General features: G+C 39.1%; 2 protein-coding genes and 1 non-coding gene across 6 annotated transcripts; 1 reads left to right on the forward strand and 2 right to left on the reverse strand.

The window, feature by feature from the left end:
- Window positions 1-56,107: 56,107 nt before the first annotated feature.
- SNX5 (sorting nexin 5) lies at window positions 56,108-106,226 on the reverse strand. 2 transcript variants are annotated; one of them, XM_072634526.1, is made up of 14 exons: window positions 106,044-106,132; window positions 93,645-93,753; window positions 75,568-75,672; window positions 75,239-75,349; window positions 73,757-73,878; window positions 71,283-71,406; window positions 70,391-70,486; window positions 68,287-68,392; window positions 68,102-68,177; window positions 66,035-66,074; window positions 65,838-65,924; window positions 59,438-59,597; window positions 58,212-58,297; window positions 56,108-57,110 (listed from the first exon to the last, which is right to left on the reverse strand). In XM_072634526.1, the coding sequence occupies exons 3-14, from the start codon at window positions 75,670-75,672 to the stop codon at window positions 57,060-57,062; spliced, it is 1,164 nt and encodes a 387-aa protein (XP_072490627.1). In that variant the 5' UTR covers window positions 93,645-93,753; window positions 106,044-106,132; the 3' UTR covers window positions 56,108-57,059. The 2 variants fall into 2 exon arrangements, with proteins under 2 accessions (XP_072490627.1, XP_072490626.1); XM_072634525.1 differs by lacking the exon at window positions 93,645-93,753 and having other exon boundaries at window positions 106,044-106,226.
- On the reverse strand, window positions 92,649-92,891 carry LOC140521872 (small nucleolar RNA SNORD17). The gene has a single exon (XR_011973151.1). It is a non-coding gene; the product is annotated as a small nucleolar RNA SNORD17 (small nucleolar RNA).
- A 295-nt stretch (window positions 106,227-106,521) lies between the features above and the next one.
- MGME1 (mitochondrial genome maintenance exonuclease 1) lies at window positions 106,522-119,601 on the forward strand. Of its 3 annotated transcripts, none has more exons than XM_072634527.1 (5): window positions 106,522-106,826; window positions 109,034-109,636; window positions 111,567-111,786; window positions 118,269-118,401; window positions 118,842-119,601. In XM_072634527.1, exons 2-5 carry the CDS (start codon window positions 109,123-109,125, stop codon window positions 119,001-119,003), a joined length of 1,029 nt encoding a protein of 342 aa, XP_072490628.1. In that variant the 5' UTR covers window positions 106,522-106,826; window positions 109,034-109,122; the 3' UTR covers window positions 119,004-119,601. The 3 variants fall into 3 exon arrangements, with proteins under 3 accessions (XP_072490628.1, XP_072490629.1, XP_072490630.1); XM_072634528.1 differs by having other exon boundaries at window positions 106,738-107,152; XM_072634529.1 differs by lacking the exon at window positions 106,522-106,826 and adding an exon at window positions 107,020-107,301.
- The last annotated feature ends 21,144 nt before the right edge of the window (window positions 119,602-140,745 follow it).

Below are 140,745 nucleotides of genomic sequence, written 5' to 3' on the forward strand. Positions count from 1 at the left end.
ACTAGGAAGCCAGCCTTGCTAAAAGTGGGCAATGAGGAAGAGACAGGAGGCAGCACTTTTCTGGCAAGTCAAACTACCATCATCAACTCGACCACCATCTCCCCTTAGACCCTGAGGAGGCAGCCCAAGATCCTGAGCCCAAGAACCCAAGGAATAGCAGGGTTTTGCCCAAGCCTCCCCCCATCCCAGACCACCAGACCTGCTTCCAGACTGTCCTCCCACAGCCATCATCTAAGGAATCAACCATCTGGGAGACGTGACCTGGCAACTACTACAGGCTGCAGTCCCCTACTCCTCAGCAGCCACAGCTACTGAAGACCACGAAAAGAGATTTCTCAACACTAAAGTCCTTGGCACTGTCAAGTGCTTGAACATAAAGATGGATATGATTTTGTCAGTGGAAATAATATTAAGGAAATCACATCACTATCATTCGCCACAGTCTTCTGAAGACCACTGAAGCCTTTCTACCTTACTTGTAGCTTGGAGTTACTTCCAGCTTACTTCTAACCCACATGTAACATCTCACCTTATTAAAATATGATGAATGAAAACCCCCAAGAGACAGAGTTTCCAGGCAATTAATAATTTATTACTTAGCCTAACCTGTAATCAATAAATTGATGGTCAGTGGTTTCTCTTGTAACCTAAGACCATACCTTAAATCCCTTCTGAAAGGAACTCCCCTGACAAGTGAAACTCAGCGCTGATTGGTGGACATTTAATGAGGAAGTGGGCTAAAAGTCTTCTGCTCCTCACGCTGAAAAAATGGCTTGATCAGGAGACTCAGCAGCCTCAAGGTATCTGGGCAGGGGAAAACATTTCCACTCGCTGTAAAGCCAGGGTGCCCTAAACGCTAATGGAGCAGATTCAGGATTAGAGGTTCCTCCTCTAGGCAAAGGCTCATCCAGAATGAATTCTGTTTATATTCTAAACAGAAATTAGGTTTCTCAGTTGGGTGGGGTCCCTACCCAACCTAGTTAATGAGCATATTCCTTAGGGGTTAGGAGTTAATCTCTTCACTCAGCCCTGCCCTTCACAGACTGATGGATCTTTTCAGGAATTGGGCCTTAATAGAAATAGGAGGAAAAGAATGGATTACAAATTAATAATTAGTTATTAACATAATAGTATAATATTAATTTCCCCCAGAATGTGAGCTCCTTGAGAGAAGGGCTGTCTTGCTTTTCAGTTTGTATTGCCAAACTTAGCTCAGGGCTTTGCATTTGATAAATGCTTTCTCATTCATCACTTATTGATTTTAGCGATGGCTATATAGTATGTGATTATATAATAAGTAACAATATTGTATAATTATAAAATATGACCATATGTAACAATATGTATAATTATATATATATGACAATGGTATTCGTGTCTCTATTTTCTAGGAGAGGGAGCTAAGGTTAAATAACTAGTCAAAAATGTCTCATCTGATTAGTGGTAAAAAAAAAAAAATAACTCAGGAATATTGGTTTTATCAAGAAAATTATAATCTTCCCTCTGGTTCTCTGAAGTTTCACCAAAACTAGGCATTTCCCAAACCATGTTTTTTCTTTTTCAAAGGAAAGAAACAAACATGTTTCTAATCAAGACTGGTGTGACCATTTACCGAGGGCTATGTGATATCCCAGGTGTGTGTGGTCTTTCTTGGAATACCTATCTAAAATGTTAGCATTAAATAGCATCTCTATCTGTTATAGAGCTTCACATCTCTTGCATGTCTCCCTCTCTTCATTCACACACTCACCACCCAAACTCAGGGCTTCATTGCTTTCACTTTTCATCTTCCTCTCTCTTGAAGCACTCACAGTTTCCATTTTCTCTGCAATCCATCTTTCGCAAGGCTACCAAAATAATTTTCCTAAAGTATCATTTCTATGACCCTGGGCAAGTCACTTAACCCTGTTTGCCTCAATTTCCTCATCTGTAAAATGAGCTGGAGAAGGAAATGGAAAACCACTTTGGCATCTCTGCCAAGAAAACCCCAAATGGGGTCAGAGAAAGTAAGAGACCACTGAAAAACAACTTAGCAAAAGTACAGTTTGACCATGTCTCTCCCTTGATCAAGAAATATCGATGGCTCCCTATTTTATTGTCTCTAGAATAAAACAGGAACCCCTCACCTAGACACTTCAAGTCCTTCACATTCTAGTGCCAATATTCTTTTGAAGACATTTCACATTACTCCCCTCTACAAATTCTATTTGCCAGTCAGACTTACTTGTTTACTATTCTATGGGCTCAGCATTCCATTTTCCTCAGTTCAATTCAATTCAGTACCTAGGAAGCAGCTAGATGACACAGTGGACTGAGCTCTGAACCTGGAGTTAGGAAAATCTGAGTACAAATCTAGCCTTAGGTATTTACTAGCCATGTGACTCTGGGCAAATCACTTAACCAGTTTGACTTGTTTTCCTAAACCGTAAAATGAGAATAATAGTAGCATCTACCTACAAGATGTTTGTGAGAATTAAATAAGTCTATATTTATAAAAATGCTTAGCGTAGTGCCTGGCACATAATATCGTTTGCCCTTCATTCTCAAAGAGGATCATGACATCAGGGAAAGTGATGCCATGACTAGCAGGTGAACTGGATTTAAATAAAGGAGGGTTGTGCAAAGTCCCTAGCCTCACTTTCTCCTCTGGAGCTATTTGTGTCCAGTGGCCAAATATCAATCAAGATGACTGGAGATAGCCCAGGATACAATGGGAGACATTGGCCTTTTTAAGCAAAGGTCTTTCTTAGGTCTCAGTTGGACTGAGGCAGTTCAAATGTGGCCTTGGACACTTGTCAGCTAGGTGACCCTCAGCAAGTCAGTTAACCCTACCACATAATAGGCACTTTAAAATCCTTGTTCCGGTCCATTTACCTACAGCGGTCCAATCGTTGTTCTAGGCAAGTCCTAGAGATACAAAAACAAAATAGAACAGTTCCTCACCTATTGAAGAGATACAAAGTATATACAGATTAGTAAATACAGAATGTATACAAAGTGGCACAGAGGAAGCACAAACAGGAAAGGCTGCATGTAGGAAGCAGCACACGGGCTTAACCTTGAAGGGAGCCAAGGATTCCAACAGGTGGAAGGTCTTCCAGGCATGGGGGGACTATACAGAGGTACAAAGGTGGGACATGGAATGTTATCTGTAAGTAGATCAATCAGGCCAAAAGGAAAGAAAGGAAAAATAAGCATTTGTAAAGTATCTACTATGTGCCAGACTCTGTGCTGAGTGCTTTACAAAGATTACCTCATTTGATCCTCATAAAAACCCTGGGAGGTAGGTGCAATTATTATCACTATTTTACACATTAAAAAACAGGCAGACAGAAATTCAGTGACTTGCCCAGTGTCAGTGTTGGAGGCTGCTTTTAAACTCAGGTCTTCCTGACTCCCAGCCAGTGCTTATGACACTATGACCCCTAGCTGCCTCACATAGTATGTCATCAGCCTCAAAAGATGGGCTAGTTCCAGGTTGTGAAAGGATTTAAAAGTCAAGCAGAAAAAGTTTATATTTTATTTTGAGAATTAAAGGGAACCAGTCGGAGAAGGGAAAGATTAGAGGCAGAGAGGCTATGTCGAGGCTATTCCAGTAGTCCAGGTGATAAATAAGGGGGGAAATGTGAAAGAAGTTATTATAGAGATAGGATCAATAAGACTTGGCAACTGAGTGGATATGAGAAGTGAAAACATGACTGAGGATTTGAACCTGGAAAGATGGTGGTTCCTTCAATGGAAAGAAATAAGAAGTGTTAGGAAAGATGGGTAGGTTTCAGGGAAAAGATAATGAGTTCGGTTTTGGACACAATGAGTTTGAGATTCCAAGATGATGCTTAGCAGGCAGAGAGGCTGGACTAAAACTCAGCTGAGAGATAAGGGTTGAATGTGTGGATTTCTGAGTTATTTGTATATATAAGATAATTGACACAGTCAATGAGATGGAGAGGAGAAGAGAGAGGAGGGAAGAGGACAGGAGAGGAACAAAGGGAGGAAGAAAAGAGGGGAGAAGGAGATGGGAGAGAGTCCAGCATCTTTAGGGTACCCCTTCCCTGTAAAAGGAGAGTAACATGAATAATCAACCTGCAGAGGAAGAAGAAAAGAGAGAGAATAGGCCAAGGAAGAGAGAGTATCCAGGAGGAGGGAGTAATCAACATTATAAAAAACTGCAGAGTCAAGAAGGATGATGATCTGGAAAAGGCCATTGGATTTCAACAATTAAGAGCTCATTGGTCACCTTGTGGAGAAAGAAGTAGCAATCCAGTTCTGAAGTTAGAATTTAGACCACAAGGGAGTTAGGAAGTGGGTAGAGTAGAAGGAAGTGAAGAGTAGACAATTTTCTATAGGAATCTGAATATGAAAGGGAGGATGGGTATAAGGCAAGAGTGAGAGAGGGTGGAAGGGTCAAGTGAGGATTTTTTGAAGATGGTGGACATGTTTGTAGGTACCAGAGAAGGAGCCAGTGGATCAAGAAAGGGATTGAAGACTAGAAAAACAGAAGGGAGGATTGAAGAGACAAGCCTGAGATGGAGGCTCAGTGTCAGTAAACAGACAGGACAACATCACAGTGCTCTGCTGTTGAAAAAGCTCCAACACTCCACTTGCAACTACAGAAATTACATTAAAAAATCACAAAACAACAGGGAACTAAAGGCACTCAGCTGGTGCCATTTACTAAAAGGAACTGCAGGTCACCACAGTGCCCCCTGGAGCTGGCTTGGCTGAGAATGGGCAGAGGAGGGCTTCAGGCACTCTGAATTCTGTCTGTAATTTGCTTTTTCTCCTCATCAGGAATTCCCAGGCCAGCCTAGGCACAGCTGTCAGAGGCCTGAGGCAAAGGAGCTCAGCCATGAAATGCTCCTCAAAGTTGAGCAGTTGCCTTGAAGTCCTATTCTTTCCTCTGGAAACCTCTCCAAGCCGGATGGGCCAGGTCCTAGGGCTCTGTGCCACTCACTGCTCATAAAGAGAGGTTTGCTCTGTGATGAAAAAAATGCTAAACAAAAACTGCCCAGGGAAGTATTGGGCTATACCACCCTCACCATCCCCCCAGTTCCCTTCAGGGGCTGCTGGGAGTTTTCCAGGTGGGCTCCCCACCTCTTCCCCAGACCTAGGACTTTTTATGTATTAAAAAAGTGGGAGGGAATTGGGGGGAGAGGGAGTGCAGAATAAAATCAGTTCTTTGTAATGGAACTTTAAAAGGGACCTCCCTGGAGTTAAGAGCAGAGCAGATTCTGAGACTGACAGACTTCACACTTCATAGCTGCATTAGCTATCAGCAGAAGTCAGCTATCAGAGGCCTCAGGCCTGGGTAGGTTTACTGGAGGTGGATGGGCCTCCACAGGTTCCCTAGGAGTCAATATCCACAGCATGGCAGCTGGTTCTTGGCTGCTGGGAAGTGACCCCCAACCCTATCATTCTCCCTATCCTCCTCCCTATGTCTCCAATAGGTAAACAATAGGTTTTCTGCTGCTGTCCTTCAGTTGCCTGAAGCAGACCAGCTCTCCTCCTCAGGCCCCCACCTACTCCCTCTTCCAGAACACCTGCTGCTCTGGTATCTCTTGGGACTATGAACATCTGGCTCATCTCCTCATTCTGGTGACTAGGGGAGTCCCTGAGGAGTCACTCCCTTAAAACCCTTTGAATTTCCCAGTGAATACTCTTCCCCCACATTAAAAATATAACTCCACAGAGGCTGCTGAGCTGCTGAGCGAGCTGCTGGTACTTTACAACACCTGGGAGCAACTGCTCGAGGAGGACACGGTGACAAAAGCCCCTCTGGAAAACACCTACTATGCAAAATTCCTTACCCCCCAATACTCCACACCTCTGCCAGGGCTGTTCACTGCCCTTGAGTGACTTGTTTCCCCCTCAAGGCTGACCTTGATGTTCACTGTAAGCTTACAACCTTATAAAAATGTTTATCTTAATGTTCTGTGCGGCTTGGGAGAGGGAAAAGGGAAACCACATTCTATGAAACAAAAAGTGGGACTGACAAAGGGTCTTCTTTTTGCAAATGCTTCATTCAAAGTACTCTTACTCGAAGGGTAGCATGTTGTAGTGGATTGAGAACTAGCCCTGGAGTCAAGAAGATCTGGGTTGAAATCCTACCTCCAACATATTGGCCAAATGGCCCTCGCTGAGTCATTTCTCAATGCCTAAGGGAATTCTCAAAGATTATAAGTGGTATAGTATAGCAGGTACCCATCTGCACTCATACAGGGACTTTTCTCAGCCAGAAGCACTCTATCAATGAAATTATAGTTATGGTCCAAGAAAAAAAATGTACTTTTTTTCTGGAAGGAAGGAAGAAAAAGCAAGCATTTATTAAATGCCAACTATATGTCAGGTACTTTATTATTATCCCCATTTTACAGTTGAAGAAACTGAGCAAGACAGGTTAAGTGACTTTCCCTGGGTTACAGTTAGTATCCAAGGCCAAATTTGAACTTGGATCTTCTTGACTCCAGGTCCATCACTCTATCCACAGTATCACCCAGATGAGAAGGAACTGACTTCAAAAGTCTACAATGTCCAATCACCCTAGGCATTCCTAATTGGGTTTTCTCTCAAACAGAGCAGGTCCAGGAATTTGGGGTGTTGTGGGTTTTAATAACATTACATTTCAAAGCATTTTCACAAACTTTAATCTTGTTTTATTCTCATAATTATGAGCTGGAAAAAGCAAATATATTTAGGCCCATTTTTCAGACGGTGAGTCTAAGGCTTGGACAGGTTAAGTGATTTGCATAGGGTCACATGGTTAGTATCAGAGACAAAATTAGAATGCTCCTTACTCTATCACCAATCCACATGGGAATGGTGGCTCATACCATCTTACATTTAGAGGTAGAAAGGGAACCTTAGAGATCAGGTGGTCTAAAACACTCTGTAGCAGATGAAGACACTGAGGTCCCAAGAGAATTAAGTGATTTCTCCATATTTAGCAGTCTTCCTACTACATCATATTGCCTTTGTTTTCATCGATACCTTTGTCCTCTGGCATTTGGTAGATTCCTTTCCCTGCCTACCCTATGTCACCTCCCTGGGCTGCTGGACCAGGAGAGGAAGAGGGGCAGAGGAAAGATGGAGGAGGCACGTGGAAGAATGGGGAATGAAATTTCAATAGAACAGCTCTCTTTCCTGGGCAGGGCAGCAAGGCCAGTCTCTGCTCCCTTTGTCTCCCACATCCTATTACTTATCACTGGGCAGAGGGAGCAGGTGACTGTCTTACACACAGTTTGCTTAACCCATTGTGGGGGTGAAAAGAGCACTCTGCTTGAATTGCGTTATCGGAGAAATTCAGAAATGCTTGGATGACTGGACAATAGATTATCTGCCTGTCAGACAGGCTAATTAAAGAAGTAGCCAGAAGTTTTGTTTTGTTTTCCTTAGACCTTCCTAAATCTTTCTACTCTACATATGAGGGGAATGAACGCAATCTGATACTCTTGGAACAATGCTGGGATAGCATCCAGTCCAATTCAAACAGTGAATCTGAAACCATGGAGATATTATGCCAAACCACCCTTCATTTCACTAGCTACATTTATGTGCAAATATACATTCTGCGAAACCCAAGACACCCTTTCCAGGAATGGGATGTGTGGATGAGGATAACAAGGGACAGACATGAGCTGCCATGAAAAAAAGGCAGAGTGAGCAAAAGTAACAAGAGAAGCAGGAAACAGAGGCAAAAGAAAGACCTCAGGAATTTAGAGATGGACCGGGGTCTGAGCGACCATCGAATTCAAGCCTTTCCTTTTAGAGATGAGGACCTTGAGGACAGAGTTTAAGTGACTTATCCAAGGTCACACAGCTAGCTAGGGGCAGAGCTGGGACTAAATACTCAATTCTCTTAACCAATGCAGCACCCTTTCTGCTATAACACGCCAGCATATCCCATGCTGTAAAAAATAAGAGAAAGTACTTACTGAAGAAGAAGCTACACCAACCAACTAATCAATTCATGAACATATCTATTATTGAGTATTATGGAATATTTGCAGTACGCAAATGAGGGTAATGTGATTTTCTCAGCCTGGGGAAATTCTCCCAGTGCAAATGACCATACCACTTCCTAGCTAAATCCTGGGAGTTGGTTATCTAAGGCATGGAGAGTTGAAGTAGTTTGTCCAGGATTCCATAACTAATACATGTCTAAGACCAGACTGGAACCCAGGTCAGCCTGATCAAAAGTCCAGTATTCTATCCTCTATGCTAGGCTTTCTCTTGTATGTGTCTGTATATATGTATGAAGATAGTAATAACAGTAAGTGCTATTATTAATCCCATTTTACAGATGAGGAAACTGAGACAAATTGGGTTTAGGTGACTTGCCCAGGATCACACAGCTGGTAAGTATCTGAAGCTATACTGGAACTCAGGTCTTCCCAGTTCCAAGCCTAGAGCTCTATCCACTGCACCTAGAAGATATAAAGAGTGGTTTTCCATTTCATTTTCCAACTCATTTGTGAATGAGGATCTGGATCAGGATCTAGGATCACACAGCTGTTAAGTGTCTGAAGTTGGATTTGAATTTAGATGTTCCTGACCCCAGACTCAGTCAACACCCTATTCACGGTGCTAACTAGCATACTAACATACAATATGTATGTTATATAATGTGTGAAATATACATATGTGTATAATGATAACACATTTACATAGAACTTTAAGTTTACAAAGACTTTTTCTCACAACAGCCCTGTGAGGTTGTATTTCAAGTATCAAAAATCACAGCTATGTTACAGAAACTGAGCAAATTCAGGCTAAGATAAATAAATCAGTCACCCCAAGTTACACAGCTGCCTCCAAGAGGCAGGGCTAGCACGTAAACCAGATCTCCTGTTATTCCCTCTCTCACAACGGTTCCCAACCCAGGAACAGAGGATCTCCCTGGGGCTGTAGCCGAGTTACTGGAAGGAGTGCCTTCCAGGAAATGACTCAGTATAACAGCAAGGTAAGGTCTCATGCATCTATGCAATATTATTTTTCAAATATATGTACATGCTGTGATAATTAACGAACTGCCAATTTATTTGAAAGCACTGATGAATGAATTCACAGTAGCTTTTCTTTCATTATGCATTTTCTCAGTTAATAATAGCTCATATTTATATAGCCCAATCAATCAATCAACAAGCATTTGTTAAATGCTTTTTATGTGCCAAGTACTGCTCTGATGATTCCGAGACAGGCAAAAACAATCCCTACCCTCAAGGAGCTTATATTCTAATGTGGGAGATGACAAACAATTAGGTACATACATACACACACACATATATATATACATATACACATATATGTACAAGTACATATACACACAGATACATAGAGTAGGTGAAAAATAACCTTAGGGGGAAAGACTATCATCTGGAGAGACTGATACTACCAGTACTATTATCCCATTTTACAGCTATGGTAGCTGAGACTTTTAAAGTTTAAATGATTTTGCAATCATACAGCTAATATGTATATGTGTATGAAGAGCGATTCAAGTCCAGACTTCAGGGCCAGAATATTATGCACATAACTTTTTAACAAATTTTAACAAATAGTAAAAATTATTAATATGGGATGGGGGGAAATCCTGAACATTTTTTAATGTAAGAAAAGAGTGGTAAGACCAGAGATTTAGAGTTAAGGTCATTAGAGATCATGTAGTCCAACCCCCTCATTTTACAAGTGAGGAAACTGAGGCCAAGAGAAGTTAAGTGACTTAAGACCAGGAACAAAGTGCCAAAACTGAGATTCAAATCTAATTCTGACTTCAAACAGGTTAGGAACCCAAGTACTGCCTCAGGACACCAACAAAGAGGAGAAGAGGGTCCTGTCCTCCAGAAGTTTACAGTTAGGTAACAGCAACAAAAATAATAATCTACATTTGCATAGTGTTTTACAGTTGGCAAAGCACATTCTTCAAAACCCACTGAGGGAGATACATGTCTTATTATGTACCCCTTTTACAGATGAGGTAACTAAGGCTCTAGAAAAGATTCGCCTAACATCCCACAGTTGAAAGAGTTCAAGGAGGGGTTTTAACGGGTGTCTTTGCTGAAACAAACCGTATCCTAGGCAAATAACATGAAACTTACATGAAAACAGCTAGGGTTATTTCAGCCACAACAAACTTTAATAGCTCCTATTTGTATGGAGCTTTAAGGTTTACAGAGCTCTGTGACTTTAAAAAGTTCAAGACATAGTTTCCTGGTAATTAATCATTTTATTAATAATGCTAGCATTTTATTAATCAAAAAGTCAGTGACACTCTTAAAAGCCAAAGACAATCATGGCGGCCGGTTCACTGCTTATATGCCCTGGCAAAAGTGGATGTTCCAGAGGGTGGCAATCAACTCTGATTAGATAACAATTGATGATAGGTGGACCTATTCTAATGAGGGAGTGGGAGAGTGACATCATGTCACTCCTGGACAAAGGGATCACTTCTACACCCAGACTTCCCACAGCCTTGGGCAACCAAGACAGAAGATCTACCTCTGGTCAAATTAGCTTGAGTTGGAACACATTCTAGATTAGAAGTCTGATCTAGTTGGGTAGAGTAGCAATACCCAGAATGAGGAGAATGTTAACCCTATCTTCCACGGTCTTAGTCGTTGATAGACTGGGCTTTGGACAAGGAAATAGGACAGGGAAAAAAGCTTTGGTCTCCCCAATTTTAATAACTTGCCATTAACATGAGAGAAATAATAATTTATCTCAATACATATACATAAAAATATTATATATGAATATATGATACATATAGAAAATATTATAATTAAATATATATTAATTTTATTATTAATTAAATATATATTAAAATCTCATTTGATCTTCACAACAACCTTATAAGGGAGTTACTATTATTAATTTCCTCATTTTATAGATGAGGAAACACCTAGCAAAGTATCTGAGTAAAGATCTGAACTCAGGTCTGTCTTTCCCCATTTCTCCCTGACAGCAAGAACTGTCTCTTGCCTTTCATAATATTTCCAGTGTTTAGAACAATGCCTGACACATAGCAGGAGCTTAATCAATGTTTATTGATTGACTGGCTCCAAGTCCTACACTCTATCAGTTGTGCCACCTAGCTATCTTCTGTGCTAGGTACTTGGGGTGATACCAATCAGGCAATAAATCAACACAAATTGATTAAGTCCCTACTATGTGCCAGTCGCTGTTCCAAGTGCTGGGGATGCAAAGAAAGGCAAAAAACAGTCCCTTCTCTCATGGAGCTCACAGCCTAATGGGAGAGACAACATGCAAACAATAATGCATACAACAAGCTATATATAGGATAATTAAGAGTGGGAATGACTTCTGCTACAAAGCAGAATTTTATCTGGAACCTGAAGGAAGTCAGGGAAGCCAAGAGGTAGAGATAAAGAGAAGAGAATTCCAGGCGTGGGAGAGAGCCAGTAAAAATACCTGGAATCTGAAGATAGTGCCTTTTTGCAGGAAAAGCAAGGAGGCCAGTGTCACTGGATTATAGGGTACATGGGGATGAGTAGGATGGAAGAAGATTGGAAAAGTAGAAGGGAAGCCTTTGAATGGCAGAGGATTCTATATTTGATGCTGAAGTATAGGGAGCCACTGTAGTTAAATGAATGGGGAAGAAAGGAGGTCATGTGGTCAAATTTGACATCAGAGCTGAGGAAGGACAAGAGTAGGGAGAGACTCTTGGCAGGCAGACAAATCAGAAGCTATTGAAATAGTCAAGATGGGAAGTGATGAGAGTTTACACCAGGGTGAAGCAGTCAGGAGGAAAAGATGTTTGGAAGGTAAACTAGGCAGGACTTAATCAGTTATATATATTCATTTTGTATTATAGAATATAAACTCCCTGAGGACTGCCTTTGTACCTCCAACTCCTTATACTAGTGCCTTCCATGCCATATGAGTAATAGGCTCTTAATAAATGCTTGCTGAATTGATTGACCAGTTAGAAATCAATCACATTTGTGTGCACATCTTACTGTAATTAACACCACATATGCAGAAAATTCTTTTTTATTAGCTTTTTCCAATTCTTCATATTCCTGGCTCATTTTCTTTCCTGCTACTGCCATGAAAATGGCATTAGAACCAAAAATAACAACCCTGTCTGAATATTTCAATTTTGTAGAGCCAAGTGGGAGTTTCTAAAATCCTATAAACAACATTAAAATCCATCTAGTCACATTCATTTTCTTTCCCCAAACCACTAACCTAGCATCTGAACTCCTAGATCTAGAAACTAAAACGATGGGCTTGGAAAAACCAACCTCATTCTTTAGCAAGCAATAGTGAACTTTTAAAAATACCTTTTTAGCTCAGCAAATAAATTGCTTTTAAATTCCATACTGTCAGGACTAATGTGACTAAAGGTACACCTAGCCTGCTGGGATCATTTGAAAGGTGATTATTATTTACATGTTAAATCTTCCTTCTATAAAAAGGAATTTGTAAAAGGCAGCTGAACTAAAAAAAAAAAAATGCAATGATTAATCTTGGTTTCAGAGGATGGATAATGAAACATAGCTCCTGCCTCTGAGTTGGGGAATAAAACAGAGGCTGATGTTACATAACATCGACAATGTCAGATAGGGTCATTTTTAATTTTGTTTAATTGTTGACTGGTGGTGGTAGTGGTGGGTGGTGGTGGTGATGGTGGTAGTGGTGGTGGTGTTACAACATATATTGAGGGTCATGTAATAAACAAAAGGAATCTATAAAACTTCTCTGGGGTTGTCTAGGACTGTGATTCCATTAATAAAGAAACTGCCAGCAAGAGACACACTGAAAACTACAACTGGTCTACAAATCATAGTCATAGAGAGTCATTTGGGGTACTACCAGCATGTGACTTACCCAAGGTCAAACAGTCAGCATGTATCAGAGGTATTTGAACGTAGGCATTTCTGACTCTGAATCCACCTCTTTATTCATTTTACCATGCTATTTTTCATATATGCATGTAGATATACATTACATATATATACGCATACATGCATCTTTGTGTATGTGTGTGTGTCTTTAAAAATACATACATGATTGAAGCAGCGTGGTGGCACATTAATATTTGAATCAGGAAATTAAATCTGTTCTTGGACACTTATTAGTTGTGTGACCCTGGGCAAGTTACTTAAACCTCATTGCCTCCAAAAAAACAAAACAAAACAAAACATATGAGAGGTAGGTTGGCATACTGAACAGGGGATCAGATTTGGAACCAGGAAGACCTGGGTACAAATCATGCCTCAGAAGTATGACTGTGGGCAAATCACGTATCCCCTCTGTGTCTCCATCCCTTCGTTGGTAAAATGAGGGTACTGTACTTGATGATCCCTAAGGTCCTTCACACTCTAAACTGATGATGCTCTGAAATAAACAGGAATTTAATGAAAAACAAGTCATTTCACCTTATCAGTGTTTCAGAATTATCCTCTGCTTTTACAAAATCTTCTGTTTGCCTCTTGCTCCAGACAGCTGCATCAATTAGGAGATCTTCCCCTGGAACTTAAAGATCAATTCCTACTGCATATAATGAGCCAAAATACAGAGCAAAAGGGGAATTTCAATAGCTAAGTTTGCCATAGTCAAAGACCACCCCTCCTGCCCCACTATCTACATGTACAATGGGAGAAGAGGCATCTGCTAACTGGGTACTAAATTTAGTTTGTGTAGCAGGAGTGAAAATGCTGTCAGTGCTCCCCAAAGTTCTGTGTTTGGGGGCAAAGCTCCAGTCATTCTGTACAAATTATGGCTCTGGGTCAAGGGCCCCTTTTACTACGCTTGCTGGAGTACAAGGGGAAATAGAGTCACAGAGCTATGCTTGGCAATGTGTAGAACATCACAAGTCCAGATCGCAGGATGTAGGAATGAGAGCAGGTGTCCTAATTCCTTTTCAGCATACTGGTCTAATTCACCTTCTGGCTGATAAGCCCCCACCCAGAAGACCAGGTGGACTCCACCCTAGTTAGCAAACCAAACCAACCAGGAAATGCCAAGAAGCTAATAGTGGTAGCAGAGTAGGAATAGGTAGCAAGGAAAAGAGGCCCTTTCCACATCTGTTCCTTTGAGCAAACACCATGCTGTAGATAGATGGTTGGTGGAAAAACAAATATTGACAGAGAAGGGAAGGGATAAAAAAAGGACTGGGCTGGCTGCTGCTCAAAGGAAATCCTGTTCCTAGTAAGGAACTGATAAAACCAGCCAAGGCTTCAATGTCCAGAGCTATCTGGCCATCCAGATCTCACAATGGGAAAGGTAACAACCAGTAATCAATCAATCGATAAACATTTACCAAGCATCTATTATGTGTCAGGGGCTGTGCCAAGTGCTTTTGTTGTTTCAGTCATTTTAGTCATGTCAGACTCTTTGTTTGGGGTTTTCTTGGCAAAGATACTGGAGTGGTTTGCCATTTCCTTGTACAGCTCATTTACAGATGAGGAAACTGAGGCAAACAGGGTGAAGTGACCTTCCCAGGGTCACAAGCTAGTAAGTGTCTGAGGTCAGGTCTAAACTCAGCTCCTACTTATTCCAGGGTTGGGACTCCATCCATACCTTGGTGTGCTTAGTTGTGCTAAGTACTGGGGATACACAAAAGGGATAAAAGATAGCCCCTGCCCTCAAGGAGCTTATAATTAATGGTTATTACTATCACTATTATTATGATCATTGTTATTACTAGCAGCAACAGTAGTAGTAGCAGTAGTAGTAGTAGTAGTAGTAGCAGCAGTAGTAACAGCAGCAGCTGCAGCATTAGTAAATGCTTGTTGAATTTGGCTTATTCACAGCTCTCTATTTGCCTCTATGGAGTGAGTGCCCATGCCAGAAATTCCCACGCTGATAAACATATATTGATAAAGTAGTTAGTCACAGTAAAAGGTATTGATCAATCAGTCAACAACCATTTTTAACAACTCTACAAATAAGGAAACTGAGGCCTAAGGAGATTGCATTAGGAGAGGCAAGAAGTCACATCTGAAGACTGAAGCTTTTCCACTTAAGGAAGCAGCTAGGAGAATGACCTTTGGAGGCCCAGCCTCCTGGTGGTCTGACAGCCTTCATGGTAGAAAGAGCTGAGTTTTGCTCCTAGGGAAGGTCTTATTGGGAGATAACGTGGAATCCTATTTTACTGAGAAAAGGCAGAAACTCCTTCCACTGTCCTCTTAGCTTTGCACCCACAGCACTTGCATATATGTGCTTTAAATACTATAAGTGCTTAATAAATGCCTAATTAAATTCAAAGCACAGGAAAACTTTTGCATAACCTCCCACCCCAATTCAAGATAATATTCTATTTCTCTCTTTCAAATCACAGAATCTCAGAGATGAAAGAGACTTTAAAACCATCTAACCAACTCCTAATTGTACAAGAATCCAGTCATCAACATACCAGATTAGTTTTGTCACTTGGATTGTATGAAAATTTTCTGTGAGTATGAGGAAGTCACTACCTTCTGAGGTGACCCATTCCACTCTGGCTATGGGACTGGTAGCTCTCAAATTAGGAATTTGATCAAAGGAGATAACATATGTGAAGTGCTTTGGAAAACTTACACATGAGCTGATATGAATGTTAGCAATTGTTGCTGTTAATTCATTTTACTGTCACCTTTTCTGATGAATGTCAGATAGAAAAAGTCCTGGGACAAATCACTGTCCTGCTATTTCTGTGTATTCAGTGTTCTTCGGTCAGTCAGTCATCAAGCATTTATTAAGCACCTTCTATGATCAAAGAGCTGTGCTTAGTGTTAGGTATACAAAAAAGGCAAAAACAGCCCCCACCTTTAAGGAGCTAGTGGTCTAATGGGGAGACAACATGCAAACAGCTGTGTACATATAAGATATAAACAGAGTAAATTGGAGGTAGTCTCAGAGGGAAGGAACTAGCATTAAATGGGGCAGGGACTTTAAGCACATGTATAAAATAAGTGCTTTTTGCAATTGAATAAAAAATATTAGGCTAATCACTTATCTCCTGTAGGCTCAGCAAAAGCATTTTCAAGACAACTCCAGTAGCAAACACAATAAGGGGAAATGATGTTTATTAAGCTTATGCCCTAGGAGAAATACAGGAGGTAGCATATGCTAGGCAAACAACACCACCACCACCTCAACTACCACCTCCCTTTAGACCTTGATGGAGACAGCCCAGGACCCTGACCCAAGAGTCTAGGCAATGGTAATGCCCCACAGACCACTGGTTCATTTTTGAGTCTAGTCTCAACAGCCATCATCCAAAGAAGGAATACAGTATGCCGAGGTCTGAAGTCAGAATTCAAACCCAACCTCAGATGCTTAATAGCTGGGTGACCCTGGGAAAATCACTTGACCCTGTTTGCCTGAGTTTCCTCATCTGTAAAATGAGTTGGAGAAGGAAATGGCAAACCAGTCCAGTATCTTTGTCAAGAAAAGCCCAAATGAGGTCACAGAGAGTTGGACACAGTTAAAACAACTGAACAAAAAGAGACACAAGATGGTTTTTTTTCTATTTATTTATTTAACTTTTAACATTCATTTAAACAAAATTTTGGGTTCCGAATTTTCTCCCCTTTTGACACAAGATGTTAAGCTAGACTAAGAAAATAACTTCCTCCTAATAATTATAAGTTGAACTTTGGAGTGGGGCATGGGGGGGGGGGTGAAAGAAAAAATGGAAAAGAAATAAATAGCTTAGAACTGAAAATAGAAAATGTTTTCCAAGTATTAGACTCCTGAAAAACAGAATGATGCAAACAAAACTCAATGGCTCCAGGAAACAATGAGAAATATTAAAACACAAGCAAAAGATTGAAAAAATAGAAGAAAATGTAAGGTATCTACTACAAAAAAAAACTGTCCTAGAAAATAAATCAACAGAAGGTATAGAATTTAGATAAGAATACCACAGGAAAGCAATGTAGATTGAGATGGATATTAGTAAGTATAAACATTCAATAAAATTTGAAAAACGCAAAGGGAACCTCAAACACAATTTCAGGCAACAAGACCTGGATGAGTGACCCAAAACAAGAATGCTTTGGGTAGTTCTGGGAGCACCTATTTTTTGTATCGATCTCCAGAATTTCTGGAGAGTTACTGAGGTCAGGGCAACATTCTGGATGCAAACAATCTTTAGTCACATAAATTTGGATTTAAATATGTAATAATGTTTTCCAAACAATATAATAAAGTATTTTTCACAAAGGTCAAGAATGATGCAAAGAAAAACAATTCTGATAGACTTTAATCAATGGAATAACCAACTGTGTCTCTGGAAGATCTGTAATGAAACATGATACCCACCTCCTGACAGAGAAGTGACAGACACAAAGTACAGAAAGAGGCATGCATTTTTGGACAGGGCCACTACGTGGAATTCACTTAGATGGACTATTCTTGATTGTTACAAGGAGTTTTTTCCCCCTTTCTTTTGGATTTTGATTAAGGTAAGTTGGGAAGAAAGGAGAAATAAGTGATACTGCTATCCCTCACTTTCAGAGAATCATTTGATACATTTTTTTAAATGGCATAGAAGAAAACGAAAGGATTTTCAGAAGGGAGAACAGAAAAGCAGGACTGCTTTTAAAGTAATATGCAGAATTTATGTCCTTTTTTTAAAAAAATAAAAAAGTAAGGGGTTTGAAATTGTTTCATATATAATCTTCTTTTGGTGTTCTGTTACGTACATAAAAATGTTCTTTTTTGGTGCTAAAGTTCAGAATAAAAAAATAAAAATGTTAAGAAAGATCACTGGTAACTTTGGAGGGACCAGTTTCCACTGAATAACCACTGAACATTGTATAGGTAACAATGTGAAGGGGCACTATCAGTTCTAGATAACAGTAAACCAAGGGCCACATTGGGCTTTCTTTTGCCTCTGTCCATGCCAGTAGAACCTGTTTCTCTGTCAACTATTTTTACCTCTAGATCCTGCATCATAGCCAACTTGGCCAGGGACAAGCATTGCCCTCTTGTGACAGAGCCTAGCAATACCCCGCCATGCACAGCTCCCCTATAACAGAGCTTAGACACCTTGGGTTTCTCTTGATAATCATTTAATATCAATTTAAATTTCAATAAGGGCCAGCACCTGAACTAATCAACCAGAAGAAAAGCCTAGATCTAACAGCTTCTTTGTTCTCTGAGTAAATTCAAAGAATACCTCCTCCTATGTCAACTAGGCTAGATGGGCCTGACTTAAGAGCACTTTTTTTCTGTATATGGCCAATAAGGATGAGACCCTTAACCCGAGACACTATCTTGAATAATGGGACTTTTTCTTAATATTGTATGGACATAAACGATATTATGGCACGTTATGGTAAAGAAAACATATCCTGGGTCATAATTTCAATTGACACTTTGTCAGCTCTCTTATCTTATTGTATTTACCACCTATTCAATTAAGAGAATTCCTTTCTCATAATATGGTTAAACATATAGGGAGATCATAAATTTGAGTGATAGAGAGACCCAGAGTTGGGATTGTTCTAAAATGTATTTAAGGCTCATCATTCTTTTATCAGAACTTATGTTTTGGTTCTGTGAAGCACATTATCTGCTGGCTTTAAGGGAACAGATAATAAGAATTTATAATCACCTAGCCTGTTTGCCTTTTTTTTTCGGGTCGACACTGTATTTCTGCCCAGCTGCTGTCCCCCTATATTGTCCCCCATGCCTAATTCTGCCACATGTTGCCCCTCTATACTGGGGACTGGCTCCTCTCTCTCTTCTCTGTTCCCTCTCTCCTACAACTAAGCTACATGCCACAGGCCAGGGCATCACTGTTCCAAGTAGGTCCAACACTTGATGAGGTCAGGTTAAGTCCCTACAGAGTGACTCTGGCCATTCACTCAAAGGGATTCTGGCCAAAGGAACCAGTATTTGTATGCCTCTTCCTGTCAATGTTCATTTGCTCCAAGGAAGGAAATTTTTCCAGCTTCCAGTTATCCATCATTGAGGGATCCAGGAGCTCTCGACATCTCAAATCTATAAGGCTGATTCCTGCCCCAAGACTACATGTACAAACAGTCATTAGTTAGTTCTGTTAGGGTTGGCTACAACATACAGAGCCGGGGATCCACAGAGGACCCTCACCTACCTCTCACTGTAAGTTGGAGAGGAGAGGCAGAGACAGAGAGACAAGATACAGAGACAGACAGATAAAGTCATATTTCATAGATTAGAGAGTGTCTCTTGTTAAATTTTAAAAATTGATACAGACCCACCTTGTTTTGGGATGCCTTTGCCCAGGGGTGGGGAACTTTCTGCCTTCAAGGCCACATGTGGCCCTCTAGGTCCTCGTCCTCAAGTGTGGCTCTTTGACTGGAATCAGTCTCCACCCCTGCCTTTGCCAATTGCTTCAATTCTGGAAAAGTCTCAGAGCTTCTGGGGATGATAAGTACATGCCACATGCCTTCCTGAATTTCATACCAGAAAATCCCAACCGAGTCCCCAAGACAAAGCTCCTAGAGGCCTCCTAAATGCTACTTTCAAAGTCTCAGCAGTTCCTAGGAAAGCCAAACAGTTCTTTCTTTCCTCATTCACACACAAATCTCACTGTAAGGTCCAACAGACAAAAGCTATTCCTTTGCAACTACCAAGACACAAAGGTTTTGAATTTACATTACAGATAACTATTTAGAGCCCTGGCTTTTCTTATTCTGTAGACTTCCTCAAGGTAATTAGCTGATGACTGTTAGTAATACAAATCCTTCTGGTCCCAGCAGGAGAAAGGGCATCTTTTTCTGCTAAGGAAAAAACCTCTCCTCTTAAAATTTCAATACCTCCCTGTGGTTTCCAAGATAAAGAGGGTTCTGAGGAAATCCCTTAACTAAGGTTCTTAATTGAAGTCTGTGGGAATCCGTTTTAAAAAATATTTTGATAACATAATTGGCTTCCTTTATAATCCTATGCATTTTATTTTATATGTTTAAAAACATTATTTTGAAAAAGTATTCATAAGCTTTACCAGACTGCCAAAGTGGTCCTGGACATAAAAAAAAAAGATAAGAAGAACTTAGAGGAGGCTTAAATGACTAGTTTGGACAGGCCAGAGCCAAGACAGTTGGTGTGCCTGGCCTAAAATTCACGATCACTCCAAAATACAAAAACTGTTTAGTTGTTCAGTCGTCTCTGACTCTTCATGACCTCAACTGGAGTTTTCTTGGCAAAAATACTGGAGTGTTCCATTTCCTTCTTCAGCTCATTTTGCAGTTAAGGAAACTGAGGCACACAGGGTCAAATGACTTGCCCAGGGTCACATAGCTAGTAGGTGTATGAGGACAGATTTGAACTCAGGAAGATGAGTCTGTTTGACTCCACACCCAGCACTCTATCCAATGCGCCACCTAGTTACCCCTACAAGAATTAGATAAGTCCAACAAATTACAATTTACTAGTCATCTTTAGGATATAATTTTTAAAGACAGAGCTCAGATAAAGTTCCACTGGTCTCTATTGCTGAATGGCCACAATTTACTAATCAGTCCTACAGAGTTGGTAGGGAAGCTTCATGCTAAGCAGACACCATTTCCAGAAGCAAGACCAGAGAGTATGGAATTCCAAGAAGGATGGAGGCTATCCATGTCTCCCCATCCTCTGTACCAGCCATCCCTGACTTCAAGGAGATCATTCCATTCCAAAACTGACAGCTATAGCCAAATGTCATAGGTCAAGGCTGACCAGGTCAATCAGATACCTCAGATTCCATATTGGAATGAAATGAAACAATCGTAAAAGATCTGACATTTTATTAATCAGAAGAGTTACTTAGCCACAGCAGGGAAATGATATTCAAAAGACTTTTCACAAGAACAGCTAACATTTATATGGTGCTTTAAGGTTGACAAAGATTTTTAAAAGTTATCTTATTTGATCCTTACAACAACCATATCCTCATTTTACAGATAAGGAAACTCACGCTGTCAACTTTCCCATGGTCAGGACGCTAGTGTGTGTCTGAGGCAGGACTTTTTAATCCAGATGTTCCTGAGTTCAAATCCAACCATCTATCCACTGCATCACCTAGCTGCCCTCTTCCTAAAGGACACTGTGTTGAGCTTAGAACAACTCCCACATTTCTATGATGACTTTGGTGATATGGTCAAGCATGAAAGAGCAGCTGAAATCCCTCATGGCTTTTTGTACTCCAGTAACCAGGAAGCCACATCAACAGCCTTAGCACCCAAAGCAAACTAAATCTCAGAGATGGCTGCAATACCTTTTAAGGAAACACTCTATGGGTCAGGGTCTTAAAATATCATTCCCACTACCAGAGAGTAAAATGAGTTTAAAGAAAGCTCAGTGAGAGATCCAAGTAAGAAAATTTATCCAGAGGGAATTAAGGATGAAACTGGATCCAGGATAACAAATAACCAAAAGATGGAAACGATTTGCTCTAAGTAACACAGTAACCTCACGATCTGCTAAATGAAGAAGCATTGAAAACACTCTGAGTCACCCTGCCAGAGTAAAACACAAAGTCCCTTCACTGTTAATGGCCAATTCACCAAGCATTGCCCCACAATCCCCACCCCTACTCCCACCCTCAGTGAGTCAGCACCAGTCCCACACCTAGTCCCACACCCCAGGTCTGAGCCCCTTGCTTCCTGCCCCCAACATCTGCTTCTATTTGATCCAGATAAGAACCCTATAAAAACCCTGCTTTACCCATGTTGGGTGCCTAACTCCATTTAAGACTTAAGGCAGAGGTGTGTTACCTTCCCTGACTGCCCTTTGTTCAATGAGTGTCTTCTGTGAAAAAAGATTGATTGCTCAAAAATTCTTTCTATAAGCTGCCATCTTAACCTATATTTTGTTTGTCAATGATCTGCCTTCAGTCACACATAGTCAACTTGCCAGCAGAACACCAATAGAGAATTGTATGTGAAAACATACTGCAAACCACTTGCTTTTAAAAAATAAGACAAATTCTGCACATTACTTTTAATGAAGTCCTGTTTTTTCTGTACTTCCTTCAGAAAATCTTTTATTCTCTTCTGCAACATTTTAAAAAATGTATTGAATGGTTCTTTTTGGGGGGACATCAGTATGCTAATCTCTCCTTTCTAATGATAAATGTAGCCACATCTATGTTCAGAGTCTTGTCTTGGGGAATATAGAATACAAGGCCCAGACAGGGAGCTATGTGCCCCAACAGAACAACCTCCTCCCCCTTATTCTCCTTGAACCCAGAGCTGTGGCTAGTGGGCCTGTCTGGTTCCTTGTATCCTTTCTTGTGGAAACATAAATGACAGAGAAGAGAGATTGCTACCTTTCCCTCTACTGGACCTTGTATTCCAAACCTTCCTAAATTAACATTAAGACAGTTGCAAAGAAATTTTTTAATAACCAATCATCAAGGAAAGTAGAGCAACCAATGTGGACTCAAACATTATAGTACTGGATATGCTTATAGAGAAAGCTGAAATTTCTTTTAAAAGGACAAAAATGGTTTTTAAAAAAATCTGAACTAGGCAAAGCATATATATATAGACATCCATCATAACAGAAGCAACACAATTTGGAAAGCAATGAGAGATTATTCTTAAAGTATCTGAAGGAGGCAAAGATAGGAAACATGGAAAAATTCTTGGACTTTATTACCCAAAAGGCAATTCAGAAAATATCAACAATTATTGTAGTACCTCATATCTACTTTCCCATCTATGTAAATATTTATGAATATTTAAATATTTTACACATGCATTGAGGTCATCAAGGATGTTAATTTAAAAACCACACAGGTTTCTACAAGCATTTTTTTTTTTTTACTGGAGACCACATCTTTATCATCACAAAGTTGCTGGGATTTGTATTACACAAGACTCAAAGTTAATTGATTCAGTAGAGTAAGACCCTGCCTTCAGGCTTTCCTTACATTCCAAGGTTTCTTAACCTGAGGTCTGTGGACCCCTAATATGTTCCACAGATAAACTTCAAGAGGTCCATGAATTTGGATGGGGAAAAAAAATATGCCTTTATTTCCACTAACCGCTAACTGAAATTTACCATTCCCTTCCATTATGAATTAAAAAAAAAAAAAACTTCTGAAAAGAGACTCATAGGTCTCATTAGACTGCCAATGGGGTCCATGTTACCAAAAAAAAAAAAAAAATGGTTAAGAACACCTGTTCTACACACATGACAGAATTATATAAGATTCTTTGAAAGCTATAACAATGATAACCTTGTTTGATGGCCCTTTCATGATAAATACAAAATGGAGTATAAAACAGAGGAATATACCTGCTCATGGAGAGAATCAATGTAGAGTCCAAGCTGAAAGGAATTTCTTAGAGATGGTGAAATCTACATTGCAAAGTGTCCTAAGTAAGACCCCTAATCAGCAGAAATAGCTTACTTTAACTGTTCATACACAAAACTATCCACAGAAAAAAATAAAGGATAAAAAATGACTAGTGGCCAAATTATTTTACACACACACACACACACACACGTATGCATGCATATATACACACATATATACACACAAGTATATATGCATATAAAGCTAAGTGTGTATAAACATAGCTATAAATTAAAATTATATTTAATAATAAATAACAAATATACATAAATATAAATATATATTTTAGACAGACATTGGCAATAAACAATAAGAGGCTTAAAACTGAACAGGAGGAAGAGAAGCTGAAATTAAGAATTTGAATTTTAAAATTCTTTTTGTATTCCCGAGTTCTTCCTGAAACAAAAAAATCTCTCTTAATATCAATATTCTTCCAGCGATGTTGCCTAAATGTGAGTCATGAAACAGAATAATCTCTGAAGAATTGAAACTGAGGGTCATCCAAAGAGCAAAGGAGAGGCAAAGTGATGGGTGTGAGCGGACTACATAAAACATTCCAAACAAGGAATCACAAAGGAGATTTGGAATAAAGGATACTATCAAAAATACATTTTTTTTTTAAATGATGGGCCAGTAACATAAGCGTCCAAGGGATAACTTATGGATAACCCTCCAACTGCAGTGGAAGATATCCTTATGGTATCAGGAAAACCTAAAGAAGACATCCATCATGATGCACGGTTCCCCTCTCCCCCCAATCCTCACCTGCAGTGAACTTCTGGGCAGACACGAATTAGTCACACAGAACGGACAGGCAATGACAGGTTACAATCTAGATACCTTCTTTTAAAATTAATTCAATAGCTCTCTATTGCATATATATTACATATCCACTGGATTACTGGAATATAAATACTGGTCACTCTTTAATCTTCCCACAATAATTTACCCAGTCAATCTGCTCTGCAATTTTTTTAAGGAGACGGTTGTTGCTGGTTTTTAAACTCTTCTGTTGAAAGAGCTGGAATTATTTTAAAGAATGGATTCCTAAGAGAAATTGCTTATTTAATTGTCCAAGTTTTTATAACTAATATGGGCCTTGTTTGAGCAAAACTTAATTTATAAAGGGACCTACTAACTTTGAAAATGGAATATAAAGAGTTATTTTAATAAGCAATCCTTCAACTCTCAAGAGACTAGGGGTCAAGGTTATGTTGCTAGAAACACACATTCCCTGCCAGCATCATCAAACAAGCAATGAGATTTTTATGCTTTGCCCAGAGTCAGCAATTGCCTGTACACATTCATTCATTCAATCATTACCCAGTAGATAAGTTAAACAAACATTTAGTGAGCACCTAGAGTATACACAATGCTGTAATCACAGTGATGTATAAGAAAAAAATATAATAAAGACCCTGTCTTTCAGGAGTACACAATCTAGCTAACAAAACAAGATATATAAGCAAAATTAGTTCATAAAACCATAGGTTTAGAGCTACAAGTGATATTAAAGACCTTCTAGTCCAGTACCTTCATTTTACAGAAAAGGAGATTAAGGCATCGAGAAGCTGTGACTGTCCTATACCTCTTATCAGAGGTCAGATTTGAAGCCAGATTCTTTGACTTTAAATCCAGGGCTCTTTCTACTGCTCAACTGAAGCCAAGAATATAATCAGTATCACCACAAATCTACATATCAAGCTCTTTTCTTCCTATTCCTTCATTATATTTTCCTGTTGCCTTGTTATTTTCTCTTCATTCTTCTATCCTTTCTCCTCCACTGTAACCTTTGCCCTACAGGGTTAAAAAACTGAAGCTTCTCTCTCCACATTTACATTCACACACACACACACACACACACACACACACACACACACACACACACAGCTCTCCTTCCAACTACCAAAAATACTTGTAATGTAAAACTCATTAAATAAAATTACAGTGAAATGCTCTAGGTCCCCAAGTAAATGAGGGGCTTGGGGCCCTCTTTCATCCAGAGCCATAAATGAAACTCATTTGTCCCCTGAGCAAATCTGGGTCTGAGGTGGGGCCAATTCCTATTGGATACTGGGCCCAATAAAATTTCAAAAGGTCGAAGGAAAAACAATTCAGAGATCTCTTGTAAGGAGATAAGCCTGGGGAAGAGAGGCCTACATGACCCAGCCTGGAAGTTGGTCAGTGACAGCCAAGATTCTATGCCCTGCAGCAAGGGAGTGGCTCATCCATCAGTTATGACATGATCAGAAGTGAACTTTGTGGTGTAAATGATTTGTAGCAATTGATTTAAAGTTGAGCCCACTCTCCCCAGGAACCAAGATGGTATAGGGGAGAATCTACGTAAACATTTCAGTTCAGAGGGTGATGTACATACTTTAATTCCTGTTCTTATCTTCTCCTTAAATATCTCTGTAAAAGTTCTTTGACATTAATTAGTTATATGACACCCAGAAGACTAATCACTGATCTCTCCCACTAATATTGAGGAGAATACAACAAAGTGGAGCCTCAAGCTCATAGCAACAGCAGAACCCCAAGAACTTTGAGGAGAGATGCAGCTAGCCAGCTGTCTGGAGTCCTCAGTTATCTGGAGCTTATACTGCTACATAATAATTCCCATTTTCAAAACCCTGCCAAGTACTTTTGTTACAATAACTCTGCATGATTAATGGAACAAATATTATTATTTCCATTTTATAGATAACAAAATGTACTTAATAAATACTTGTTAATTGATTGATTGCTTAGCATCACACAACTAATTACTAAGTGTTTGAGGGAGAATTCAAACCAGTTCTTTTGACTCAGAGTCTAAAACTCCATCCATTTCACAATCTTTTCCCATACTCAGCAGGTCTTTGGAAATTACACTTTTCTTATTCGTATCTAATCTCTACTTCTCAAAGGAAGAGAGAAATGGAGAGGGGGCAGGTCAGCAGCAGCCTGACTGGTACTTTCATTACGTGGTAGGAGTTAGTCCCGGGACAACGGGGGTCTCCAGACAGCCTCTGACAGCCTGCAGTATCCTCCAGCTTCATCTCCCCATTGCCAACATTGGCCACAGCACTGCTCCTTGGCATCTAATAGACTATGTGATTGTAAGGAGAAGAGACAGACAAGATGTGAGAGTGATAAAGGCAAAGTGTGGTGCAAAGTGCTAGACTGATCATAGACTTATCCTTTCCAAGCTAAATATTCGCATTCATCAAAAGTGCCACCCCCAAAGCAAAATGACCAGAGAATTAATGTCAACAAATTAGAGCTTTCTCTGCGTGTGAACAGTGTGTGGCTAACTTGGAGGGAAAATTGAGCCAACACACAGTTGGCAACAGTGGAGCAGAAAAGGAGTGGGCAGCTTTCAGAGATTTGGTATACAGCACTGCATTTGCTCATCTAGGTTAGAACCCTTGCAAACACCAAAACTGGTTTGATTAAAATGATGGGGGAAATCTAAAAGTTGCTAAATGAAAAACAAGAACTCCACAGGATTTACCAGCAGGATAGTTCATCCACCTCTAAGAAGGCAGCATTTAATTCCATCAAAAGAAAAGTACAAGCAAAGCTTAGAGAGATGCAGGATTCTGGGCTCAGTAAGAAGGCAGATGAAATTCAGTTTTATGCTGATAGTAACAATATAAAGTACTTTTATGATTCTCTGCAAGCTATTTATGGACCCAAAACCTATGGTGTATCACAACTACACAGTGCTGATAGAGCCACATTGATTAGCGATAAAGACATGATCCTACAGAGATAGGCTGAACACTTCCATAGTGTCCTCAACAGACCATCATCAGTCAATTCTGAGGCCACTGACCATTTACCTCAGGTTGAAGTCAAGTCCTCCTTAGCTGAACTTCCAACTGAAGAAGAGGTTTTGAGGGCCATTAGGCTCCTTTCATGTGGTAAAGCACCTGGTGCTGATTCTATTCCAGCTGAGACTTACAAGATAGGGGGACCATTGCTCATACAAAAGCTGACTGAGATTTTCCAGTTTATGGCAAGAGGAGGTTATCCTCCAGGAGGTCAAGGATGCCTCCATTATTGTCCTGTGACAATCACAGGGTGGGGGTGGGGAGGCGCCTCTCTCTTAGTCATTACTGGTAAGATTGAGTCCTCCTTAACAGACCGATCTTTCACCTGGAAGATGGTCATACACCTAAGAACCAGTGTGACTTCAGAAAGGGCTGAGGAACAGTCAATATGGTGCTTGCTGCCTGACAACTCCAGCAGAAATGCCAGGAGCAGAACAGAGGTCTGTACACAACATTTGTAGATCTGACCAACGCCTTTGACACTGTTAGTCATGAGGGCTTATGGAAAATTATGTCAAAATTTGGGTTTTAACATACACACACATACATACACATTCACAACTGATCTCTTTCCTCTCTTTAAATGGTTACCACCATGTGAGCAGTACCATTTGTATTTATTTGTGCAATATAAACTTTCATATATACTTGTTTGTCCCATGAGAATGCAAACTTCTTATGAGTAGGGGTTGTCTCATGGTTTGTACTCATATCCCCAGTGCCTAGCATAGCACTCAGCATCCAATAAAATGCTCGTTAATTGACAGAACAGCCTGACTTGGTTCTCCCCCTACTTGGAGATCTTTAAGTCAAGGTTAGATGTCCACTTGTCAAACATGTCACAATACAATAAACTAGATTAGATGGCCACAGAAGATACCTCCTACCTAGAGATTTGTGTCTCTTTGGGAAATGAAATAAGTACTTTGCAAATCAGTGTTTGCTATTATCCCAATGAGATTTGCATTTTAACTAGGAGTTGAGCTTTAAAGTATAAGGAATTTCAGTACAAAAGGCCTTTGAGGGGAACTGAAAGTCACTGTTTTATTGATTCATTAATTCAAATATTTATTGAGACCTACTGTGTGCTTAGGCTTGTGCTAAAAGTTGGAACCACATTCCATCAGGAGTTTCCTACTTTTCCCACTGGGAAGTTCAGCTGCAAGCCTAAGCCCCGAGGAGATTCTGCTCCTACTATTGCATGGAAGAATCAAAACACCTGGTCTCAGTATCAGCCCTACTAAGAGTAGACTAGTCTAGGCTTCAATTTCTTCTTTTTTACAGTAAGAAAGTAGGAATAAGGTATCTTCTAGTTCTAGTTCCTACACCCCCATGTGCTGACAAGGGAGTACAGTACGTTGGAAAGAATACTGGACCAAGAGTTAGACCATTATTTCTCCTCAGGGTTACTTTGAGCAAGTTAATGTCCTCACTTGCATTTAACCACCAGGGGATACTGGGACCAAATGTTTGATCTTCAGTGATAAGAACCAAAGGCTGTTAGTCACATATTTAAAAGGTATAGTGGAACTATCATTAGCTAAGCAGAGGACTCCAGTTCCCAGATTTTTCAGTCCAAGAGGAACTGCCTCCAAGGATATAACATAAGGCACTGATTTGCAAGTCCCCTTTTTGACTCCTTCCCCATTTCAACAAGCCACCCTCTCCTTCTTTCCTCCATTCTCCCTCCTCACCCCCATCTGCCACCCTCCATCTGCCCCAAATTTGTATATCCTTTGCCTGGCATGCAGCAAGTGCATTAACATCAGGCAGGGCAAGGAGGTGAAAACTATGTTGCTGACAAAACCAGACTTTAGGAAAAACACAGTGTGCAAACAGCCGCTTCTCAGGACAGAAATTGTTGTGATTTACAGTCGGAGAGTTTCCAGAGTTTTCTGTGCTGGGGCAGACTCAGGATTTCCTGTCCTCCATGGCAACAGCCGCACGTTCCCGGGGAAAGGAGACCAGGCCAATAATTGCTACAGAGTCAGGGCCTGATTTTTCAATGTTGACCTGTTTTACAGATTTAATTAGATCTTCTTTTCTTTTTTTTCTTTCCTCCTTTCAAAATTTTAGATGTTTTTGGTACACACAAATATCGATATACACAAAGATATACACACACACACAATCTGCATTCTGACTGAGCAGAATTTTGGCATCACAATGAAAATAAAAAGATTTAGTCTGGTTGGTATTTCAACTAACAGAAAGATTTTTAGATCTATAAGTGAGGAACCCTGGAAACTGACTGTAGCTAGAAACCACTGCTCTAAAGAGCAGCCCTGACCTAAAGTTAATCAGTGTCTACCATGTGCCAGGCAACATGTTAAGTGCAAAGAAAGGCAAAAGATAGTTCCTGTCCTCATGGAGCTCACAATCTTAGGTAGTAGACTTAGAGGAAATTCCTGGTTATCTAACACGGGGCACATCCATCAGAATATTTCCATTAACTGAGAACTGGCAGATCATTAGCATCAAAAATTTAAAATTGTAAGGCAACTCAGAGACCATCTAGTACAACCCAGCCCAACCTCCTCATTTTATAGTGAAAACTGAGACCCAGAGGCTGTGACTTTCTTAAGGTCACACATAGTAAGAGGAAAAGCTGAAATTTAAATTGAGGTCCTTTGACTGCAAATCCAATGTTGATGAATCACACATATGCATGAATTGTGTATTTATGGACATAACAGCAAGTCAGCAGAGTTTTTGGGTTGTTATGGATACAATAGGGTTTAATGGACAGAATGCAGGGTTTTGAGTCAGACTACCAGAGTTAAATTCCCACTCTGTCCCTCATCAACTGTGACTTTAGGCAAGCTCCATCATCTCTCTGAGCCTAAGTTTTCTCACATCTAAATTGACTGATTCTGTGAGGCAGCCTGAAGTTGTGAAAGTTGGAGGAGGCCTCAGAAGCATTCTAGTTCTGTCAGTACCTCAACAGGAATCTGTTAAGAAACAACACATTTGCTAAACTGGTCATCCAGCTTTTGTGTGGTCGTCTCCAGCAGAGGGGGATCCATTGCCTCCTGAGAAAGACTATGCCCCTTTGGTATAGCTCTGGTGGAAAACTGCCTTAATAATAATAGTACTGACAAACAGTAACTGCTTCAAAATTTGCGAAATCTGTTCATTCCTTCAATAAACATTTATTAAAGACATACCAAACACTGTGTTAAGCATATAATGACAGTATTTCTATAGCACTTTAAGGTTTACAAAGCACTTTACAAATATTATCTCATTTTTATTTATTTTATTATTTATTATTTATATTTATTATTAAACTCCATTATACAGATGAGGAAACTGAGGCAGAGCCTGTGACTTGCCCAGGGTCACACAGCTGGGAAGTGTCTGAGGCTGGATTTGAACTCACATTTTCCCATGGTCCTGTCCAGTTTCACCTAGCTGATTTGAGCTTCACAACAACCCTATACAGTGAAAATATCAGGTATTAGCCTCACTTTGTGTATGAGGACTCTGGTCACGATCAAGGCTGGATCTGAAGCCAAATCTTTCTGACTTCAAAATCAACCCTCGATGTATTATGTGATAACTCCCCTCCATTGTTATTAGCTCTATACATTATTGTAGAGTAGAACAAGTCTAATCTTTCTTCCATTTAAAGACTTGAAAACAGCTAACAAGTCTTCAAATACTGGAGTCCAGGTATTGGCTGGCCTTATGACTGAGCAAGTCACCCAAGTTTCTGTCTGTGTGGTTGTGCATACAATGTGGTTTCATGGAGAGAATGGAAGGCTTTGAGCCAGACCGAGTTTCTTCATATGTAAATCAGGTATAGTAATATCTGCACTATTTACTTCAGAAGCTTATTATGAGAAAATGCTTTATCCTTTATTAAGTCCTTTATGATTAAGCAACTGCTAAGAATTGGTTATTGCATTATAGAGCACTGAACCGAGCAGAGGAAACTTGGTGTGGGTCTGGGTGATACATGAATTGGCTGTGAGGCTTTCCTTAAGGAAGTTGCTTAATCTCTCCAAGCCTCAGTTTCTTTATCTGTAAAACAGGGGAGTTAGATGATCTATAAAATCTGCACTTGAAGTCAGAAGACCTGGCATCAATTCCTGGCTTTGATATTTACCTGGAGAAGGTTGTTTGACCCCTCTGGGTCTTAATTTCCTCCTCTCTGAATGAAGTTGTTGGACTAGGTGATATTCAAGGTCCCTTCGAGCTTCAGTTCCATGATTCCTTGATCCAGTTCCATATTACATGCTAGACATTTCCCCTGGATGTCCCCTAGGTATCTGAAATTCAATATGTCCCAACTTTATCCCCCCAAACCACCTCTTTTCCAAATTTCTGCCAAGGGCACCACCGTACCTCAAATCACCCCAGTCTGTAGCCTCAGAACCAAACTCGCGTTTTTACTCTCCTTCACTGCACATATTCGGTCGTTGCTGGAGTTTTGATGATTCCCATTCCCACAACCTATCTTGAACTAGCCCCCTTTCTCTCCATTCATAGCTACCATCCTACTCCGTGCCCTTATATTATAATTACAGCGTATTTTATACATTATATCCCAGTTTATACCCTTATCATTTCTCACCTGGCATCCTAAGTTGTTTTCTTACTCCAAGAAACTCTCCTTTTGCTGCCATCCTCCACACAGACAGCAAACTGATACTCCCAAAGTATAATTCCAACCAGGTCATTCTTCTGTTCATGAAATCTCAGTGGATACACCTATGTAACCCATATCATACTGCTTACTGTCTCAGGGAGAGAGGAAGGAAGGAGAGAGAATTTGGAGCTCAAAACTTTAAGAGAAAATGTTAAAAATTGTTTTAACATGCAATTAGGGAAAAAATAAATTTTTTTTTCTAAAAAAAGAATCTTCAGTGAGAAAAAGAAAAGAATCTTCAGTGGTTCCCTATAAACTCTAGCATAAAACACAAACACTTCTATTTGGCCTTTAAAGCCCTTCATAGTCAGGATCCAACTTCTTTATCCCAATTGGTTTCATATTACTCTCCATCCCATAGTCTGTGTTCAGCCAAAATGGCTTACTTATATCATTGTTCTTCATTCATGATTTTTCATCTTCCATCTCTCTCTTCAAAGTCATCCCTCAAACCTGAAATGTTCTCCCTCTCTGGCTCCACCTTTTAGAAGCCTTAGCAACCTTCAAGACTCAGTTAAAGTGTCACCTGCTGTACACGGGTTTTTCTGATTCTTCCAGTTGTTATATATCCCCTCCTGTTCATATTCTATATATTGTGATCTCTTATCTGCATATGTTTGGTCCACTGGTTTTTTGACTGCGAGCCCTAATAGTTAGCTCAGCTGTTAGCTCAGATATTAGTATGCCCCTTCATTTATGTAATATATATTGTGTTTTGTGACTAAGGAAAAGCCCAAGAGACAGAGTTTCTGGGTAATTAATGACCAATTTGTTAACTGGGCTAGCAGACAATCAATAAATTGGGGCCAGTGGTTCTCTCAGAAACGAAAGACCCCAAATGGAGGTTGCTTGAATGTTTAAATACTTTTGGAAAAGGGGTTGTCCCTAATAGATGGAAATCAACTCTGACGGGTTAATAGTTAGTGAGAGAATGAATATTATAATGAGAGATGGACTTATTCTAATGAGGAACTGGGGAGGGGATGTGATTCTGAACATGTCAAGACTCAGATAAAGAGACTCATCTCAAGTCAGACTACTCCTGACTCGAGCAATCTAGACAAAGGGATCCATCTCCATCCAGTCTTATCTGAGGAGAAAAATGGGTGGGAATTCATCCAGATTAGATTGTCTTTGCTGTTGTCCTTTTTCACTCAGAGGATCCTGACATCGGGGCGGTAATGCCATGACATGCAAGTGAATCATATTTAAGTGATTGAGGGCTGTGCAAAGTCACCAGCCTCCCTTTCTTCTCCAGAGCCATCAGTGTCCAGTGGCCAGATATAGATCAGGACAACTGGAGATGACCCTGGATGCAATGGAAGATCTTGGCCTTTTTAAGTTAAGGTCTTTAACAGGGTCTTTGCCCTTTAATCAGAAATAAGTTCTCTCATTTGGGTAGGGTCCCACACAAGATTGAGGATAATGTCTCATGGTCAGCCCTGTCCTTCACAAGGAAGCAAAAAGAGGAGGAAAAAAATGGACTAATAACTGACTGGCTAATAATTGGTTATTAATAATCAAAAAGAAGATATTTGGGTCCCATATACATAAAATTGTTATTAATATAAGAAAATAATAATTTTTCTCAGTATCTGCTTATCGAGGTACATGTTATAATCACCATGAGACTGTTAGATCCTGAAGGGTAGGGAAAATTTCAGTTTTGCCTTTGCATGCTTAGTACTAGTATATATAGTAGGAAAAGCTTAAAAAATGCCTTTTGAATTGAACTGAAATGAAATGAATCTATGACCCTATCCAGCTCTAAGAATCTATGATTGTTACCAGCCTTCTTTGCCTCAGCTACCAGATAACATATATTATAAATTATATCCTAATTTATACCCTTATCATTTCTATTATTTACGGGTAACCATCAGTGAGGACAGCTGGCTAATAAAGGACTGAGAACTATACAGGCCAAGAAGCAAAAAAAGGATGCTAAAAGATTCAAGTTTCAGTTACAAGAAGACATCTTACTGATGAGACAAGGACAGAAGTTGGAGTCAATGCAGTGGAGCACAATGCCAGACTGACAGATCCTACATGGAACTAGGAGGCAGATGATGCTACCCAGAGCATACTCGGTGACTATGAAAGCTCTACATGCTGGCTCTGAACATATGTGTGAAGAGAGACTGAGGAGTTAGTAAGAAACAGATTTTATGGACCTCAGATCGGAAGATGTTAATAAGATGTATGTAACTTATTCCAATATGATAACCTTTATAAAACAATTAGCACATAGTAGGTGCTATGTAAATGCTTACTCCTTCCCCCTTCCATATGGTGTGCAAAGAAAAGCATTGCCAACTTGTGCTACATATTTGAAGAACATAAGTCTAAGTAAACCTGACTATATTATTTCTGGAAGGAGACAGTAAAAATATGACCTATATTGGTAGTAACTGATCATTTTACCAGATGTTCACAAGCATACCCAACCAGAAAGCAGAGAACATCTGTGGCTGCTAAGGAGTTTTAGGAAAAGTTGGGGTGTTTTAAAGTATTTTTCAGTGTACTAATTTCCTGATAATGATCATTCTTATCAAGGCTACTCAAGGAAATGTATCAAAAAATCGAGGACTCTATCTTGTCACCTACAAGGAGACGCATCATCCCACTGTACCACCATTCCATGTTTCAACCATATGCTACTGAACATATAGAGAACTCTAAGATCACAAGAATCTCACTGAAAATTCACATATGGCATTTCTAGTAGATACATACAATTCCAGCAGGTATGGTGTCATGGACTTTGTATCGTATTTTCTTACATTTCAGTGAGAGCCATATCTACCTACTGCCTTGTGTTTTAGAGTTTCAGAAGAAGGAAATGAAATGAATATTCACAATGTATTTCAGCTGGGAGGACAGCTGAAAGAAGTCTACAATTAGCTATGACTTTTGCTCAAAAGAAATGCAACAGAAACAAACGACAACATGATGTCCTGGTATATTGTCAAGACTTCCAACAAGGAGACAAAATTGTATTGAGAAACTTTGGTGCTCAAGAGACAAACAAGTTAGCAGATCAATGAAAATGTAATCTATCCAAAGATGTGGAGGGACTGGGTAACTTGTCCTAAAGATCCATAGAAAGTGGAGAGGGGCCTATCAGCTACAGGTAGCTGGGTGGCATAGAGGACAGAGCACTAGACTGGAAACAAGACAGACCTGAGTTCAGATCTGACCTCAGACACTTACTAGCTATGTGATCCTGGACAAGTCACCTTACTTCTGTCTTCCTCAGTTTCCTCATCTAATAAATAAGGATAATGATAACACCTATTCCACAGGGTTATTGTGAGGATCAAATGAGGTGATATTTTTAAAGCCCAGTGTCTGGCACATAGTAAATGCTTAATAAATGCCTGTATCCTTCCTTCTTATTGAGACAACCACTTACTATCCATAGGAGACTTCATCAGACTTTCTTATGAGGTGAAAAGAAGTGCAGAATCTGAGCAAAAGAGACAGTTATAGAAAGATTCTCTGAATGAGATATGAGCTTTCAAAGGGTTTCCAATGAAAGAGAAACAGAGTATGCTTCCCTAACAACCTTGCCTCAAATAAAACAGAAACCTGTTTTAGACAAGGCAAGAGGACTGAATCCAGAGGCAAGTCCTTTCTTACCTAAAGCTTCAGGTATAGAGCCTCCTAGGAGGTATTATTGTTGATGTTCAGTCATGTCCCACTCTTTGTAGCCCCATTTGGGGTTTTCTTGGCAAAGATATTGGAGTGGTTTGCCATTTTCTTCTCCAGCTCATTTTACAGATGAGGAAACTGAGGCAAACAGGGTTAAGTGACTTGTCCAGGGTCACATAGCTAACCAGTGTCTGAGGCCAGATTTGAACTCACAAGGTTGAGTCTTCCTGACTTAAAGCCCAGCACTCTATCCACTTCATCACTTAGCTACCCTCCTAAGGTGTAGACACAAACAACAAAGCAAGAAAATCCTGGTGTTTCAACAACCCTAAACGTCAAAAAGGACAGATTTGGAGAAGCAGGCCTACATCTGTAATGATGAAGATAGTTATAACCCATTCCATTTAACAACTTTGGTATACATATATATGTGTGTGTGTGTATATATATATATATATATATATATATATATATATACACATATGTATATATGTATAGTCAGTAAGTTACAAAAGAGTTCAACCCATTCAATCAGTCTCTAGAGTCTAGACTTTGTATAGTGCTGAGCCTAGGCCTAATGAATATTTGCTTTCAACAATGTATTATGACTACCTGGGATGCCAGGAAATCAGTCCTTATTATTTTAAAATTGTGATGTTTTTACTTATGCTGTCTAATAAAAAATTCCCAATATACTCCACCAGATTTTTGCAAGGGACTGCAAAATTTCTGGCCCCAGGGAGGACTGACTTTAACTCTCGTTGCCATGGAGACACAAACTTAGAATCCATCAGCTTGTGGTGTTCTGGACCTGGAATTTTCGCAAAGGGTTTTGTGAAGGTATTTGGGAGAAAGATGCTGGAAGGAGTTGAGCTGAGTCAGAATAAGAGTTCAGAGTTTCTTTTCCATTGCAGAATCCTGTGGACATTACAGGGTAGAGCACTGAGCAGTATCTGTGGCCTTGTACTTCTTTGTTATTTCCTACAAAAACCTGAAAGATGGCTACTGCTCTTGCTGTTTTTGTCTTTACCAATGCTGTTGATGTACTGCTGAGAGATGTAAGAATGATTGATTATCATTACTTTTTCCCTAACTTCCCAGCCACTGTGATAGGGATATCAAAACTTCCCTTAACTGCCCCCTACAACTCTGGGGTTTTTGCCTTGACTATTCCCATGGGGGAGAAGAAGCCTTAAGAAAGAAAAGCCAGTGTTGGCTGTGTTAACTCTCTCTATCCCGTGGTTTTCTTGTTCTTTCCTATGCTTTTGCTTATCCCTTTCTATGTGAAGTATAGAAAAGGTCACATCCTTGTTTCACAGTTAATGTTAACAGCTCAGATAGATGCTTGGATAAAGAATGAGCCTAGGTATCAATCTAGCAAAATAGCCTGTATGAAGCAAAGGAGGTGGCAGAGATAGTGATTCCCACTGGAAAACAAAAATACTTTGGGGGTACTCTGGAATAGTAGCTCTAAGCTAATTCAAACTGATAAGTAGGTATAGTTTTAAGGAGTGAAATTAAAAACTTAATGAATCAAAAGCCCCTAAGTATAGTACAATAAGTTTATGAGCCACCAAGAATCTGGGAAGGAGGGGAGAGAGTAGATATTCATTGTCATGTAGACACTAGACCTCTTTGAATTCTTCATACTTGTTTAACATGAGAATATTCCTGTTTCTAATATACCAGTCTACCCCCAACATTATTACTGGTAGTATAGTAAGTACTTGAAGGTACAACTACCATCACATACACTCCAGCACATACGTAGATAACAATGTACATCAGAGGATACCCCATATTACTCACTTTAGCCTGTGATAACCTTTAGTCCGTCAACTAGCATTTTTAAGGGCCTACAATGTGTCAAGCACTATGCTCAGCACTAGGGATACAAAGAAAAGCAAAAATTTATCCCTGCTCTCTAGGAATGCAGCGTAAAGGACTTCCTTTGTGTACACTCCGCTTTCAATTCTCTCAACTTTATCAGGAGTGGGTATCTCCACCACCTCTGTATCTCTCTCTCTTCATTCAGTGAAACAGTCTCTCCCACTCACCACTACATACATTTCTATTTTAATTAGAAGTTCCGGTAATAGAGAGGTTTAGGGTGGTAGGTAGCATTTAACACTGGAGGAAAAGCATTTACTCTCTCATTTTGATCTCCTCATACCTTATCCTTGTTCCAGGGCTGCTATATCCAGTCCCTCTCCACCAACAATCCATTTTCTACTCTTTAGCCTCCTAAAATTTTACTACTTCCTTCTTATAACTAAAAATCTTGATCTTCTTGAAAATGTAGATTTCAGCTAACATTTTAAGCTGGTATAAGATGTTTCTACCTTGGGGCAAATGAGTCCCAGAGCCCTTCCAAAGAAATGGCTTTTAAATAGTAGCTATTATTTATATGGTTTTGCAAAGCACTTTACAAATATTATCCCATTTGATCCTGTCTATAATCCTGGAAGGTCTCTATTTTGTCAGTGAGGAAACTGAATCAGCATTGATTAGCGACTTGCTTTTAAAGAAAGTAAAGGTAAGGAGGAAAAAAACACAAGGTAGAATGTCAGATTCAGGACAGATTCCACATACTTTAGTGTTGTCTTGAACAGTCTGTTCTTCTTTTGAAATTCAGAAGGGAAGAAAGAAGTCGGGGGAGGGAGGGAGGCAATAAGCTAGCAGGACTATTAGTCAGAAGTCCTGGGATCTTTTCCTGTCACTGTGGGATCTTGGGCTATGGTTTTCTCATCTGTAAAATAAGGAGGTTAGAATAATCACTCTTTAAAGTCTCCTTCAGATCTAACATTCTATGTCCCTGGGGGCTTCTGACTTTGTCAGATAATAACGGTCTATTTTGTACAAAGTACCATAGTGGACTGGGTATTTCTTTTTGTCCGGACTTGTGATTTCATTGGTTTAGGGCATCAATTAACAAAATGATGTTTGGAAACCCATGGGAATCCTCAAGATAATACGAAGATATTTTCATTTCTAACATGCTGTTTATAAATATAACTCACATAAACTAAAGCTCTTTGGAGGGAGTGGTCTTTAAACATTTTTAAGAGTACGGAAGTACAAAATATTTTAGGACCACTAGTGTAGTCAAATCTGGGTATAGAAAATTCCTCCATGGACACAGTTTAGCCAATCATTTGCAATTCACGCTCTTAGGATAGCTATGTTACTCAGTGGATAGAGTGTCAAATGGGGAATTAGGAAGACTTGAGTTCAAATAGGACCTCAGACACTTACCAGCTGTGTGATCCTCTACTGCCTCAGTTTCCTGAACTTGTTATGAGAATCGAATAAGGTACTGATAAAGTGTTAAGCACAGTGCCTAGTTCATAGTAGGTACTTAATAAATGTTCCCATTTCCCCTTCCTCCTGGTTAGCTGCTTGAGGTACAGAGAAGTGAAGTGATTTGTCCTGGAAACCTAGCCAAGGTGTGTCAGGCGGAAGGTACGAAGCAAAAAACAAACAACCCCTTCGATGGAGGAGCTTATGACCCTCAGGGGATACAACAAAGAGATAAGTAAATACAAGACAATTTAGGGAGGAAGAGAGTACTTAAAATTCACTAAAGGAAACAGGAAAAGTTTCTCCTCAGAAGGTTACTTCTGGGGAGAAATCAAAGAGATTATTTTGGTGTTTTCCCCCAGGGACAGGAGGGAGCAAGAGTCCTCAGTACCTTGGGCTGTTTAAAGGCCATATCACCTAGCAAGCTGCAGAGAAAATACCTTCCCTGAGATCTCATCCTTTCATTTTTCCAGGTTGACTCAAGGCTGGCCCCACAGGCTCACTCTGAAATTACATCTCTCCTCACACATCAGACACACCAAACCCCCAAAGCACATTTCCGTAATAAAATAAACAACTTTCAAAGTATGAGGTTATGCTTTGGGGTCACTGTATTCTAAAAGTCAAAAGAATTCTGTGTGAGATTCTTGTTGTATAAAGATGCCATCTGGAATTACTTGAAATCTCAGTAAGAAATTTCTTTCTCTGCTACCATAGGCACATAAAGGTTTTGGCTACAAGCAAATTACTTTAGCAGTGGAATCGTGCAGGAATGTTCAGGTATGGATTTCATTAATGGGTGGAGAGCCCATGAGCCTTGGCAAATGCCTGAACTAGATTGCCTTGGTCTGCCACCTACAGACTGAAAGTTGACAGTGCAATTAATTCCTTTTATTTAAATAGACTTGACAAGAAGTCTCTAGTTTCCTATTTTACTACATTATTTAATGAACAGATCTAGGATCTAATCAATGTCATTGGGACGGATCATAAACACTCATCCTCTTCATCCTCTGCCATTCTTGTCCCTGTGAACTCCATGTATCTTCCACAAAGTATAGACTAGACTTGGGTCTTTTTACTATCAAGGATACGCTAGCATACACCCCAACTGCTCATTTGTTATCTCTCTCTACAGCAACTGAAGGGTATTAATACCCAGAGTGTGACTACAAAGAAACAAGGTGGGTTTTTGATTGTCTCATTATACTCACACCAATACAGTAAAGATAGTTCAGAAAATGAAAAACATGAAGTAAATGGTCAGAAGAAAAGGTAGAAGAGAGCAAGTATTTGTCAAATGCCTACTATGTGTCAACCATTTTATAAATAGCTCATTTGATTTTCACAACTGTGCCACTGAGCAGCCTAAAAAAACATAATAGCTAGCTATCACTCATTAAGATAGTGCTTTAATATTCACAAAGTGCTTTACATATGTTACCTCATTTGAGGCTCATTTGAGGTAGGTACTATTTTTACCCCCAGTTTACATCCGAGGAAACTGAAGCTAAGAGAGGTTAAGTGACTTGTCCAAGGTCACACAGTTCGGAAGTATCTGTGGCTGGATTTTAATTCAGGTCTTCCTGACTCCAGGTTCTGTGCTCTATCCACTTTGCAACTTAGATGTCACAAGAAGGGAACAGAAAAACAGGAGAGTTCCACTACTCAGAGTAGATGGTAGAAGGATCTTCCATTTTCATTTATGTCAATTAATGCAAGAATTTTTTATAATATTTTACAATTTTATTGTAATTTACTATAATTTCTCCTGTAGGTATATATATGCACTTCTGTGCAAATAATTACAAGCAGATACTATTATTTTATTTTGAAATAAAAATTCTCTTCCTAATTTCTCTGGTATATGCAGATTCATCGTTAATTGACACAGCTTGATCCTTCAGGATATTTTAAAATTCTAGTTCTTCTAGTTAGCAAATGATAGAGAAGACACAGAGTTGTACAATTTGTATTTTCTTTGTACTCTCCAACAAGGAGAATGATCTTAAAACTGAGAAAGGAACAAAAAGAATCAGGGAACTGAAGCCCTAGACAAATCAGAAGAGAATGGGAGAGCACCTAACTGCATTAAATGTAGTCAGGTCTCCAGACCGAGGGTCCTAAATGAACTTACAGATATGATTACTCATTTATAAGAAGGAATATTTAAGGAATCATAGAATATGGGAGAGATTCCATAACACTAAAGAAGGGCAAGTACTGTTCCAATTTTCATAAAGAGGCGAAAGTTAGATGACTCATAAGAATTTAAAATAGAATTTTTTTCTTTTTTAAAAAGAGATATTAACATATTTTGTTCTTATGTCACCTAGATTTCCCCTTGTATCCTTTTGCCTTCCATCTCTCACACAGCCATCCCTTATGATGAAAAAAATTTTTTTTAAAGTTACTTGCCCACAATCATACAGCTACTAAGTATCTGAGGTCACATTTGAACTCAGCTCCTCCTAACTCTAGGGCCAATGCTCTATAAAATTTAAAGAAGAGAGGGATAAAATGCCACAAAACCAATCTGTAGATCAAAAAAAAAATCAGACTTTACATTTAATATTCTATAAACATGGACTCAACACTCCGCAAAAGTGTGAGGGGAGTCACCTTCACATCTCTTCTTCTTTGGGACTAAACTAATTTTTTTTTACTATCGCTTGTTTACTATCACACCTGGTACCCTCTGACACTTTTCCTCCCTCCTCCTCTTTTTAGCTTTCTTTTGTGTATTATCTTTTGCCATTCGAGTATAAGCCTCTTGAGGGAAAGCACTTTTTCTTATTTGTCTCTTCAGCCCTTGACATAGCGCCTGACACATATTAGGTGCTTAATAAGTCTTCATTGACTAATTGATAGTTTTGGGTAGTTGCCTAAGACACTGAGAGGTTAAGTGATTTCACCAGGGTCATATAACCAATAGGTAATAGAAATCAAACATGAACCCAGGTATTCTTGGAGCAGAGAAAGTTCTGGACTTGGAGTCTAGAAAACCTGAGTTTTAACTCTTGTTAGGTGACCCTGGGAAAGTCACTGAACCTCTGTTTCAGTTTCTTCATCTGTAAAATCGATATACAGTAACAAATCACAGCATATATGTCTATTTCACAAGCTTGTTGTGAGCCTCAAATGAGAGAACATATATAATGCACTTTGTAAATATTAAAACACTATGTTAATGCTAGTTATCATGGATTTTTTTAGGCAGCTAAGTGGTACAGTTTATAGAATATTAGACTTGGACCCTGGAATACCTGAGTTCCATTCCAACCTCAGATACTTACTAGTTGTGAGACCTAGGAAAAGTCTCTTAACCTCTCTCAAAACACTTTACAAATATTATCTCAGTGCATCCTCTCAAAAACCCTGGATCAGGGTACAAAAATACCTGGATTAGGTATTATGATTATCTACATTTTACAGTTGAGGAAAATGAGAGGATACAATGAGATAATAATTGTAAAGTGTTTTGAAAAACTTGAAGCACTATATAAATACTGTTACTATTATAATACCTTCAATTTCTTTTTCCTGGTCTATTACAGCTAACATTTCTACTACCATATCAAACAGCAGTAGCAATAAAGGACCACATTATTTTATCCCTGATCTCCCCTGAAATGGAAAGGCTTCTAAGTTTATCTTCTTTATGTATAATACTGGCTCTCGGTTTTAGATAGGTATTACCACATTAAGGAAAGTTCCATTATTTCTTATGTTTTCTAGTGTTGGCGTTGTTGGGTTGTTTTTGTTTTTTGACAGAAACAGGGATTATGTTTTGTCAAAAGCTTTTTCTGCATCTGTGAAAAATGTAATTTTCATTGTTCTTGTTATTAACACTTTCAATTGTGTCTATAGCTGTCCTAATATTGAACCAGTTCTATATTCCTGGTATAAATCTAACCTGGTAATAATAATCTACATGCTGTGTTGTTATAGCCTGTTACTAATACTTTATTCAGAATTTTTCCATCAGTGTTCATTAGAGATATTGGTCTATAGTTTTCTCTGTTATGACTGTCCTCGGTTTAGGTATCAAGACTATATTCTATATATATTCTATATTCTATACATAGAAAGAATTTGATAGGGCCTCTTTTCTTCCTATTTTTTCAACATTTTATGTAATATTAGAATTAGATTTTTTTGAATATTTGATAGAATTCATTAACAAATCCATCTGTTCCCCTGTATTTTTTCTTTACATGTTCATTTATGGCTTGATTAATTTCTTTTTCTAAAATTTAGCTATATAAATTCCCTGTTTCTTTTTCTGTCAATCCAACATTCATCCATTTTATTTAAGTTGTCAATTTATTGGCATGTAGTTAGCGAAAATGGTTTTTTAATAATTTCCTTAGTTTCTTTTTAATTTCTTATGAATTTTTCATTTTTGATACTGATCATTTGACTTTTCTCTTCCTTTTTAAAATCAAATTGGCTAATAACTTATCTGTTTTATTGTGTTCCCCCTCAAAAAAACACCTCCCAGTTTTATTTATTAATATAATTGAGAGATGTTGAGATTTGGTTTTGGGTTTTTTATTTTCAACCAATAGTTCACATTATAAACTCCAGATGAATACATGATTCAGTATTAAAAGTCTCATCACAAATCAGCTACAGGAATAATTACCTTCCAATAGCAGAAGCATGATGAAGAATAGAAGGGATCACAGAAGACAAAATGGGCAGGTCTGATACATAAATTTAAAAGTTTTTGCACAAACACAGCCGCAGTATCATACTCTTTGTAGAGGTATGAATTAGTACAGCTATTCTGGAAAGCAATCTGGAACTACGCTCATGAAGTTACTAAACTGTACATACCCTGGGATCCAGCAATATCACAACTCAAATGATTCCCTAAAGAGAATGATGGAAAAAAGGACAAAAATATTAAAAAAAAAGTTATGGTAGCTTTTTGTAAAAGAACTTAACTGGAAAATAAAGTGGGTATCTATTAATTGCAGAGTAGGTAAACATATTATCAAAAATTAATATAGCAGATGTAATATAATAATATGCAGTAAGAAATGAGCTGATGCAAAAAACCAAAGAGAACCAGGAGAACAGTGTACTTTTAGTAAGAACCTTATAAAGACGGACTTAAGAACTCTGATCAATGCCATGACCAAATACAGTTCCAAGAGCCCAGGGATGACGTGTGCTATCCACTTCCTGACAATAAGGTGATAGACTCAAGAAGCAAAAAGAAATACATGGTTTTGGACATGGCCAATGTATGAATTTGGGACAACTTTTTGGTGCAGTGGAGCCTGCAGTCAGGAAGACTTGAGTTCAAATCCAGCCTGAGGTATTTATTAGCTGTGTGACTCTGGGCAAGTCATTTAACCTCTATTTACCTTATCCCCTGGAGAAGGAAATAGCAAATCACTCGAGTATCTTTGCCAAGAAAATCCCAGATGGGGCTACAGAAGAATTAGACACGATTGAAACAAGTGAATAACAATGTATATATTTGTTTTGCTTGGTTGTGCATATTTATTATTTACTCCCCTCATCCCAGTGATACTATTTCTCATATAGAAGATCAAACTTCCCCTTCCTCTGCTGCTTCCATATTCCCATCCATTTCAAGCCTACCTATCCACCCACCCCCCAAAGTCCCACCTCGAATCTGTCTGACCCTACCTCTTCTGAAACTCCCACTCCAGAATTAGAATTCATCTCTGCTCCTTCTCCCCTGTAGTGGTCATTAAGACTTGGCTGGTCATCCTTTACAAAACTGGTTGTACTTTCCTTCTTACCCACTGACTCACTGTTCCTGGGGAGGCAGTCGCAATACTCCTTCTATATTTTCCCTTTACTATCACCTAGCAACTTCTCCTCCTTTGAGGTTCAAGTTATCCCAATTTATCTTCCAATCTACACCATAGTGGCTGTTATCTCAATAGAGATGTTGATGTTCCTTCAAACACACTAAACTCCTCAATCTACTCAATTCCTATGACCTGTTTCTCTGCTCCACACCAGCTACATTCAGGGATGGTGACCCTGATCTTGTTATCACCCCCCAAGTGAGTTATATCCCAGTTTAAGAACTCTAGATTTCCTTTAAACACATCAGGGACAAAACTTCCTGGTCAAAACAGAAATTTTCACTTTGTTTTAAACCTCTGACCATAGAGGGACTACGCTGTATTCTTCATTCTCATCAGGACCTCATCCCAGGATCCCTTGTTACTGTCCCAGACTATCATCTTTCTTCCACCTATTACACCCTTCTGATCTTGACCCTTACTAGTAAGATGTGGGGAGGGTTTGTATGCTAAAAGATCATGATCATTTAGTAGGGTGTCTGTGAGGTGTTGTTTGTATAAAGAGAAAAAACTTTCTGGCTGAAGCAGGAGATAAAAGATTGCACCCTTGCTCTCTCTCCCTCTGCCCCCATCCCCTTGGAACACAGGCATCACCAATCCTTCCTCTACCCTCTGGGCATGGCTACTCATGTTATTACCACCCTTTAGGAATTTATAAAATATAAATCAATGACTGCCTTTCATTCTGCCCAAGAGACCCCAGCTAGAAAAAAATCCAACAATTTCTGACAGTTTATTTTCTCTATTTCATTCTTTCCATGGAACAGTTGGCCCACTGTTCCCTCTCTCTGCTATATTCTCAGTAACGAGACCCACAAATCAGACATTGCTATGTTCTGCCACACTTCTACCTTCTTTTAGCTTCCAATACTAATTGAGCAAAAATATAAATAAACTTTTAAAAATAGGTAAACTTTGGATAGGATATAAGTGCTCCTTGACAGGGGAAGAGGAGCAGGATGGGCAAAAATTCACTGACAGATATCATTCCTCCAGAAGGTAAAGTTCAGCATCAACTGATGCCCTCAGATATGCCCCTTTCTGGGAAAAGGCTGCTCTTCTGGCCATTGTAGAGGCAGTGATGGCACCTGCCAAGGTACAGCGAGGATGGCTGCTCCTCAGACGGCAACCTCCCCCCTTGGCCCCAGTATCTAGAAAATCGGGGCAAAAATGCTCCATTAATTCCTGCCTCCTATATATACCTCCTTTCTCTAGGGACTTCTCCATCAGGGAAAGGGGAAGTTGCCAAACAGATTTCCCTAAAGCCTGGGTCTGGGCACATCATTCTTCTACTCAATAAACCCCATTTGCTTCCTATAAACTCCAGAATCAAATATAAATCTTCTGTTTGGTGATTAAAGCTCTTCACAAGCTGGCCCTTTCCTATCTTTCCAGGCTTCTTAAACACTCTGGCTTCTTTATAATCCAGTTTTCATCCTCAAGCGTGATGCCCCATTTCCAGTCTCTGGGTCTATGTACTGACTGCCCACCAGACCTGCAATGCTCTCTCACCTCTCTCTGCCTCTTAGAATCCCTGGAGTCCTTCAAGATTCAGTTCAAAAGCTACTTTCTTAGGGGCAGCTGGGTGCCACAATGCATATAGCACTGTAGTGAGGAAGACCTGAGTTCAAATTTTATCTCAGACACTTACTAGCTGTATGACCCTGGGCAAGTCACTTAACCCTGATTGCCTCAACGACAAAAAAGCCACTTTCTTTAGGAGACCTTCCCTTCTAAGGTTACTATAACACTCCTATGCCTACATATGCAGTTCTCCTCATTAGAAAATAAGCTTCTTGAAGAAAGGGGTAGGTTTGGTTTTGTTTTAGAGTTGGTTGTTTGTGTTTTTGTATCCCCTTAGCAGTTAGCACAGTGACTGGGACATAATAAACATTAATAAATCAGGAGGTGTCTAACCCTTCTGTGTATGTGTGTGTGTGTCCTGACTTTCCCTGGCAGTCTGGTGAAGACTATGGATTCCTCAGAATCATGCTTTTAAATGAATAAAATAAAATGCATTGGATTAGAGAGAAAAGATTATTTCTTCCATATATTAATAATCAATTATTGAATTAGGACTAAAGGGTTTTCCACTTCCTCATCCAGAAATCAACCATTGTGGGAAATCTTGGGCAAGACTTACCCAGCCAGGAAGGCTAAGATCTAATCAAAGAGAGAAAAATATTCTAAATTTAGGCAAATGGGTGGATTCCTACTCATTGTGTTTACTCAGACAGGTCTGGGGAAATGTGGATTCTCCCTTTTCTTAGATAGGTGATATAGATACTGACAAGTCTCTTTGACCAAGCCTGAGCGCAAGTCCATCTCTCATTATAATCTTCATTCTCTCATTACTTGTTAACTAGATTTGATTTCCACCCTAAGGTGCAACCCTTTTTCAAAAGACCTTATTAAATATTGAAGGTTTGATGGGCTTGGCCTCTGTTCACCAAGAGGAACAATGCACCTATTTTGTTGACTGCTTTCTAGACGTGGTTAATAAAACTGATTATAGTTTACCCAGAAACTGTCTCTCAGAAATTTTCAACCAACACATTATAAAGGAAACAGGTTCTATCAAAATACAATTATCAAAATATTTTTAAAGGTTCATGGACTCCAAGTTAATAATCCCTGTAATAAATAATCTGTCGATTACTTGATATTCTTGTCTTTTACAACCATTTACTGGGACCCCTCCCCCACTCAGAGTCAGAAGATAGATTTCAGGGGATCTGTGAACTTGAGTAGGAAGAAAATTACATCTTCATTTTCACTAATCTTAGCATTTCCTTCAATAATGTACCAATATTATTCTGAGAAAGAGTACGTAGGTTTCACCAGACTGCCAAAGGGATCCATGATACAAAGAAAGATTAAGAATACTGATCTACATGGAAATCCTTTTCTCCTACTGGGTCTCCCTACATTCTTCTCTCTATTTACATCAGTTTTACCTCTTTTCATATTCTGTGTAGAACTCTATTAGTATGACCTTACTCTTTTGTTAAATTCCACTTTTACCTCAATCTCTTTTTCCTCCTTTCACTATTTGAAATCTAGCTTTTTCTGATATATATCCCTCCCTGACACCTTCTCCAGTGCTGGTGGCTCTTCTTCTTACATCCCATGACTTACTGGTCCAAGAAAACAAAGCATACTGTCAATGTCACTTCCAGACCCTTTTTGTCACCATTATTCAATAACCTGTTTTCTTGAATAGCATGCTATTCAAACATATCACCCTGTCCTGAACCCAGTCACTAAACCTCCAAGAAACTCTTCCATCTTCCTCAGTGGTTAGCACTTGGCTTAGTGCTCCTATCATTTTCAACTTCTAAAATCATCCTTTGGGTGGATGACTTCAATATTAACTTTTATGACCCAACAACGTGGCCGCTCAAGTTAATATCCTTGACTCCAGTGACCTCCACTTCCATTCTACCTTAGATTTCACCATCACTTGAAACTGATCCACCTCCGAGACACTGATCCTTACTGTTTCCTTCTTATTGCAATTTCCTGTCCTTCTGTCGTTATCCTTTGTTCTTGAAGAAGATCAGTGACATCAACAGGACAATGTCTTGGCTTTCCAGAGAATCACATTTAAGTGAGGCAGGGCTGTACAATGTCGTTACCCTCACTGTCTCCTCCAGAGTCCTTTGGAATCCAGTGGCAAGACACAAGTCAAGACAACTCAAGATGGCCCAGATCCTTCTATGTCTCCCATTGAGCCATTCCTCCTTACCCTAATTGTGACCTTCAATCCCTCCCCACTAAAATTACCAAATATATATTATTATATGCTATGCATTTATTATTCTCATGAATTTTATGAGAATAATATTATTATGCTCTTATGACTAGGGATTGTTTCATTTATTGCACTTGCATCCCTAGTGCCCTGAGCATTGCTCGGCACATAGCAGGCATAATCAATGCTTAGCTGATTGTTCTCCGGTTCTTAACTTCCCTTCTCACACTTCAGAACCTACAGTCAGCAACTTGACTAAACAACAGTCCCTAGATTCTCTTTTCTCTTTTATCCTTACTATTTCTATTACATTGATCTCTAATTTTGGGCAACCTTCGTCTTTACCTTACACTTAACACCATTTTCTCAACCCCAGAGCTGCTGAATAAAACTAGAAGCTACTAAGTTATCCTGCCTTGGACAACTACAGTCTAACATGGACTTGGCTCTCACTGCGGCACAGTAATCTTTTTCCTCATCTAACTTTTGTATTGCTTACAGCATTTATCTCAAAATCATCTATTTCCTTAAGGCTTTACTTCCACTCCAATACCCCTGCTGACCAGGAGATTGGTCTTTCTTTAAATTAGAAAGATTGAGGTCATCTGGCATATAGTCCCTCATCTCTCTCCTTCTGCTAGGTCTTGGTGGTTGATGAGGCTATCTATCCCACCTTATCAAAGTAAATTCCCTTCACCTGTGCCCATGATTGCCCCACCACCCGTTCTCTTGCCTCCACTTACTATGAGAGCCCTAACTCAATAATCCCCCACAATCTCTACTCCTCTAACGAAACTCTTTTAAGTGTCAATCAGTGACATTTTAACTAAGATTCCATGGTCTTTTCTCAGTTCTTATTTTCTAGGATCTTTCTCTAGATTTTGACACTCTTGGCTAGGGTGGAAGTTACAGTGAAGCCACTTTAGATAGCAAGTTGCCTCTATTTTCTCCAGAAGAGTGAGAGGTTTGAGGAAAGAAGAGGTTTGGAGCAGTGTCTGTGGAGGAGGTGATAGTTAACGAGGGAAGAGTAAAAGGATTGTCTTTGCTACATTATGGGCCCATTTGTAATTAGAAAACAAATTTATAGCAGGACTCCATCACCATGATTCAGAGGATCACAGATGATAAATTAAGAGCTGGAACAGGGACCACTGAATCCAATATTTTTTTTAATAACTTAAAACACCAAGGCCCAAGAAAGTGTTTTTAAAATGTTTTTATTGATAGCTTCTGGGTTTTTCATTATCATATCTCTCCACAGTATCCCTCTACCTCCCAGAGAGCCAACTAATACAACAAATAGTACTTTTTAAAGACAAAAATTGAAAAAAAGGAGAAAACCAGCACAACCAATCAATTCATTAAAGAAGTTTAAAAACATACGATATCTGTAACACCAGCGGGCCTTCCCCTCCTTGAAGGATTGGGCCCATGGAAGTTAAATGACTTGCGTAAAAAGAAGCATGATCCTAAGATCATAGATCTAGAATTGGAAGGGATTTAAGGCCCATCTGCTTCATCCTCCCTCCCCTATCCCCATTTTGCAGGTAGGGAAGCAAACTCATGAAGGTTGCAACTTGGCCAAGATCATACAGGTCATAACTGTGGGATTTGAACCCGGGTTCTTTATACTCCCTAGTCCAATACTTTTCATTGTATCATGGGGATAATGAAGACTAGAACTTTGGCAAGAGATGAATGGTAATAAGGACAATGGTGCAAGGGATTTGACAGTAGTTAAATAGTATTTGAGAGTTGGAAGGGATCTGAGAGGCCATCTAATTTAATTATGTCCAAATGCAAATTTCACTGACATACCTGATGATTGATTCTCCATACTCTACTTGAACATCTCCAAGGAGAGGAAACCCATTGCTTCTTGAAACAGTTCATTCCACTTCTGGACAGTGAGGAAATTTTCCCTAAAGAGCTGTCTATACCCACTGCTTTCCCTTCTCTTTTTACTCACTTCTTAAGCCCTTCCAATGTGGCTTCAGACCTCATCGTTCAACTGCAATTGCTCCCAAAGTTATCAATGATCTAATTCTCCAGCTCAATGGTCTTCTTGGTCCTCATCTTCCTCAATCCCTCTGTGGCATCTGACACCACTGACTACCCCCTCTTTGTAGATATTCTCCTGAGGTTTCATGACACTGCTCTCGTGCTTCTCCTCTTACTTAGAAGTTTGTTCATTGTTTCCTTCGAACAATTTTCTTGGTGACCTAGTCAACTCCTGTGGATTTAACTAAGCTTTCTCTAGATGACTTAAATATACAGCAGTAGTCTTTCTCCTGAGCAGCAGTCCCACATCACCAGCTAGGTGTTGACAAGTAGGTAGCACAATGGATAGACATAAGATTTGGAGTCAAGAGGCCCCAGGTTCAGATCCTGCCTCAAACAATTAAATGCTGTGTGAGTCTGAGTAAGTAACTTAATCCTCTGAGCCTCAGTTTTCCCATCTTTAAAAAGAGCATCATAAAATCGTATCTACCTCATGGGATCATTGTGAGGATCAAATGAGAACATATGAAAAGTCCCTTGTAAACTTCAAAAGTAGCTATATAAAATACTAGCCATTATTATCACCTACTTACCTAAAGGACATTTCAAAATGGATACCCTTAAGTCATCTCAGACTCACATCAAAATGCAACTCTTTCTCTTACAACCCCACCGCCAATATCTACACCTCCTTCCTAATTTGTCCGTTTTGGTAGAGTACCACCATCCTTCCAACCACCCAGGTTTGCAGCCTAGCAGTCATCCTCAATCAACTCTGCCCTGTGCCTCAACACCCCTGCTCCCAGTTCTAATCAGTCAAGAACTGTCACGACTCTGGTTCCTGTCCATTCCCCTCTTTCCACTCTGTCCCCATTGCACTCCAGGGCCTCATCATTTCTTGCATAGACTATTGCAATTAACCTAATGGGTCTCCCTGCCTCCAATCTCTCCCTTCTCAAATCAATCCTCCACAGCTGCCCAAGAGATATACCTAATGTAGTTCTAGCCACATTATTGCCTTTGCTCTAAAAGCTTTGCTGCTTTTGTGTTGAGAGGAGGTACACATCAACTGGAGAATGGTTGGACAAATGATGGTTATGTGAACAGAATGGGTTATTTCACTTCAAGAAATGACAAATTACTTCAGGCAAACCTGTGAAGAATTTTATAAACCGATGAAGACTGCTGGCAGAAACTGGAGGACAAATTAAAATGTAATTAAGACTACTAAGAATTCCAATGAAGGACTGGTGATGAGACATGTTACCTACTCCCTCCCAGTGAGGGGCAGATCTGGCCAATAAGATGATTTTTGTTGCTTTACCATGCCAATTTGATACAAGAATTTTGTCTTTCAAATGGGGGGGGGGGGAAGAAGAGAGGAGGTAAATCAAACGAGGGAGGGGGCAGTTATCAAAAATGTTACCAAGATGAGGCAAAAAAAAAAAGTCATGGAATCATTTAAACATGCATAGAAAAGGAATATCAGTAGGAAATATGGATAAGGTCAGATTTGAGAAGTAACATGCTGCATTTGTTATATACTTGGAAGAAGCAAACTGGAGGTGGTGGCAAAGTACATAAAACATTGGATGTGGAATTATTAAGACCTGAGTTCAAATCTAGCCTCAGATACTAGCTGTGGGAACTTGCACAAGTCACTTAACTGCTGTTTCTTCATATGTAAAACAGGGATAATAAAAGTACCTGCCTGTAAGGGTTGAAGTGAGGATCAAGTAAGACACTTGTAAAGTGTTTTGCAAATCTAAAATAATTATATAAATATTAGCTATTTAAAACTGCACATGCTTTATATGTAGTAATGCCTGTCTTATTGTGAGTTCAGAATTTTAAAACAATTTTTTTTTTTGAAAGAACTTCAGTAGCTCTCTATTTCATATAGGAAGAAAAGCATACTCCTGTTTGGCTTTCAAAGCCTACACTTCCAGCTTTATCACATGGAACCTTCTTTCACGCAAGTCAAAGGGCCAACTTGACATTTCTCATGTCCATTTCAATTCTGGTAGACTGGTTTTGGAGTTGGAGAAATGGTTCTAACTTGGGCTCTTCCACTTCCTATTAGCGTTTGTCCAAGTCACAACTTCTATGCTGCAGCTTCCTCAAATGTATCCAAAGGCTTTTCTCAATCCTCATTCTCCTTGACCATTGACACTGTGATCACTCTCCTCCCTGGGTTTTCAGAACACTACTCTCTCCTGGTTCTCCTCCTACACCTCAGACTACTTCTTCTCAATCTCTTTTGCCAGATCATTATCCAGAAAACACCCCATAACTTTGGGAGTCCCTCAGAGTTCAGTACTAGGTCCTTTTTTTCTTCTACGCTATTTCACTTATCACTTCCCAAGGTTTTAATTGCCATCCCTATGCTGATTCTCAAATCTACCTAACCTCTCTGCTGACCTCCTCCAATCTCATATGTCCAGCTGCCTTTCAGATATCTCAAACTGGATGTCCTTAAACTCAGTATGTTCAGAACTGAATTATCTTTCCCCTTAAGATCTCCCTATTTCCTAACTTTCCTGTTACTATACAGGTTATCACCATCCTCCCAGACACTGAGGTTCACCACCTAGGCACCATCCTTGTGTCTACTTCTCATCCCCCCATATCTAAGCTGTTGCCAAAACTTTTCCATCTTACCTTTGCAACATTTCTCCTCAAACACTGCCATCATTCTGGTTAAGGCCCTCATCACCTCAAGCCTGGACAACTGTAATAGCCTGCTGGGGGTACGTGCCTGCCCTACTCCAATTCACCCTCCATGCGGCCACTAAGAGATTTTCCTAAAGCACAGGTCTGACCATGACCATGACCTTGACAATGGCCACCCAACTAAAATCTCATTTTCCATATGAAGCCTTCTCTTAATCCTTCTTAATTCTGGAGTCTTCCCTCTCTTATTTCCCATTTATTCTGTATCTAGTTTGCTTATGCATGCTTGTTCATTGTCTCTTCGGTTAGACTGAGATCCTTGAAGGGTTGAGTCTTGCTTCTTTTGTATCCCCATTGACTGGCATGTAGTGGGCTATTGACTGCAAAATGAGAGGGTTGGACTAATGGGGTGGGGAACCTTCAGCCTCCAGGTCATACATGGCCCTCTAGGTCCTCAAGTGCAGTCCTTTGACCGAATCTAAATTTCACAGAACAAAAAACCCTTAACAAAAGGATTTGTTCCGTATAACTGGGACTTGATCAAAGTGCCAGAGCCAAAGACCTGGAAGGCCACAGGTTCCCAGTCCTTGGTAGATGAACTCTTCCAACTTCTAAATCTAGGACTCTGTCTTCCCTCATGGAATTCCTAGTTTCACTTTAATTCATCTCAAGTGTCATGTGCTACACAAAGGCCTTCTGGATGTCACCAGCCCTTGTCTTGCCCTAACCTCTGCTCCCCAACAACCTATATTCATTTTGTATATATGCTGCATTTATCTCTGTTCTCACCATACAATGTAAGCCACTTAAAAGCAGAGATGGTTTCATTATTTTTTTTTTGTATTCCCAACAATGGAGCTTAATGAATACCTGTTCATTACCTACCTCCACACACCCCAAATTCAGCCCTTTTCAGCCTTCTTCATTAGTTAAATCTTTACCCTCTCACTACCCAAAGTTCCAGTATTACAAAGGATCTTTTCCTTCTACATTTTACCTTTAAGGATCTAGTCCCATATTTACAATTATCTTCTGTGTTACACTGGTATCTTGCTCTGGTCCGCTGGACCACCCTAGTCCCTTCTAGTATACTATGTTAGTCTGTAAACAGCAAGCTAATTATGATAGGGCAATAGCAAAAGCCTGCAAAGGGCAACCCAGAAGTCCTGTACAAACCATCCCAAAGATCAAGGGAGCATAATTTATAAATATATATTAACCAAAATTCAAATCCTAGTAACATGCTGAATCAGGGGAGGCCACCTAAGCTGTTGTCAGGTACCACAAATTTCACATCTCCACAGACCAGTACTGATTTTACGATTATGTGGACAAGTTACAGCCTTAAGAGATCATCGGGAATTTTTTAGGTCCTTGCATTGCAATGTCGTTATAAGTCTACCAGAAAAAATCCTTATTGCTGTGTACAAAGTTCTGCTGGTTCTGCTCCTTTCGCTAAGCATCAATTCACATAAGTCTTTCCAGGCCTCTCCGAAGTCTTCCTGTTCATCATTCCTTGCAGCACAGTAGTATTCCATTGCATTCATATACCACAATTTATTCAGCCATTCCCCAGTTGATGGGCATCCCCTTGATTTCCAGTTTTTGGCCGTCACAAAGAGAGCTGCTATAAATGTTTTTGTACATGTGAGACCCTTTCCCATTTTTATGATCTCTTGGGGGTACAGTCCCAGAAGCGGTATTTGGCCATGTTAATGAACTAATCCAGTAGCACAGATTAATCCATTTCCCCCCCCAAAAAAACCACCACCACATCAGCACTCTTTCATCTGAGGGTGCACGTGCTTGAGAGCTCCCAACTCCATTGTATGTTCTGTCACTCATTCCCCTCCCCATCCTCATGTTGCCTGCCTTCACCACCCCATCCCCATGCCATCTGCCTCTGCACCCATTACCACTAGTCTCCATGCTTTCTGTGCTTTATTTTTTGTCCCCAAACCCTGTGCCTAAAGCGTGATTGCCACCGTTTCCTACCACCAGTTGTGGTCTTTCCCAGTGAGGACCTAAAGAACCAGGCTTATCTGTACCCATTTTGTAATGTCTTAAATGATCAATTCATCATCTCTACACAAATAACCTAGGAACCTACATGCTTAGCCTTCCTATCCCCCATGAGCTCCAGCCCCATCTCCCCAACTGCCTACTGGATAATTTTGTCCAAAACCCTCCCTCCCTCTTTCCTCTACAATTTGGTCTATCTTCCCTAAAAAAGCCTCCTCCCTCATTCCCAACTTCCCCGTTTCTGCTGATCTCATCATAGCTCAAGACCTTGGTTTCAGTTCTCCCTTCTCCTCTACAATTACCTGACTCTCTCATTGCCCTGCCTTTCCTGGTTTCATTATAATCTCTCATATTGGAATCCCCTGACTCATCTTCATGTCTTTGGTCTCTTATCCCTCTTTAATCTATCATTTGTATTGCTTCAAAGAACAATCTGCCTGAAGCATTATATTATTCAATCCTTTTCCTTACTCAAAAACCTTCAGGAGTTTCCCGCTGCCTATGGAACAAGGCAACAGCCCCTCATCCTAGAATGCAAGGCCTTCCGCAATCTGGCCTTACCACTCTCCTTCCCTGACATTACACACCACAGAGCTAAAGTGAATGGCTACTGCCTCATTCTCCTCCATCTCTCTTCCCTTTCCCCATGCTCAGAATTCTCCCTGTCCCCTCCCTACCAATCCATTTTATTTACTGAAAATAGCCTAAACACTCCTAATTCATTCACTTCTTTCCAAATCAAATTCCTTGGGAAATGGCAATTGGGAATATCAAACAATGTGCTTTATGGAGACCTATGTTAAGTCACTGTGGCATTCAACCACTGTGAAAAATGATTCAGCAAGTTAAGTACTGGAGAGGATTTTCTGGCAGTTACATTCCAGTTTAGCTTTTGCCACTGATGAGAGCAGCTCATACAAAAATCTCTCAATCAACATCCTGCAATCAGTCCCCTTGCCCTGTCACCTCCCGTTACCCCATCAAAAAAGGGCCACATTTATTGATCCCTAACCAACTCTAACTAAGAAAATTTCAAATCGTAAAAGAATTCAAAGACTTGAATATAATTTTAACACATAAAAATTTAAAAACAGGAAATTTCAGGAAGTATTCTCTTTATGTTTTATTATACATTTGCAATAAACCAGTTTGTGTAAAAAACAAAACAGACAAAAAGAGAAAGGAAAAAAAAGACATACACAAGCCCTCTCTGAAATGGATTTTTATGTTCCACTGTACCAAGCAGTAGGAGTAGCTTAAAAAAAAAAAAATCAATATGGCCAATTATACTACATACTAGGTCACTGAACTATCTCCATACCCTTAAGGTATTTTCCTTTCCCCTCCTAAATTGATGACACTCTAAATAGGAGAAAATTTCTCTTCTCCAAGTGTATTTATATTCCAACTACAAAACCTGTACTGTACAAGATCACTTACAAAAATAAATCTAATGAAATATCCTTGATCTCCCAATATAATATAAATACTCGAGGTGATTAAAGAACTATGTGAATAATATGGGAAAAAAATCTGATTTAAAAATGGAATGTTTGGACACCTGTCATTCAGCTCTTGAGCTGAAGAATGTTTTGTCGTACATAACTGGCTCCTAAGTAAAATTTTTAGTTTTTAACTGGATGGGAGCACAAGAAATGGGACACTCTTGTACCAAAGTCTCCTTCTAATGCTTTGTTCCAACAGGCACATTTTTGGGTACCTATCTCCTTACCATTTAAAAGAATTTTTTAGAATCTAGGACTTGTACTCTGTCCACTGTGAGGTAATAAATGTATTTGACAGAAAGGTTAGCTATGTCCAAATAACATACATGCAATTAACTCAAAGGAAAGTCCTAAAAAAATTAAACATGGTTATGTATTAGTCATTTCTCAGAAAGCAAAATATCTGTTCATATATAAATTTTTAGACTTAAAGTTTTAGTCAAAAGTAAAAATAAATCTTCCATGGCTAACGAAATTGAGTGCAATTGATGCTGGTTTTCACATTCATCTTCAGTTCATTCAGGTTCATTCAGAGTAAAGGCAACTTAGTTGTTCTTGAAAAGGTCAATGCAGCTTTGCAAGAGGGAGACATTATTCTAGAAGGAAGGGGAGAAACAGCTATGAGGCAGTCTAATAAATCACTTAGTCACCTATCTTAAAATGCTTAGTCTCCAGAAGAGAATTAAAAGCCACTTGGATTGACTTTTCCATTTGACAAATTCAGAATCAGGTCCACAAGCTTGGTGTGAAAACCTCAATCTAATGATACACTAAATTTCAGATACCCAATTCCTTTCTTTTTCAAATAAAGTCCTGGGTTTCCTAACTATTTAGAGAGATTCCACTCCCACAGTTCGATAGATAACACACAACTCCAAATTCAAGACCATCGTACTAAACAGGCGTGTGTATATATTTATATCTCTATACATACATGTATGTCAAAGAGTACATGGGTACCTGAAATTTACTATATGTTCCAGCATTCTACCTTTCAACGACTGAAGCACTGTTAGAAGGTTGTTTGTAATATGATAGTCTAGCCTTATTTCTGGCATGAACTATTAATACCTACATCCATCGTTGCTCTCTCAAAAGCAATAATATTTCTCATTTGTTAGGAGAATGGTTTGATTTTTATAGAGAAAAACCAGTACATACAGGTGGTCCTTAATCAAGTCTTTGTCCGCTTTAGTTTACACAACCAAATAAGTATGAGAATCATGGTGTCAGAACACACAAGAACATAAGGTAGTGTATCATGTTACTTCTTGACTTTTCATCAAATACTAGTATAACTAAAAATGACCATAGAAATGATAGATAATGGCAAAGTCTTTAACAGGTTAAAACTAAATTCCACAGGAAAAAAAAATTCCAAGTACCCAAACTCAATCTATCATTAGATCAAGCTCTTTTGTCCAAGCCAATATCCATTTGACAACTATTAGAATGGGGGCAGCTTGAACTCCTGAAAACTCAATGTTCCCCACCAGGAGACTCCCACCCTGCTAAGCTCCCAGTAAATGCTATTTTGCCCAATGATACATTCTGATAAAGCCAATTAAGCTTATGTGAAATATAGCTGCTGAGACACGACACAAAGTTAGCAGTGAAGAAAGAGCAATCTTCTGCTTCCCAACACATTAAATAAAAATTGGCACTACATAATAATTTCACTTGAAGATACAACTTACTTTTGCATGCTTTATTTCCAGTTCAGACATTTCAATTAGGTTTTTCCTAAATGCTGCCACTCTTTTCCGTTTAAAACTGATCAGTTCTACAGGAGAGACAAATGTTCAACTTGAAAAAAACTGAAAAATTTGTATGTTTTCTTTACACTATAGAAATGCTAAGATTTGAAAGTTATAATCACTTACAAAGCAATCAGAAACTGCAACTAGAAAAATATAGTCCTTATCTCTATTCAGAACTGAGTCAACACCATCCCAAAGCTACCTCATTGATGAAGAAAATAAAGATGTAAATCTATCTGCTTCAAAAATCATGAGTTTAAATGTCTTACAGCATCTTTACTGTGTAAGTGCTAATGGAAAACAAAGTCTACGTTATAGCTAAGATGGTAAGTCTAGCGAAAGGAGACAATTCCATTCATCGGAGAGAATAAACCTGAAACACCACTTTGGCGATGTAACTGCATCCAATTCTTTAGTCCTTTTGAGTACAGCAACAAGAGGAACTGTGATTTCTCCTTGCATATAAAGTAGTTTCCTAACTTTACAATTCATATAATCACCATCCTCCAAGGTACTAATTTTAGTAGCAGCATGCTTTTTAAAAAAAGAAATAGTCATTTAAATAGGGGTGAAAAAAATGAATTTTGGGGGAAACATTACAAAAACACAACCAAAAGTGTCTGCCTACAGGTGGAAAGTATTGACGGATTTTGTATTTAATATATTCGGTCATTCATAGGACTGGCTGATGATCTGTACTGTACAAGAATGCCCTTTCAGTCCATTAAAGAAAACTAAGATTAGAACAAGTAGTTTAAGCCACATTACTAAATTATAAGGAGCCCAGTGGTTTGGGCTACACATTTCATCTAGCCTCTAACTCATGGACATTTAACTCATGGCATCCCTAACACAGGCTGACTCAGAACTTCTGGTGAAATTCAGCTCTGAAGGATGTAAGGAGACACATTAAGAAAAGCTTGGACAGGCATCTCCTCTGTAACCTTCCCTTCCTTGCCCAGAGCCAGCACAACATGGCCATCTGCAATCATGTTTAGCACTCAATGTACACTAGTGTCTTTCAAGTTTCTTGGCAACGCTGAAGCAGATTAAATCCAGTCCAGAGCCAACACCCACTTGGGGGTTGCACTATGTGTTCTAATAAGAGGGCCCTAATTCAGCTAAATTAGGAGAGATTTGTTGATAGATAAGCATCCTTCTACCTTCCTTCGCAGATTCAGAGAGCTGCTCAAATTTCTGACAGCATTCTTGCTGGTGTGCCTCAGCCAATTTGACATCTTTGCTTTTTAACCGGGCTTTGTCCAGAGCTTTGTTTGAGTTTTCATAGTCAATGAGGGCTTTTGTACGTCTGTATAAAAGATCCTGGAAAGAAGACATGTAGGACAATTCAACTTTTCTTTTAAAACTCCAAGCATACACATGGATGGAAAGAATCAGCATTGCTTTTAAGTAAACAGAACTATTCTAAACTAGCCATTCTATAATGACATAAAATTAGTTTACAGTGCTATTTCGGAAGTAAAATGGCTTAATTGTAGATAGTTTTTAAAAATATACAAGATATACTCTGTACCACCTTTCAGAATTGGTCTCATTACTTTGTTAGTAATGATTAGTATATAAATTCCATGTTAGCAAATACCTGCTAGACAACTTCACTTGCATGACATATAGCTATCTTAAATTCAAGCTGTTAAAATAAATTCTATTTCCTCCCCCCAAAACCATCCATCCTCCCAACTTGTTAATCCTTCTAGTTATCCAAGTTCTCCTCCGAATCATCTTCCGTCACTGCCACCACGTTCTCCCCACCCAAGTCTTACTGATTTTTGCTTCACATCTTTCAAATCCATCCCCTTTTGTGTACACACAGACACAGACCTTATCATCTCCGGATCTCTAGTCTGGACTATTGCAATACTGTAACAGCCTCCTAATTGGTTTCCTTGTCTCTCCAATCTATTCTAGGCATCAGAATGGCATTCCTAAAACAACGAACTGACCAAATTTCCCCTCTAATAAAAAATATCTCTTAGATAAAACACAAACTCCTCATTCTGTCATTTAAAGCTCTCTTCAACATGGCTTCTACCTCCCTTTCCAGGCAACTCATTATCCTTCCCTTTTCACTCTGTCTTTCCAGTCAAGCTGATTTGCTCACTCTTCCTCATGAAATTCCATCTCCAGACACTTACTAGAAACATTCTCTCCCATTTGTAGGTCTCCTCTCCCTCTTCACCTCTGCTTTTCAGAATCCCTTATATATTCCAAAGTACAAATTAGACATCCCATCTTACTCAAGATTTTTCCTACCCTGCTCCAACCTCCCAGATATCAGTTCTCTTTTCTCTTAGAATACTTTATGCACACCATATCTTCCAATCCATAAAAGCAAGTCAAACTATGAGTAACTGGAAAGACCAGTGAAGGGTCCTAGAGAACAGATAATGGAAACTTCCCAGCCCCCACCAGAAGTGAGGGACTATAGGATGGGATGCTGTATGTGTTGTCAGGTGCTCTGAATGTTTGCTTAGCTGTTTTCCTTTGTCACAAGTGAGGGTTCAATCTGGAAGGAGCATGAGGTCCCTGCCAGCAGGCAGGGGCTAGTTCTTTTGCCTATGTAATCTTCAAGTCCTGCAGAAATCTTTCATTTCATCAGCATGGGGAACTCCAAATGTGAAAACTCCTTCCATCGATGAAAATGAGAAACTAGTCTGTAACTTCAATCTGTTTTTTAGGGGCCCTGAGAAGTTGTGACTTGCCCATGATGTACTGTACTCAGGTCTTTCTGACACCAAGGTCAGCCTTCTACTACTTCATGCTGCCTCTTACCTTTCACATGTCAGGTGCTTAATGTAAGCATTAAACTGAAGTAAGGATTTAACTATCAGTTAAGTCACAATGCTAATAAATCTCTAAAAGAATTCATCCCTTCATATTTCTGATTTAAAATTTAACCAGAACTATATAATGTTAAAGCTAGTTAAAGCTAGATGGCACCTGACAGATCAACTAGTCCAATCTTCTCATTTTACAGATGAAGACACCGAAGCCCATTATCTTGCCAAAGGTCAGAGCTAGGAAACAGCAAAGCCACTACTGGACAGAAACACTGACAGGGAAGGAAGATACAAAAGCTAATAAATCTTACAAGTTACTACCTCCTAGAGGTAAAAGGTCTCAAAGCTCACTCTATCAAGGGGAAATCAACAGAAAATGTTGCAGCTTAGATAATTTTAGTCAGCAAGGTCTCAGCAGCCACTTAGTCCAAGTCACATCTCACCAGAATCCCCAAGACCACAACCGCCTGCCCAAGCAGCCATTCAGCCTCTGCAGCAGGCCACTCCACTTTTGGATAACTAATAATGCTTAGGAAATTTTCTCAGCATCACACTGCTCCTTGTTCTGCCTCTGGGGTCAAACTGAGTAAATCTGGTCCTTCTCCCACATGACAAGCTTTCTACAGGTGGTCCCCAAGGCCTCCCTTCTCCAATCTAAGCATCCCCAGTCCTTTTGCCTATCCTCACATGAAAGACTCTGGGTCATTATTCTGGCTGCCCTCTTTGGAGACTCTCTACCTTCTCAATGTGTGGCACCTTGCATTGAACCCCACAGCCCCATGGGTAGGGCATGGAGGAACTTCTCAGTCCTTCCTTCCTCAAAGCTATAAATCCCTTAGTGCAGCCCTGGCCCACACTCAGGTCGCAATCCACTAAGATTCCTGTCAGATCTTTTTCAGACAAACAATCACCTAACTGTGCTGGCCTATTTGTACTTGAAGTGGATTTTTGAACCCAAGCAGGATTTTACATTTACCCCTATTAAATATAATCTGATGAAATTCAGTTCAATCCTTTAGCCTTTCTGGATACTTCTGAATCCATTCCAGCTTTGTCATCTGAAAATTGGATACAGTCCACCACGTAAGCTTTTATCCAAGTCAGTAGAAACTAGGCAGCACAGTGGACACAGCACAGGGCTTAGAGTCAGGAAAACCTGAGTTCAAATCAAGTCTCAGACACTAACCAGCTGTGTGACCCCTGGCAAGTCATTTAACTACTGCCTGCCTGTTTCCCAATCCACAAAGCGGGGACAATAACAGCGCCATCTCCCATAGTGCCTGGCACACGGCACTTCATAAGGGCTTGTTTCCTTCCCTTTCTTTACTAACAACACAGGCACATGCCACCAAACCATTCACCACTTCTGAACCCAGCCATTCAACCCACTCCAAATTCACCTAATTGGACTATTAACTAGCCTCTCTTCCTTCATCTTTCTCCCAAGGACATATTTACTTATTCTGCAAAAAACACAACAAACACCAATAAGATTAGTCTGTCATCACATGAGCTCTTTCCAGTCACTGCTTCCTTTCCCAAACAGTCACTATCTCCAACTCCTGGCAGAATTCTAGACCAGATCAAGCTGACAGGCCAATAGCAGACAAACTGCCCTCTCATCCTTCCAGATGGAACCCTCCCTTGTGAAAAAGGAAAAGTTAAGCAAAAATATTCAGAACACCTGACAACACATACAGTACCCCAATCCCATAGTCCCTCACTTCTCTCACTGCGGGAAGGGGCCCCAGGCCAGCACACAGTGGCACAAGGTTCTATTACCTGTGTGCTCTCTGGGGCCTTCACTGGTATTTTTAGCTAGTCATAGTTTGCACTGCTTTTATGGATTAGTTTATTTGCCTTCCTGTAGTGACTATGTATACTGTCTTTATTCTGCACTGGTTCAAATAAACTTTCGAGTGTTTCTCTCAATTCTTCATATTTACAGAGTAACATTTTGTTATTCACATGGCATTGTTTTCCAGCCAACTGCCCATCAACGGGCACTCATTTTATTTTTCATTCGTTACTGTCACCAAAAAGCACTACTATAAACATTTTGCTATCTACTTGACCTTTGTTTCAGTTTCTCATTTCATTGGGGTTATATATTCAGTCATGAGGTTTCTAGGTCAAGAAATAGAGACAGTTTAGTCACTTTTCTTGCATAACACCGAACTGATATCCAGAATGTTTGGACCACTTCACAGAACATTAATTTGCCTATCTTGCCCAGCCCCTCTCACCCGGGGCAAAGAGGACAAAATATGAGAAGAGTCAATTTGCACGGTGAGAGGTGAAACCTCAGAGTGGTTTAAGTTTGTATTTTTCTAACTTATCAGTGATTTTGATTTGGAGCTCCATGATCTTTCATATATAACTCAGCATGATGGCTCAGCAATGATATTACTGCCTTCAGGATCTGAAAATGTGGCTCAATCTAGTATTAGTGCCAGATGAATGTAATTCAATTGAATGAAGTTGCCTCAATTCAAGGGCAGGCTTGTGTTTTCCAACAGTCTCCTTACTTTTATTGGGTATCAACTGCCTACCAGTTACATTTTTCCTGTTTTTTCCCCCATTCAAAGGCCATTTTCTTTGGCAGAGAAAGCGGGGGGAAGAGGGGAGATCAGAACTGAGCAGGTCCTTCCCCTTCTTTGATTCCCCTCCCCCATGAAGACAGCTGACCCCCACCCCTTCCTGCTGCCATCAGTTTTTACCACCAGTATCGGTTCACTCTGTGCTTTAGTTACATTATGCCAAACTCATTTACATCTTGCTACTTGTCCTTCCATCTTCTACACATATCTATTTAACAATCTTGATGGGTTCTCCACGTACCCACATCACTCTCTTAAGAAAATTCTTATCTTTCATCAGAATGGTTTCCGTGTCTTCAGACTTTCACTCCTGAGAGTTGACCATGTCTTTTGGGATGATTTCCCCTATAGAATTTTAATCCACATAATCCTATCTTTCCTTTTAACCTTTTGAAATCTGCATTCCTCAAAAAAGGGTGCATATCAGTCTATGCTTGGCTTTTCTGGCCTCTAACACAAGTCTACCCTGCCGTGCCCCACCACACACCCCCAAAACAAGGTTACACCCTAAACAACCCATTAGGATGTTTAGTTTTCTCCCGGTAAGTAGAAAATCAAGTTCTTGGTTGGTTCTTCCAACATGTGAACAATGAAACTATCCATCATTAAGGCAAGAAGGTATTAACTACAGGTCTGGATAATTAATTAAAATCCCTCATCAACTAGTATATTATGCCTCTGTGCCAGGCATGAGATTTGTTTTCCCAAATTGTTCAGTTTCCTCTTATGGCCTAGAAGGTCTGAATCACCTTCTTTTTTTGTCTTGTGAATACAAGACAAAAACTGTATCTATTTCTCCTTCTATTAATCTTCAGCCAAATGATTTCCACCAATCTTTTCCCCTTTGGGTTGTTTGATTTCTTCATGAATTTCTTTGTCATCAACGCTATCCACCTTATTCCTTGTCCCCATTTTACCTATCCTGTTCCTTTTGAAGACAGGCACATTCAGCCAGAGCTGGACGTATTCTGACCTTCACATCTCAGTGAGACCCATTAAGTCAAATTTGCCTTCTTACACTGCACCTCTATGTCATCTTGCTTGCTGCCTAAAGTTTAAACATTTAGGGTCATAGATTTGTCTGCTGTGAATGTATGGGTACCTCAACTGCTATGCTTTTTCTGTCACTCTAACTACTTTATAGCACAGCTAGCACTCAGTGGATATACACAGGTTGTTTTCGCCCTACCTCATCATCGTTTATCGAAAGCCCTTTTGCTGAGATTTTTAAGACACCTGCTAAGTGCATTTTTACCAGGCTTTGTTAGGTGCAGTCCATCCCTCACAAACATCTTATCATCCCTATCCTTCAGGGCATAAACTCAGGTAAATCACCCTCAATCATCCAGACTCTGAAAAGTCCCAGGAGGTTTTCTGTTCTGTCTGGATATATACCCCAGGGAGACAACTCTAATCAGGACAACAAAACCAATTCCTTGGTATTCTCAAATATCATGATTATTCTCAATTCTTCTGGGCCTCCCTGGATCATCTTTTCCTTGACAGTTTCTGTGGATCTGCTTCAAAGCTCCTTCTTACAAAGAGCCCCAGTAAACCAAGCCAGCTTTCCTCGCTTACAGTCTAGGGAATCTGGCCTTTTTGCTATGCTTCACATGACACCCCATTCTCTTCCATCTCTGTGCCTCTGTACTAGCACGTGCATTCCCACATACCACCACGGTCCAGAACCTGTGACTTCCTTCAAGTCTCAGCCCAAATGCTACCTTCCATACGAAGCCTTTTCTCCTCTCTACACCAACTGCCACAGCTTCTCTCCACCCCTCATTGACTTTGTATCCTTTCTATATACACTGAGATTCATGTTGTCTCCTTCCAATGGAAGGTAAGCTCATTGATGGCAGGGACTGTTTCATTTTTGTCTTTGTATCTCCAGGGCGTGGTATATAGTATATACTTACTGATAAGTTTGCTGACTTGGTCCTTAAAATGCAATATAGATACAGAGTTACTGAAAGTGAACAAAAACCCACAAATAGTTTGAGTTTTCAGCAAAATGTCTTAATTTATGCTACAAACTATAGTTAAACTTCTATGATGCCATCATAGGGAGGTCAAGAAATGACTAAATTTTTAGTTTCATTTAGATGAACCTGAACCAATATGTGTTAGCTCAGAACTCCTAAAGTGTTTTCAGTCCTTACCTTAGCAGCTTCTATGTTGAGCATATAATATCTGAGGAGCTCTGTCAGTTTTAAATCTTCATCTGATGATACTCGACCCTCCACTTTCTACAAAAAGGAACAAAAAAAATTTAAAGAACCAGTCATTCTTTGTCCAATGAGAAATCCAATTTTTTTCAGGAGGGTGGGGGTAGGATGGTAAACATACAAACACTTACTCTTAGCTTTTCAAATAGCTCAGCAACTTTCAGTAAATATCTGGAGGGAAAAAGACAAAAATGGACAATTACCTTGATTTCTAACAGAATATTTGCTCATTCTTGAAGCCTGAAGTAAATCTTTTCTCATTTGACAGATGACTAACTTTATTAAAGGCGTAACTGTCCTCTGCATTCAGCAAGCACTAAAAGTGTTGCATATTAAATTTGCTGTGTTATAAATTAGAGAATATCTCCCTTGCCCACCCTACACAAACAGAACGGTTCCCTCAGACATTCCAAAAACAAAAACCACGCACAAAATAAAAAGGTAAGTTTCTAGCACTTAAAAACTATCACCTTTCCTACAAACATTCTAGAAAGCAATTTGGAAATTCACAGTGATCAAAATGTCCATATCCCTTGACTCTTTCACTAGAAGGCATAAAAGAAAAACTCTATATATGTCAAATTATTTATAGCAACATTTTTTGTGGTAATAAAGAACTGGAAAACAAAGTAGATGCCCATTTATCAGGGAACAGCTTAAGAAATTGCGACACATGAAACAAATGAAATAAGAAAAGTCAGAGGAAACTATACAGACCGATATAAACAAAAGCAATATACTCACTGACTACACAACTTTCATCAAAGAACCACAAAAGAATCAAAACCAGCAGCAAAACTGTAATTGCTAAAAACTGAGGCACAAAGAAAAGATCTGAGCCACGTCCTACTTTCCTGCACAAGTGGTGGACTGTGGGTGGAGAAGACTGTATCAGACTTTGCTGATCCATTGGTTAGTTTTACAGAACTTTTCTTTAGTAAAAGGGATGGCTTTCTGTAAAGGGATGAGAGGGAAGGATACAGTGGGAAATGCAGATAATACAAAACCCAAAGGTATCAATACAAATGTGTTTAAAGTAAAAAATTAAGCTATTACCAGCCTCAGTTTATAAAATTTGAACATAGCCAAGACCTCAAATGCAGGTGCAACACATTTTTCTGAATTCAAAGCCTCATGGTCACAAACCTGGGTCACACACTCCATTACAAATGATTTACTTCAGTAAGCGGGACAAAATACCTATTATTTCAGATCAAACGTTTTGAAAAGCTCTACTTTGCTCCTTCTGTCAGACCTATTCAATTTCACACATGAATTCTAACAGAAATAATAAGTTCACATTGACAGTGTTATAGGGAAACAAATCAGAGGCAGAGAATTCAGCAGAAAACCTTTAACAAAACCAAAACATCGACACAAGGTTAGAGATGCAGATGATGCCAATATAAAATGTACAGCTTATTTCTAAATCCAAACCCCTAATTTTACAGATAAGTAAACAGACTCTTTAAGAGAAATTGCTCATGGCCTCTGTCACCATCTTATGACTCTCACTCCAGACGCCACTACCATGACTAAATTAATCAGAGGTATGGTTTCTTTTTACAGTAAAAGAACTGATTTTGCATGTCTCCTAACTACCTTCACCTTAAGGTCACCCTCAATCTGATGTTGCCTCTAGTCAGACTGCAGACTCAGTAGACGCAGGCTTTATTCTTAACTGCCACCAACGTGCAGTCAGGTGACTTACCTAGGAGGGCAAGGCACCTAACTGGGCTGAAATTTCAAAATTTCACAAATAAATGTTTGCTGAACTGAAACAAAGACACCATGTGATCTAAGACTACTTTTTAGGCTGTAAGACGCAAAGCGCTTGGATATCAAAGTGCTCTGATGAACATAAAATGCTAAGAAGAAGCTAGTCTTTAACATTCTGAAGGCCAAGAAATACCAGGCTTAGCACAGTCCAAACAGCAAGCGAGCTTATTCTCAAGTACAGTGTAACAGGATTCCTCAAGTGTTCCTAGTCTATTTCTTTTTATCATAAAAACCTAAAGAATCCTTTTCAAGAAGAACTCTGGCTGACAAGGATGATAGTCTTAGCAGCAAACAAAAAGAGGAGAGGTACATTTAGTGTCCACAACTCCTTCTGCAGCACACAGAAATGCTCAGCTTCAGGATCTGCCTGAACTTTCTGTGTACCACTCGCCAGCTCCCCACCCTCCAAGTCTGCTTACTTTTTGATGACAGTTGGCTCTTCTAAAGCGAGGCTATTCAAGCAGGCTGAAGTATGGATATAATCATCTGCGACATCTGCAGAAACAAAAATAAAACTTTCAGTTCTATCAGAACAAAGGTGAAAACATTAGCTATTTTTCTTTCTTTTTCTTTTTTATTAACCCAGCAAGTCTATGGTAAGTACTTTTATGAGATCTGGTCATTCTGTCGGCTTTTGCACATGAATCCTTGATCCTATTGTAATAGTTGATGAGGAAATTCTTCTCTTGGTCAAAGAAGTCATCTACTTCCTACAAAGGGGGAAAAAAAGATTATTTTTTTTAAAGTATTAACTTGATCCAACCAAGAGAGAAAACCTGGACTAGCTGGGGGTATTTCCATAGAATAACATCTTTAGAATTCAAATTTCACTCCAACACTTCCTGAGTTCAGACCCTCCAATTAGGGATCAGACTTTACAATGTCTTTACTAATACAACATTATTACTATATTACTAGGAGAGAAAGGAAAATAGAATAATATACTAAGATCTGAGTATCAATGAGAAAGAAAAAAAAAGAAACAACAGAAAAAGCTTCAGCTGAGCTTCACAGCCAACTCTCCAATTCCTTCCCTTGTCTCAAGAAAAGGAACATTCATAGTAACAAGCAGCAGCTAAAAACCTATTAAAGGAGGGGCTTGGAAGCAAATATTGGGGTTCAGGACCTTTTGGAGGGGGGTATCCACCGCATCTGTCACAGTGCCCTGCACATAGCAGGAACTTAATAAACACATCTGGCAATATTTTTTAATTTATAAAGAAACATTTCTAGGGTAATGATGGGGTACTTTTTTATTTTCTTTTTTTTTATCTGGGACAAGATGGTAGGAGAAAGGGAAGAATGTGGAAACAAAAATTTTATGCTTGATTTGAAAGCATTTTTTTTAAAGGCTAAGATTAGTGGAGAGGAAGGAGCTAAAAACAAGAATACTTGGTGAGGTCAGAAAAGATTTCATTTCCTGTTAAAGTACAAGGCCGATAATGGAGTTCTTAAACTGCAATGGCTTTGCTGGAGCCTAGGAAGCTTGCTGTAACACAGGAAGACTGTGTTCAAGATTTTAACCGAAGGAATGCCCAAGTGGGAACATCCCCCTTCCTCTTCTCTCTCTACATTGTGATCCCTCTGCATTATTATCAGCTAAGGTACAAAGGCTTGCATGACCAAAAGGAAGCTACTCAATCTGTACATGACTACCGGAAAGCAACTGTAATCAAAGGGCATGCTGCCCAGTTTGGCCAACAGTATGGCACTGCTTGACTGGTAAAGACAGTCCTATAATGAAAGACACAAGGGATTCACTCTGTTACCTTGAAGGTATGGCAAGAAACTATGTTCTGTGTACTCTATAATGAGTATGAGTTTACTTAAACAGAATAAATTGAATTCAGAGGATAGGTTTAAGAGACTCAGTGTAACAAATGGCCAATATGGAAGGAACCAGGGCTCAACTTTCAAATCGTTTAGATTTTCCTAGCTTATAAAAACAATGGTACATGATGCCATGACCATTTCACAAGAGCAAAATGTGACAGAGACATTGCTTGAGCTCAGTTTTCTTGAGGTGACATCTTTCAAAACTGTCTGGCTATGTTTAGTGTATTCTTGTTGGTAAGATTAGTATGCCAACCTAAGAGGTACACGGCATATGTAAAGCCGTCTGTACCCTAAAGAAAAAGGACAGTAGACAGATATAGTCCAACTACAGTTAAGTTAAAATTGGCCTTCTGCTGTTGGACTCTCTTCTATGCATACCCCGATTTTAAGCTCTCAACTCTCTTCTGGCTGCCCCTTTGTTCTCCCCTTCTGGGGTTGCTGCTTTTCTATTCGTGAATCCTTACTGCCTCCCTCTCTGTTTCCTTCCTTGGAAGGAAGCCCTATCTACATCGTGAAAGTTCTCCCTCCAGCTTCTACTTGCTGAGAAACCTGTTTTCTTCTCCCAAGATTATTCCTGTTGTAGTTGAAGTAGGTCACTGAAACAAAAGGGATATATTAGAGAACTTTCTGATGCTCCTTTCCCTTGGCTGAAACAGTTGTTAGTGAGTTCTATACAAGGTGCTTAGGAAAAATGTGGATGTAAAAGAGAAAAATCCACCTTTTTAAACAATATTCTTGCTGGGAAATCTTTTTATCACTGATGTGTTGTAGTACAGAATTGGTTTTCTCTGTCCTTAGTAGAAAACACCATTGCCAACTAATACCCAGAAAACAGAATCACATTTCAGGGAAAAAAGTCAGAAGCCATTTACCTTAACTCCAGAAAAAAGAACTTCATCAGCACTTTTCACCACACTCTTAAAGAAGCCACCAAACATCTCCTTAGTGTTTTTCCTCCTAACACTTAGCTAGAATGGAGGGGGGGGAGGAATAAGGCACAAAAAGGAATAGAAAAAGTTTCAAAAAGATGGTTCATGGAGTACATGCTACATGTTATAAACTAAGAAGAATTATGACCATGTTCTAAGCCTTTTATAATATTTTCCCCAGTATTGTCACTTTTAAAAAATATTTCCTTTATTTTACAGATGTGTGGCACATCCAATCCAACTAAACTAAGCTGGAAGATCGTTAAGCCTTAGCTGATCATCTACAGAGATTTTTATTCACATATATCTGAAATCTTTGTTTAGGTTGCCTATAAAAATTACAAAGGAAAAGTCATAAAATTGATTATATGCTAATACACAACCTTTATGTAGGAAAGAACATTTAATTTAGTGATATTATGGGAGTCTAACACCCATGCAGTTAGCGAGAGACAAGAAACCCAAACATGAAAAATCTCTGCAGCCCCAGTCACAAAAACTTCAAGAAGCAGAACAGACATGGCCAAGGACCTTTCTTTGAACCATGAATGAACGCATGGCTACCCTTTAACCTTGGGGCTTCTGCCCATGTGAGGGGGCTGCAGCAAAGGCAGGAGTGAGTGCTTTGGAAGAAAAAAGAAAAATGACTTTTCCTGGCAAAGAGAGTTAATGAGTTGGCAAAATGCTTTCTACAATGGCTCCATTTGAAATCTTTTCTTGCTAACACTGTCTCTAGTTTGTACTACTTAGTGAAAAGTTTAGAACCTTCTCAACAGGTTTTGGGGCATGCAATATAATCTTAATAAACCCTATAAAAGAGATGTAAGTGCCTTACATCCTGATCATATTCCAGGAAAACATGAAAGTTGCGATCTTTGCTGAGGACAGGATGAGAAGAAAGTCGCTGAAGAAAAACTTCATGGGATGATACAGTCTTCTTAAAGACAGCTAGATATTCCCTGAAATAAATGTACAGTATTGAGACCTATGCTCAATTCTTTGATCATCTTAATGATCCCCAGTATTGATAAATTATTGGCCTATAAAATCTGACACTAGAATTAGTGTGACAAATGGCATTTGATTATGTTGCTGTCCTCACGTAGGTAAGCGGCAGATCAGTAAAGAACATACTGGCATTAGCAGAAACCACCAAAATAAAAACTCAGGTGTGATTAGCAAGAATCACACTAATCTATTATCATAATTTATCAGTTTTAGCAACAAGTCAAATCTCCAATCAAAACCAGCTACGTAGTTTTGAGCAGCCATGCAATTAACACAAGCACGAAGTCTAAAACAAGCAGGGGCTTAAGGGGAGGGTGTCATCGTTGCCCTCCCCATTCCCGAGTCCATTAATTTTTTAACTAACCTACAGATTTAAAGAACAGTCTTCAAGCAATAAAAATTTGCCAATATTTGGGCACCCATTCACATATAAGCACTGTACTACCTGCTATGTGTGCATAGAGAGGAGGGAGTTTAGAAGTTGCTTAAAATTATACCAAATATGGCCCTGATTTTCAAAAGTTTGTAGTCTACTGGATGCTTACTGCCCAATGTATTTCTATCATGGCAAAGTAAATGTGCAATAAGTAATCCAGAGCCAACATACTTACAAATAAAATGTATACAACTGAGGGTTGAAAAGATTAACAATTCATTCTGTCATGACCTAATGAATGGCTCCAATGTGCAAAGATGCCCTCTGAGAGAGAGATTCAGAGACAGACAAGACATGGCACTTGCCCATGAGGCAATAACCCAGGGAGATAAGACATGTACACAAACATAAGAATATCAAATCTGAATGGTCAATGATACACAAAAAAGCTATGAGGGTTCAGAAGAGACATAACTTCCAACCAGGTGGAAGGTTATGACCAGGGAAAACTTCATGAATAAATATTTAGCAATTCAATAAGTAAATATTCCAAAGTACAAAATTCCATGTTTAGGGAACAGGATAAGAAAAGGCCCAAGTCAGGAAAGTATGAGATGATTGTAGAACAACGAATAGTCTAGCTGTAATGAAATACATGGTCTGTGAATGGGTATAGGAAGACAAGATGGAACAGGAAGGTTGAAGCCAGATTGTGGAACGATTCTTAATTGTAGGCTTACAGAGTCTGGACTTTTATCTAGCAAGCAATGGGAAGCCATGATCAGAACTGTACATTAAGAAAACTGTTCTAACACTGGTGAGCAAGATAGCTTGGACGAGAGTCTAAAATTGGAACTCTGATTAAAGTATTGCAGTTGTCCAGGAGTACAGTAAGGAGTGGTAACAGCAGGGTGGGACAGATTTAAGAGACGCTAAAGTGGTAAAACAGGACTTAGCAACAATGTGGAGATGAAGGAAGAAACAGAAAAAATTGACTCAAAAGTTTTAAATGACACAGACAGTATGTGAACATTAACAGAAAAGGAAAAGTCATGAAGAATAAACTTGAGGGATGGCATTCAGCGTTAACATTTAATGAAATAGCTAGAAGACAACTAGGTAGTGATGTTCAGTAAGCAGCTGGAAAAGAGACAGAGAGAGAGAGAAAGAGACAGAGAGAGAGAGAGGAAGAGAGAGAGAGAGAGAGAGAGAGAGAGAGAGAGGGAGAGAGAAAGAGGCAGAGAGAGAGAGAGAGAGAGAGAGAAAGAGAGCAGGTCAGTCCTGGGCAAATAAATGAAGAATGAGGTAATACCTTTATGTAGGCAGGATAAGAGGAGAAAGAAGAGCTAGAGAAAGATCAAATATAGGAAGATAACTAATGCAGAATATTATAAATGAAGCCAATGAAAGAATTTGGAAGGGATAGCAAACTGTTAAATGCAGAAGAGGAAAGACTAAGAGGAAGAATGACAAAGCATTTCCTGAAGTTCTGTCACTGGCCCTCTGCCCGTCCCATATGCCATATTTTGACTTAGGACTTTAAGAGGGTTTTGTAAGGTACAGTGAAAAGAAACACTGGGCTCCTCTACGCTACCAGCCCCAATCAACAAGGAAAGAACAAAGAAAGCACATCTTTAGGTTATGAGGTGGAAGGCGGCCTATTAGTAAGGCTGGGTTTCTGTCATAGCTACACTCCTGTGTGACATTAGATAATTTGCTGTCCTGCTCTCAGCCTATTCTTCCTCTATGAAGTGAAAGAATTAGATGAGATGGTCTAGGAAATCGAGTACACAACAATAAACAACATTCACACATAGCCAGTAGTCACTGAATACATTCTCTGCACCTATTCCCAAGCCTCTTTCTCTGTTTCCTCTAAAGGGAGTCAATAAACCGGAAGCCACCCTCCAAAACATTTCACTTACGCTTCGAGTTCTTGCTTCATTTTTGCAAATTCTTCTTTTGTCATAGAGCCTTCACCTTCTCCCAGCTTCTGCATCTTCTCTCTGGGGCCATCAAAGTCAGGCTTTGTAGGAGCAGGTGGTATCTACATTTGATACAATACTTGTAAAGACTCTTGACTATGACATTAAATAAGATTTTTAAGAAATGCTATGTCAGGTTATTTTAAAGATTCAATTTTCCTTTCTATATTCTACTGTCCCATCACAAGGCCAGTCAGCTCTAGAACAAGAATGGACAATATTTAGGAGCAGAACAAAAGAACAGCTGTAGTATCTCCCCATAGGATGATGACAGACCAAGCAGTCACAGCAAATCTCACTCTACCCCACCCCCAACTAGTAATTCAGACAAAACTCTATGGGACCTCTTGATCTTCTACTTCTCTAGCACTACCAATATTAACATGTAATGCTTTGGGGGTGCCTGTCCTCGACAAGCACTTAGGTTTACTTACTCTAGTACTTCAAACTTAAATTAAAAAGGAAATATGCATGTCTTCCTTTAATTTACTCATCTGAATATTAGACCCTGCTGGTAGATTGTCATCCACAAAACTGGAAGACAGGATCCAGGGTATAAGAGTTCTTATGCTGCTTTCCAAGCTTTTACTTTAGCTTAAACAAGCATTTCAAATCCCTAGGGTCAACATTTCTAGAACTGCAGCCAGCACAGTCCTCATTAACACCAGAAATGGTTTCCAGTCTTCACACAAAGGGACTTCACGGGAACATTTTGTTTTGTTTTAAAGTGTTCTAAGTTTTGGCCACGTGGACACCCCTACGCACAGGCTCACCTGCCAGCCAGGGTTAAAGTGTCCGCTAGGATTCACCACCTAGGCTGAGAAACCATTCACTTTTTATCAGCTACTTGGCAGGTCCAATTGCTTCTTTAAACACCAATTCATGGACACAAAAACCAAAGGACTACAGGATAAGCAGAATGAAGACCAAGGCATAGGCCTCAATCCTTACTTGAGCAGAGTGCTACAATCAATATTAAGAAGCACCTGTCCTACCCTGTTATTAATGCTAAGGATGAACCTCTGTGTTTGGGTCGGTCTACACAAATCTTTATTCTATTAAGCTCATCCTAAAGAAAGGTCAGGGGTCAAAATGAAAAAAACTTCAGATAAACTTTACTACTGAACTGCTTGCAATCAATTCTACATTAAGCAGAGTCAAAAACCAAAGGGGAAAATAATGCTAATCTTTTAACATTGATGGTATTTTACAAAATCACAACCATCTGAAAGGTTATATCGAAGTATCTCCTATCATTTCAATGGAAAAATAATCATTTTGTTAAAAAGAGCTACAAGATACTAGAACAAATTTTTGCTACATTAAAGACGACAAAACGTATTTCAAGCAAATCAAGCAATAAATGAAAAAAAAGAAACATCTTAGCCGAACAATTTGCCTCTTCAAAGCCTAAGCTCTTACAATGAGTCCTGCATATTCTTCAGTTTCTGTAAGTGTATCATGTAGCCACACAAAATCTTCATGCTGTCTTGTAACAGAAAACTCTGGACTCTGAAAAATGGACAGGGTGGTCTACAAAGGGAGAAAAAACATTGAGAGAGAACTATCAATTTCAAGTAAATATAGACCATTACCCATACGCTGCTAATAGCATGCCATCTTTCCCTTACCAATAATCCAATAAAATTCAAGGATATTTTCATATCTATCAAAAGTGTACAAAATAAAAATAGCCTAGCTTTATAGCCTCTCTTACTGCAACCCCCCTTTCTTACTATATATAAAATTACCTTTGTATGCACTGTGAACTTGACCTTATCTCTTTCACTGAGGGCATCAGGGATGTCAATCTGGAGTGAAGGATCAACATTCAGGTCCACAGACACAGATCTCATCTGGAAAACATGAAAAAGTTGCTCTTCAATTTCTGTCATCTTTGAGAATTTATAGGGTGTGAGGAAAAACCTTAGTTTAGACAATGTATTTTTTTCATTCAATAAACATTTATTAAATATTTACTATGTGCCAAGCATTATGCCAAGCAATGGGGTACAAAGAAAGGCAAAAGACAATCTCTAACCTTGGGGAGCTCACAATCTAATGGGGAAAAACAACACATAAAAAGAACATGAAAAGGGGGAAGGAGGAGAATACCAAGTATGGATTGCGTTCGTCCTTCATTGCCGAAGAAGACCATGCCGTCAGAGAAATGACGGCATGACTTGCACTTGACTTTGTTTTGAGTCAGGGAGGGTTGTGCAGGTTACCAGCCTCACTTCAGTCATCCTGATGAATATCTGGTCACTGGATTCAGATGGCTCTGGAGAAGTGAGGCTGGGTAACTCAACTCCTCCTCTCTTCTCTGCTTCCCCCTCCCCTTCCTTCTCCTCTCCAAAGAACGGTAAATTTGGATGGCCAAAAGATGCCCAGTTGACTTGAGTTTTACTGGCCCCTTTCCTTCCCTTCTTTTCCCTTTCTCCTGTTCTTTCCTGTCCTGTTCCCAAACCTACTGAACTCTGAAACTGAGATGCCAATGGGCCCCCGCCTAAGGGTTCCTCTTGCCCCTCCTAGCTTTAGAGTGATTATCGATATTAACTGTAGCTGTTTCCCCCCAGGTATGGAGGAACATGATGAAGACATGCAGAAGGGTGGGTAATGGCAAGATGGTTGCCCTGGGCCTCCTTTTTATATGGAGAATGTGGGCAGGGCTTTCTGATATCCATCCTCTACCCTCTCCAATTACAGAATATTATTGCCTAGATTTTCCATTTATCCCTCTCCCTCTCTGTCCCTGAGTTATCCTTTATAACAACAACAAAAAAAATTTCAGAAAACCCATTTTAAAAATCTGACAGACAGGATTTCACACCTGTTGATCTTCGTCTCTGCAAAGGAAAGGGAAAGGGAGGCATCGCATAAGTCTTCCTTGGAGTCGTTTATTTTTTGTAATTTCACATTCGGTTTTGGGCATTTCATGGCCGTCTTTGCATTTACTTGCTATAATCACTGTGCATAACATTTTCCTGGACCTGTTTACTTCATTTTCCATTTCATATAAACTTTTCCATGCTCTTTTGTGTTCATCATGCTCATCATTTCTTATGGCACAGTAACATTACATGACACTCACTGCACCACAGGTCAGCCATTTCCCAATGGATGAGCATCTCTTGGTTTCTAGTTCTTCATAAAAAATACTGCTATAGATATATTGTGCATATGGAGCTGTCGTTTTACTAATGCCTTCTTTAAAGTATATGCCTAGCAATGTAATCTACGGGTCAAAGGGTCACTTTATTTGCATAATTCCAAATTACCTTCCATAATGATTACAGAAATGCATGTCACCACAATGCCTGTCTCTTTACAACCGCTCCATCCAATAGCCATCTTGTGTCTTCTTTGATAATTTGCTGGATATATGGGGTGAAACACTGGTTAATTTTGATTTTCAGTTCTCTTTTTAGTGATACTGGGGATTCTTTCATATAGTGGCTAATTGTTTTAAGTTTTTTTCAGCACTGTTTGTATCCTTTAACCACTTCTCTACTAGGGAAATGGCAAAATGGCAGCTGTGTTCATTTGCATTTCTATTATCATCCTCAATTTGGGGCATGTTTTTAAAAAACATGCCATGTTTGAGGAACTGAGAAAAGGCAAGCCTTACATACTGCTGGCAAAACTCTGAAACAGGAGGAGTCATTACACTGGTCCCTTGGTCACTACTGGGCACAGACCCTGTGGAGGTTAAAAATAACCTTGAAAAAGAAAAGAATATACCAGAATATACCAAAATATTCATAACAATAAAGAAATGAGAGGGCAAAATGGGTATCCACTGGCTAAGAAGTGGCTGAACATATTGTGATATATGAACACAAGAAATTCATAAAAAGGAAACTCTAAATAAAAGAAAAACCTATGCCTGTCCTGGAGAGCAGCTACTGAAGTATCCACACCATTCCCTGGCCCTTGGTGCCTAGAAGGTCAAGGACAGTGAAAAACCTTGTCTATAATGTCCAATGCCATCATTCTAGTAGTTTACCTCTTTTTTCTTGGGCAGGGCAGAGGAAAAGCTAACCAGAAATTACTGACATTAAAAAAAAAATTTTTTTTCCCCTTTACAATTTAGTCACTAAAACTAACCCTTAAAACACTCTATTAAACAGGCAGGTTAGGGCCCTAGAAGGAAGGGGAAAACAGAAGTCCATGGCAAACCAACCATTCACTTGTTAACTCATATTTGATTAAATGGGTTGAAATATATTAAGTTCAAGTTTTGGGGCTCCCCCCCAAGAACTTAACGGTCAGAACAAAAGGTGTGATCATGTGGCAGAGTGGAAAGTATACTCCTATGGAGTCCAAGAACCTGAGTGTCAACTAGATTCAGTTACTTACTTATTCCCTCCTTTAACCTGGTTATTACTTCACTATCCTGGACTTCATCCTTTTCATACATGATCGTGGGGGCCAGGGGAGACACTAAAGACACCTGAGCTAGTCTCTTTTCATTTCATAAGGCAAAAATCAATTACCTTAAAAAAGCATCTAAGTAAAATGGCAATTAGAAGGAATCTAGGTTCAAAATTTTTAAGCATGCTTTCCTGCTTCTGGCTCCCTAATGCTAGAGAGCAATTTGCATTCAATTTGCATTCAATCAGCACTTACTATGTGCCAGGCCCTAAACTAAGCTCTAGAGATACAAAGAAAGGCAAAAAAGCTCGGTCCCTGCTCTCAAGGAGCTCACAGTCTTATAATTCGGGAGACAACAGCAAAGTACAAACAAGATCTATGCAGGATCAACTCAGAGAAGTCTTAGAGGGAAGGCTTACGATTAAGAATGGGAAAGGTTTCTTACTGAAGGTGGACTTTAGCAGAGACTTAAAGGAAGCAAGGGAAACCATCAGACTAAGATGAGTAAAGAGAATTCCAGGCATAGGAGAACAGCCAATGAAAATACTCAGTCTGGAGATGGAACAACAGGTGTAAGGAACAGCAAGGAGCCAGGGTCACTGCACCACAGACTTATGTGGAAGGGAGTAAACTGTCAGAAGACTGGAAAGTGGAGGGGCATGGGCAAGTTATGAAGGGCTTTAAAGACCAAGAGGATTTTATATTTGATCCTGGAGGCATGAGGAAGCCAGTGAAATTTTGTGAATGAGTGGTGAGGGAGTAGAGTGATGAATAAGGTGGTGAGACCCACACTTTAGGAAGATCAACTTGAGAACTGAATGGAAGATGGACTGGAGTGGGGAGAGACTTGAAGCAGGGAAACCAATCGGCAGATTATTCAATAGTGAACATGGTGAGGTGCTCAAGGCCTGGTACCACAATGGTGGCAGGATTAAAGAAAGCATATGAGAGATATTATGAGATGCTATGAAGAAATAATAGGGCCTTAGAAACGAAATGGATGTGGGGATTGAGATAAAATAAAGAGCCAAGAATGACACCTAGTTTGAGAGCCTAGATACCTGGGAAGATGGTGGTACCCTTGACAGTAATAGGGAAGTTAGGAAGAAAGGAGAATTTGAGGAAAAAGGTAATTAGTTAAGTTTTGGACCTATGTCCTTTGACCTAGCAATACCACTAATTATGACCCCATATCACCATACTGTCCATGGGGTTTTCTTGGCAAAGATACTGGAGTGATTAGGGAAAAAACAAAGGAACCTATATGTTCTAAAATGTTTACAGTAGCTCTCTTTGTGGTGGCAAAGAACTGGAAAATGCAGGGATCCTCATCGAATGGGGAACTGCTGAACAAGCTGTGGTATACAATTGGATGGAATACTACTCTGCTTTAGGAAACAAACTCTGTGATTTTAGAAAAAAACAAGAAAAGACTTGCACAAAATAATGAAGAAATAAGCAGAACCAAGAGAACATAGTATACAGTAACAACAATACTGTTTTAAGCATGACTTTGAGCAAATAAGTTATTTTGACTATTATAAATATCCAAATTAACTATAAAGGACATATGAAGAGATTATCTGCATCCAAAGAAAGAACTGATAAATAAAAGTATGTACAGGCTGACCTTACATATATGTGCATATATGTATGTATATGTGTGTGTGTAGACACACATATACATACACCTATTTGTGTGTAGTGGTAGATATGGGGGAAATATATTTACATGCTAATTCTGTTGTACATTTGGAAGGAAAAGCAAAGTTGTGCATAGTGGATTTGCAATCACATGCAATCATCTTTTTTTTTGTACTATTTATTGTATTAGAAAAAAATTTATAAAGGACATGAGAAAAATGCTACCTACATCCAAAGAAAGAAATGATAAAGAGAATTGTACATAGAATAATTTTACATACATACATATATACACACACACACACACACACACACACCTTTTTGTGTCTAACGATAGCCATGGGGGGGGGTGTTAAAAAAGAGAAATTTATATGAAAAGTTTACTGTATATTTGATAGTCTTTAAGTTTCAGGTACAATAATCTTTTTTATTGCACTATGTTATGGAAACATTTGTTTTCTTCCAGAAATTAAAAATAAAATTTAAAAAGAACTGATAAATGCAATGAATACAGAAGATAGAATTGACAGTGAAATAGCCAAGGAAATGTACACAAAATGAAAACAATAAAAAATGACACAAATCAAGTGTTATGTTGCAATTATCAACAACAAGCACGCGTAGAATGAGGAGATAAATGAGAAGCCACTCCTACCCCACCATTTTCAGACTTTTTTCATGTTTTGACCACTTATGCTGATTTTCTTCTCTTTTGTTTTGTCATTAAAAAATACTACTTGGTAAATTGGGATGGCTTCCTGGGTTGGGCAGACGGAGAGATACTGGGAAAAATTATGTTGATATCAAAAAACCAAAATACACCAACAAAAGTTCATTTTTTTAGTAACTGGCCAACCAGTTGGAGATGTCCAACAGGCAGCTGGAGATGCGAGACCAGGTCAGGAGAGAGGTTAACCTTAACAAGTACATGAGTCTCCTGCACAGAGAGAATAACTAAACATCACAGAGCAAGAGAAGAGGGTCCAGAACAGAAACACAAGGGACCCAAGCAGCAGGTGAACAAAGATCCAACAAAGGAAACAAGAGAATAAGCAGTTACATCTTTATAAAACTGCAGAGGATATACATAGGCTACTTCCTGATTCTGAGTTTGTTTTTCTTATGTGAATCGAAGCACAACAGACAAACCAAATGGAAAAGATACCGTAGCCGGTCTTGTCACACCTTCCTTACATTACCATGAGTTACAGGTCACAACGTTTAAATATCCTGTAGTACAAAGTAAGTCTCTCTGAACAACTTAGATCCTAAAGGAAAGATATATGAATGCTGGTGGGATAACAAGCCATCTTATGACATGAAATATTTTTCAAGTTAAATTCTGAAAGGCTATAAACATTTTTAAATTGAAACCCAGATGTTAAAATCTTATCAATTTCTACTCAAAAGGCTTAACTACCTTAAATGTTTATTGATACTTGTCTTTTCTAAGTCAATTTAGCCTTGTTAAAGTAATAGAAACCATAGACTAAGTAATGTACAAAATAAGAGTTAAGTGTAGGTATGGAATGCAAACCATTAAGTTAAATATAAACTTAGTTATAAAAGACAAAGCATGAAAAGAGAAAGCAAAGACAGGACTGAGTCAACTTTGGGGGAATTCTAGCTATAGGGAGCAAGTACTCTGGATGGCATTCTGATTAGGACAATCAGAAACAAGGAAAAAGAAAGCTAGTATTAGATGAAGGGGGACTAGAAAGGTAGCACATATGGAAGTAAAGTTCTCAGGGATTTCTTGATAAAGAGATCAATGGGGACCCAGATAAGGCTTGAGAAGAGAGATCTAAGAATTACTGGATGTGATACCACCAAAATATTAAAAAAAAAAAATTTCAAAGTGGGGAAAAAGGGGTGAATCTCAAGGCTGAAATAAACTAGAAACTAAACATTGGGTCTTTCATAAAATACCTCCTGTATGTCCAACACCTCAAAAATATGCTGCTATAGGATCAGAAAGAAAATGGATGCCATTCAGCAATGCCTGGAAAGCACAAACCAGCTGTGGCAAGATAAAGGCAAGGGTGAAGTGCATTCTTCTAAGACTCAGTCTTAGAAGAGGAAAGATCTTCATTCCACTCATCAAATAGTCTACATCTCACCCCCATATCGCCAATCTATCCAGCAATCTCTCCTTTATTCCAGTCTCTTGAGGAAGATGGAAAGAAATAGTTTTTCTCGCAAAGGTGAAAGCCAGATCCTATCCCAGTCTTTTACTGGAATCCTCTCTCATCTCCAAACCCTCCTTTATCTAATGAATTTTTCTCTTCACTATCCACAATCATTCCCACAAGCTATAGTCCTATTATCTCTCCTTCCCTTCATAGGGAAACTCCTGGAAAAAAGTGGCTTATCTCACTTTCACCTCAAATTCACTTTTGGCTTCTAACCCCATCAAAAGAAATGGCATGGCATTTTGGTAAATAACCAAATTTGGTGGGCTTTCCTCAGTCATCATTCTTGTCTTTCTGTGTTCTCTCCTCCTTGTTCCTTTTACTGCTCTCTCCCCTATCTAACTTCTCAGTCCTTCACTGAATCTTCATTGAACCATCACTGTCTAGATGGATCTCATAAGCTCCCATGCTCTTTGTAAATGACTTCCAGATCTGTATGTGAGATAGATAGACAGATATCTTTCCCTCAAACTCCAGAGCAAGATCAACAACTGATTACTGAGTATCTCCAACTGGATGTCTCACAGCCATTTCAAACTCCATGTCTGAAACTGAGCTCCTATTCCCCCCTAAAACCACTTCTAAATTCCCCATGTGTCAAAGGTACCACCAGGTTCGCTGAGCCTCCCTTGACTCCTCACCTCGTGATCCAAAGGGTTGCTAAGTCTTATTACTTCTTTCTCTGCATCTCATACTCATCCCACTCCTCCACTCATAGCTCTTCCACCCTCGAAATGACCTTGTCTTTGCGCTCTTGCTCTCCAAGGCCATCCTTCAGATAGTTAACAATTAATATTCCTAAAAGCAGAGATCCAACCAAGCTACTCTTCAACTCAAAAAGATTTGACCGCAGTGGCTCCCTATTACCTATACAATAAAATAGAAACACTGTTTGAATGGTTTTTAAAGCTTTTTCTAACATGGCTCCAGCCTGCCTTCAGGTTTACTACATATTATTCTTGCACACTATATAATCCATCCTCCCTGCTGTTCTGTGTACATGACATGCCACTTTCCATCTCTGTGCCATTGTATTTGGTCCCTGAAACATACTCCCTCCCTCAACTCCACCAAGGGAATGCCTAGCTTCCTTCAAATATCAACTCAAGCATCATCTTTAGGAAGCCCCTTCCAATCAACTAGATGCTAGTGCCTTCCCCCTGGAAATTACGTTGTCTATATTTTGAATTTAGGTCTCTCTGCACATGTTTTGTTTCCCCTAATCCCATGGGAGGCAAGTCTTCTCAGGGCATGAAAGGAGGCATCATTTCATTTTTGTTTTTTTATCTTCAGCACCTAAAGTACCTGGAACATGACACACACTTAAAAGAAATTTTTTGAGGGAATGAGGCTTCATGAGAGCACCTTTATTCTGTTGTACTTAAAGACATGAAAAGTATTATCTAGCTATTTATTAATTCCTAAAGCAAAAGTAGGTAACAAAGTGGATAGAGTGCCTGGCCTGAAATCAAGAAAACTCATCTTCCTGAGTTCAAATCTGGCCTCAAACATTTACTAGCTGTGTGACCCTGGGCAAGTCACTATTTGCCTCAGTTTCCTCATCTGTAAAATGAACTGGAGAAGGAAATAGCAAACCACTCCAAAATCTTAGCCAAGAAAACCCCAAATGGGGTCACACAAAGTTGAACACCACAGGACAACAACAACGGCAAAGTTGATCTCTCTGATCATTAAACCAGTTATACAAATGGGCATTTTTTAAAAGACTCCTTTAGCTACATCTGCAATATTATGTTCAGCTCTGGGTGCCATGACATCAAAAAGGTCATTGAACAGAAGGACTGCAGAAGGATAGCTGAAGCCTAGAAACTGTCCAAACCACTACTAGTTAAAGGAAGTGGGACTACCAAGCTTAGAGAGAATATGCTGGGGTGTGGGGGTTGGAGAAGGCTCTATACTAGCTGTCTAAGTATATGAAAGGTTATCCTGTAAAAGAAGGATCATGCCAGTTCCATCCAGCCCCAGAGGGCAGAATGAGGAACAACGGGTGGAAACTACAGAGGAGAATTTTGGCTCAAAAGAAGGAAAAACTTCCTAACAACTACAGCTGCCAAAAGTGGAATGGGCTGACTCAGCAAACAGTGAGCCTCTGATTCCTGGGCATCACCAAGGGTGTAATAAGCTATAAAGGGCATGGCAGGGTTCTGTGGTCTGAGTCCCCCCCAATTCAGATGTTCTATTCTATAACTCTCCCCTCTCCCCGTCACTAGTCTGCTTTCCAATTCTGTGGTTTAGTGAGACAAAAAAAAATATACTAAGATATGAAAACAAACCAAGGGAGATATATTTATTAAGTGATTCTCTGAGAAAACCTAGAAAGCAAGGAACACATCCTGATGCATCTAACAAGTTTTTCTAGCAAGGAACTCTGAATTTTCCTCAAACTTATCTAGTCACCACTCAAAAAAGGTATCTTGTTCAAACAGCCCAATTTCCTCAATCGCTATTTGTCTCAGTACACTAATTTTTAACAAAAGCTTTAACAATCAAGTTCAATGTTAGAATAACAGTCCTGGGCGTGTCTGTCTCCTTTGGATTCTGGCTTAATCCTAGTCGTTGGATGATTTGGGCAAGGATTCACTGCGGTCATATGACTGCGTGTCACATGGTCACCTGATTTCAGATTTGATAGTAACTTCCTGTACATGAAGACAAGGCTAAAAGAGGTCAGGGATCTTTACAGTAGGATGTCCCAGCTGACTCTAGCATAGGCATCCTTCTAATAACACTTCCTTCCTCTTTAAGAGAAAAGATCATTTGTGGAAAAAAGTGCATTAATCAAAAATATCCAAGTCAGCACAAATATACACTAAATGTTCAAGTTTCAGAAAAATAACTGGGCTACGCAAAATTTTTTACTTCAGCAAAGGGGACTGGGGTGTCTATGTTTCAATATGTTTGCTGGGAAGTGAATGCCACAAAATTAATGACTAAGCTTGGCCCCAAAGAAGAGCTATAAGAAGACATTCCCCAGTTGCCTCTGGGTGTGGAACACTGCTTATTACATCATATTTTTCTGATGTACTGGTTAGTTTTGCACATTCCTTCCTTTCTCTTTCTTAAAATCTTTTTATAAAGGATAGTTCTCTAGGAGTATGTGACAGGAGACATACAGTGGGAATTGCAGGTGATGTAAAAACAAAATATAGCAACAAAACTTTATCTTAAAAATACAATGTTTTTGAATTAAATTATTCATAGATTCAAGCCTGGCAAGAATAGTGAGGTTAAGTACCTGACCTTTTAGTACATATGTGCTTGATTAGGTTTAAAAAATTATTGGTAAACTATCAAAAAAAAAAAGCTACATTTTCTAGGTGAGGCAGTCTAAATTTGGCCAACATACTGGACATTGTAAACCTCAAGGGCAGTCACAGAATGACTATACATACCTGTCTTACTACAGACTTAGGAAGATTCGGAATACCAAAAGCTCTGTATACAAGGAAACATGGAGCTCACAAGACAATAAGGCAAGCCAGTTTTGTTGAGGGGAGATAATCACAAAATGAACGGGCAGTCCAGGAAACTGAAAGAGGACCGTCCGGCAGGAGTGCTGAAGTTCAGTGCCTCCACCCTCTCACCCCAAGGCCCTTCTCCCCACACCAATAAAATCTGGCAGAATTGTATACACCTCGTCAGGGATAATTACTGGAAGAAAGGAGAGATAAGCCTGGATCTGGGGAGTAGGGCTGATTCTTAATAAAGGGAGGAAAGACTCCCACAGAATGGGAGGCTAATTAATATTCAAACTCTCTGGCAGTAGGAAAAAAGGGGCTTGGGTCCAAAATTGTGAGTCAAGACTAGACCAAGTGATTGGAGGTTTAGAATTTCATATAAGAATCTGTCCTGCATCTGAGTAAAAAGGCTACTGTGGTCATTTCAGACTCATTTGCACAACTTCAGTAGGCAAAAGCAGCAGGTCTATTTATATAACACACCTCAAAAATCTCCCTAAGTCTTCAACTATCCTTTCACAGGGTCTCAGATGAGATCTACACCTCCATCTCACGAAGTTCCAGTCTCAAAGACTCAAAGATTGGTGAAACAGAGTCACTGACATTTGAACAAAGAGATGGGAGAATCGGAGGCAAAGTTCAAGTCCCGGAGCAGCTGGGGAGCAAAGTTAGAGCATTAGCCAGGAGTCAGGAAAACCTGAGCTCAAATCTGGCCTCGGGCACTTACTTGCTGTGTGACCCTTGGCAAGTCACTTAACTCTGCTTGCTTCAGTTTCCTCATCTGTAAAATGAGCTGGAGAAGGAAATGGCAAACCATTCCAGAATTTTTGCCAAGACAACCCCAAAGGGGATCACAAACACTTAGACACAGTTTGAAACAAGGGAACATCAAGTTCAGATCCTGCTTACTGACTCTGTGATGACACATCACTTAACCACTCTGACCTCAGTTTCCTCATCTGTAAAAATAAGGCAGTTTGCCTATATGAGCTCAAGGTCTATTCCAACTCCGAATCTTTTAGAATCCTGGAATGTTCTCTTACTCCCCCATTAACTTAGGTTTAATTCCTTTCATTATGTTTGTAATAATTTTCACCAGGGAATTCTACTGTTTAAAAATACAAAATCAGGGTTGAACACTTTGGCTTTTCAGTAGTCTCTTAAACCACGTACATCAAACAATAAAACATGAATAACTTCACATTTATGTAGTACTTTTAGTTTATCAAGTGCCTTTCTCACTACACGCAAATCTAAGTAATGCAAACATAGCCTTCCCCCCTTTTATAGGTGAGGAAACTGAGGCCCAGAGCCATCTGAGTGACTTGTCTACAGTCATATAGCAAACTTAATGAGCAATTTTGGATCCAAACCCAGGTTTTCTGCCTCAGAATCACAACTGAAGAAGCTCTTGACTGGAAAGGATGTCTGAGACCAATTACTCATTCAAGCCACACCCTCTACACCCTGATTTTCTCAAAGGAAATTTCTCTTTAAGTGGAACTGAAATCTAAGCAATTCCTATCTGGGTTCCTAGATCAGCCTGAACAAGCCTACTCTCTCTTCCATGAGACAGCTCTATAAGTACTTGGACTACTCGCCTGTCACCAAATCTCTTTTCCAAGCTAAATGTCTCTAGCTACTTCAACCCATCTCCATGTTCTGAACCTAAAGCCCTTCCTAACCCATCCTAATTCTCTCCCCTTTCCTTAACATACTCTTCAAATAACGGCTGGTCTTCCTAAGCTGTGGCTTCTGGAATGGAAGGTGCAGAACCTTCTAAATGGGAAATAACTTAACCAGTGTACAAGGGAATGACAGCCTTTTCACTCCACAAAGTGATCTTCCTGTTTGATTCCAGGTCTTCTTTCGAGTGTAGGAAGAACAAAACCACAAAGAAAAAGACTTTTTCTGCTGGATGCTGAACTGATTCTGGACACCTGCACCACCTTTTTCATTATTTCTTTTTGGTTATATTTGTGTGATTCCATCTTGGGGGGAAACCATCTAAACTCATGACTCTTGATCACAAGTTATGCACAACAGCATGATACCTCAATTTACCAAACTGCTGATGGAACTCTACCAAAACCAGAATGGCTAATAACTTACTATGATAATTTCATCCTTCAAAAGTAAAAATACTAAAAAAAAGGAAAAGTCTAAACAATGAGGAACTGGCTGCTTTTGGGGCAGAGAGGTTAAAGTAACCACAGAATCATAGAATATTAAAGAAAAATTAGACATGAATCCTAAATGGGAGGACCAGGAGAGATGAGAAGACATTAAATGAAATTCTAAACACATTAAAAAAATAATTAAAAGACTAAGAGACCAAGGTAGATGCACAGAGAATCCAACTTTTAAATTTTAAAATCAAATTTTGAAAAGAATAGGTAACAGAAGATGGACACAAAACACGGCAGAGTACTACTATGTAAACAGTGTCAGACACCAAAGCATAAAATGGCAAGAAACTGTAAGGACAACAAAGAGGAGGTTTTTAGGGAAAAAAGTGAATTAGCAAAAAGAGAGTCACAAAAGTATAAGAGTAGTGTTCATGGCAGCTCAGATAACAGTCAGAGAAAAGGGGGATGTTCAACCCTCACACTGCTCCCACTTTTTTTTCTGTCAAAGAAAGTAACCTTTAAACTAGAAAAGACAATGAAAATTGTTTCAAGAAAATCTTCTAATGCCCAGGATAAGTAGGGAGATAGGAAGGGAATATATTCTACCTGCTCTTCATGAAGTCAAACTATTTACTCTGAGCAGAAACAATAACCAGTGTAATAAAAGAACTAGAGGATGTAACTAAGACACTTAATCTTTGAAAAAAAATCATGGAGAAAAGAAGTGGTCAAAAGACAGGAAAAAAGAAAAATTGGATTCCAATTGTTTTTTAAGTAGAGTTCACTATAACTCCCCACCAGTTGCCTCTTTCAGAAAAGGAGGAACTTGCGTGGATCAGCCATTTTGTCAATTCTGGGCTTCACAATCCAGTGAAATCAAGTTTTGATACTAAATATGCCATCTCCCAACTTCCAGGTCTTTTCAATGTGCATCCCCCATGTGTAGAATGCTCTCCCTCTGCCTTCATTTCCTGGCTTCCCTCAAGTCTCAGCTTAAATCACACCTTCTGTAAGAAACCTTTCTTGGTTCTTCCAACTTATCATGTACATATTTTGTTTGTACATACTTGCTTGTACGCTATCTTAACCCATTAAATTGTGGGATCCTTGAGAGCAGCAACTCTGTTTTTTCTGCCTTTCTTTATATCCCCAGAAATTAGCCCAAGGTAGATAATTATTTAACAAATGCTTGTTGATCTGATTCTACAGACTATGGGTTAGTGAACTTGGTTTTCATTCCTGGTATCATTCTAAGAGTTTATTCAGTGCTCTTTTTCATTTTGGAAACTGCTGAAATAGTTCAGCAGATTCACAGCTGGGACATCTTCAACCCTAGTTTGGGGGATATATTTTATAAAGTTAAAAAATAAAAGCTGACATTTCACCTGAATAAGTTATAGCCCCAAATCATAGAAGGCTGACTCATAGTATAGTGGTAGCACAGATACACATGCCAACACCCTGCTAGTCTAAAAAAATTCCAATGGTTCTCTTAGGGCAGACCTGCAAGATATACAGTCTACCAAAAGATTTCAGGCAGCCCTTGAAGAATTTAGACTACTTTAATTTTGGTTCCTACCTACTGCTAAGTTGCGCAGGTCTGTTTTACAGCAATTTCACTTACAAAATTTTATGGTTGTGTAAAAGCATGATCTGCAAGTAGTATCTCCCTAGCAAGAGAGGAAGGAAAAAAAAAAGTTCTGTGAAAGTCAGGCTTGGTATCTCCCTTTAAGATATAATGACAGAGTTGAAAAGAAGGGAAATTAGCAATAACAGATCTCAAGCTACATTATAAAGAAGTAATAATCATTAAAACTATTTCATGCTGACTGAAAAATAGAAAAGTTGAGCAGTGGAACTGATTAGGTGTACAATCTACAGATGCACAGAGTTCAATAAACCTGAAGACCTCAACTACTACAATTCAACCAAAACCTCTGGGATAACTATCAAAGAAAATAAAATAGCCAGGCAGAAATTAGGTATAGACCAACATCTCACACTATATACTAAAATAAGCTACAAATGGACATACTGTATACAAGGTCCCATCACAAAGAATAAAATTTTTTTTGCCACTATGAACAGAGTTCATGCCCAAACAAGGAACAGAAAGGATCAGAAGGAAAAAAACCCAATAATTTTGTTTACATAAAATTTAAAAATTTTTTCAGAAAAAACAAATGTAGTCAAATTTAGAAAGGAAATAGTTAATTTGGTACAAACATCTTTGCAATAATTTTTTCTAATTAATTTCTCATATCCAGGGTGTTGGTGTTACTAGAATACTGGCTCAAATTTATAACAAGAGGTATTGCCAAATAAATGAAAGATCAAAAGGACAGAAAGAAATTCAAGTTATCAACAACCATAATGCTACAAATCACTAATAACAGAAGGGCAAATTAAAGCAACTGTGAAGTTCCACCTCATACCCACCAACATCGCAAATACAATAAAAAAGGAGTAATAATCGCGGGGGGAGAAAGGGGAAGAAGGCAGGCTCAAAAATGCTCTATTGACATAGCAGTGAATCAATACAGAAATTCTGGAACACAATCTGGAACTGTGCCCCAAAAGTCACGAAACTATGCACTCCCTGACTCAGTGATATGCTCTACTATTAGGCCCATCCCTTAAAGAAAGAGGAAAAGAACCCATGTGCACAAAAATATTTATAGTATCTGCCTTTCTTTTTGCTGTGGCAAAGGACTTTTCAGTTTCCACAACTGGGAAATGGCTGAAGAAATTTAAGTATGTGAATGGAACGGTATAATCTTATTGGGCTGTACAAATGACAAAGGGGATGGTTTCAGCCAAACCTGGGAAGACTTTCATAAAATGATGAAGAACTTCCAGGTCATTCCTCTAACTCCTCTGGGTATCAAACAGCATGGAACAGGGGTGCAGCTTTAAGGCCACGTGTGACTCTCTAGGTCCTCAAGTACAGCCCTTTGACTGAATTCAAACTTTATAGAACAAATCCTCTCATTAAAAGGATTTGTTCTATAAAACTTGGATTCAGTCAAAAGGCCACATTCAAGGACCTGGAGGGCTACATGTGGCCACAAGGCAGCAGGTTTCCCACCCTTGGACTAGAGGGAAAGACCTCAAGAGTCCTTTAGGGCAGGGCTTCTTAAACTTTTTCCACTTGCAACCTCTTCAGCACCTTGGAGAACCTTTAATACAAGTTCTACTTCCTGATATGTGCCAGCTGTGTCACCACCAAGCTTTTAAATAAATGCTTACTATGTGCCAAGCACTGTGTTAAGCACTGGGAATACAAAGAAAGGCAAGAAGCTCCCATTTTAATTCATAAGGTAACACATAAAAAACTGTGATACACAAGGTAGACACAGTGCAAACAGAAAGGAATCTCAAGGGGAAGACAACAGCAGTGACATAGTATTTCCTGTTTTGTGTTTAACATACACTTTACAGGACATGTACAACATCTATTGTATGGGTCTTGATGTAGAATTTAAAATGGTAAACAATTACGAAGCTTTGTCATGGTTGTTTCTTTGCATTTATGCCATATTATTGGCTCTTCTATATATGTTGAGACCTTGAAGAGATAATCAATTAAAGAGCTATTCCTATGGGAAACTAAAGTTTGTTTTACACGATTTGGTGTGTAAAAGGCTAGGTCTGCTTAGAAGAAACATGGATTTGATAAACCGCTACCCAGTTACTAATAAGGGAACCCTCTGAGCTTTGGTTTCCCTTTACCATTAAGTCGGTATATTTGCACTGTGTCGTAGAGTTGTGAAAAGTTTTATGAGCCTTAAAGTTCTTAACAAGTGAGTTCTTGTTAATAATGGAATTACTACTGTTTCAGAATAAGTAGCCAGCCTTGCATTGAGACCTGGGTTCCCAGCCTCCCTCTGATATTTAATTCCTATATACCTAGGCAAGTCACAATCTCTTAATGCATTAGGGCAAATTTCTAAGACTTAACAATAATGACAGTTAACATTTTTATAGCGTTTACTATGTGTCAGGCACTATGCTAAATACTTTACAACCATATCACTTATTCCCCACAAAAACTCAGAGAAGTAGGTGCTATTTATTATTATGATTCCCATTTTAATAATAGGAAACCTGAGGCAAACATAAGTTAAGTGACTATCCCAGGGTCACACAGCTACAAGTATCTGAGATTGGATTTGAACTGGGAGTTTCTACACTGGCACCCAAATTATATCTCCCAGGAGCAGAGTGGAAAAAAAAATTAAGTGTTTATATGTCAAATGTTGTTTCTTTTTTTCCACTATCAAAACAAAAAAGATGTGCACTAAATGATTCCTAAACACAATTATATACCGGAACTCTTAGAACACCAGACAAATTAGATAATTCAGCTAAGAGGTCGAAATTGTATAATCTGCATTTCATATCGCTAAGCTTTTCGAAAAATATAACCAAGTCAAACAGCTGCACCAAAATCTTCTGTAATAAAATTGCACAGCTGCTGCAAATCTAGTTGACTTTTAACTACCAGTTGTTGCAGGAAGGGCATTAAAAGGGGAAATAAGCCACTTTTTTTGGTTTACAACCTTACTAAGTAGAATAATAAGCAACACCATGGTAACACTGCCAGGAACCACTTTTAGTCAGCCTACTAATTAGCAGATGTGCATTTGTTCTTCTGGTCCCTTTACTGTCCTGTCAATTACTAGCTCAAAAGCTGAAAGAGCCTTAAGCGATGACCCATCTCCTCCTTCAATCTTTCATTCTACAAATGAAGGACAATCACTTTGCAAGGGAAATCTTTCACAAGGTCAGTCAGTAAGTACAAATGGCACTAAAATTCAGGTCCCCCTCCCTGAGTACTGGTCCAACACTCTCTCCACTAATTCACCCAACCCTCTAATCATTTTCCTCCATCAAGCAGCAATAATTTATTGAGCCTACTACGTCTAAGCATTATAAATACAAACATTTTTTTTTAAAAATCCCTTCTGCCATTCTATCTGTATCTTAGTGGGTCAGTGGCATCCTGCAGCATGTGATCAGACACCAGTCATTCGTCTTGGCAAGATGGGACCTTAAACAGAGAAGGTTCCACCCCTGCTGACACCATCCCTTCCTACCGGTAAGACCACCACACACCTACCATCTACAGTAGAACACTGCAAGTCTGGAGGGCATCTGGAGGTTACCTAACTCAGTTCCTAGAACAGGAGCTGAGAGCTGCAGGAAGGGCAGAGCAGCACACTCAGAGAATGGATAAACTTCATCATCATTTCACATATGCTACAAGCCAAGGACACAAATCCAGATGTAGAACCAGAAATAGACAGATGCCCTGATCCACCTCAAGGAATGTAATCAGCTAAAAATTATTCCACCTACACACCTGCCTTTCTAAGGCATCCTAATTTAAATTCTTCCCTAGCATGACAGAGGGCCACTGATCCATATCTGGAATCCTGAGGGTCCTCTAGTCCAATGCCCTCATTTTACATATAAAGAAGTGAATGCTCCAGAGTTTCAGTAACTTATAACAGCTGGATTTGAACTCATGTCTTTCAATTCCCAATACAGCACTCTTCCCTATTCTAAGTAAAAGATACAAAACACTGGCCCTGGATCCAGGAAAACCTAGAGTCAAATCCTTCCTCTGATACCTACAAGCTAAATGACCACGGTCAAGTTTCCTTATCTACAGAACAGACATAACCATGCCTGTAGTACCCAACTCACAGAATTATTTACCTGACCAAATCAGAATGTTAGGTGCCACTTGCAGACCTTAAATTGTTAGGTCACTAATTTCTTCCCTATTCCTCAGTCAAAAATGTTTTCAATATTACTTTCAAAACTGGTTATGCACCTGGTCCTAATGTAACTATAACTAAGATGTAGCTAAATTCCAATTACCTACATCCATGTTCTGTCTGTCACGTTGATGTTTATTAAGGCCATAATAAAAGAAAAATGTTAAAAACTGCTCTAACACCATCTCTGCTTCAGTAGTTCCTCTGTATCATTCATTACTTACCACTAGATAGTGCTGGTCTTGGAATCTGCAATAGAAATCCTGCCTCAGACAAACTAGCCATGTGACTCTGGGCCACTCATTTAAACTCTCGCAGCTTCAGTTTCCTCATCTGTAAAATAGAATAACAGCACTCATCTGATAGGGAGATGGTGAGAATCAAATGAGATAATGTATGTAAAGCATTTTGCCAACCTTAGAAGTCCTATAAATGCTAAATATTGTTATTACCATCCCTAATTCTGGATCAACAGATAATACCTTATTACGAGGTTTGAGATGCTCCTTAAAATTTAAAACATGTAAAATAACTATTCCTCCAGGTCATGTCCAGTCCAATCCAAAGTGAGGTGTATGATTTACACAAGATATTGCGTCAGGGGGCAGTGATAAAAGATCAAATGTAGAGAGTCTCGAGCCTCGGGAAGTGAGCATTCTGCAAAGCTCAGAGGAGGTGGGCATCCAACCACCGGTGGATGCCTGGTGACTGTGGGAAAGCTTCTTGATCTCTAATTCCCCTTTTAGCTCAATAATTCAATCACTATCATATTAGCAGCAAAGAAGGAGTAAAAGGAGCAATCAGAAACAGGAAAAACTTCCCTCCAAATTAGATCGCTACCCACCAAGACTTCATTTGGAATCAACACATCCTTAAGTGGACATACAAGGATACATATTATGCATATTATACTATAAAAAAATTTACTGGCAGGGTTCCTTACAACAAATTAACTATTCAAGTGAAACAATGAAACCTCAATAGTGACATTCCACATTCATTAGTTCCTTTTTCCTCTTCCTTTCATTGAAGTCAGCAGTAGTTTCACTATTTCCCTGAGGGTGACATTTAGGGTGTGTCTCACCAGTAAGCAGCTGTGGGGTGCGTAAGGAGAACACAGAGACAGGGAGATCAGACCCCAAGGAAGGGAGGGGTCTTTTCATGGCTCCAACAAGCTGCCCAAGGGATTTACTTAAGTTCACAAACCCTAGGGGACTTTATTTCTCCAACCTAGGCCTAGTTTGCTAAAGGTCTCCTTTTTATAACTCTGAATTCACTAACTCATTAAAAAATGAGACTGTGAATTATTTAAGAGATTCAACATTGAAGTTATTTTTCAAAAGGCTAGGCAAAGCAAATCATTTCCTTATACTTATCTTCCTAGACCAAATAGCAGAACCTGATAAACCAAAGTGATGAGTTTTTGAAGATAAGAATGTATTCCCTCTTAAAACTGGAAAGTACTAACACATACAAAGTATGTGGATGTAAGAAGCTTATTTTTTTTTTATTAAATTATTTTGTTTTCAGTGTTTTACAATCACTTCCATATATCTTAGATTTTTTCCCCCTCTCTCCCTCCCTGAGACGGTGTACAAACTTATATAGGTTTGACACATACATTCTTATACATTTTCACCTCAGTCATGTTGTGTAGAAAAATTAAAATGAATGGAAGAAACCATAAAACAAAACAAAACATAATACAAAAGAAAATACTCTGCTTCATTCTGCGATCCAATTCCATAGTTCTTTGGATGTGGAAGGTGTTCTTGCCTCGAGTCCACTGGGAATTTTTTAGGTCCTGCAAGAAGTGTTTTTTGGGTGAAAAACATTCTAGAAAACTTAAGTTGGGAATAAGTTCTTTGGACTAAGAATTCAATAGCTAAATGCTGATGACAAGGGACTGTATATTTTTGTCAGTAGCACCCACAATCTCAACAACATCAACAACAAAAAACTAAGCTATTTTTCTAAACATATTTTCCTGGATTCAGTATTTTAGCTGGCACACTAGTAAACAAAATTAGTCCTTTACAAAGAGTTCAGCCAATATTGATCACTTTCCCTCCCTGTCCCTCTCATTTCAGACCAAAGTCACCGTTAAGTTTTAAGCAGGGATTGTTTATTTACAGGTTTGCAACATGTATACAGAGCAAAAGAAAATGTGTATTTTCAAAGTCACATGATTAATGGATTGATGGCCAGCATTAAATTTCCTATTCTGGATGGTCAAATCTAGATATTTATATGTATATGCCAGACACTGTGACGAGCGCTGAGGGAAGGTAAAGGCAAACAAAGAACAGTCCCAGCTCTCCAAGAGTTCTCACTACAATGGTGAGACAACATGCAAACAACTACCCAAGAATGAAGATAAATACAGGGTAAACTGGAAAAAAAACCCAACAAAAGGAATACACTAGCATTAAGATATATTGGTAAAGGCTTCCAAAGCAGAAATGAGTAGACGGGGAAAAAAGAGCTCTCAAGCAAATATAAAACCCTCAAGCACCATGCACAAGACCCCTCAGAACTCACAAACTTTTATGAGATTACTAAGAAAAAGACATTATGCTGTCCTGGAACGGCTATCCTACCTGTGTGACCCTCAGCAAGTCATCTAACCCCTCTGGGCCTCGATTTTCAAAGGGATGGGCCTAGAACAGAAGATGACCTCTAAGGCTCCTTCCAGCTCTAACCCTACGAGAAACATTTCACCAGCTTTCTTTCAATTAGAATTTTAAGCACTTACTGCTCCAGCATAAACCTTAATTTTGCATGGGTTACAAATTACCAACCAAAGAGATTAAGAAAATAAGGAAGAATCATGAATAATCAGAGAATCTAAATTGGAAGGAATCTCAGAGGTGACTGATTCTACCGTCCACATTGCTAAAATGGTTTTCCTTAAATACAGATCTGACCAAGTTATTTACCTAATTCAATTTATGTCCGGAGGCTTTCTATTGTCACTTGGATCAGACATAATTGTGTTGTTTTGTTCAGTTTTTCAGCCCCTTCAGAACTTGGCCCGAACCTATCCCTCCCTGCTCATTAGAAGTTTTGCTGCCTCCCACCTTCTTCAATCCAGCTGAACTAGACCCCTTTCTGTTCCTCACAGACTACCTCCAACACACTCAATGCCTTCCTTCCTTTAATAGACAGTTCATGCACCACCTTCTAGGTGAAGCTTTTCTTGGTCCCCCTTCAACTGCTGGTGCCCTCCCTTCAAACTACTTTGTATTTTATTCTCTCTCATATATGTAAATATTCTTGTCTCACAATTAGAATATAAGCTCCCTAGGAGAGAGATTGTTTCATTTACTGTGTATTTGTGGCTCAAAGTTTGGCACATAATAAGTACTTAATAAATAATTGTTGATTATCATTTAAAGACTAAATTTCCCTTAAAATGTCTTTGATGAAAGGTCCACTCACCCTCAGAATTAACAGAGGAATTTTCTTGGAGGAGTTTACTCCAACAGCAAATTCAAATTTTTGCTAATTTTTTACAATAAGCAAACGCCAATGAATTTCCTCTTATCTTAGATTCCAGTTTTGGCTCTGAAGCCCTACAAAGTCTAATGCACTTCCACACGAAAGCCTCTCTAAATGTTTAAAGAAAGTTATCACAGCCTATCCACCCTCAAGCCTCTCTAGTTCTTTATGGCTCATGGCATACTTATTTTTTCCACATTTAACTGAGACAAATCACGTTACATAAAAGAATGGACAGTTTCTTCAGAAATTCATTCCGAAAAAAGCAAGCACTTAGGGAAACATGGCTTTTCTTGCTTATGAATCTGATTTTTAATGGCATGTAATAAGAATCCTAGATAATTATAAAGTTAGTGCACCTAACAATAGTCAAGTAGCCCTTACATCCAAAAGGATTCAACTGGTCTTAAACCTAAAATTTGTTGAACTGCTTTTCTTCTTGTTGCATGCAATGAGCTTTTGTTTGTTTTTGGTTAAATATCCAACCATGAAAAGAATTCTTGTATTTTACTCAGAAAGCAATAGGGAGAATAAGAATTGTCCTGAAGTATTTTAGATCCAACCCTACAATAAGATCTGAGTGATCTTCCTTTATTTTCATCCTCAACTTTCCATTTAATATCATGTTGCTCATCTGGCTCTGTATCAACAATCTTAATATAGAAAAATAACATAATTATTTTGTTACATAGAAAAGCAGCACTTTTCTTGAACAAATTATAGGGTAGACTTAAACTCTGCAGCTTAATGATTCTAACAAAACTTTAAAGCCCATATGAACTTGTGAGATGCTGTGCTCATTCCATTATTTCAAATGTCTACAGTCTCACAGGATTACATTATACTTAACTTCCTAGCACATAATTAAAAGAAAAAACCCACACAGATGAAGTATTACAATACTCCAATCAACTTTTGAGAACTTACTGGACAAGAAACTACTACTGCTAGTCCAAAGGTCTGACCATTTAATTGCTGGAATAGGCTCTCCTTAGGCAGTGTGGCCAAATCTATGGAATCCACAGAATCATGTCTTAAAAGGCATAAAGGAAACCAATTACATTAAAATACTGTTAATAAAAATTTGTTAAAAGTCAGATCCCAAGTTAAAATCCTGTGCTAATATGACTTTTATAAAAAGCCTTATACTAGAAATTCTGGAAGCCTAGGCAAAGAGAAAAAAAAATGTCCTTTTGACATCTGCCTGGAGCTCCACAGATAAACTGAACTTTTAAAATGTATATTTGACAAATCATTTAATATGTAATTTTTACATATGTGATCTCATAGGGCAAATCTATAGATTCTTAAAATAAAAAGGTAATACAGAAAGTCCAGAAATAAAAGCAAATACACACAAAAGGCGATGGCATAAGATGTGGCAAGGTAGTCTAAAAACAGTATCTGGAGTCTGAGGACATGGTTTTAATCTCAGCTTTGTTATTACCTGAAAGTGACCTTAGGTAAATCATTTAACATTTTATGCCTCAGTTTCCTCATCTGTAAAATGAAGAGGTTCAATACAATTTAATAAGCATCTACTTTGTAAGATACCTACACAGGAGATGCTTAAAGTCTTGATTGATTAAAGCACTGAGTATACAAAGAAAAACTACAACAACCCTCATCCTCAAGAAATTTATACTCTTCTGGGAAGCTAAAAACATGTACACAGATCAATCAAATTAAGTTTGGTAAGGAACTAGAGATTTTGGGGAGGCAGAAATACAGAGAGAACATTCCAGGAAGGGAAGACATGGGAGACAGAATGTCAAGTCTGAAGAACAGAAAATAGTTTGGCTAAAACATAACACACAAAATATGAAACAATCCTGGAAAAAGTAGAGTGAAGTCAGATTACAAAAGGATTCAAATACTAAGCCTAGGACTCTCATTTTATTCCAGAGGCAATAGGTGATTGCTGAAGGTCCCAGGACAGGATAGTGATACAGTCAGACCTATCTTTGCTTTAGGAAGATCCTTTTGGCAGCCATGCGAACACTAGATTAGAAAGATGAAAGCAAAATCAGGGAGACTGGCTAAAAGAACAGCCATGGTTTGAGAAAGAGACTGCAGTAGACCAGTGGTGTCAAACTCAAATAGAAATGTAGCCCATTAATGATTTAGAAAACCAAAATTAGTATCATTAGTCATACTATAGTTTTATTTTTGTTGTTAAATATTTTCCAATTACATTTTAATCTGGTTCTGCCACCCTCGCGCTGCACTCCAGAGCTTTCTTTGCACGTAGCCACTGTCTGACCACTCTGCACTAGGTCATCTCACTCTAAACTGTGCAGTTTAGGAACTGTAGGCTTTGAAAGGAAAACTTTCAGCTTTCCACTACTACAGACAAAAATACCAGGCTGAGAAGGGGTCCCTCTTTTAACTCATGTTCATTCTTCATGATGTTAAGTCAGCCTTCTTATTCTTTTTTTATCATTTGTATTAATTTATTTTACTCAACATTCATGTCCACAAGATTTTGAGTTCTAAATTTTCTCCCCATCCCTCCCCTCCCCCCACCGCAAGAAGGCTTCCATCCAGATTCTCCCCAGTCTGCCCTCCCCTCTATCACCTCCCCCATCCATCTCCCCCTCATTTTATTGTTGGGCAAGATAAATTTCTATACCCCATTGCCTGCACATCTTATTTCTAAGTTGCATGTAAAAACAATTTTTAACATTTGTTTTTAAAGCTGAGTTCCAAATTATCTCCCTTCTTCCCTCCCCACCCACCCTCACAGGGAAGGCAAGCAATTCAAAATAGGTTATACATACAGTTATGCAAAACACTTCCATAATAGTCAATAAACACTTATATTCCCCTCTATCCTATCCTGCTCCCCATCTTATATTCCCCTCTATCCTATCCTGCCCCCCATCATTCTATTCTCTTTGACCCAGTCCCTTATCAAAAGTGTTTACTTCTGACCTTCTCCAATCTGTCCTCCCTTCTATCACCCTCCCCCCTCTTAATCCCTTCCCCCTACTTTCCTATGGGGTAAGATACCCAAATGAGTGTGCATATTATTCCCTCCTTAAGCCAAACCCAATGAGTGTAAATTTCACTCATCTTTCTCATCTCCTGTCTTCCCCTCAATAGTGAAAACCTTTTTCTTGCCTCTTTTATGAGATAATTTACCCCATTCTATCTCTCCCTTTCTCCTCCCAATATATTCCTCTCCCCCCTTAATTTAATTTTTTAAATATCATTCCTTCATATTCAACTCACCCTGTGCCCTCTTTCTATCTATTCCCTCCAACTACCCTAACACTGAGAAAGATTTCATGTGTTACAAATATCATCCTTCCATGTAGGAATATAAACAGTTCAGCTTTAATAAGTCCTTTATGATTGTTCTTTCCTGTTTACCTTTTCATGCTTCTCTTGATTCTTGTGTTTGAAAGTCAAATTTTCTATTCAGCTCTGGTCTTTTCATCAAGAATGCTTGAAAGTATTCTATTTTACTGAATGACCATTTTTTTCCCCCTGAAATGTTATACTCGGTTTTGCTGGGTAGGTGATTCTTGGTTTTAATCCTAGCTCCTTTGACTTCTGAAATATCATATTCCAGGCTCTCTGATCCCTTAAGGTACAAGCTGCTAGATCCTGTGTTATCCTGATTGTTTCCACAATACTTGAATTGTTCCTTTCTGGCTGCTTACAATATTTTCTCCTTGACCTGGGGACTCTGTAATTTGGCTATAAGGCTGACTTAACATCATGAAGAATGAACATGAGTTAAAAGAGGGACCTCTTCTCAGCCTGGTATTTTTGTCTGTAGTAGTGGAAAGCTGAAAAGCCTACAGTTCCTACAAACTCTGGAATTTGGGATCTCTTTCAGGAGATGATCGGTGGACTCTTTCAATTTCTATTTTACCCTCTGGAGCTAGTCTTCTAATTCTTTTGTAGAATTTGCCAAGCCAATATGGTCATGAATGTAGGGCTTAAAATATATTCTACCACACAAAAATGTTGGTCTGAGGAAGGGGGAATTGAAGGTATGGAATAACATGAATATTGAGAACAATACAGAGAAAGTGGAAAAAATGCTCTACATTTATTACTTTAGTAAGGAGAAAACTGCTAACCAAAACTCTCACAGAACCTCCATTCAAACAGACAAAATACAATTTAGGAAAGCTGATATAAAGAAGCTTTGATAACATCTACTTCATATAATCATGAAGCTGATGTATCTTTAAAGAAAATCAAAGAAGAATCGAGTCAACAAAATGTCCAAGATTTTGTCTTATTGACTATATCTGATAATCCTTTGATAGAAAAATGTGAAAACAGGTACAAGTTTAAGCATTCAACAAGCTGATCTAAGATGCTGATTGGGCAGTCAAGGCTCCAGTCTTTTCAGAGACAGGAAATATCAGTGAGCCAATCAAGCAAACCAATCTGAAGGATCGCGGTCACTGTCTATCCAGACTTCAATGAAGGGAGTATTAGAGTTGATCTGCTGTGGTTGTTTTGATGGAATGATGGAGGAAAAGGGATAAGGGTGACCTATGAAAGAGCTTGGCTATATCTCCATTTGTTTTGACCCCTTCCCTCCTACTCCCAACCACCTATTCATACAAGTAGCAGTTTCCCACTCATTCTAGATATGCACCTTTAATTCCTTTAAATATATATTGGAACCCATCAACCCGTCTAGGAGGATCTGAAGGAATAAAATACCATAAGTATAAAGAAAATATAAAAGAAATTTGGAAGCAAAATAAAATTGAAAAATGCTGCATAATATTTTTAGAGAAAAAAATTGTTCTTACTTCTTCAGTATTGTTTTTCTTCTCCCCTCTACAACCCTATCTGCTCAGAAAATGTTATCAACTTGTCCAAGCGCCCTCCCAAGAAATCTCTTTCACAGAAAGGACAATAATAAAAATTTTGAATGTGGTTCCAATGTGGCCCTAAAGACTCTTTTTATTCTTCCTACTCTTCCCTTTCCTAGCTTGTTTGGCTTTTCTTTTGTGGGAGGAAGGAGGAAGATACCAGGACAGGAAGATCAAAGCACATCTGGACATTCCCAATTAGCTTAAGTACAGAGCTACAAAGGTGATCCCAAGAGCCTGAGGAATCCTTCAAAATAGAATTCAGAAGAGGCAGTCCCACAACATAGAAAAACCTGCTCCCAACTACTTCAAATCCTTTATTTCCTGGAAAAAACAGATATGTAGAAAGAAGGCTAATAAGCAAAACAAGAGAACTCTGGGGCAAGGAGGGGAACCAAATAAAGGTATCACACAACTTTATGACTCCAGCAACACATCTTACTCTTTTTTCAGTGAGGTAGTACTGTCTTTGTAGTATTTTTGTGGGGCTGTCGGTCACTTTATTTTCTTGAAATATTAGCAAAGACTTTTAGTACAAACTACAAATTTAATTTAATGTTAACTTAATTAAAATTTATTATTTTTTCCTATTATAGTTACAATTGAGTATGAGAACCACAGATTATAGTTTTAAATATGCAGTTCTACAGGAACATAACCACTTTTAATATATAAATTGTTAATAGCTGATATTTAAATTAGTTAAGTTTCTAAAACACTATAATCTCATCTCACCTTCACAATAACCCTATGAAAAAATATGCACAATATGGATCAATATGCGTCTTATTCCATATTTTAAAAATAAAGAAACTGAGGCTAAGGTTAAGTGACTTGTTCATGCAACACAGCTAGGAAGTATCAGAAGCAGATTTCTCCTGATGGTAATTCCAGAACTCAACTTTTTGTTCACCCAAGCAGAAAAAAGGTTAAAAAGATAGCACTTAATCCTGGGATTTTTATCTGCCATGGGGGTAACTTTTTAAGGACGAGGCAAATCACTTTATACAGATTTATATCAGTTTCATTCAAAATGCAACCTGCAGGGTACACCCAATGATCAGTATAGATTTGGTCCATTCTCATACAGCAAATTACTGATGTAAGATCCCAAAGGGCAACTGTTTCTTATTCTTTGCTGTAATGAAGATACTATCATTTTAGCAATATTTCTAATAATGGTTGAAGCAAGTATAACAGGAAAGCAAAAAATGAAGATGTTACTTTAAAAAAGATTCAAATAGAAAGCCCAATGTTCCCCAAGCAATCCATCTGGTAACAAATTTACAATAAATACAAACAGCAACAGAAGTTGCTTGAATTACCTTTCCATCCTTAGGACCATTTGCAAGGCAAAAAGTGTTTCACTTCATAAAAGCCAGTTATCCTCCCTACAAAGTGAGGGGGGAGGGGGAAGAGAGAGAACAGACAGAACTCTAAACATTTCTAAGACCAAAGGTGGCAGGGGGCGACACAGGGTAAACAGGAAATAGAAAACCAAGGAATGTTGCTATGTCAGCTGAACCCTCCCCCTCCCACTCCTTGGCAAAAAATAAGACAAAGAAGGAAAAGTTGGTTTTGTTAAGATATTGGTAATCCTTAAGATCAATTAATAAAGCAATTAGAAATGCATCTCCTTGTTAGAATCGTTAAGATTTTCAAATGCTGGTCTCAAGAGAAAAGCAAAAAAAAAAATAAAATAAAGGGGGGGAGAGAAAAAGAGATACTACAAAAAAAACCAAGTTGGTTCCAAAATATCTATCCTTAAATATGCGGCCAGCTTTCATGCAGAACCAAAGAACAATCTATTAACCCTATGTCTCACACCACCACATAAAACACCAGTTTATTACACCCCCCCACACACACACATACAAAATGCACACCAAACCAAGATCCCTGCTATACAAAGTAGCACTTCAATAACTCATACAGGAAACAATGACCTTCTTGTTGAAATAATCAAGCTCTTTTTCATGTGAGCCAAAAGTCATCTAAAAATGCAGGAACCTGACCAATAAAATCAAATTTGCTCAATAATCCATAGAACAAAAACTTGCTATTAATGGAAAACATGGTTACCACTTTTTAAAAGAAAATCTCCATTTAATGGAACTTATCAATTCCACTTCACTTTCAAATACTTGCCTATGCAGTAAACAATTTTAACAAAAAGAGCATATGTGAGATTACAACCAAATACTTATACTTAAAATTCTACTAAGAATCAAAATTGCAGATAAATCTATTCAATAATGAATAGAAAAGATGCAGGACTTCAGCAAACAGTAACATAAAAGTCATCATCAAGGACACATGACTGGAATAGGAGGTGAGAGAGGGAAGACATTCAACCCAAGTTCCACATTAGTATTTTGGATATAGCCTTCAGTGCAGAGGATTGATATTTCATGTAAATTTAAGGGAAGGTAAAGAATCACAAATTAAGGGGGGGGAGAGTTTCAATCATATGCTAGTGGACTTTATAATGAATATTTTTTGCCTTCTCAATGGGTTGGGGAGGAACTGGAGGGAGAAAGAAAATTTGGAAATAAAAATTAAATTTTAAAAAGTTCTGACTAAAAAAATCATGTGCTAGTGGAATGATTACACATATTGACCAAAAAAAATCTTTGATCCAAAATATAAAAGATTTTGCATATTGCACCACATACAACTGTCACACTTTTGTTCAGTCTGGGAGTAAAAGGAGTTGTAAAGGAAGAAGATATAGTCCATATTCCTAGTCTTTCAATGCATTTAAAATTTGGCAAGTATTATCCAGATTAGGTTCTTTCATAATTTTTCAGTATTTGTATATAGAAAAAGGGAGTTGGTTTATACAATCTTTAAGAACAGAAGGTGTAGGCTCCATGCTCAACTCAAATATCTGAGCACCTGTCGTGCAAAATCTATGTATGTAATTTTTCTTGAATTCATTGGAATTCTCCCAATATAAGAGCCAAAGAAAGTTCTTCCCAGGAGGAAATAAACTCGAGGGCAAAACAAGGAGAAAAATACAAGAGCAATTCTTGTTTTTAAAAAAGTGACAAATTCTAAACATTCATTACATAGCAGAAAAAAGCTAGCACAAAAAAACGCCAAAGGTAAAAATTTCAAAAGACAATATTGAGTATCTTTCATGGTCCCTTTATTGTACTGTCAATAAAGAAGTCATAGCCTCTCATCTTTCCTATACTCCGGGGAACTATTAAGTAGACCCTGGGGAAACCATCAGAGGAACTGTTCGGAACAACATGTACACACATCACAATACTTACTCGGTTGAAAGCCACGTTTATTATACAGTCCCCCACACGATTATGTTCAGCAAATATTTATCATGCACCTACTCCGTGCAAGGAACTGTGAGACAAAAGTGCTCTAACGTAATTTCCAGTCCACTGGGAAGATACAGCAACTTTGTACGATGAGTACAGTGATAGACTACCCGCGTTGAAATCCTACCTAAAAACACAATACCAGCAGGATGTCTAGGGAGTCTTTTGGCCTCTCAGGGCCTATTTTTTCATGTGTAAAAATGAAAATCGCCTACCTTTACAGGGTTACCTGAAGATACCAAATGAGTTGACCTAAGCATAGAGTTCAGGACACCTAAAATAAGCGCTAAGTTGTTCTTTATTATCATTCCACTGAGAACACACAAACACACAACAGTGCTAAAAAAAAAATTTTATTATCATTCCGACTGAGAATATACAAACATGCTCCACCAGCAGGCTAGGGGACAGGAGATGGTACGATTTCCTGTCACCCCTCTGTCCAAAGAATTCATAGAGAAGCTCTGAAATGCAGGGTTCAAAAGGAATACAGAGTCAATGAGAGCCGGGGGGGGGGGGGGGGGGGAGGAAGTGTTGGGGAAAAGTATACTGTGTGTTATTTTCAATCCCTAGGCCGGCCTGTCAATTACAAGGTGCAGGTATCAGGCCGGGAGGAAGACGTGTAAAGAAAGCCTGTCAATTTCAAGAGGCAGACATACATCGTGTCAATTTCAAGGGATAGGCAACAAGAGAGAAGGGAATGTGAGGGAGAGAAAGCAGAAGAGGAGAAAGCCTAGAGCAGCGAAGGGGAAGGAGCAGGGACGAGGGGCAGGCCAGAGAGGATGGGGAAATCTGAGCTGCAAGAAACGTGGCGGCACAGAGCAACAGACAAAGGGCTTCTAAGGGGCTCCTGACAGAAACCGAGGAAGATAGGGTGGGTAGAGAAAGCAGGCAATCTATGTGGAACTGAGGGCTCCGCTCCACCTGTGCTCACCTTGCTGCGGTCGTCTTCCTGCTTCAGCAGCTCGGGAACGGAGGCCATGGTGAAAGAAATTGCGAATGGAAGAGAGAAGCTGCGACTGCAGCTCCTCTCGCCCCCGCCCCCGCTAAAGTACCTACTCTCCGTCGGACCGTGGCTCCGCCCCTGCCTCTCCACGCCACCGGACTCCTCCACCATCCCAGCAACGCCCTAGCGAACCGCACGTGGCAGCTTACCAGGCCAGGCCCGATTCTGGGCCCGCCGCCCGCCCACCATTTTGGAGCCGGGCAGGGGAACTCGTTCCAAATCTAATCCCCTTCCTTGCGCACCCTGGCCTAGGCGCTGGTCTCAAGTTTGGGGAAAAAGGAAGGAAATAGGAAAGAGAGGATGCTATCCACCCCACCCCCAGGAGAAGTCTGCTTTTCCTGCAGGACGAGCCGCTGCGCAGAATTCACTGTTCATGGCCGAGCCCTAACTCAAGATGGCGGCGTGGAGGTTACGCTTAAAAGGAAAAGGAATCGAGAGCCGAGGTTGGTCACGTGCCCACTCTCCCGCGGTTCGCTCGGAGACTCAGTTTTAAGGGGCCCCTGCCTACAGCAACGAAATTGAGTGAGAGGCGGAGCGGGGAATGGCAGCCGCAGAGCATGACGGACACCGTCGCTGCGTCCCGCCAACCTTCGGCTGGGTCTGGTATGTGGGACGTGATACTACTACGGATCGCGAGACGTCTCTCGGGAGCTGCTGCCCGCCACATCTTGGCGCTGCAAGGTGCCGTCAAAAGACTGCAGCCCGCGAAAGGTACAAACAGGGCCCTGCCTCCGGTCCAGCCCTCCGGCCGGCCGTCAGTTGCTGCGACGGCTTTACACGGACTGTGACCCCATTTCCTCCCTGGTCAGCCTCAGCTCGGGCTCCTTTCCCTCCCTCCAGCTTCTCCGTCCTCCCGCGGCCACGCGCGCGTTCCTTTGCGGAGGCGCGTGCTCGTCCATCGGGCGCCAAATCCTTTCCTTCCCGCGGCGCCGTAATGCGGAGTTCCGTAAATGCTGCCTATTCTTATTTGATAGTCTTCAACCTTGTCTTAAGGAGGTCGCACGCGTGCTGTCTGCGGCCGCTTTGTCCTGGCCCAGGTTGGGAGCCTCTCTTTTTAGCTGTCGCCCTAGCGACGATTAACCCCCACCCTGGTGTGTTTAATACTCATAACCCAGACGTTCCATCTCCTGCCTTCGTGCCCCCTAGAACGTCCTTCGGAATAGAGCACCCTGCAGAGAACAATCAGGTGCCGCCTCCTATAGGAGACCTTTCCTGACACTCCCCCTCCCCCCTTTCATCTCAGCTCTTAGCACGATCTCCCTCTTGAAATTACATTGTATTTTGTATTGTAAGTTACATTGTAACTTTGTATTCACTTAGATGTGCATATATTGTATTCTCTGAGTAGAATGTAACCCTTTGAGAACAGACTGACTGCTTTTTGTCTCTTCTCGTTGTTTTGCGCAGTCTTATTAATAATCGATTTTTATAAGTACCTTTTATATGACACTTTTAAGGTTTACAAAACGCGATATAAAGATCTCATTTTATTCTCTCAACAGCCGTGGGAAATAGGTACTATTCTTATCCCAAAACTGAGGGTGAGAGATTTTAAATAGCTTGCCCTGGGTAAAATAGCTAGTAAGTGTCTAAGGCTGGATTTTAATTAATTTGAACTCAGGTATGTGAGTCTCCCAGGTCCAGATGGCTGATCCATCCGTCTGCCTCCTAACTTATGTAACTGACATAAATAAAGTGCTTTAACAGTTTCAAAGTGCTTTCTGCAGTAGATGAGGATTTGAGCCCTCACCAATAATCCTGTGAGTTAGCTACTATAGACACTGTCATCCTCAGTTTATAAATAAACAAACTGAGGCTTAGAGAAATGGTCACATCACAGCGCTAGTGTGAGAAGTAGAATTTAAACCCGATTCTAAGGCCAGGGCGCTTAGCACATGGCAAGCACTATATAATTGTTAGGTCTTGTCATTTGGATTATTATTATTCTAGACAGGTTCTCTGGTTAACTCACAGCTTGTTTCCTCTTAACTCAACAAAATATCAAGTACTTGCTATGTACAAACTGGGTTTCTTTCTGTTACTCATAAATGACACTCCATCTCCTTTGTCCATACTTTTGCACTGGCTGTTTCTCATGCCTGAAATGCATTCCCTCCTCACCTACGCCTCTTGTTTTCACCAGAACTCTGCTCAGCCCCCACCTTATACATGAAATCTTTCCTTATTCCACCAGCTCCTCATGCCCTCTCTCTACTCCACCAAAAACAAAAAAGTATCTTCTATCAATTTTGTATATACTTAGAAGCTGTCTTTCCCCTTCCTTAAAAAGGCCAGGAACTGGATTTTGTTTGAATAGAGATGGAGGGTGGGCTTTGTAGCTCCAAGTCAGTACAGTGTCTCAAGAGAGTAGGCACTTAATAAATGTTTGTTGACTACTTGATAGATACCTTGCTAGGGCACCAGATCAAAGGATTAGAGTTGGAAGACAGTTTAGAGCTTATATCTTAAACCAGCTTCCTCAATTTTCCAGTTAGTGCCAGTTTGTCTTAAACTCTACTCAAATGTTTTTGTTTGTTTACCCATGCGTAAAATGATGAAGATAGATCACATAATTTAGGATCCAGCTTTTCCAGCTTTGAAATTTTACAATTCTGTGAGTATTGGGAACCCTAAGAACCATTCAATAGGTGTCTACTAATTCTGAAATTTTCCCAGTGGTCACAACACATTCCAGGTATGTCTTTTTGCATGATTTGCAGAGAGAAGCAAGATCAACCAGATGATCAACATAGATGGTTTGGTGCCCTGAATAGTCAAGTACAAGTTTTGCTAAGTAGGAGTGCTAACAGGGAAGATTACTGGAAAAAAAATATTAAACTGCTTTGTTGAATCTTACTTTCTTCAACTCCTATTTCTATTGGTCAAAATACTCAAACATTACCGTTTCTCTTTCATAGGACACCCCCAAAAAATCCACTGACATCTGAAGTTAAAGAGGAAGCACTTTGGACCAAATTATACTCCATGTAAATTTAGAGCCTAAAAAATGCAGTCACTATCAAGCATATGCAACAAGCTTGGAAGATCAAGTAGGTTTTTCTTCGAACTAGCTCCTTCTGTGGGTTTCTCTACTTCATGTTATTTTTGTAGTCAGAAGAGGAGAAAAAACCCTTATCAAGAAGTCGACCAAAACAAATACTCCAATTTAATACGTTCTATTGTGTCAACCAAAATTAGTCGTCAGACCCCAGAATCATTGTTTGAAGAAGATGATTTATTATATGGACCTGTGAGTAAATGTAAGTCTCAAGAGCAAGAATCAGGACCAATGGTTGCACCAAATACAATTCTTCTCCTCAATCCAGAAAAAAGAAATGGATCACACACTCTAATTGATTCATCAGTTCCTTTGAAAATACCTTTGCAAAAGAATAAAATTCCTAGCGTTACTCGAATCCTTCAGCAAACCATGACAGCAAAACAAATCTTAAACCTAGAGAGGTGGAAACAGCGGATGATTCTGGAGCTGGGAGAGGAAGGCTTTGCAGAATATACTTCAGGTAAATTCACTCTATTTATGTACTAGTTATATTTTCTAGAATATAGAGTGCTATTATATATTGAATATAAGAATTTTTAATTCTGTGATAAGGGAACCATTTCTTAAATGTTGCTTAAAATCCACTGCAAATTTCCATATTAGAATTACTTGTTTTCCATGATTAAGGATAGAAACTGGATATATGATTTCACTTTTACATGAAACCTACCTGTTAAGGAAACTGCTATTAATACAGTTTGGCACCTTCTTTTCCACATGTGATCTTAAAGCAAAGGTATCAAACACCCAGCCCGCAACACTCCCAAGTACTCCTTAAACCAGGGTAAAAAGTAGTCCCTATCTGATTTTAATGTGTTGATGTATTAATAAAAAATAAATATATGAATGTATGTGGTTTTCTAAGTCAATATGTAGCGCGCAGGGTTCCTTATGTGGCCCCATTTCTATTTGAGTCTGACACTATTGTCTTAGAAAGTTGTTTCTAGCACTCAGAGGTTAATTGACATCCCCAGGATCTGCCACTGTCAGAAGCAGAACCCAGTGCTTCCTGGCTATGAGGCCAGCTTTCTATCCACTGTGCCACAGTGCCTTCCTATGATTAAAAGCAATTTTTTTCAACTGTTCACATTGTATAATATTCAAGATAATATTTTTAATTCTAATTAAATTGACTAATATCATTGAAAACACTGTCAAACTGTAACACATAGTCTGAATTCAGATCTTAGTAAAACTATGCTAACCTGTTAAATCTAACATTTTATTGAAAATAGGTAAACTAACTTAAATATTACTGTCTCAACTCCTAGGGCATACTTTGAATGCTAAGCATCATTTTTAGCAGGATTTTGAAGGCAAAAGTATCTCTCAGCAACAGAAATTCTGTTTGGATAAGGATACTCCACAGCAAACAGTAACAATGGAAGCAGAGAGAAAACTGGTTATCAAACCACTAGCGGGGTAGCTATAAAAGGAACCAAGAATCATTGAAGTCATCCAAATTTAAAAGTAGAGGGAACCTTAGAGAGTCACAAATCTAACCTTCTTCTCATTTAACAGTTTTGGAAATTAACAGAGAACTTAAGTGCCTTACCTGAGGTCACATGAGTGAGTAGAGGCAGAATTTGCATGTAAGTCCTCTGACTGAATTCAGTGTCATTTTTTTACACTCTACCCTGCTAGCTTTCAACCAGAGCAGGAATGACCTTTTAAGTGGTCTTCATCCTTCTCCAGGTGGCACTACTGGCTCAAATATGTCCTTGGAACTTTCTCTACTGCCACAACTTCTTCACCCTGAAAGCTCACTCCACCCTTGGACTACTTCTCACACTGGAAGTACTCTTTACCCCTAAGGTCTCACCTTCTGATTAGCTAGTTCCTCACAGGGGAGGCTCAGGCCTCCCTATCAAGAAGTCAGTCTTAAGCAAACACTCTAACTTAATTCATTCTGTTGTGTCAACCACAATTAGTTCTCATACACCAGAATCACTGTTATAAAAGATGATTTAGTTTATGGATCTGTGAGTAAATGTAAGATCCAAGAGCAAGAATCAGGACCAAAAGTGGCACAAAAATACAATTCTCCTCAGTCCAGAAAAAAGAAATGGATCAAATACTCTTAACAGTTAGAATCTGATTCCCCAGTTCCTTTGAAAAAGTTGTTTCCCACTAGCAGAGGCCGAGTTAGTTCACATTAGAGTGTTCTCATGGAACACTTATTTAAATTCTTTTCATTATCTTGAAAAAATCCAAAATGATTACAATTTTGAAAATATTCTTCATCCTCTCTGTTCAGAGACTATTTTAAAGAAGGTATTTCTGTAATAATTATGGTTTTTAAATTGTTTCAATAAGATATGTTTGTTTTAATAAGGGATTTTCTTAGTGCCCATTTTGAGGTTTTATTTTTTCTCTTTTTTGTCTCTTAGACATCTTTTTGCAAGGAAAACACTTCCATGAAGTGTTAGAAGCCATACTTTCATCCCAAGAGCAATTAAAGGAATTAGATGAAAAAACTATTAGCTCTGGCTATGTAGCAAGTGTCCAGCATGTCTTAAAAGACGTAAGTGGAGTAAGAGCTCTAGAAAGTGCAGTTCATCATGAGACCCTTCAGTATCTGGGCCTGATGGATTGTGTAGCTGAATATCGGTAAGTGCTACATTATAGATATCCATAACAGCTGGAGAAAAATTAAGTAACAGGGATAGCATCATCTCTGCCAAATAGTACCTTTAGCTTTGTTCATTGTTCCCAAGGCCCTACTCCTCTTTTCCAGACTTGTCTCTACCATGCCTAAAAAATGCTTTGAGATAGGAATGAGTGTGATTCATAACAGGATGTTAGTGTATGTTGACCTCCCTTTGTTCAAAGCCAAAGTGTTTTTAATCAAGGTCATATCTCAGTAGCTCAGGGCATAACCCATTCCTTAGCTCTTTCCTCCTGTCTCCCAAGCATAATACCATATCTGAGATAGTCTACTGTTCCTAGAAGAGCCCTAAACTTAGAAAGAAGTAATTTTGAGACACACACACACACACTCACACTCACTCACTATGTGACTGAGAAAGTTACATAATCTTTCTAAGCCTCAGTTTCCTTATGTGCCAGATGGGATTAACAACAGCCCCTAATGCTGGTTGTTAGGATCAAATGAGATATTGTGGATAAAGTGCTTCACAAACTTTAAAACACTATATTCATGTCATTTGTTATTCTTGTTATCATCAACTGATTAAAGCTCTTGTTTTGAGACTTTAAAATACAAATTGTTGGTTCTGCATGGCTTTCCCATTTTCCTAAGGATAATACTCTGATTTACTGACCTTAAAAGTCATCTGTTCTTGGTTCTTCCTCATTTTATGACCTAGGCAAAAACTCTGGGCTCTACAAAAAATTTCCTCTGCCAAATTTTTCACCATCTCCAAATTCTAGAGATGACTCAATCAAAGATCTTCTGTGACCTGATAAAACTGAGGTCACTCTTTTTTCTAGCAACAGGTATTAATAAAAAGCAGTGGACAGGAGACAAAGTAGTACACGTTGGTGTATAACCTGATGATAATGAATCTTAAGATACAGTTTAGTGCCTTTTATAAAAGATTTGAGATGAGATGATGAATTGAGCTATTTAGCAGCTTAAAGACTAAAAGAAGGAAGATATTAGCTCCTATTCTCTCTCTAGATTGCTAGTTTCAACCACTTAACAGGTATGTGCTCCAGTTGCTTCATCTGAAAAACCATTGTTCATTCATTTCAGTCATGTCTGATATTTTATGACCTCATTCAAGGTTTTCTGGGCAAAGATATTGTAGTTTGTTATTTCCTTCTCCAGTCATTTTATACATGAGGAACTGAAGCAAACAGGGTTAAGTGACTTGCCCAGGGTCACACAGCTGGGTGTTTGAAGCCAGATTTGAACTCAAGAAGATGAGTTTTCCTCACTCCAGATCTAGTACTATATCTGTTTAACCACCTAACTCCCTGTACATTGTTAATTATTTCAGTGGGATATTAAGAAGATTAATTAAGAAAAGTTAGCAAAAAAGCTATGCAAATTATCACACACCCAAGGCCAAAATCTTATTAAGTTTAATAAGTTCATGTACTGTGTGTGTATTTTAAATTTTTTTTTACTTTGTCATAATTGTTGTGAATAGGGAAGTAGAGCAGTTGTTATGGGGTAAAATAGTATATTTCAATGTCGTGACAAAGTTATTTTCTGAAAAATGCTTTATAAAGCTCTACAATCCACATACTGTTACAACATCTACCAGTATTGACAACAAAAATCCCCTTATAGCAGTCAACAATCTTTTAAAGGTGGCATGCCCTATTTTTATCCATACTCCCCCCACCCATCTTGAGAAACTATTGCAGTATGAGATGGGAACTTTGAGGACCCTCCCCCCAAGAGAAAACTCCCCTAAACTATATGATTACATTGTTGGGGGGAAAGAAGAGTGTAGTGAGGTACCTGAACCCAAAAATAACTCTCATTGTAGCAACTCTTTAAAGTTTACAAAGAGCTTTCTTCACAAACCTATGAGGTAAGTGTACATGTATTATTATATACAGTCTGTAGATGATGAAATTGAAACTCAGAGAAGTTAAATGATTTACTCAAGATCACAGTTCAGGAGTGGCAGAGCTCATTCCTCTGATTCCACATCTAATGTTTCCAGGTAGCATGCTGCCTCAATGTATATACCTGTATTTTATTCAAAAATTCTGGCCTCTGTGCCCAGGACCACCCTTAAGGAAGGAAGTAAAATGCCTCAAAATAAGCCCAACCCCTATCATGCTCCCGTTAAAATTTCTCTTTTTTTGTATTTTAAATGCTTTCCTCTCTCCAAGGAGTCCCTTTAAAAATACAAATATTCTTAGAAATAGAATGTCTTACTTTTAAAACCTTGGCTAAAAATCAGAAATAGAGAAGAAATAGAGAAGCAAAGTTAAAGGAAAACATGATCTCTATACAAATAAAATATACAGTCTATGAGCTCAGTAGGGATTATGGGTCTCCCAGAAGGAGCACAAGTCAAAAAATCTGAACACCATAATGCAAGAAATAATACAAGAATGCTGTCCAGAATTTCTGCACACAGAAAACAAAGTGCCAGTTCAAAGAATCCGCAGGTTGCCTTCACAAGAAACCTGTGTAGCAAACTCTAATTCACAGTGATTAAACTTAACAATTCCAGTAACAAGCAAAACTTCTTCAGGTTACCAGGAGAAAGGCCTTCAAATGTGAAGGAAAGGAAATTAGAATAAGAACTACCAGAAGCCTTGGAGAAAATAGAGCAACAAAAGAGAAGAAGAAAACTAGACATTTTCTCTTATCCTCATGACCTCTTAAACTTCTCTAAAATAGAACTTAAGGGCTAGGGTTAAGGTAATTTCAGCTATCTCCAGGGTACAGGACACCAAAGACCTTAGCAAGATAAAAACCTGATGAACTAACAACATAGAAGGCTAATCCCTAACTCCTAATGCACTCACACATCACAACTTCCCCCACTGCCCACCTTGTTCAGACAAAGCTACACAAGCTTATAGGCTTTCAAGAGCACACAACTCTACCCTCTTCTTAGTGCTGTGGAAAACCAAAAGACAGAAGTTTGCTGAAACAGCAGCTTGGCAGCCCAAGCATAGAACTGAGGAACAATGGGAATATGAGGCACTCTACCAAGCTTGGGCATCCAGCTGGGGCTAGTTCAACCCCCCCAGAAGTCATTTAGGACACAAACTGAGGCAGATGAAATGAGAATTGCCCAATGCAGGAGGAAGCTGAGATGGCTTTGAGATCCAGCTTCTAGGGAAACCACCATCAAAGGGGAAGGAGCCAAAAAGTGGGCAAGAGGAGAAAATTAAAAATAGAAACACTGAAATTGCCAAAGATTTCAGGAGGAAAAAAACTCAAACACTTTGAACATAAGCAAATAAACCAACAGCGGGGATATTAATAACAGAAAGTAAAATGGCCTCCAGACCAGGGGAAAGAGCACAGGCCAAAGGAAAATGAATCAATACCTGATAAAGCAAAGGAACCTACAGATCAACAAGAGAGCATGGGACCACAGCAGGATATTCCTGAATGGCTTAAAAGACAAACAAGAATCATGAAAGCAGAGTTTAGGGCTTATACACAGGAGAAATAATTAGCAGAACAGAAAACAGACAAGTCTCACCAAAGAAACAGAGGATAACTGATTGGGAATACAAGTACACAGAAGTAAAGGACAAGCTGGAAGAAGAGAAGCAAGAAAACAGCAAAGTTAAAGGAAAACATGATCTCTATACAAATAAAATATACAGTCTATGAGCTCAGTAGGGATTATGGGTCTCCCAGAAGGAGCACAAGTCAAAAAATCTGAACACCATAATGCAAGAAATAATACAAGAATGCTGTCCAGAATTTCTGCACACAGAAAACAAAGTGCCAGTTCAAAGAATCCGCAGGTTGCCTTCACAAGAAACCTGTGTAGCAAACTCTAATTCACAGTGATTAAACTTAACAATTCCAGTAACAAGCAAAACTTCTTCAGGTTACCAGGAGAAAGGCCTTCAAATGTGAAGGAAAGGAAATTAGAATAAGAACTACCAGAAGCCTTGGAGAAAATAGAGCAACAAAATTTTTAAAAACTTTAGTTCATAGGAACTGGAAACAAAGGAGATACCCATTGATTGGGGAATGGCTAACATTGTGGTACACAAATATCATGAAGTGTTACTGCCCCTTAAGTGAATTAATGAAGAGCAAAGGAAACAGAACCAGGAAAACAATATACACAAAACCTACAACAATATAAATGGAAAGAACAGCAGGAAAAAACCTGAATGCTAAATCAACTAAATTAAAATGGCCATGCTTGACCTAGAAAAGGAAGAGGAGAAAATGTAATGCCTTCTTTTCTTTGCAGAGCTTGGGGAAGATGGGAATAGGACAATGCATGTTGTCAGACACTTGACATGTTAGCTTGGATGAACTGCTTTTCCCCTTCCTTTGTTTCTCAGTTCTTTGTTAAAAGGGATGTGTATCCATTTGAGGGAGTAGGGGAGGAATATGTTTGGGAATGAAGGTGATATAAAAAGAAAAGATGTCCTTACAAGTTTTTTTAAAGAATCCTTAGTGCACTACAAGTACTTTTTTTCAAATTTATTTTTTATTTTGAACTTAACAAATACCAAATAAAATAGGCATTTTTATATATGTAGTTGAACAGAAAACAGACTACTAGAAACTGCAAATCTTGATTATGTACAACTTGCTTTTCTTTTTAAATATATAATAAATTTAACATGTAACTTCCAAAGCTGTCCCATTGTCAGTGATTGTTTTCTGACCTTCTTTTCTGTGCATTTTTTAAATACTTCCGTGACTCTATTTTCTTTTTGTTCTTTTTCTAGACAGTTGCTTTTCTGTACACAATGATTATAGCAACATAAATAGAACGAAAAACAAGTCGGAATTAAAAACTACGTAATTAGAATGACCAAGCTTGACCCAGAAGAAGAGAATTAAGAATGTTACTTTTGCAGAATTGCCTTTTTTTCCCTTTTTCATTTTTATTCTTTTGAGTTTGAAAAGAAAACTAATCTCTCTCCCTCTACTTCCCCCTATTTGGAAAAATAATAAAATGAAAAATAAAACTCTCATGACAAATATGCATTGCCCGGTACGACAAAGTCACACATTGGTAATGTTTTTTTTTCACTTCAGGGAATTCACTCTGCCCATGGTGCTCAGTAATTATAGCCAGCATTTATATAGATAGAAAGTTTGCAAAGTGCTTTACAAAAATCTCATTTTATGCCATCCACATCCAGAGAAAGAACTATGGAGTCAGAACACAGAACGAAGCAGACTATTTTCTTTTTTGTTATGTTTCATTGTGTTTTGTTTTGTTTTTCTCATGGTTTCTCCCATTCGTTATAATTCTTCTATGCTGTATGAGTGGTGTGTAAATGTATTTAATAGGAATGTATGTGTAGAGCCTATATAAGATTGCATGCTGTCTTGGGGAGGGAGAGTGAAAAAATTTAAAACTTATGGAAGTGAATGTTGAAAACTGAAAACAAATAAAATTAATAAATTTGAAAAAAAAACTCACTTTATCCTCAAAACAACCCTAGGAATTAGGTGCTATTGTTATTCTCATTTTCAGATGAGGAAACTGAGGCACAGAGAGGTCAAGTGACTTGCCCAGGGTCACTCAGCTAGGAAGTGTCCCAGTAAGGATTTGAACACAGCTCTTCCTGACTCCAGGCCCAGCACTGCATCCATTGTACCAGTTATACCAGTAATTTCATTGATAATGATGAACTTTTTCTCTTTTTGGTTTCAGATAAGAAGTACTCCTTTGTCATCATTTTTACTTTGTAATAATAGAAGTTGTGGTTTTTAATTGTTCGGTCTAATGGACACCTAAAGTAGGCTGTAATAACTGACTTACAGTTGTTACTTTAATGTTTATCAAGTACTTTACGTACCTTATCGCATTCGATCTTCACAATAGCCCTTTGAGGCACTCCAGGTATCATTATACCCATTTTACAGATGAGAAAGCTAAAGGCTAGAATATGACACCCATCACTTATATGGCTGTTAAGTACACAAGTAATATGTCCAGTTGGATCCATGCTGTCCTTTTTCTCTCACCCTTTTGTATGAAAATGAGGTCACACAAAAAGTGTTAATGAAAGAATCGAGAAGCCAGAATTAAGAGAATGAGGACTTAAGTGAGCAGATGCTGTGACTGTAGCTAGTACTCACATGTGCCCCCCTGCCTGAGGTACTCACCATAGCACCACAGGAAGCAAATTACATTGTATGCCCTGAAAGGCAGCAGCTAATAATTACTTTGAATTAGCATGTCAAGGAAAGGTTAAAGAGTTTCTCACTGGGAAAAAGGAGCTAACAAAGTTATTAGCTGTGGTGTCTTTCTTCCCCTAAAAGGATTAAAACCCAAGGAGGATAGGCTTTTAAAATGAAATGCACCTTACTGTGAAGAATTAAGACAGACGCTAAAATGTCATGAGAATATATAGCAAAGGGCGTGTAGTAAGGGCCTTCAGTACTGTTCTTAGCAGCCGAACCTGAAAGTCAGGCTTTTGTATTGTTTTCATTGCAGGGGTAAGCTGTGTGTGATCGATTGGAAGACATCAGAGAAACCAAAACCATTTATCCGGAACACATTTGATAATCCCTTACAAGTGGTAGCATATGTTGGAGCCATTAACCACGATGCCAACTATAACTTTGAGGTCAGTCTTTTGACCTGAATTGTAAACTTTGCTTAGCATTTGTTTAAGGGCCTTATTTCATTTGTGCTTTATTCCATTTTGGGGGTCCTTTATGCCTAATCTCTTGCCCCCTCAGTGAATCTGAGAAAAGGATTTTCTTTCATTCGTCTTCCTCTCTGGACTTCTGTACTTATCATCTTCCATTCCAGTTCATCAACCATTTATTGATTTCAGCCTATGACATTCCAAAGCCATCCCATTGTCCTTTGTGATGGATGTGTGGCTTGGTCTCCGAGGCTTGTGCCAAATACGCCTTGGTGAACATTAAAACAACTTGTAGGTTGCTTTATTCTGAGCTAAAGTATTTTGTTTTGTTTTGTTTACCTGGAAGATGAAGAAAATATACCAGAACTCTAGGCCTATTGTAGAACTTGCTGAAAATATTATGTGTTTTTCCTCAGGTTCAATGTGGTTTAATTGTGGTGGCCTATAAGGATGGATCCCCTGCTCACACGCATTTCATGGACTCAGAGCTCTGTTCCCAGTACTGGTCCAAATGGCTACTTCGACTAGAAAAATATACAGAAAAAGAAAAAAACCAAGCTACTCCAAATCCAGACTAGGATCCAGAATACTGTTCAAGGCCAATTTACCCTTTCTCACAGTTTGGGGAAAAGGATGCTTCCATGATCTCATTGGTGGGAATACTCCTTCCAACTTATTCACCCCTTTTCTATCTAATGAAATCTAAAAAGTGGTAATAATGCTTAAATGTTGAATGTTTTTTAATGTTGATAATAGCTACCATATTATCACCAGCAAAGGCATTGTTGATTTTTAGTTGTGGAAACATGGCATTCTAGTCAGTTCACTGAATCTGAAATGAATGAAAATCTAGAAGACTTTTCAGTTGAAGAACTGTTCATCAATACAAGAAAAACCAGCTGTATCACTTTGTCTTGTGTTAATGTGGCAGTCATCATTTTCCTGGAAAAAAAAAGAAAATAGATTGAACAAAGACTCTAGTAAATCTTGGACTATGTTGTAAAACTTTTTATGTCATTTTCATTCTAATCATTAAAGGACTATATCCTAATGTGCCCAGAATTTTGGAGCTCAGGAAGTCTTTGTTGATAGAATTTAGTGAGCAAAGCCTATGCCTAAGTAACATTTCTGTTTTTCCCAACTACAAATGACCACTAATAAAACTTGTAAATTGTGGTCTGTGTGTGATCAATTACATATGTATGTAAAAATGTATATAAATATGACATGTGTATATATGTGTGTGTATAAATGTACATATTCTATATATTTCATTGTATTCACTAGTAAATCACAGGGGCAGAGCCCAACCCATACATGCCTTTTTATCCTACGTAATTCTTGTCCACCAATCAGTTCATAGACATTTATCCAGTACCTACCATATGCCAAGCACTGTGCCAAGTGCTTGGGAGGCAAGACAGTCCCTGGTCTCAAGGAGCTTACAATCAAATGGGGGGGAAAATCATGCAAACAATTGCATATAAAGCAAGCTAAGTACAAGACAAATAGGAAATAATTAACAGAGAAATTAAGAAGGGTTGGGAAAGGTTTCCTGTAAAAGATGGGATTTTATGTTGGCACTTGAAGGAAGCCAGGAACAGTAGAGAACATTCCAGGCATTAGATCCATCCAGTGCACTGGAGGACTTTCTCTAGATTTTTTTTTTAACTTTTCATTAAGTGATACATCCTGGAAAAATTATCAAAAAGGCTACTCATTTAACAAAGTAATATGTATTCACTTTTTTTGTGTTTCTTTTAATTTATTTTTAGTTTTCAACATTCATTTCCACAAGGTTTTGAATTCCGGATTTTCTCCCCATCTCTCCCCTCCTTCACCCCATATTGCATGCATTCTGATTATACCCCCAGTCTGCCTTCTCTTTTATCACCCCCCCACCTGTTTTATCCCCTTCCTCTCTTCTTGTAGGGCGAGATAGGTTTCTATACACCATTGCCTATATATCTTACTTCTCAGTTGCATGTGAAAACAATTTTTAACATTTGTTTTTGAAACTTTGAGTTCCACATTCTCGCCCTTCTTCTCTCCCCACCCACCCTCATTGAGAAGGCAGGCAATTGAACATAGGTCATACATGTGTAGTTATGCAGAACACTTCCTTAATTGTCATAGTTATAGTTGTGAAAAACAAACTATATTTCCCTTCATCCTATCCCACCGCCCACTTATTCCGTTTTCAACTTTCACCCTGTCCCTTTTCAAAAATGTTTGCTTCTGACTACCCCATTCCCCAGTCTGTCCTTCCTTCTATCATCCCCCCACCTCTTATCCCCTTCCTCCTTACTTTCCTGTATGGTAAAATACCCAATTACCTCCTTAAGCCAAATCCGATGAGAGTAAGGTTCACTCATTCCTTCTTACCTCTCCTCGCTTCCTCTCCACTGTGAAACCTTTTTCTTGCCTTTTTTATGTGAGATAATTTACCCCATTCTATTTTTCCCTTTCTCCTCCCAATATGTTCCTCTCTCATCCCTTAATTTTTTAAAATATCATTCCTTCATATTCAACTCACTCTGTACCCTCTATCTCTTCCAACTACCCTAATACTAAGCAAGGTCTCATGAGTTACAAATATCATCTTTCCAACTTTAATAAATCCCTTATGATTTCTCTTTCCTGTTTACTTTCTTATGCTTCTCTTGATTCTTGTATTTGAAAGTCAGATTTTCTATTCAGCTCTGGTCTTTTCATCAAGAATGCTTGAAAGTCCTCTATTTCATTGAAATTCCATTTTCCCCCTGAAGTATTATACTTAGTTTTGCTGGGTAGGTGATTCTTGGTTTTAATCTTAGCTCCTCTGACTTCTGGAATATCATATTCCAAGCCCTTCAGTCTCTTAATGTAAAAGCTGCTAGATCTTGTGTTATCCTGATTGTATTTCCACAATATTCAAATTGTTTCTTTCTGGCTGTTTACAGTATTTTCTCCTTGACCTGGGACCTCTGGAATTTGGCTACTCCTAGGAGTTTTCCTTTTGGGATCTCTTTCAGGAGGTGATCGGTGGATTCTTTGCATTTCTGTTTTGCCCTCTGGTTCTAGAATACCAGGGCAGTTTTCCTTGATAATCTCCTGAAAGATGATATCTAGGCTCCTTTTTTATAAAATTTTTAAATTCTCCTGAACCTATTTTCCAGGTCAGTGGTTTTTTCCAATGAGATATTTCACATTGTCTTCTATTTTTTCAATCTTTTGGTTCTGTTTTATAATTTCTTGACTTCTCATAAAGTCATTAGCTTCCATTTGCTCCCTTCTAATTTTGAAGGAATTATTTTCTTCAGTGTGCTTTTAGACATCATTTTCCATTTGGCCAATCCTGCTTTTTAAGATACTCTTCTCCTCATTGGCTTTTTGGACCTCTTTTGCCATTTGGGTTAGTCTATTTTTTTAAAGTGTTACTTTCTTCAGTATTTTTTTGTATTTCCTTTTATCCAGCTGTTGACTCATTTTCATGATTTTCTTGCATCACTCCATTTCTCTTCCCAATTTTCCCTCTACTTCTCTTACTTGATTTTCAAAATCTTTTTTGAGCTCTTCCATGGCCTGCAACCAATTCATATTTTTCTTGGAGACTTTTGATGTAGGAACTTTGACTTTGTTTTCCATTGGTTACATATTTTGATCTTCTTTGTCCCCAGAGTAAGATTTTATAGTCTGAATTTTTTTTTTACACCATTTGCTCATGATCCCAGACAAATACTTGACTTTCTAATAACTCTTTGCCCAGGTGGGGGTGGGGGTGGGCATTTTGTCCCAGGCTTTAGGGGTTTTGTATCAGCCACTCAATCCCCCACCATCTGTGGGCCCAGAATTCCGAAAGCAGCTGCCACCACCAGCACCCCTTCCTCCTCTGCCCCGGGACTGGGTTTCCCACAGACCTTCTATGCAGTCTTTGGTATTTATGGGTTGAGAAGTCCAGAAACTGCCACAACCGGCAGCACTTCAATGCCCTGAGGGCTGCTTCAATGCAGTCTGTTGCCAGTGCAGCCCACGGCAGACTATGCTCCTAGCCTAGTGTGATAGACACCTCCCATTGACCCTCTAGGCTCTCTGGGGCTGGAGATTTGTTTCATTCCATTATTTTGTAGGTTCCACAGCTCTAGATTCTAGCAGTTTGATTTATAAGTCAATTTTAATAGGTACAAAACCAGAAACCACACAGACACCCCCTAACCTGAATGGCTTCAGTGACTGAAATTGATTTGCAGATTAAAGGGAGGTTACCAAGGAAATATGAGGAGACTGTTCCATGCTCCTATTAGAACCTTGCTTCTTAGAGCTCTACAGCTACACACAGAAGGAAATCAATTGTTCTGTGTGTGTCACCACAAACTCACCTTTAGACAGCATCATATAACACCAGTATACATTCCTGTATACTATAATCCTGACAACTCTCTAAAGCTTAATGATGGCAAACTGTTTTTTTTTTAATTTGAGAACTTCATAGAATAATAATCTTGCCAAAAATTCCTAAGAAAAGATAAATTTCTATTTCTAAAGCTGTTGGAAAATTTAATTAGAAAAAGAAAACAAAAAAAAAATAAAGCTGTTGGAAAACCCTTCCCTATAAAATTCTATCTATAATTATATAAATGGAATTTCTGTATAGATAATTCACATCTTTTTTTGAGCTGGCATATTTATGCCACTGATTTGGTACATCACCACTTCTATTAAGCATAGAAAGTGAATTTTACAAAAGCTTATGAATTGGTAATTTGTGGCACTTCTAGAAGCTTTATTTTCCATTTTTAAACACAGACTTTTGTATAAGCCCATTGGCCAGGTCACTGTTCTTGCATGGCTTCATCTAAATAATGCTTCATATCCCTAGTGCTTCATATCCCATTCAGTCATCTATCCTGCTGGTATCCCACTTCCCCCACTTAGAATAGCACATCTAGACCAAACATCCCTGAGGGAGTTACCCACTTATATTTGAGATTCTCATGCCAAGCTGAGCTATATTGTTCTGTGACTGAGCAAGTACATAACCAGTGAGCCTACTTTTATCTAGCCAATCTAGACCAGACTGCCTTCACATCCCATCCATCAGTGCATGCTAGCCATCTTGCCATCCACCCTGTCCTGTAATCTCCTCCCCTCTTCTTCAAATCAATTCTACTTTACTATCATCGTTCCTTGTTGATTTTCCTGTGGATCAACTCACTAGTGGTATTCCTTCCCAGTCTATTTTTAGCTGCCCAACATTCCCTTAGATAGAATATTTTCTTTAATTAGAATAACAGGTCCTTGAAGGCAGAAAGTGTCTCAGTATCTCATTAATATTTCTAAAGCTTAGCACAGTGCTTGGCATATAGTCAAGACTTCAATAATTTTTCATTCATTTATTTCATTCATTCATATTCATTCATTTCATCATTTCATTCATTTATTAGGTGAATGTATTTGTCTCTGTACACATATATGAAGATATTTGTCTCTATAAGTATATTATTATGCAGAGAAAAATTATGCTGTTTTTGTCTTCCCAAGTAACGAATTTGCCTGTCAGATCCAAAAGTGGCAGATGTTGATAAATTCCTGCATTATTTTGTATCAGAGCAGCAGCAGTTTATGGGACAGTTAGATGTTGTAGTGGATAGAGTGCCAAGCCTGAAGTCAGAAAGATTCATCTTCCTGTAAGTGTGACCCTGGGCAAGCTACTGAACCATTTGCCTCAGTTTCCTTATCTGTAAAATGAGCTAACAGAAGGGAATGGCAAATCACTCCATTCTCTCTGCCAAAAAAACCCCAGATAGGGTCACAAAGAGTCAGACACAACTGAATTGAATGAACAACCACACGAAAAACAGAGCTGCATTTTGCCTAGGCATGCCCCTGGCCGTCCAGTTCTCTAGGGGCCAAACCTGCTTTCAGTCCCTGATGATTAGACAGGAGCCCCAGGAGGACAAGGGGAAATCAAGGGAATAGCCATGTTCTACAACTGCTTCTAGATGGGAGTCTGAGAAGATACAAATGAAACTACAGCTGCCTTATGCAAATTGGATGGTAACAGCAGGAGTTGTAAGAGAAAAGACCAATTAGCTAAATTAAATCTAAAATGTAATTCTTAGCGTACTGCTTAGGGCTAAACCATGAAGCTTGGAGGACCAAGAAGGTGGGCAAGAAAAGGTACAATCAGAAAGCTTACCTGCAGGAGCCAATAACTGTAAATAAATGAGGGAATGTCAGAGTCTCAATTCAGTAAGACCTTGTACCCAATGTCAGAAGGCTAAAAAGAGCTCAGAAGGCTGGCTTAAATCCTCCTATCACCTGTTACCTAAATAACTACGTCCCAGCTTTCCTCTTCCAGAAAAGAAAGGGGGTGGGAGGAGGTGGTAATAGATCTGCTAGCCTCTTGTCTCTAAAGCTATGCTTTGATCTGGGCTAAGTGACTTACCCAAGGTCTCACACAGTTAGGCAGTGTCAGAGGGATGAGATCTGAACCTGGGTCTTCTGATTCCAGGTCCCTCGCCTTTCTAATATACCCCTTTGCCTTCTCAGTATGGGCACTCAAACAGTAGCCACATGAAGATGTTTCTCTGGCAATGCGATCACCAAAAATGTGTTTAAAGTCAGTCAGTCAATAAATATTAAGAGCCTATGAGGTGCCAGGCACTGTGTTAAGCACTAGAAAAAGGAAAAAGAGGTAAAAGACAGTCTTTACCCTGAGGAGCTCAGTGTAACGGGGGAGACAACGGATGAAGAACAAGGTTGTACAATCTATATACAGGATAAATAGGAAGTAATAGAGGGAAGGCGCTACAATTAAGAGGGATTGGGAAAGGCTACCTGTGGCAGATGGGGTTTTAGTTGGGACTCAAAGGAAGGCAGAGATGAGAAGGGAGAACATTACATTCATTGGGAGGAGGAGGGGGCAGCCAAGGAAATGCCAGGATGCAAGAGACAGAATGCCTTGTTTGAGGAACAGCCAAAAGGTCAGTTTCACTGGATTGAAGAGTACCGAATTTGAGTCCATTGCTCTTGCAAAAATGATAAACTTCTTAAATCTCTATAAATACCTGCTTTCTAAAACAAATAATCCTTTATTAGAAACTTCAAAGACTCGTGTGTGCCATCTAGTGGTAAAATAGGCACAGTGTAGTTTAAAGGACGGTTATTATGAAAAACTATCAGTAGGTTGTAGGTCGTTCAAACATTTAAGTTGTGGTAGTAATTTTAATTAAGGTACAGATTTTCTAAACTGATTGAGTTAGTTGTAAGGACCTATATTATCTATTTCCCATCTTCAATCAGTAGTTTCCAGGTTTGTTCTATACTTATATGATAATATGCCCGGCTAACTTTTTAAAAGAACAGGTCAGTGAGTGTTAGAACTATAAGCAACCTTGGAAGTCATTTAGTATACACGCTTTTCAAAAATAAATAAGGAAATTGAAGTACAGAAAATGAAAGGTATAGGGGGAAGAGCACTGGATTTGGAATTAGAGAATTTGGCTTCATCATTTGTTATCTGAATGACCTTGGGCAAATCACTTAATCCTCTGGGTCTAAATTTCCTCATCTGGAAAACAGAAGGGGAGTAGTAGGAAGTGAATGAACTCGCAGGTACTTTTAGCACGAAATATATAATCCTATGAACTAACTAGTAATTGACTACAAGGATGAGAACCTAGCTTTTTTTTTTTTAACTTTTTCTTTTTATTATCATGAACTAAATAAATATCAACAAACATGAACATCTTTCTCTGCAAAGAAGAACAGACAAAGAAGACTGAACATGAAAATGTGAATCTGTATTACATACATCTCTCCTGCTTGGCTTTTTTGGATATACTTCTAATTTAACATGGTAATAGAACCAGGTTCTTGACTCAGTCCAGAGGTGTCAAACACCCTGCCTGCATGGAAACTCCAGCTTTGAAGTGCAGCCCAAACCAGATTAAGATTTAATTGGGAAATATGTAACAAAATTAAAATGCAATAAAACACAAATAATGTTAATTTGTGGTTTTCTAAGTCAACATTGAACTCCCAGGGATCGTCTGTTTCTATTTAAGTGTGATATCACTGTTCTATAATACACTACACTGAAAGGAAAGTCTCCTGCAAGGAAAACTGCCCTTAGAACCCTGATCATTTCAAGTTGGGCATAGTAGATTTGCAGTTTTATGTGTAATCATCTTCTTTTATTGTACTATGTTGTGGAAATTATTGTTTTATTCCATAAATTAAAAATAAAATTTAAAAAACTGATAGGGAAGGTAAATTAGGAGTTAAAACCAATCTAGACCAACAAACTCTTATTAAGCACCCACTCTGTATTAGGCAATGGATACAAAAAGAAAGTGAAAACCTGCCCTCAGTGGGAGTGGGGGTGGGGGGTGGCAGAGTCCAGATGGGAGGGAACTTTCCCAAAGCACATCCATAAGAATTCTTCAGTTTACAATCTTTGAGAGTTGCTTGTAGTAAAGAGCAGAGTCACATAGCTAGGACTTGCCAGAGTTGGGATTTCAATCCCTCTTCCTAATTCCAACTCCAGCTCTCTCTCTCTCTCTCTCTCTCTCTCTCTCTCTCTCTCTCTCTCTCTCTCTCTCTCTCTCTCCCTCCCTCCCTCCCTCCCTCCCTCTCTCTCTCTCTCTCCCTCTGTCTGTCTGTCTCTCTCCTCTCTGTCTGTCTGTCTCTCTGCTTCTCTCTCTGCCCACACCTTTTCCTTCAAGCAATATAATATATGCTGTTTCCAATCAAAGATTGGGCACTTAATTGGCTTACAGAAGCTTGGAAATCATCACTTAATTGGGAAGGTGTGGGAATCCCTGTGGCCCAGGGCCTAATTGGCTCTGTTCCAGGGTTCCATGTGAGGCCTATTAATGGGCAGGGAAGATCTTATATCCCATTTACCTTACAGGAGGTATGAGATGGAGGGGTCCAGACATGACAACACTCCCTCTCGCAAAGTAGATCTGTAAGAATTCTGTAATTTACAGTCTTAGAGTTACCTGAGGTAACTTTTTTTCTTTGCTTTAAAATACTTAATATATCATACCAGTTCCTTTTGATTATGGAAGCAACAAATTGGACAAAAATACTTTTGCAGAGTTTCTTCAGGCTAAAGTCGCCTACTTTCAAGCCAAAATCAAGGAACAAAAAGTTGAAAAGCTCTAATGTTGAAAAATCAATATAGCCAATTGTCAAATTATTCCATTATTTTAAAATAAATTCCAGTAACTGAATATACTAAGAGAATTTAGAAGAATAACATGCTTCTATTGAGAAGCTAAATAAAAGCTGACTATTAAATCTACCCTGCCTCCCTTTCAAAATTTCAACCAAAAAGGGCTCTGTAAATGCCTGTTTTGTCACTGGCAGATAGGTGTGCAGTGCAGAACCAAAAGTGATGGTACTCTTCTAAGGCTGGCTTCTGGTAAAAAAAGAAAAATTGACACTCAAAGGCAAAACCAGTAACCTATGGGTGAATGCATCTAAATGTATAACTCCCCTTGCAGAGTGTCAGATAGATGGTGGAAACACTGAGCATTGGGAGCAGAAGAAGTCTTGTGTGTTAATAGCCCATAAAAGTATCTTTTGCAAACTGCAGACCATATTCCAGTGTGATGGTCATGGGGCATTTTGGGGTTACATCTTCAAGTCACATCATCCTTGCAAATATAACACCTGTTTAAACTGCCAAGGTTAAACTTAAAATAACTACTGTGTATTTCTTCCAATTGCCCAGTTATTGGTTTAGTTTCAGGATCACCATATACACCTGACCTGACTCTGTTTCTCTGCTACCTAAAATTATTTTTACCAACCATCTTACTTCTTAAAACTTCGTGGATGACAGTGGTGAAGATGGTTGCGAAACACATGCATGGATAGCTTTTCTGCTGAGCTAGGATGGTTGTAAATGTGTGGTTTTGTGTGGGAAAAACACACAAGACTATTTTTAAATGTGCAGGCAAAGCATTAAAAAGCACCCCATGCAATTAAGTGCATGTGAAATAATGAATGATCAAGCTCAGTCTAGACCAGGGGTGGGCAACCTGTGGCCCTCCAGGTCCTCAAGGGCAGCCCTTTGAATCCAAACTTCACAGAACAAATCCCCTTAATAAAAGAATTTGTTCTGTAAAACTTGGACTCAGTCGAAAGACTGAACCCAAAGACCTAGAAGGCCACATCTGGCCTCAAGACTGCAGGTTCCCCACCCTGGTCTAGACTAAAGCCATCAGGCTATGCTGGTAGAGCTCTGTGTATAAAAAGCAGCAGTACACAGCTACAAACTGTAGCATCAGAGCCAATTAGACTTTGTAATCATGTCAGTGGTGACCTCTCCAAGATTCTAGGGGTTAGAATGAAGTGTTAATTAATTTACATGACTGTCTTATAGCTGCAGAACTGGAGCTTGTTTATATGAAATCAGAATCCAAGAGAGCTGATGATGCAAAACTGGAAGTCCGGAGAGAGTTTAAGCCTAGAGAAATAAATCTGAGAATCACCTACATAAAGAGGATAATTGAATTCATGGGTGCTAATGAGATCACCAAATGAAATAATGTAGAGGGAGAAGAAAAAAGTAACAAAGATAGACTCTATGGGCACAAAGACACTAAGTGGTGATGACCTGGAAGAAAATCTAGCAAAGGAGACTGAGAAAGAATAGTCAGAGAGAAAGGAGGAAAACCAGGAGAGATCAGTATCACAGAAAAAGAGAGGAGGGGATATCTAGAAGAGGGTGATTGATAGTCAAAGATTACAGAGAGATCAATAAGGAGGAGGTCTGAACAAGGCCATTAGATGTGACAATTAAGACATCATTGTGAACTTTAGAGAGAACAATTTCAGGAGAATGATTTGGTCTGAAGCCAGATTACAGGGAGCTTAGAAGAGACTGAGTAGGAGAGGAAGTGGAGGCAGCAAATGTAGATAACTTTCTTATGGAGTTTATCGATGAAAAAGAAGGATACAGAATGACAGCTGACAGAGACAGATGAAGTGAGGATTTCTGAGGGTGAGGGAGATACAAGCATGTTTGTAGACAGCAAGGAACCAGCCAATAGAAATTGAAGATTAGTGAGAAAGTAGTAATGACAAGGGGGCAATCTGCTGGACAAGATGAGATGTAATGGGATCAAGGGTTCTTGTAGAGGGGTTTGCCTTGGCAAGGTGAAAGGATACCTCTTTATGTGGGACAAGGATGAAGGAGGATATAATGGAGGAAAGCATCTGAGTGGCATACGATGAGGAGGAAAAAAGAGGGAGCTTCTGGCCTCAATTTTTTTCTGTGAAGCACGAGGCAAAGTTTTCAGCTGAGACAGTAGATCAAATGTAAAATATTCTTCTAAAGCCTTTCATAAACTGGCCTCTTCCCATATTTGCAGTCTTTTGGCACACAATTCTCTCTCTCCTGATTCCAAGTGTTTTCACTGGCCATCCCTCATGTCTAGAACACTCCCTCTCCTCCACCCCCTGGCTTCCTTCAGTTCTCAGCTCCAATTCTTCTTTCTGCAAGATGCCTTTCCTGCTCCTCCTTCATCTGAAATCCTTTCCTCTGTGACATCCCCCAACTGATCCTGCACATGACTTGGTTGTACATGTTGTGTGCATGTTGTCCTCCCCATTAGACAATGAGTTCCTTGAGAGTAAATCTTTGTTTTTTTGCTTTTCTTTGTATCCTCAGTGCTTCCCTCAGTACATGACACATAGTAGGAATTTAACAAATTCAAGTTGACTGACTCACTAGGTGGGGGGAAGAATGGCATGAGAGACTTTAGAAGGGACAGAAAGGTTTGGAATGGCCAGTATATTGAATGGGATAGTAAATCAATTACAGAGACATAAAAGGATTGCCTTGCTACAGTCAAAAGGACCCAGTGGATATTATATAACATAATGTATAGTGGACCCAATAAGCATGGTTTTGTGATCTTCTCTGGCTCCGTTGTACAGGTGGAATCACTAAGAATTGTCAACTGCTTAGACATAGGAAGTAAGGGAGAAAGCATCAAGGTTACAAACCTGGGTAATAGGAAAGATCCTGGTGGTTTCAACAGAAAGAGGGAAGCTTAGAGAAGTGGGTTTAGGGAGGAAATAATGAGGTCCATTTTAGATGAGAATTTAGGACACCTATGGAACATCCAGCTGAAGATGCCCATAAAGCCTTTGGTGAGGTGAAACTGGTGAGAGAAACTAGGGTTGAGTATTATTAAACATGAACTTTGTATGAAAGGATAATAATTGAATCTATGGGAACTAATGAGATCACTAAGAGAGGAAGATGTAAAAAAAAAATAGAGTCTTGGAAAGAACTTTGGAGTGGGGATATTTCTAAGGATTTAGTAAAGGAGACTAAGAAGGATCAGTCAGATAGGTAGGAGGAGAGCCAGGAAAGAGCACTGACAGGAAAATTTATGGGAAGAGGAGCATGGTGAAGGCTCTCAGATGCTACACAGATTTTTAAAATTGTAAAGAGCAGTTTCAGTTGAGTGATGAGCTTCCATACTGGAACAGGTTGAGAAATTAGTGGGAGGAGAGGAAACAACCAAGGACTAAGGTTCCTTTTCACTTAATATAATCCTAGTTAGAAATCTGAAGGAGATTTTCTTAAGCAATACTAATATTCCAATGGGAAAAGCTTTGAGATATGCATTAGTCTAAGACCTTCTGTTATATACCTTTAACAAGAATTAAACTGTTAAAATAACCTACCCTTTTTAATTCTTTATTATAAGAAATGTTTCTCTGAGTGGATCAAAGAGCAAATAATATACTATTATTAATATAGCATATATTAGTAATATTTGCATGTTATATAATATATTTATATTATTATGACAAATATATTATTTATATTATATTTGTATGTTTATATATTATATTATGTTATTTGTATATACTTAAACATTCATATGTTTATAAATAAATAAATATTGGGAAATGAAGGTATAAAAATAAGAGGTAGCAATAAAAACTATGTCTAAAAATAATATGCCATGCCTAGTATATTTTTAAAAAATAATCTGCCTACAAAGATAGGATTGCTGTGCCTGTGATATTAATTTGAGTCATGTTACTAGAATTAACTAATGCCTGTGAAGTCAGGGGACTTGGGTTCAATTTCTGACTCTGAGGCTTCCTACTTGTGTGACCTTGGGTGGATAGCCTAGTCATCCATCCATTCATCCATTCATCCATCCATCAATGGCCTTTGATTAGCTCTAGATCTCTGATCCTATAGTTGAGTAGGACAGACAAGCTTGGCACATCACTGTCCAAAATACCAGATTCATTCTTGAATCCAAAGCTTTGCTCATACCCTCCCTTCTTCCCTGTGCCTGTTATTCCAACCTACCCATTCTTCAAGACTCAGCCCAAGCCCAGTCCAGATCTTTATCTGTGGACACTTTTGTCTATACCATTCTTCTTGGCAATTAATCACATATTTCAGAGGCTCATAAGATTCAGAGCTAGAAGGCACATTAGTATTCATCTGGTCTAACACCTTTCTTTTACAAAGGAAGAAACTGAAGCCCAGAGAAGTTAAAGGACTTGCTTGAAGTCACACAGGTAGTAACTGGAAGAGCCAGGGTTCAAAGAGAGATCTTTGGGCACCAAGATTTTTTCCTGTTGGAACACACCATTACTTACATTTCAGAGGTGATATGTGATAGTTCTCCAAATGTATTATAAATACTGGGATAATATTTTAGTTCTTTGTATCCCTCTCAACTCTTCTAGCACACAGGAGCACTCAAGAAATATGGCATTTGTTGAATGAATTAGCCAAGATTTTAATAATCAATTTTCTTTAACCCCAATGCCATTGATAATCAAGACTTGCTAGATTTTTATTCATGACCTGGGTAGTAATGACAAGGCATGCTTATCAAGTTTATCAAAAATTCTTTAGCATCATTACAGATTAGAGCTTAATCTAAAGCCCTCATTTTACAAATGAGAAAATTCAGGCCTAGAGAAACTAGACTTAAAACTAGTTCTTAAATGATTTACTCAAGGTCACACAGATAGTAAATGAAAGAACTGGAATTTGAACCTTTCTCTGTATCATAGAGCCTACTTGGATTAGAATTCAAAAGTGGGAAAAATCACAGAAGCAAAAAGAATGAGGTTTCAGTTGGGTGGAAGTGCAGTAAAACAGCAAAATAGGGGAAAGGGGTGGGGGGATTCTTGATCAGTTCTGTTGCAATGTGCTGGGAATCATGTCTTAGGCTGTCACTGTTTAGGATTTTTTATTTTTCTGGTGTAAATGAAAAAGCAGGAGTTGTGTGAGGTTGTATAATAAAGATAGAATCTGGTCCTCTTAGCTCACTGTATGATCAGGGTTCCTGATCTTCAAAGTGATGAAACTGAATGTGTTATATTTCAAATCACTTCTGTCTCCCACATGCTATGACTAACACCCAGCTAGGCACATGCCACTAATTTCACAGAACATGCCTGAAACTGTGTTTAGAACACGTGGATGTATGGCTACCACATAAGTCTCCCAATGGTACAGGAAAAAGCAATTCTCAGTTCTAACCACCATCCTGCTATTTGTCACCATCCATCTGCTGCCCCCATGAAATGCTCACCCACGTCAACTAAAATGGTAAGTAAGCGGTACCCAGAATCTGCCTGGTAAATGTCAGGCCAGCCAACTAACAAGATGTATACAATGAAGAAAACCAAAATAGCAATTGGGCAGAAGTGTGGGGCTACAGATCTGTCCGTTCATGGGAAAGCCATAGAGCCTCAGTTTATTGAACCATTATCCAGCCCTTAGTATTAGGAATTTAGTCAGAGAATCCCATGTATTGCTGCCCATTTCCTCTCTCTCATATAGAGCCCTTGGTGTTTGTACATCTGTTGCCCCTACCTCTGGCTTTAAATCAGGCTACAGTTCAACAACCCTGAACCCTGGGGCACAAGAACATAAGCAGTGGTTTTTCTACAAAGATTTGGATCCCTTGACTTCCCAAAAGTACTTCACAAATCAAAGAAAGGCAACTTGGTAGAGGTTTTCAGCACTTTCGTGCTGGACCTGGAGTCAAATTTAACTCCTACCTTCTCTACTTGTTAATTATGAAACCTTGGGTAAAGTCACTTAATCTCTAAACCTTACTTTCCCCAACTGAAATATGGGTATACTTCACAGGGTGGCTGTGATGAGGCAAAATATTTGTGAACCAAATATCTAAAAGTCCTAAAACATAAATTTGATCATGTCACTTCTCTTTTGAAAAAGCTTCAGTGATTCCCTGTTGACTTCACTATGGCTCCAACCTATCTTTCCAGATTAATTTCAACCCATGATACTTTATAGCCAAACCTGCAGTTAATTGTCCAGGGCATTCTATTCTCTGCCTCTACTTCTGCTCAGGATTGTAAAGGATTCTCTCCTCACCTTCACCTCTTGTAACCCTAAACTCCCTTCAAGACTCAGCTCAAGCACCAACTCCTACAGGAAGCCATTGCTCATGCCTACCATCTCAGCCCATATTACATTGCAAACATATCATATTTAGTAAGGCAGCATGGTTGAATGGTCAGAGAGCTGACTCTAGGTTAGGAAGACCTAGGATCAAATCTTGTCTCTGAGTACATTAGATGTACTCAACTTTGTAAGTTGAAAATAGTTGGTGATCCGTAATGGTAGGGAGAGTTTCCTCCCTGGGAACCTCCTATACAAGTGGTAAGGGGTCAGCAACAATAGGCCAAGGAATTAGCACTAAAAATTCTTTAATGGTGCCTTAAGGAGTGAATAATTGCAGAATATTATGAGTAGTATATTAAATTACTTTGGGGGTAGAGGTGGTCCACAACACAATTTTGTTATAGTTATTGTAAAGGGTTCATAGAACAGAAAATATTAAGAATCACCATAACTTACACCAGTGAAATCAGTGGTCTGAAACTATATTTTCAAAGGACTCCAGATGAAGTATCCTATCCATCTTCTCAAAAGACATGATGGACTCAGGAAGCAGATTGAGGCATATATTTTTTGGATTTGACTTACACAGGAATTGGTTTTACTTAATTATGCATATTTATCACAAAAGTTTTTTAATGGGTAGGGGTGAGAGATATTGAACACTGATTTTCTGTTCATTGAAAATAAATGAAATTTTTAAAAAAGGAACCATAGGTCTGAAAAAAAATCATTTTGTATTGAATTTACCTGCCTACATGTAGTTTCCACTCAATTGAGTTTAAGATTCTCTAAGGCAGGGATTGTTCAACCTGTCTTTGCATCTCCAGCACCCAGCATAGGAGATGCTTGAATGAATGGTCAACTCTTATTTTTTGTGTCTCATGCATATTTTTTATTTGGCTTCCTGAGAGTAACTGCAGGATGACTTTTTTAGTAGACAAGGATCTGGAAGTTCTTCCTCTTGCAAATAAATGCTCTAAAGTTTGAAGCAGATGTTCTCTCTACTGATGCAGTTTACAAACCTCTAACCTGGGAGGTGGTTTTGAAAGTTGCCATGGCTGAAAAATGTATCCCCCTGAAACTAACCTGACACTGAACTTCTCCTGAACTTAGCCAGACAGCTGATGGACAGCCCATCATCTCCATTTCCTGTTGGAGGACTAAGTCCTTCTGGCTCACCCTAGCATGCTTCTTCTACAGCTTATGTTCTATTGATACACCAGCAGCCTTTGGAAAGCCAGGTTCCCCTCCACACTATGATGGGACTTCAGAATGATTACCTCAGTAAAATGAGGATAAATGTTTTGTCCCTTGGCAGGTGTTCAAGATGCTTTGGGTGTGAAAAGTCATTTAAATGATAAGTTACTCCTTCATCTGCCCCAAAACACAAATTTAGAACTTGGAACAGGGCTTAGAGAGCCCCTAGAACAACCTCCTCATTTTTCAGATGAGAGAATTATTAATTGATTACTCAATTATTAATTGAGTCCCAGGAAGGTTAAGTGGTTTGTCCAATGTCACACAGTTTGAATCCAGGTCCTCTGACCCTTACGATGCCCCCCGTCAGTTTCCATATTCCACTCTCTCATGTTTAAGGGGTCTTGCCTCCATAGGACAAAGTCCCATCAGTCAGTATGATGTGTGTCCTTTGGAGACCTTCCTTCTCACTTTACCCTGTGATATACCCTCTGTCCCAAGAGCTATGATTATCATTGAACCTTGTGCCTCCAAGTTATACTATGCTCTCTTTACTCCTCACGTGTGTTACTGTGGCTGAGGCAACCCCCAATGTCTCCATTCCCCCAGGGCCAGGGGCCCCAAATGGGCTGAATGAAACCACAGCAACTGGTGAAGGGTTCCAAAAACTAACAGGAAAACCCTCTCATCCCCCAACTAACTACAATGATTGCCTCCGTCCTAAAGCCTCTCTAGGAAAGAAGGAAGGGAAATAAGCATATATTAAGTGCCTGCTATGTATTGGGCACTATGCTAAGCATTTTACAAATATTCTCTCATTTAATCCTCACAACTCTGAGAGTTAGGTGCAGTTGTTATCCACATTTTATATTATATTTTATATTATATGAGGAAACTGAGCCAGACAGAAATCCAGTGACTTGCCCCAAGGTTACACAGCTAATGTATCTGAGGTTGATTTGAACTTAGGTCTTGCTGACTCCAGGTTCAGTGCTTCATGTGTCATCTCGCTGCCTCTCTAGCTCCCCAGGAGTTTTATAATTTTTGGAGTTTTTTGGAGGGGTAGAAAGTAGGAAAGAACAGGGAACAGAAAGACTTGATCTAGCTGGGGTTACTGCAATAAGACAGGAGTAGAAGAAAATGCATGTAAAACCAAAGAAGGGATGGATATTATGTGTGAGGGGAGAACAACTTATCTCACACAGGAAGCAAAGGCTATTTCCTCCATGAGGCCTTCCCTAACCCATCAGGTGATCTTCCCCCCCACCCTCCAACCTCCTATAGCAACCACTCAGGTTCCTGGACTCATATTCATGCATACCCATGAATCAGGAGCACCTGTGGCCCCTTTCTCTAGAGCCTCTGTCCTCTTCCCAGACACATAGTTCCAACAGTCTGTTCTTTGATGATCTGAGTTCACTGAGGTTTGGCAGGAACCAAGTACAAAGTAGGGGGATGACGAGAGTTAAGCATGTTGAGAGCAGTGATGAAAATAACAGATGACCGACCAACAGCAAATAAGGTAAGAGACAAGAAAGCAGTAAGAAATACAACACCTCAAGACGCAGAGGGGCAAGCTACAGGGCCTCGTAGTCACTGAGGGCATTCCTCCTGACCATGGAGCCCTAGATTCTAATATAGCCTCATAAACTACGTGTCCATGGGCAAGTTACAACCTAACCTCTTTTAATCTGTTTCCACATCTGTGCAAGGGGGATAAGTATGGTACTGACTTAACAGGAGATTACCTATGTGAAATGCTCTGCAAGTCTGCTATTGTTATATAAAAATCCTGATATTCATAATTAAGGTCCTAAGCCACAATAAGGTAGGATTTGAACACAGGTTTTCTGAGTCCAGAACTAGTACATAATCATCATCATTTTAGTTCACATTTCCATAGTGCTGTAAGATTTACAAAAGGCCATAGAGAGGTTAAATTATAACTATAATTGTTTGGAGTGTAACTTTGCTTTTGTTGATGGTTGTTTAACAATTATTTTCTTTCAAAGAAAAGGTCAGATTCTGTTCAGTACACTGTGTCAGAAGGCAAAGGAGAAGCTGCCATATTTTAGAATGATTTCCATTTCCAGGAGGAGAAGCAGGGTGGAGCAGGTGGATGAGTCAGGGGCCATTTTGAGGAGGGGCCCAGACCAGTCATACTTACTCACTCTTTGGACTTTGACATCATGTTTCTGCTGTCTTCTCCCTCCTTCCAGATTAGCCTTCCTTCCTTCACTGACCTTTGCCACCAGCCCTAGAAAGCTTCTCCTTCCTGCCCTACCCTCAAAACTCCCTTTTATTTGTTGCCATCCCCATTCAATTGTAAGGCCTCTAAGGATAAGGGTTGTCTTTCTGTTTGTATTTGTAGTAGCACAATGTCTGGCACATAAGTGCTTGACTTGGAGCCAGGAAGACGTAGGTTCAAGTCTCACTTACCTCTGAGACAAAACAAATCACAACCTTTCAGTGTCCTAGGCCAGTGAAATCAAACTCAAATAGAAATAGGGGAAACGGGGCCACTAATTTGTACAGGATTCCTTTGAGTCACATATGGACTTAGTTTTAAAATATATTAGCTATAGTTTATTGAATTTTCATTTATTTTGTCAAATATTTCTCAATAACATTTTAGTCTGACTCCCAGAGTTGGCAGCCTTATCTCTGACACACTAAAGTTGCCTCTGAGAAACTCTTTTGAGATTATCCTTTAAAAAGGTGCATGAGTAGGGGCAGAGCCAAGATGGCAGAGTAGAAGGACAGATCTACTCTAATTCTCTCTCCATAATGCACAAAATATTTGTAAAAAATGACTCCAAACAAATTCTAGAGCAGCAGAAGCCACAAAATGACAGAGTGAAACAGATTTCCAGCCCAAGACAGCCTGGAAGGCCAACAGGAAAGGTCTATCGCACTGGGCTCAGAGTAAAGCACAACCCAGCCTGGACCACACTGCATGGATAGGACTAGAGTAGGCTTCAGGGTGCGAAATCACAGATAACAGCTGTGGTTCCCAGATTTCTCAACCCACAAATGCTAAAGACAGCTTCAAAGGTCAGTAAGAAAGCTCTTTCACCTGGGTGAGAGGGGAGCCCAGTCCAGTCCCAGCCCTGGCCCCAGGTCAGCAGCAGCCATTTTTGGAACCCTTGGCCTAAAGACCCTGGGGGAATCAAGCAGCTGATCTGGATCTCAGCCCTTAGTGGTGGTCCTGGGGTGAGGAGGAGCACTGGTGCTGGTGTGGTGGAACTGGTGGTAGCTGTGGAGAGGGAATCCTACTCACAGTTCCAGGGCAGAAAAGAGTACTTGTGGTTGCTCACAGACCAGAGAGCCGGCCAGGAGAGAAGTAAACTTCTCTCCCTTGATTGTGCCACCTTGGAGGAACTAAGAACTCTCAGGTACCTACAGTATACCCTCCACTTGACAAAGGACTCAAAAGTCAAGTAACTGGCTGGGAAAATGCCAAAAAAGGGGGAGAAATAAGACTATAGAAGGTTACTTTCTTGGTGAAAAGGTATTTTCTTCCATCCTTTTGGATAAGGAAGAACACAGCATACCATCAGAGGAAGATACCAAAGTCAAGGCTTCTAAAATTCAAAGCCTCCAAAAAAAATATGCAATGATCTCAGGTCATAGAAGAGCTCAAGAAAGGACTTTGAAAATCAAGAGAGGTGGAGGAAAAATTGGGAAGAGAAATGACAATGATGTGAGAAAATCATGAAAAGCAAGTCAACACCTTGATAAAGGAGACCCAAAGAAATGCTGAAGAAAATAACACCTTGAAAAATAGGCTAACTCAAATGGCAAAAGAGGTCCAAAAAGTCAATGAGAAAAATGCTTTAAAAAGCAGAATTGGTCAAATGGAAAAGGAGGTTCAAAAGCTCACTGAAGAAAATAGTTTTTTAAAAATTAGAATAGAGCAGATGGAAGCTAATGACTTTATGAGAAACCAAGAAATTATAAAACAAAACCAAAAGAATGAAAAAATAGAAGACAATGTGAAATATCTCAATGGAAAAACGACTGACCTGGAGAATAGATGCAGGAGAGATAATTTAAAAATTATTGGTCTACCTGAAAGCCATGATCAAAAAAAGGGCCTAGATATCATCTTCCAAGAAATTATCAAGGAAAACTGCCCTGATATTCTAAAACTAGAGGGGAAAATAGAAATGGAAAGAATTCACCGATCACCTCCTGAAAGAAATCCCAAAAGGAAAACTCCTAGGAATATTGTAGCCAGATTCCAGAGTTCCCAGGTCAAGGAGAAAATATTACAAGCAGCCAGAAAGAAACAGTTCAAGTACTGTGGAAATACAATCAGGATAACACAGGATTTAGCGACTTCTACACTAAGGAATCAAAGGACAGGGAATATGATATTCCAGAGGTCAAAGGAGATAGGGTTAAAACCAAGAATCACCTACCCAGCAAAACTGAGTATAATACTTCAGGGGAAAAAATAGAATTTCAATGAAATAGAGGACTTCCAAGCATTCTTGTTGAAAAGACCAGAGCTGAATAGAAAATTTGACTTTCAAATACAAGAATCAAGAGAAACAAGAAAAAGAAGCCTTAAAAACTCTAATTAAAGTTGAACCGTTTACATTCCTACATGGAAAGATGTTATTTGTAACTTATGAGACCTTTTTCAGTATTAGGGTAGGTAGAGGGAATATGTATGTAGGTGTGCATGGATATGTATGTATGTGTATATTATATGTGTAGGTATATATATATATGTACATGGGTGTATGTGTGTATGTGTATATATGTGTAGATAAATATATGTGTGTATATATGTATGTGTATATGTATGTATGCATATATGTATATAAATATATACACACACACACATAGACAGAGGGCACAGGGTGAGCTGAATATGAAGGGAGAATACCTAAAAAAAAAAAAAATTTACTGTTGAATGGAATGTACTAGGAGTAAGAGAAAGGGAGAGATAGAATGTAGCAAATCATCTCACATAGAAGAGGGAAGAAAGAGTTTTACAATGGAGGGGAATGGGTGGGAGAGATGAAAGGAAATAATTGAGCCTTACTTTCATGGGATTTGGCTTAAGGAGGAATAACACACACTGAAATTGGATATGGAAATCCATTTTACCCTGCAGAAAGGCAAGGGAGAAGGGTATAGGAGAGGGGAGATAATAGAAGGGGCAGCAAATTGGGGAAAGGAATAATCAGAAGCAAACACTATTGTGGGAGGACAGGTCAAGGGAGAGAATGGAATAAACGGAGGGCAGGATAGGACAGAGGGAAATGTGGTTAGTCTTTTACAATGTAACTATTATGGAAGTGCTTGGCATTGTTACACATGTATGACCTATATTGAATTGCTTGTTTTCTCAATGAGAGTGGGTGGAGAGGGAGGGAGAGAATATGAACTCAAAGCTTTAATAATGAATGTTAAAAATTGTTTTAGCATGCAACTGGAAATTAAGCTATACAGGCAATGGTGTATAGAAACCTATTTTGCCCTATAGGAAAACAGAGGGGAAGGGGGATGGAAGAAGGCTAGGTAATAGAAGGGAGGACAGACTGGAGGAAGGGGTGGATGGGGTGCATGCTGTCCTGGGGTGGGGTTGGGGAGAAAATTTTGAATTCAATTTCTTGTGGAAGTAAATGTTGAGAACTGAAAAATAAATGAATTATTAAAAAAAAAAAAAGGTGCATGAGTGTTCC

The sequence above is a fragment of the Notamacropus eugenii genome, chromosome 1, assembly GCF_028372415.1.
Source record: "Notamacropus eugenii isolate mMacEug1 chromosome 1, mMacEug1.pri_v2, whole genome shotgun sequence".
Taxonomy (NCBI): domain Eukaryota; kingdom Metazoa; phylum Chordata; class Mammalia; order Diprotodontia; family Macropodidae; genus Notamacropus; species Notamacropus eugenii.

What these genes read in the sequence shown, in the direction of transcription:
- SNX5 (XM_072634525.1), bottom strand. Translation starts at nt 106,226, where the DNA reads ATGGTGGAGGAGTCCGGTGGCGTGGAGAGGCAGGGGCGGAGCCACGGT. An exon ending in TTCTTTTTTCTGGAGTTAAG is followed by an intron (nt 68,393 to 70,390) that starts GTAAATGGCTTC and finishes CCCCCTTTGTAG; the next exon opens with GAAGTAGATGACTTCTTTGA. An exon ending in CTCTGAATCTGCGAAGGAAG is followed by an intron (nt 58,298 to 59,437) that starts GTAGAAGGATGC and finishes TCTCTCCTGTAG; the next exon opens with AACTGATCAGTTTTAAACGG.
- MGME1 (XM_072634527.1), top strand. Translation starts at nt 109,123, where the DNA reads ATGCAGTCACTATCAAGCATATGCAACAAGCTTGGAAGATCAAGTAGG. An exon ending in CTTTGCAGAATATACTTCAG is followed by an intron (nt 109,637 to 111,566) that starts GTAAATTCACTC and finishes TTTGTCTCTTAG; the next exon opens with ACATCTTTTTGCAAGGAAAA. An exon ending in GATTGTGTAGCTGAATATCG is followed by an intron (nt 111,787 to 118,268) that starts GTAAGTGCTACA and finishes TTTTCATTGCAG; the next exon opens with GGGTAAGCTGTGTGTGATCG.